The following is a 144179-nucleotide window of genomic DNA, read 5'->3' as shown; positions in this document are numbered from 1 at the left end:
GATAGCTGATGAACAGTCCCTCCTGTGGGTCTGTGGGAAGGTGCAGCCGAGGGGCCTGTTAAATATAATGGCACGTTGTTGGTGGCTGCACTTTTTCAGAGCTCTCTACACAGCCAGCAATTACCTGTGATGATTGCTGCTAGAGGTACCTACCCACTAAGAGCTGCTACAATTTGCATTAGCCCTAATTGCCGGTGTGAATATAGCCTATGTATGTGCTGTCTGGGGGAGGTGGGGGGAGCAGTTTAAATCTGTGGGGATGCAGCCCACACCAGCACCCCCTAGATCCAGCTATGCAGACTTTACTTATCTGGCGCCCCTGCATTCCTTGCTGCTGGTGCAATTGCAAACATGGCAGCCCCGGCATTCCTCCATGCTTGCATTTGCCTGGCTTGTCAATGTAGGCTGCCAGGGCTGCTACAAATGGGCCAGGGCCGCATGCTGATCTCTCTGGTGCAGAAGGTTGGACACCCCTAGGAAGGACACCCCTGTGCTAAACTAATGCAGCAGCAATGGAGCTGATTTACTAAAGGAGAAGAGCATGTTTGTAAACCCCCCCCCCCCCCCCCCTGTGTGTTTGTACCTGTAGGTATGCCTATAATAAGGTTTACCTATAGGTACTGTGAATATCTCTTAAACCTCCACAGTTTAGGAGATATTTACTGTATACTGTGATGATGATGTCATCGGCGCATGCGCTGTGAAGGAACGATCGCCCGTGCTGTTTCTTCAGACCCCTGTGCCGTGACTGGCAGCTTCCACGCGCATGCGCTGGAGTGACGTCATGCGGCTCAGGCCTGTAGTACAGCCGGATACCGTGGACCCGGAAGTAAGACTGGTGAAGATGGATGCGGCCTCCAGCGGGGACTACAAGGGTTTCGTTTTGATGGCAAGTGTCACATAATGTGCTAGCATGTGATGTATACTAGCACATTATGCTTTTACTTTTCAGGTAACAAAAAAGAAAAATGACTTTACTTCCGCTTTAACACATCAACTTCAATGACAACATGTTTACTCGCTGTCTAATCTAATCTATCCACTCTATGATGCAGTTTTAGCCACTTGCCGACCAGCCACCGTACTTGTACTGCAGCAGGTCGGCTCTGTCCTGCGAAATGTTGTACTTATACGTCGCTTCCTGAGACAGCTAGTGGGGGCACACGGGGAGCCAATCAGCGGGTCCTGCAAGTGCCATGTCTGCCGGGCACCCGCAATCGCTCCCCATGGAGACAGAACTGTTCTGTTCTGTCAGAGATGAACACAAGGATTCTGTGTTCCTCCTATTTAGGAACAAAGATCTCTGTGTTCATCCAGCAAGTCCACCCCCCACACAGTTAGAAAGCATCCCCTAGGGACACATTTAACCCTTTGATCTCCCCTGGTGTCAACCCCTTCCCTGACACTGTCAGTACAGTAACAGTGCATATTTTTAGCACTGATTACAGTAGCAAATGTAAAAAATGTCAGGTGTTCGATCTGTCCGCTGCAATGTCGCAGTCCCGCTAAAAATCGCAGATCTCCGCCATTACTAGTAAAAAAATAAATTAACAAAAATGACAAATCTTTCCCCTAGTTTGTAGACGCAATAACTTTTGCTCAAACCAATCAAAATGCACTTATTGGGATTTTTTTTTTTTACCAAACATATGTGGCAGAATACATATTGGCCTAAAATGATGAAACAATTTGATTTATAATTTTTTTTTTTTATTGGGAATGTTTTATAGCAGAAAAGAGAATATTGTTTTTTTTTTTTCAAAATTGACAGTTTTTATTTTTTTATTTATTATAGCATAAAAACCGCAGAGGTGATCAAATACCACCAAAAGAAAGCTCTATTTGTGGGGAAAAAAGGACATCAATTTTATTTGGGTACAGCGTTGCACGACTGCGCAATTGTCAGTTAAAGTAACACAGTGCCGAATCTGAAAAAATGGCCTGGTCGTAAGGGGGAAAATCCTTCCGATCCAGAAGTGGTTAATGAGATATGTTGCTCACTTTACCTGTCAGTGGTCATAATGTTATGGCTGATTAGTGTAGGTTCACTAACATTATTTACCTCTAATGAAGTGTATCCCACTGCTTGCTTCTTTGTGTAGAAATGTTACCTGTCCACTTCACATTACTGAACTTAGGACAGGAGTAACTTCTCTGCTAACATTTTAGTACTTTGAAAAACTCCTGACAACCGCCCGCCCTTTTCTGGTCTCTTCTCCATTGAAAGTCCTTGTATTACTTTCACAGAATGCAACATGTTCTGTGGGGGAGAACACGAATGACCGGAGATGATGTGAGATTACAGTGACTGGGTAGATGTATTTTAAATAATACAAAAATAAATGCAAGACATGTAAAAGTTTTAGGTTTTCAAACACCTTCTGTTAGTCAGTATTGTTTTAAAACAAAATAGTTGAGGCCTTTCCTGCCATAGGGTGACAACTCTCTGCCTTTGTCTCCCAGTTGTACTCGGGCATTGTCACTCTGTGACACAGGCTTCCATCGAAGGCAACAATTTCAACATATATTACGTAAACCATGATCTATTGTTACCAATAGGAAACATGCCCTGAGTAATGCCCTACAGCAGTCGCTGGCATGCATGCTAAGAAATGTAACAAAGGATAAAAAAATGGAGAACAAATCTTTTTATAAATTAAAAATTGGCAATTGTTTATGATACACAGTGCCTTTGCAAAATAAATGTCGTTTTAGTAGATGTTTAAAGTTGAAGTCAACCCTAAAACTAAAGTCCCTGCATCTACAGACATCCACAGCTAATGCCCCATACACACGTGCAGATTATCTGCAGACTTTTGTCTGCAGACTTACCTTTTCTATGCAGTGCAAGGGCCTGCCGGATTGCATACAAATTGAAAGTGTTTAGGTTTGACCTCATATTATATGGTTTTGGTAAGTCTGCAGACAAAAGTCTGCAGATAATCTGCACGTGTGTATGGGGCATTACACTAACCTATCTAGAAATCAGTATACTTACCTTTTTTGAAGGTGATCCGACCCGATACTGAGCTGTCAGCCGCGGCTTCGCTGTGGAGGCGGGTGCAGAGGACTCATCCGACAACGGAAGCCCCATAGTAAGTCTATGGGTGACGTCACATCTCATTAATTTCATAGCCGTTGTCGGCCATGCCCTCTGCAGAGCTTCCCCTGCTGGAAACCGGATTAGATTCAAAAAAGGGGAGTATACTGATTTCTTCTTTACAGGGCTAGATAGGTTAATGTTCGATCGTTGAGGTCTATAGATGCAGGGATTTTAGTTTTAGGGTGGACTTACATTTTAAATTTGCATACAGGGTTTCCAAATTTTACTACTGTCTGAGTCAAGATAAATTCTCCCCAGAACATCTTGGCAACACACTTAGTAAAATATCCTGGGGAATGTTGTGGAAACACATAGTTTTGTGGCCAGCATGGTCCCAAATGACACTCCCATGATCCTGTAGGTCACAGCTATAAGTCCCGGTTCACACAAATGCGATGGGGGAACCCTGCGAATCCATTGCGGGTTACCGCATCGCATTCAACTCGCAGGCAGTTCACACTGCCATGTGCGAGTCGCTGGGGGTGTCAGTAAAAAGTTAATGACACCCCCAGATCAGTTTGCATATCGCAGTGCGAACTGTCTGTTCGGACATGAATCGGATCGCATAGGTGTAAACACCTATGCGATCCGATTCTGGTGCGGACCCCAAAAAATGGTTCTGTGCCAGTTGTGTCCGAATCTGATGCGAGTATGAGCTGTGTGGCTGAATTCGCATCGCATGTGATTTGCAGAGCAGTGCGCTCCGAGTCACATGCGATATCTGTCATCGCATATATGTGAACCAGCGCTAAAGCCACTCCAATCAGTCAATGATCAGATATGTCGGTAGCTTTTTTTTTTTTATTATTATTTATTAGCTAGATTTAGCACACAAAGGGGTCAGTTTTAAAATGTTTTCACCGAACTTTCACATTTGTTTCTAATTGGATTCAATTGGAAAATAAATCTTGGGTAAAAGTTGTGTGCATCTTATGTGGGCTCTATTAATATTAATCTGGTCTCACTGTACATTCTGGGTATATTCAGACTGCCAAGCAGGAGTACACAACTACACATGTGAAAGTGTCAAATTCTTGATGCAATTAACATGCATATCTTTAATTTTGTGTCATTTCAGTTTTTGCTCGGTCGATGTTTACAGCAAAAAGATATGACCCTTCAAAACCAAACTGGTTTAATGTCAGCCTAGCGTTTGGAACTTCATTCGCTCTTTGGGGTCTGGTAAGTATTTAACGTTGGTAAAATGAATCCATTTTCTGTATTTTGTAGGGGGAAAAAAAAGTACCTGGTGTTGTGGTAGGCAAGAATTCTTAGATATACCACCATACATGCCTTGTTCTGTGAAAATACGATAACTCAGACTTTCACGAAAGGGGGGGTTCCAATAAAATGAACCAGCACATCTTTTTTGCTATTACGGCAGGTTTGTGGAACTACACTTTATGCATGTTTTCTCAATCATGCGGCACCCCCTCCTTATCCTAAAGCTGCTACTTTCCCTAGAGATGTGTCCCTGAGTGAAAGAGGGTTACCTGTCATGACATTTAGTGAACTAGTATTTTACAGACTAAAAATAGACATGATAAATTAAAACAACAAAAAATAGCCTCAACAGCTACAAATCCATTTTGTGTGCACCAAATACTGTTAAAAACCCATATATTGCCTTGTAAGGCTACATGGACACCAGTGATTAGGGCCGCTGTGAATTGAAGCAGCAAGAATCAGTTTCCTGCTGCGGCTCCCAGTGGCTTGGTGTGGCTGCCAACTCTGTTCACTATAATGGCAGGTCAGCGGTTGGTGCACAGCTAGCGATTACCTGCGTCCAGCAGCGATCCCCAAAGGGAATCGCTGGCTAAGTGGACAACCTGAGAAAAGCTGTCATTAGTGAACAGGGCCGGAGGCTGCACCTTGCCGCTGAGAGCCGCAGCAGGAAATGATTCCTGCCACTATAATTTGCACCAACTACAGGAGGGGGTGGAGTCTAGACCAGTCACCTTGCCCTAGACAAAGAACAGCAATGACTGGTCTTGATAAAGGAAACTCCTGCACAGAGGTAAAGTATAGGAGTTGTTTCATACTGAATTGCTGCAGAGCTAAATAATGATTTAAAGGGTTTAAGAAATCCAATAGGCACTGTTCAGGGCAGAAGAGGTAAAATGACTGCATATGTAAAATCACCTCAAAACAGAATCCTCTGGGTACCTACTATATAGACAGGTTATCACTTTACTGTCAGCACAGGTTTACTTGAAGGCTCAATGCACACTAGACACTAAAAAAAACGCTGGATAAATAATGTTAATATTTAACGTGTTTTTTTTTTTGTAGTTTTTAGGAGCATTTGCAAAAGAGTTTAGGAGCTGTAGCTTTTTTAGTTAAGGAGCAGGCCGTTGCCACGTCCTTGACAATGGATGACTCATCAGCTGTCAGTGGAGCTCCCTGCTGACAGCTGAATGTAAATGAAAGAGATGCTGGCCATAAAAATTGTAGAAAGGGATTGGTTGGTGAAATAGGGAGTTAATGGTTAAGACCGCATCCCGAAACAAAAAAGGCTAGAGGAGAACCCCCAATGGGACTTTTAAGGTCTTAGACAATCATTTGCTACTAAAGTAGCAGTAAAAAAATAGTAGTAATAGTTTTATATAAAAAAATAGAAATTTTTTATTACAAAGATAATAAAAGGACAAAGAACACATATATAGAACATGTAAAGACAAAACCATAGGGTGGCTAACCCAAAAATGACCACATCATGTAAATAGGGTACATAATAGCAAAACAGACAAAAATAAAGCAAAAATAGAAGAAACAAAAAACCAGACCCTTCAGGTCTGGTATAGATTTTAAGGGGCACCCCACACCAAAAAAAAAAAACAAACAAAAAAAACAGTGTGGGGTCTGCCCCCAAATCCATACCAGACCTTTAAGCCTAGTGCACACAGGTCGAATGTTAGTCGGCATCAGCCGGTTCAGTAAAACCCATCTGACTTTCGGCCCGTGTATGGCAGCTGGTCCGATAGAAGCTGGCTGACCTGGAAAACCAGCATCCGACTGTCTCCCGGTCAGCGCTCTCAGCCAATGGCCGTCACCCTGTCAGTACACAATAGAACAGCTGGGGAGATTGCTGTACTAACATTGGATTGTTAGTACAGCGGCTCCGACCGGCTGTAAGTTTTTTGAAAAAAAAAAGTGTTGTGCACTAGGCTTTAGGTTTGGTATGAATTTTGAGGTGAAACCGCTAGGGAAAAAAAAAAACACTTGAAACCAGTGCTTAGCTGTGTTTAGGAGCTGTCAGCGATTTTTTTTTTTCTGCTGGCAAATCGCTCCCAAAAATGTGAAAAACATTTTTTCCTGCTTCTAGAAGCTGAAGCTTGAAAAACGCTTCTAGCCTACATTAGTAGCTGCTAGGAGCTTAAAAATAAGCTAAGGTACATGGAGCCTAACAGAAAATAATCCTCAACTGGGCATGAACAATATTGTTATAAACCTAATGGAATTATTAATACCGCTCTTTGTTACATTTTTACAGCTATTCAAGCAGCACAGTGAAGATGTTGCAGAATATAAAAGAAGAAATGGGTTGGAATGAACCAATGATACCATGATGTATTATAGGGTAAGTATAAATGAATGTAATGCATTAACTTATGTATTACCTGCTGTTTCCATTGTATGTTTTTTCCCTTCTATATAAACTCATACTTTTGGTTAGAATATGCAAATTTTGACTTTTTAATAAAAAAAAATAATAAACACTGTATATTGAATTGTGAACTATAAATTAATGGAAGCCAGTCCAGGGTAAAGCTGATCTCCAGCTTTCAGTAAAAGGTAGGGAAGGGTTAGAACCTCTGCTGGGTTTTTATTGATGTGTGTAACCCCTGCTGGGGAGATTGGCTTCCTGTTTGTCCTGGTAAACACTGTTGGAGGGACAGAAAGTGATGGAAAATCCCAAATAAAAGGTTTTCTTTGAACTGAACATGAGGTACAATCTTATTAAGAACTTGCTTGTTGTGGTGACAGTTGCCCCAGAGGGGAATTGGCCAGACTTTCCAGTTGTTCTCACTGCCTCTTGAGTCTCTGGGGCACAAACTAAAGGGAAAAGGCCAGCAATGGTACAAAAAAACCCATGGCAGGGGTTTTTATTATCCACAAATGTATTCCTCTACCCTATCCAAAGCAAGAAAAAGTTTTAGTTTTTTGGTCAGGCTCACATCTGAGCGGGTGCAGAAATGCATGTAATCGCACGCCTTCCTGCACCAACCGAGAAAAATGTGCTGCTGTTTGCCCGTGCAAATGCAGACGCTGGAAACTACATAGATGGTAAATCTACTTTTAAAGTGATTGTAAAGTCAAACTTTGTGTCCCCGATCCTCCTCTTCTTGGGTCCCCTGCTGGCGCTCCGATGACTCCTCTTTTCGATGTGCCACCATTATAGGAAGCTGTTTCCTATGGTGGCACACCGGCAGGCTTAATTCAGAGCCATGCTGTCTGTGTCTATGGAAGCCCCGCCCCCTGCTCCCTCATTACAGGATTTGATTGACAGCCATAGGCTCCCGCTGCAGGACTCTGCGGCCTAATCACAGGATCCCTGATGGAGCTCGTCATTCGTGACGATTGAAGTCACGAATGAAGCAGCTCCACACCTTTGCACATGCTCGATGTACCCACTGAAACAACGGACGCCATCTCTAATACAGGCACAGCTATGCTGAATCTCAGCCATACAGACGAATGCAATTGAAGAGCGCTCTAACTCCTGTGAGAGACATGAATCAATAAATACCGATACTGGGAGTAAGCCTGGCTTATTGTGAGATGTACTTCTATGAGCGCAGAGTTTTCCTCCTATGTCCCAGCAAATGGATTCACTCAGATGATGGTCGCATATCGGTTGGATGAGCAGATTCCTCGGTCTGGTTCTACTATTGCTTTGTTTACAGTGCTGTTGCACCTCTTGTTGCCTGTATTAGCATCTGGAAAATCTGATCTTTATCAGTACATTATATGCTTGTATATTTATGGACGTCCCAGGGTACTGAAGATATGAGACTTCCATTTACACAGTAAAGCGCTTAACCATATCCATTCAGTCCCACTGTTTATGCCATTTACCCAGATGAAGAGTAATCATACTCTTATTGTGTGACTATATATCGTCAGATTAGTCTGATATGTATAACTACTTGTTTGCTGATCTGTTCCTACTATTGAGTACCTTGAATTACATGGGAAACATGCTGGTCTGTGGAATTAAGAAGGGAAAAAAAGCAGCGCTTACATCAAAAAATATCACATAAATTAATAAAATAATTAAAAAACCAAAACATTTGAAATCAAAAAAGCTGCAACCAATTGTGTAGGACAGACACAATATACACTGACAACAAAGAAGAGGTTGCGCTTATTAAATAATATTAAATACGAATAGTGATCTATAAAATTCCATTCCAACAATAATAAAACAGGTTACAGGGTTCAGGCTTCATCAATACCCAAGGTCCATAAATTTTATAAATAGTCCATAAATTTGTGTAAAAATATTGTTGAAAGAAATAAAAAAAAAAGAAATAAAAACGAATGTGCATTCATGTGGTTCTTCAGTGAAAAAGAGCAACACCACCACTCGTGAATCTGTCACCTGAAATAGATGGCTCCTTACCAGATACTTTGACCATAAAGGTTTTCAGTGCTTTATGATAGACACCACCACTCCCTTCTCTTCTTAACCACATCCCGCCCGCCCTATAGCAAATTAACGGCGGGATTGTGGTTGTATTATCCTGACCGGACGTCACATGACGAGCAGAGCGGCGATCGGTGATGCGAGGTGTCAGTCTGACTCCCTGCATCTCCGATCTCGGTAAAGAGCCTACTGACGTAGGCTCTTTACCATGTGACCAGCCGTGTCCAATCACGGCTGGTCACATAGTAAACAGGAAGAGCCGTTGATCGGCTTTCCTTAGTTCGTGCCTGACCGGGGGGGGGGGGGGGGGGGGGTCGGCACTGGTAATCAGATCATTGATTACCAGTGCAGACCCTCGGAGGGGTGCCACTAGAACCACCAGGGATGCCCACCTATGACCCCAGGGATGCCCACTATGGCCACCAGGGATGTCAATCAGGGCTCAGGGAGCGCCCCATTGCCCTCCCCATCAGTGCTGCCCGCCAGTGCCCTCCCTATCAGTGCTGCCCACAAGTGCCCATCATTGCCATCTATCAGTGTCGCCCACCAGTGCCCATTATTGCCCACCAATGCTGCATATCAGTGCTACCTATCAGTGCCTCCTCATCAGTGACTGTCAGTGCAGTCTCATCAGTGCTCATCAGTGCAGGAAAAAACGTATTTATTTACAAAATTGTATAACATAAATAAAACTTTTTTTTTTTTCAAATTTTTTTTTATTTGTTTAGCAAAAAGGAAAAAACCCAGAGGTGATCAAATACCACCAAAAGAAAGCTCTATTTGTGGGGGGAAAATGACATAAATTTGGTGTAGGTACATTGTTGCATGACCGCGCAATTGTCATTCAAAATGCAACAGCGCTAAATGGGGAAAATTGGCCTGGGCAGGAAGGGGGTGAAAGTGCCCGGTATTGCAGTGGTTAAGGAGAGAAGGGAGTGATTACTGACTGCTGCTGGATCTCCAGACTGGGATCTCAAGCTTGTCTCCTAGTCCAGAGATTTTGGTGGTGTCGATCATAAAGCGCTGAAGACCTTTATGGTCGAAATTTCTGGTGACGGATTCACGAGTGGTGGTGTTGCTCTTTTTCACTGAAGAACCACACGAGTGCACATTAGTATGTATTTCATTTATATTTCTTTCACCAATATTTTTACACAAATGTATGGACTATTTATGAAATTTATGGACATTTTATGTATCACTATTATTATTTAATATTTTTTTAATTAGCTCAACCTCTTCTCTGTGGTCTGTGGAATTCCCCTAAATGTATTGTAGGATGACTATGTCCTATGTGTTGGAATTCTGGCATGACTCATACTTTTACATATACAAATAGAACTCTAAATACAGTGACTTCAATGGCTGCACATGTTGCCTTATCAGACAAGATTCAAAACTATGTTTCTGTAATTTATTGGGATATAAGGCCATGTTTGGGGTGCTTTTTAAGTTCTTCATAACAGTTACATACATTCTAAAATCTTTCTATATCTTATTTTCTTACAGATGAATAGAGCTCCTTGCTTTGATGGATTTGTATGCTGTTCAGCCCATTTTGTTGTTGTGCTCTTCAATAAATATTAAAATATCCATTATGAATTATGATTACTTTCTTTAAGGATAAGTTTGACCTGAAAATCCAGACTCTATTTTTCTAAGGAAAAAAAACAGTTTATACTCTTTAAAGGGCGAGTAGAGTTTTGAAAAATAATCACATTTTGCTTTGCCCATCTTATCAAAGTAACCCAAAGCAAATCAAGCTTCAGATGAAGACATCCCACATTGACCAATGTAGAAGCCTCCCTAGTGCTGGACTTGTTTACATCCTATGGCACTCTGGATGCGATATTCTGATGTGTACTGACTGGGCCCAGCCATAAAGAATAATAGCCATCTCTTCTCTGTGCTGAGAGAAATATGGACAATGTGTTTTATGACCTCTCTCTAAACCTACTGCTTGTTTGGCTGTCATGGTGATCCATTAGCCTCAATGTTTTAGTACAAGCACAGCTAGCAGATCCTGTATGACAGTCAAATAAGTAACACATCCAGTTACTAAGTAATGCACAAGCCTCATAAAGTAAACAAAAAACTTCCTTTATCCTGAATTGTAACTTGTATGCTCCACCTCCCAGACACTGCAGCAGTGCTGCCATTACCTGTGGGTGATTGGCCCTTAATGCACACAGTCTCCCACACCATGACATTTTAGTCCCTTCAGCAACCCTCCAAGCATCTCCCTTTACAGTACAATTTTCTTCCTATTATTATATTGTTATACACTGTATATTCTGTGTTTGAAATCATTGTAGCGTCAGCTTTTCTGCAAATGAGGATTTATCTACGTCCAGTGACCCAACCCATCTCTCATAGTTTCTCTCCCAAAGAATGCCTGGCAGGGCAGGCTGCAACTTGTATTTCCCTATTGTCTTTTAGGACCGTGCGTTAGACACAGACTCATCCCACCAGGACAGGACTCGCCAAATACAAATTTTAAAAGTAGGTCTGCTAGATTTATGTTTCTCTGTGTGGAGGACACATATTGCTGGAACCATGTAAGGAAATATGATGGTCTTCTATGTAGGGATAGAAAGATATGGTTTTTCCAGGGCCAATACCGATATTTTGGTCCCAACATATCGGTATCGGCCGATATGGGCCGATATTTTGCACATTTAAAGTTTTGAAAAATAAAGACAATTCTTGACACAAATCTGGTACTGAACATAGTAATTTTTGTTTAATGCTTAGTGGCTGGCTGGCTCCCTGTGGTGGGTGGGTGGGTGGCTGGCTGGCTGGCTCCCTGTGGTGGCTGGCTGGCTCCCTGTGGTGGCTGGCTGGCTTGCTGGCACCCTGAGGTGGGTGGCTGGCTTGCTTGCACCCTGTGGTGGGTGGGTGGCTGGCTGGCACCCTGTGGTGGGTGGCTGACTGGCACCCTGTGGTGGGTGGGTGGCTGGCTGGCACAGGCGCTGTGGGTGGCTGTCTGGCACCCTGTGGTGGGTGGCTGGCTGTCTGGCACCCTGTGGTGCGTGGCTGGCTGTCTGGCACCCTGTGGTGCGTGGCTGGCTGTCTGGCACCCTGTGGTGCGTGGCTGGCTGGCTGGCACCCTGTGGTGCGTGGCTGGCTGGCTGGCACCCTGTGGTGCGTGGCTGGCTGGCTGGCACCCTGTGGTGCGTGGCTGGCTGTCTGGCACCCTGTGGTGGGTGGCTGGCTGTCTGGCACCCTGTGGTGGGTGGCTGGTACAGGGCCTGTGGGTGGCTGGCTGGTACAGGTCCTGTGGGTGGCTAGCTGGTACAGAGCCTGAGGGTGGCTGGCTGGCTCGCTGGTACAGTGCCGCTGGCTGGTACAGGGCCTGTGGATGTGGGTGGCTGGCTGGCACCGGGCTGCTGTGGGTGGGTGTATGGCTGTGATACTATCCTGCGAGACTAGTCCCGACTCCAGACGAGGCTGTCCAAGGCGAGGGAGGCAGCCTAAGAAGGCAGAATGAAGTCACAAAAATATCGGCCAGTTCCGGGGATGATACCGATATATCGGGTAAAGTGCATATCTGCCTTGCCGATAATCAGTCTATTCCTACTTCTTTGTGCTGACTTGCTCTCCCACATGATATCAGCAAAGACAACTAAACCCGGCCACACATGGAGAAAATTTAGCCTGGTTTAGTGGCCCTATCAGCATCATCCTGCCTGACATCCTTTGGTCTGAAAATTTAGGCAGCCAGGTGGAAAATTGTCAACTAAACAGCTGCTGCATCCAATTAGAAGCCGGCAGGGGAGAGTCCTCCATTAATACTGTCTAGCATAGATGGGGGGGGGGGGGGGGGGGGATCAATAGATTTCTCATGTTAAGCCCAGTATATGTCCACTTTATTCCCTAACTCTGTGTTGGTGAGACCTCTTCATCTTTGTGATTACGTTGATGGGCTTGATTATGGAGCCGGTGCAACTGTAAAACAGTGACTTGTGCTAAATCTATAGCAAGTTTTTTATTTATTTGGATCTAGGTATAGCTAGGTTTTATTTTATTAGGGTTATTTTATAGCTAGTGGTAGTTTGGTCCCATTCAGGTGCTCCGTTGAAGATGTTAAAGTGATTGTAAAAGCTCGTTTTTTTTTTTTTTTCTATTAAAATAACAAACATGTTATACTTGCCTCCTCTGTGCAGTGGTTTTGCCCAAATTCTCCTCTTCTCGGGTCCCTGGCTGGAGCTCCTGGCCCCTCTCTCCTGTTGAGTACACCCACAGCAAGCAGCTAGCAGGGGGGACACCCCAGCTGAGCTGCAGCTCTGTGTGTCCTTTCAGACATGGAGCTGCTGTTCGGTCCGCCCCCTCTCTTTCCTGATTGGTTAACTGTATTTGAAAGAAGCAGTAGCCAATGGCACCGCTGCTGTGTCTCAGCCAATCAGGGGAGAGAGTCCCAGATGGCTGAGGCACTCGTGGACATTGCTGGATAAAGAGGGGGCTCTGGTAAGTATGGGGGCTGAGGGGGCTGCTGCACACAGAGGGATTTTTATCTTAATGCATAGAATGCATTAGGATAAAAGACATTCTGACTTTACAACCCCTTTAAACCATTCATCAAAGTGGTTCTCCATTTCAAATAAGTGTTTGGGACTTAGCCCCGTATTTGTGCCAATTTGACTATAAATACCTGCGGGTTAACTACACTGAGCCATAGACTTCTGTTAACAAGCTTTTAATATCAATTTAAAATGATCATTTGGAACATAATGGAGTCGGTGGGAGAGGAATCATGTGGCTGCAGTAGAGAGCAGAGTCAATGCTTAAGGTATAGCGCCAGCTCCTGTCACAGGGGGAGTGATACTAAATTCACTCTGTGTGAGACCGCAGCAGCCAGCAATACCGGGGATAGCAGACCTTCAGCTCATTTGCATTGTTGGGCCAGGTGTCTCTTCTTCCTCTAGACAATACCCCAGAGATTCTCTATGGGGTTTAGGCCAGGCGAGTTTGCTGGCCAATCAAGTACAGTGATGCCATGATCATTAAACCAGGTATTGGCAGTATGGGCAGGTGCCAAGTCCTGCTGGAAAATAAAATCAGCATCTCTATAAAGCTGGTCAGCAGAGGGAAGCATGAAGTCTTCTTGAATTTCCTGGTAGAGGGTTGCGCTGAATTTGAACTTAATAAAACACAGTGGACAAACACCAGCAGATGACATTGCTCCCCAAATCATCACGGACTGTGGAAAATTCACACTGGACCTCATGCAACTTTGATTCTGTGCCTCTCCACTCTTCCTCCAGGCTCTGGGACCTTGATTTCCAAATAAAATGCAAAATTTTCCACAGTCCGTGAGGATTTGGCGAGCCATGTCATCTGCTTGTGTTGGTCCGTTACGTTTTATCAAGTCCAAAATCAGCCAGAAATTGACTGGAGTTATGGCACTGCAGGAACAGTTAAAGGGCAAAAATATATAAACCTGTTATATATTTAGATCAAGTAAAATATGTATTGAACAAGTCACTTTCTAGGTAAATATATTTCTAAAGGCGGTATTGAGATTACATTTTCACCACGTGTTTGTAACAACCCATGCAATCTATACTTACAAAGAAAACCAAAACAAGTTCGAAAATTAAGTTTTGTGTAATAAAATGGAATGACACAGGGAAGAAGTATACACTTGGTCTGGCCTTTGGGCCGGGGTAGAAAAAGCCCGTAGTGTATGTGCCCCTGGGGTGGCAGCCCAGGGGTGCCTCAATTCTCACTAGTGAGGGGCAGCTCGCCTTGAGTTTTTCTGCACCATGGTCACTGCACCTATACACTTTTTTTAAGCACCTGCCTCTTGGGCAAGGCCTTTTGGCTTCGACCAGAGGAATTCCTATTCCGGCCGGAAGGCCTGCCTTTGTTTTTCACTTAGGCACTAATTCACCTCTCCACTTCCCCTTCCCCCACCTTTTTGTTTGTGTGTGCTTTTTCTTTGTAGTGTTTTGTCACTTCACTATCCCCTTTTTCTTCCTCTGCACGACGAGTACGGTGTGGGTCTCTGGGCCTACCTTGAAAGTCTTGGGAGGGGGTGGACATGGCCTTTTGGCTTAGTTCGTTCTCTCTCATGGGGTCTCCCTTCGGGGGAGCCCCACCCAGTACTTGGGGTGGGCTGTTTCGGCAGTCCCACTGGAGAACGGGGTTTGCCAGGTCTCGGCCAGGCAAACCATAGGAAGTACCTCAGTCCCTGTCAGGAGTCTTGCGCCCCGGGGGATCAAGGTATAGGTCCAACCTCTTCGGAGGCCAGACCATTTCGCACACCCTGTGCAGTTTTTGTGTGTTCACGTTTGCGTGTGTGCACTTTTTATGCACCGGGTGAAGTCTTTTGAGTGTGTTTCACACGCTACGGGCTTTAAAAAAAAAAAAAAAAAAAGGGAAGAAGTATTGAACACAATAAGAAAGGGAGGTGCAAAAAAGCATTGAAAGCCAAGACACAAGCTAAAATCTATCAGTAATTAGAAAGCAATCCTGCCCCTTGTCAGTGCAAATTAATAGCAGCTGGTTCAGTCTCAACTGATGGCCTATAAAAAGGTGTTTCATTATCAAGGTGTCACACAAACATTTCATGATGGGAGCTCTTTCAAGACCTTTGAATCCTTATTGTTGCAAAACATACTGATGGCATTGATTTACAGAGAGATTGATGAGCACTGTTGGGGCCATAATCCGGAAAGAACGTGGAAAGAACATAATTTCACCATGCATGAAAATAATTATCAAAAGCGTCTTCCAAGGACCACTTGTGAGCTTCAGAAAGACCTGGAATTAGCAGGTACAGTTGTTTCAATCAAAGAAAATAATAAGTAATGGCACTCAACTGCCAAGGCTTATATGCATGCTCACCATGCAAGACTCCATTGCTGAAGAAAAAGCATGTTGAAGTGTGTTTAAAGTTTGCTGCACAACATTTGGACAAGCATGTGAAATATTGGGAGAATATGGTCTGGTCAGATGAGACCAAAATTGAACTCTTTAGATGCCATAGTACACATTATATTTGGAGGTCAAATAGCACTGCACATCAACCCAAAAACACCATACCAACAGTGAAGTTTGGAGGTGGGAACATCATGGTGTGGGGCTGATTTTCAGCATATGGCACTGGAAAACTTCATATCATTAAAGGAAGGTATAATGGAAAAATATACCAAGACATTCTTGATAAAAATCCCAAGCACAAAGCCAAGGGAACTCTCAATTGATTTTAAAGAAAGAGAAAATAAAGCTGATAGAATGGCCCAGCCAATCCCCTTACTTGAATCCAATAGAAAATGTATGGAAAGAACTAAAGATCATAGCTCATAGAAGAGGCCCATGGATACTTCAAGATTTGAAGATTGTTGGTGTGGAAGAATGGGCCAAAATCATACCTGAGCATAGCAAATTTCAGTTAGCGTGTTAAATACTTTTTCCCTGTGTCATTCCATTTTATTACATATAAATTCATTTCTGAACTTCTTTGTTTTTGGTTTCTTTGTATGTGTAGATTGCATGGGTTGTTACCATCATGTGGTGAAATTTTCATGTCTACAGCACCTTTAGAAATCTATTTACCTAGAAAAATGGTGAGTTGTTCAATACTTATTTTTCCCACTTTATCAATATGGAGATACTGTACATATTAATTTCCCAGTGGATCCCCTTTTCCTGGTTGGACTTAGTTCTTGTTTCTTCTTCTCCCCTCTTTCTCCTTCTTTGTGTGTTTTTATTTGACTTTTGGACCCCAACAGTTAAAGTGGTTGTAAACTTCAAAAGATCCGTGCCTACTGGAACCGGGCCAAGTGAGCCAGCACTGCCACCCTCTGACCATCAGAGGGTGCCCTCTCCCCTTCTCCTAGTACCATGAAAGTGATCACCAAGAATAAGGGGAGGGAGGAGAGAATCTAAGAAGTTGTCAAACAAACCTGATTCTTTTTTATGAGGAGGTAAGTAAAACCTTGGACAGAGGAGTGGCTGTGGACGTAGTATGCTTGGATTTTGCAAAAGCGTTTGACATCGTTCCCCAATCTACAGTCTTGGAAAGATCAGTTTGTAAATGGATAGAAAATGGGCTAAAAGATAGAATTCAGAGAGTAGTGGTTAATGATTCTTACTCTGAATGGTCTAAGGTTATCAGTGGTGTACCCCAAGGTTCAGTGTTGGGACCCTTACTTTTTAATATCTTTATAAATGATATAAGGTCTTGGATTAAAAGTACCATTTCAGTCTTTGCAGATGACACAAAGCTATGCAGTGAAATAACTTCCTTACAGGATGTCTCCAACTTACAAGCTGACCTCAATGCACTGTTTTATTAAGCAACTAAGTGGAAAATTAGGTTTAATGTTGATAAATGTAAAGTTATGCACTTGGGGGCTAAGAATATGCATGCATCATACATATTAGGGGGAGTACAACTGGGGGAATTCATAGTGGAGAAGGATCTGGGGGTTTGGTAGATCATAGGCTTAATAATAGCATGCAATGCCAAGCTGCAGTTTCCAAAGCAAGCAAAGTCCTTTCTTGTATTAACAGAGGCATGGACTCCAGAGAGAGAGATATCATTTTGCCCCTGTACAAATCATTAGTAAAACCTCATCTGGAATATGCAGTTCAGTTTTGGGCACCAGTTCTCAAAAAGGATATCGGGGAACTGGAGAAAGTGCAGAGAATGGCAACCAAACTGATAAGAGGCATGGAGGACCTCAGCTATAAGAAAATATTAGAGAAACTGAATTTATTCTCTCTTGAGAAGAGGAGATTAAGGGGGGTAAGATACATAAGGGATCCATATAGTGAACTTGGTTTTGTTATTCACTTTAAGGTCAACATAGAGGACAAGGGGGCACTCCTTTCATCTAGAGGAATACAGATTTCGCCTCCAAATACGGAAAGGTTTTTCACTGGAAGAGCTGTGAAAATGTGGAATAGACTCCCTCCAGAGGTGGTTCTGGCCAGCTGACTAGATTGCTTTAAAAAAAAAAAAAAAAGCCTTGATTCTTTCCTGGGTGTACATAATATAAATGGGTACTAATATTTATAGGTAAAGTAGATCCATGGAAAATCCGATTGCCTCTCGGGGGATCAGGAAGGAATTTTTTCCCCTGCTGTAGCAAATTGGATCATGCTTTGCTGGGATTTTTCGCCTTCCTCTGGATCAACTGCAGGTATAGGATTGTGTATATGGGATTGTATGGTTGTGTTTTCTTTACTGGTTTTTGTTTTTTATTGGTTGAGCCAGATGGACTTGTCTTTTTTTCAACCTAACTATGTAATGGAGCACTGGTGAGACCCAGGCTGCACCCCCGCATGAGGTGACAAGCTGCAACCCCAAAGAGCAGGAACCCCAGTCCGTGGAGGGGTTGAGTTCTGCGTGTCTGGTCCCTGGTGCTGGAGAGCTTGAGGGCCGCTGCTCTATAGTGTGTACTTATCTTAAGAGCACTGTCCTTTCTCTCTGCTGCTTTGCTCCTCTGCTATCAGCAGGAGTCACTTCTGACAGGTTTTCTTGACACCAAGAGAAAAAAGGTAACAGGGGAGAGATCTCCAGCTGATTGACAGCCTCGACTCTGTTCCTGTGTGCTTTTTCTGACAGGTCAGAAAAGCTTTACAAATTCTGGACTTTGAATTCATGTAGAAAAGAGAAGACTGCAGATAAACAGGTACAACTTATGTAAGAGGATTTGTTTCATCTCTGTGTATCACCTGAGGCCAGTCACCTCACTGCCGGTATATGTAAGGGTTTACAACCACTTTAAGATCCTCAGCATAGTATAGTTAAAATCCATTAGAATATAAACAATGTCCCTATATAGATTAGTGTTTGATCATCTGACCAATAGAGTACATATATATCTTCCTTGTCCCAAATTTCTTTCATATTTTTGTTTGCGGTTTATATGTCCCTTTTCTGTATACTGTTTATGCCTTATCTCTTCTTTTATAGAGGCTTTCCCTTTGGGTGGTATGAGCCTAGATGTTCTATAAATCTATAGAGTTAGGGTTTTGTTCTTCTAGGTTTTTGTCATTTTTTTTTTTTTCATTTTAGCTTTATATACATAAGGGTGTTTTATTTTTTATAGCTAGTAATAAAGTATGGTATAACCGTGTATAAATACACTTACAGCTCCCTGTTTGCCCCAGTCTTGTGTTTCTCAGGATGGAGTAGGTTGCTCTGAGTTTTTCTGAGCATTTACAATATATTCTTTATCCTTCTGTGCAGCCAGGCAAACAACATTGTAAGGAGATGGGAGTGTAGGTGGTATAGGGGCTCTTCCTTGGCTTCCAGAAGCTCCCTGGTGTCTCTCTACCCAGAAAGAAGCAGGAGGTGGGGGAGTGGTCTATGAGAGGGTGACAGCGCCACCAACTTTGCATAGGGATGTGGTAAATATAATTATAAGTAGCAAAAGTAGCGGTCCCTGTTCAGCACTGGTCTTTGTCCTGTAGGTATGCATAGCACAAAAGTTAATTGAATCTAGTAGATTGTTAAGGGGTTAACTGTGTGCCTAACAATGTTTACTGTTTTGATTGAGCAATGTGTCAGTTTTTACTCCTTGTTTAGCAGGAAGAAAAAAAAAAAAGATCTGTTTTGTTTACCAGCATGGTGCTCTTTTCTGTCATTCGCTCAGCCGATTAGCGGGTTCCAGCCATAAATCATTGGCTGGGACCCGCTGATTGGCTTGTGCTGTAGCGAATGATGACAGCACAGCTGGGGTGGGGGGTGCGCTACCTGGATATGCTGGATCATGTACATGTACATACATGATCCAGCGCAGTGGGGCCACTCTGCTGCAGTAAATCTGCACTAAGCAGCAAGCGGATATTTGAGACTCTATTGAATTTGATTTGTTTTCTTATTTTGTGACTGTGTTTCACAAAGTTTGATGAATGCGAAACATACCTGATTGAGAATAGTTCATATTCCCATCGCACACCTTCCTGGATATAGGCACATCAGTTGTGGGTGCTGCAGCGATCACCAGCTTGACACAGATGCATACATATTCGCCAGCACACCAAGGATCTTGCACAGCAGTCCGAATAATTTTTATATTGGAAAGGATCACATCAGGATAGGTGCAACGTTTCAGAGTCACGCTACTGAGTTTCTTTTGTGTAATACTGCAGTGTGCTAGAGTGACTCAGTAGGTTACAACTAAGCGTTGGCATCAAGCGAAACGCGTTATTCTTCTTTCCTTGCTGTTCCCCACTATGTTTATTTTTTGTCAATGTGCAATAAACCTAAGGAGAGTGCAGCTTCTCCGTCTGAAGTTTGTGTTGCTTTGATAAACAGTTAAATTGAAGGGTTTAGTTCAGCTTTAAAAAATGTATATATTTTTTTTTTAATTGACCTTATATTTTTTTTTTTCTTAACTTTATTGCTACCATAGGGGGGCTGATAAGCTCCGTAATGTGATAGCATAGTGCAGTTCACTGGTCAAATGTCACCCCTGCACTCCATTGAAATGAATATAACACAGATCGTGCTCCATTATTTCCTGCCCAGACACAGTAGCCAGAAATGACAGCGCTGTAACTGGAAGTGACAAGAAGCTTGTTGGCTTATTCTAGCTGGGGTAGGTTAGCATTCACCTCTGACACAGCCAACTAATAACATGTAAACAGACTTATGCCTCGTACACACGCAACGATTATTGGCCGACCGATCGGCCGTCTTTTGTCCAGAGTTGTGTTTTGTTGGTTGGAATGTGCTCTAGACTGCACACGAATTTTCTCAGGCAACAAAAATCAACTTCAGAAGTGATGTCATGTGCTGGTTTACTTTCCGTGTGTTTTTTCTTCTCTGAGCATGCCCAGTCTTGCTCATCAGATTTTTGTCTGCCGAAATCTGTACTGACTGACGGAAAATCGGCCGTTGTGTTGACGGCCAACAAAAATTTTATAGCCTGCACACCAGATTTTATTCGGCTGAAAAGTCGCAGTCGGTTGTCGAAAGCATCATACTAACAAGCCGAAAATCGGCCGATCGGACGTTGGCCGAAAATTCACGGCCAACTATTGATGCGTGTGTACGAGGCATTAGGCTGCTATAGTGGTCAGGAATTCCTGCACATGCCAGTGTTGTGGTATGACATGTGGCAGTGAAAGGGTTAAAGTGACACTAAACCCCAATTAAAAGAATTATATTCCAGTTTGTATTCTTAACTCAAAAAGTACCTTCTATTGCTCTATGCCTCCTCCAAATCTTTCATTTTTTCTTTTCCTGCTATGATCTGACTTCCTATTAGAGGATGGCTACATTTGTTCTCCATGGTCCCACTGCGTGTAGTGGAAAGCCACCCTCTGTTTCTCGCTCCTGAGATAGACTAACGTGCACTGCTCATTCCAAACAAACAGAAATTAGGAGGAAAAGAACAGGTTCAGCTGCTCATGGAGGACATTACAAGGGGCAGAAAACGATTTAATGAAAGATAGATGACAGAACAGTTAAAATATAACTATAGGCAAAACTTTTTTTCTCTTTTTCATTTTGAATAGAGTAATGGAGGGTTATAACCCCTGTAAGGTTTATTTTTGCCATCAGTGTCTCATTGGGCAGATTTCCCTTCACTTCCAGTGCCATAGCTAAAACAGGAAGTGAAAGAAAATCCCTCTAAAGTGAAGGAATCCTTGGCTGTCATCAGAACTAGTGTCCCTAATATTTCTGTTCTGGGGAACTGCGTTACTTTAATTGACAATTGCACGGTTGTGCGACGCTGTACCCAAATAAAATGTATGTCCTTTTTTTTTCCCCACAAATAGAGCTTTCTTTTGGTGAGATATATATGTATATACAGTGGGTACGGAAAGTATTCAGACCCCCTTAAATTTTTCACTCTTTGTTATATTGCAGCCATTTGCTAGAATCATTTAAGTTCATTCTTCTTCCTCATGAATGTACACATAGCACCCCATACTGACAGAAAAACACAGAATTGTTGACATTGTTGCAGATTTATTAAAAAAGAAAAACTGAAATATCACATGGTCTTAAGTATTCAGACCCTTTGCTCAGTATTTACTGCAGAAGTGGCAGCGAGACCTGTGGCTCCCCAACCATGGCGACTGGCCACAAATTGTGCCCACAAAGTGGCATGGAGGGGGCTGCCCCATTAATGCGTGGGTCGAACCACGTCACGTATCAGGAGCATACATGTTGACAATCCTCACTTCCCATGGGAGAAGTCGGGTATACATTCTCCGTACCCACAAAAACAGGATGTGGAGAACGGGGTAACTAATTTCAGCAAATACAACAACACTCGAGTGTCCAACGAGGTTCATATTTAGTTCACATTGTGTCTGTGTCCGTGCCAGGTGAGTCAAAAGGCTCCCCCAGCAAGGAAACCCATATTACCAAGAAGGAAAGAAAAATATAATAAAGAAAAATATAACAACAACAAGGGGGGCTAGGGTCTATGGTTCGTCTGGAAGGGGTCAGCGAGCACAAGCAGTGCGATATGTAGACTGGAAGTAACTGAGTGTGTCCCTGCTACGAACTGTTTCCATGGTGCCCCTATAAGTTTGAAGCGGCCACTTCTGCCTTTACAGGTGGCTATCCATTCCTCAGTTTCCATGATTTTGGTCACTCTCTAGACCCATTCCCCATAGCTGGGCACCTGCGCTTTCTTCCAGTACATCGGTATAAGGCGTTTAGCCGCATTGAGCAAATGACGAAGGGCGCTGCAGTTATATTTTGACATGGGTATCGTGGGGATATGTAGCAAGAAGTGAGCTGGCAACACTGGAAGGTCAATCCCCAGAATATCCCATATGGTATCCCCAACCTCTTTCCAAAAGGGTCTAATCAAGGGGCATTCCCACCATATATGTAGCATAGAGCCTTGTTGGCCACATGTTCGCCAGCAGAGATCAGAGGCAGAGGGGTACATCCCAGCGAGATTCGCCGGTACTCTGTACCATCTGGTCAGTGCCTTTTAGTTTTTTCTTGTGTTTTTGTCTATAAAGAGATGTTGTGGGTAAGTTGGTATAGGTGGGACACCTGCTCCTCTGTACAATCGCACTGTAGGTCTTCGGCCCACTCCCTGATGTATTTTGGCTTGCGTTGTGGTGTGGTAGAGAGAAGCAACTGATACGCGGCTGAGATCATATGTGGTGCGGGTTCTTTAGCTGCCCAAAAGCGTTCAAATGCCGATAAAGTAGACCTGGTCTGGAGGGATTATTTTTGTGCGATAAAGAAGTTGTGGAGCTGGCGATATCTCCAAAAATCTAAGGGGAAAGAACCATAGCATTCCCTCAAGGTGTCCAAGGGTATTGGGTCACCATCAACCATAAATTTGGCAAAGCTGACAATCCCGTCCGTCACTCAAGTGCCCAGCTCAGTCAGCTTGTCTCTTGGAAGAAACCAGGGGAATCCCCCGATTGGTGCCAGGAGCGACAGTGGTGGCGCTAGAGAGAGGGAATCATTTAATTTGTCCCACACCTTGAGTGTATGCACAGTTAGGGGTGAGACCCAGTCTGAGAGGCCCCTGTCTTTTGCATTGACCCAAGTGGCGTAAGATAGATTACGCCCAGCTAGTGTCTTCTCCAAGGGGACCCACAATTTTAGAAGTAGTATGGAATTGCCAGTTCAGAATCCTCTGAAGAGATACCGCTCTGTAGTAATTTTTGATGTCCAGGACACGAGACCTCCCAACCTTTTTAGGTCTAGTAAATATCGTCATGGTAAGCCGTGGTCTCTTGCTCCCCCGACATATTGTATCTTTTGGTGATATTTGATCGCCTCTGCGTTTTTTTTTTTTTTTTTTGCGCTATAAACAAAAAAATCGACTTTTTTAAAAAAAGAAATAAATAAATTAGCTTTCTGCTATAAACACATCCAATAAAAAAAATTAAAAAAAAAATCAAATTTCTTGATTTATTTAGGCCAATATATATTCTGCTACATGTTTTTGGTAAAAATAAATTCCCATTAAGCATATATTGATTGGTTTGAGCAAAACTAAGGGATATATACTGGGACTTTTATTTACTAGTAATGGTGGCGATCAGCAACTCAAAGCAGGACTACGATATTGCGGTGGACATTGAGACACTAAGGGCTCTTTCACACGGGCAATCCGATCAGATCCGCCTGTCAGTTTTTCATGCGGATCTGATCGGATCCTCCATGCAGCTCTATGGGGCAGCGGATGTCAGCGGAGACACCTCCGCTGACCCCCGCTGCCATCCGTATCTGATCCTATCCGTGAAATCTGGACGGATGGAAACCCTATTTTTCCATCCGTTCAGGGATCGGATCGGATGAGAGCGGACAGGCGGTCCGCTCTCATTCGATCCCCCATAGAGAGCAGCGGGGGCTGTGACACCTCCCTCTCCGAACTGCAAGCGGAGACGGAGCTGTCATCCGCCTGCTCAGCGGGGATCGGCGGATCGATCCCCGCTGAGCAGCACGGATCCGCCTACGGAGGCAGACCGTGTGAAAGAGCCCTAAGGGGTTTATTTACTAAAGCTAGAGAGGGCAAATTAGTCACAATTCTGCAGATAAACCAATCAGCTTCAAAGTTTTATTGATAAATTAAACAAAAAAAAAAAAGCAAGGTTAGTAGCCGATTGGTTTCTCTGCAGAATTGTGACTAATTTTGCCCTTTTTAGCTTTAGTAAGTAAACCCCTAACTGATACTTTTTGGGAACCTGTCACTTTACTAATGACCCTGGCTGTGAAGGGGTTAACATCTAGGGTAATCAAAGGGTGCCTTACCGGTGTTTTGGTGTACTATATTAGGTGCTTTTACTAAGGGAAGTGATGGATTTTATTTCCTGCTTGCAAAAATATTTTAATAAAATAACCAACATGTGATACCTGCTCTGTGCACTGTCCCTCTTCTCTGGGTCCCTGCTGGCGCTCAGAGCCCCTCCCCCTTACTAAGTGCCCCAAAGCAAGCCACTTGCTATGGGGCACTCATGCACGCTTGCTCCTGAGCCGCAGTCTGTTTGTCTATTCAAACACAGAGCATGGCTTGGCCCTTTTCCCCTTCAAGTGATATTAAAGCCTTGTTTGTTTAAAAAAAAAAAAAAAAACAGGTTATACTTACCTGCTCTGTGCAATGGTTTTGAACAGAGCAGCCCTTATCCTCCTCTTCTCTGGTCCCACGCTGGCCCTCCTGGCTCCTCCCTTCTGCAAGGTGCCCCCACAGCAAGCAGCTTGCTATGGGAGCAGACAAGCAGGCGTGCTACCGACCCGTGGCTCTGTTTGTCTATTCACACACGCACAGAGGAGCTGTCACTTGGCTCCGCCCCCTCCATCTACTGATTGGCTCCCGCTGCTGAAGAGCTAAGGCTCTCGTGGATAGCGCTGGATGGAGAGGGGGCTCAGGTAAGGATTAGGGGGGCTGAGAGGGCTACTGCACACAGAAGGTATTTTACCTTCATGCACAGAATGGTAGAATGCATGAAGATAAAAAATATTGTGCCTTTACAACCACCTTAAGGCTCACTGGCTGTGATTGACAGCAGCGGGAAACATTGGCTGTATCTAAGCCAATGAGGGAAGAGAGAGACCTGGGAGAGGTGCACATTGTACACATTGCTGGATCGAGATGGCCTCCTGTTACCTGTTTTTTTTTTGTTCTGAATGGAAATTTTACATTGTGGGACTTAGGGCACGTTTACACCAATACGTGGATGAAAACTGATGGGAGAACTGTGCAGATTTCACTTGCAGAGACATCGGCTTACATCCGGTTCACATCCATTTTCATGCACATCAGTTAACCACTTCTTGACTGAAAGGTTTTACCCCCCTTAATGACCAGGCCATTTTTTGTGATACGCCACTGCGTTACTTTAGCTGACAATAGCACGGTCTTGCGACCCTGTACCCAAATAAAATGTATGTATTTTGACACCCCTGTGCTTTTTATTCTTTGAGCTACAAACAAATAAAAAAATCCAAAGTTTTCATCAGTTTAGGCCAATATGTATTCTGCTATATATTTTTGGTAAAAAAAAATCCCAATAGGCATATATTGATTGGTTTGTGCAAACGTTATTGCGTCTACAAACGATGAATTATTTTATGGAATTTCTATTTATTTTTACTAGTAATGGCGGCGATCAGTGATTTTTAGCAGGACTGTGACAGTGCAGCGGACAATACAGGTATGTAACCGACAATGTTCGAGGACCAGTGACACCAATACAGTGATTAGTGCTAAAATAAATGCACTGTCACTGCAATAATGACACTGGCAATAAAGGGGTTAACAGGGATAATCAAAGGGTTAAGTGTGTCCCCAGGCGGTGCTTACTAAGTGTGGGGGGGGGGAGGTTTACACTGATTGGGGACAGAGATCCATATTCCTGCTTAGCAGGAACACAAGGTTTCCATTTTGTCCCCTTGCAGAATAGTGATCTGCCTTGTTTACATAGGCAGATCGCTGTTCTGCCTCTCCTGGAGATGATCGCGGGTGGCCTGGCGGACATCGGGCCTGCTGAACCCGTTGATTGACATTCCCGCTAGTCAATCAAGGCGCGATCGCGCCATCTAGTGGCTATTGAACAAAATGACATACAGGTATGGCGTTTCGCGCAATAGCGCCACTTTGCCGCAGTATATATGCGACGGCTGGCTGTCAAGTGGTTATGTGCCCTATTCACACCAATGTTGAAGTCACGTCATTTTGTTTCTGATTCATGTGCAGAAAAGGTCCACACAGTGTGGTGTGAACAGGGCACATAGAGAACAATTTTGTTTTTTTTTGTGCCCTTGTTGAACGTGTGCAGAAAAACAGATGTCTCTGCCCCATGGTGTGAACGAGGCCTGAGAGTCAAGCATTTTGCTTGCACTTGAGCACCAGTGATCTCAAAAGGCAAGTTTGAGCGGCAGGACTGTCTGTCTTAAAGCGGAGTTCCAAACTCGAAAACAACTTTGCACCGTCCGCTTTCTTTTTTTTTCCTGAAAAAGAATTGGATAGTTTACATTTTTTTTTTATTTACTTACCTTGAAGAAAATATACTTACCTTCCTCCCTCTGTGGCCGCGGCCCACGCCGTTACTTCCTTCTTGCATTGACTCCTGCGAGCTGAGCATCATCGCTCCCGGGAATCAATGTGCCTGCACCGGCCCTGCTCGTCACTTCCAGTGCAGGTGCGTCATTCCCTGCTAAACAGCTTCTGGGCATGCCCAGAAGCTGTGGAGGGATGACGCGCCCGCACCAGAAGTGATGAGCAGGGCCGGTGCAGGGCATTCTGGGACTCTGACGTCACTGAAGAGGGCGCTCCGGCTTCAGCTGCCCACACCCGAGATGGCAGCGCTGGAGAAGACATTTTCCAGGTAAGTATTTTTCTTACAGGTAAGTGAAACAGGGGACAGTTCAGAGGCTATCGTTGCTGAAATGCACTAGCCCTGACTGTCCCGGGGGTCTTTTTAGATAAAAAAATGTTTTTCAGGGTGGAACTTCGCTTTAACTCTACCGCTTGGTTTAAAACTGCCCTGGCTCATGCCGCATGTGTACAGCCCTCTCATGCCGTGGCGTAGCGTGGAGGGTGCTGGGGGGCACTGGCACCGGGCGCAACATTTAGGGGGGGCTCATCCCACGTCCGCCATCCGCGGGAGCAAAGTGTCCAGCGGCCAGCCCGCCCGCACTCCTCCTCTTGGCTCCGTGACTGACTTTGTGCAGGACGAGCGGCGGACCACTGAAGGGGTCATGTGCGGCCAGGGGTAGATCTGTGTAGGTGTCAGTATAGTAATAAGGTAGGTCAGTGTAGGTGCCAGTATAGTAATCAGGTAGGTCAGTGTAGTGGTCAGGTAGGTCAGTGTAGGTGTCAGTATAGTAATCAGGTAGGTCAGTGTAGGTGTCAGTATAGTAATCAGGTAGGTCAGTATAGTAATCAGGTAGGTCAGTGTAGTGGTCAGGTAGATTTGTGTAGGTGTCAGTATAGTAATCAGGTAGGTCAGTGTAGGTGTCAGTATAGTAATCAGGTAGGTCAGTGTAGGTGTCAGTATAGTAATCAGGTAGGTCAGTGTAGGTGTCAGTATAGTAATCAGGTAGGTCAGTGTAGGTGTCAGTATAGTAATCAGGTAGGTCATTGTAGGTGTCAGTATAGTAATCAGGTAGGTCAATGTAGTGGTCAGGTAGATTTGTGTAGGTGTCAGTACAGTAATCAGGTAGGTCAGTGTAGGTGTCAGTATAGTAATCAGGTAGGTCATTGTAGGTGTCAGTATAGTAATCAGGTAGGTCAATGTAGTGGTCAGGTAGATTTGTGTAGGTGTCAGTACAGTAATCAGGTAGGTCAGTGTAGGTGTCAGTATAGTAATCAGGTAGATTTGTGTAGGTGTCAGTATAGTAATCAGGTAGGTCAGTGTAGTGGTTAGGTAGATTTGTGTAGGTGTCAGTATAGTAATCAGGTAGGTCAGTGTAGGAATAAGGTAGGTCCGAGTGTAGTGGTCTAGTAGATTTTTCTAGGGGGCGCAACCCACGCTACGCCACTGCTCTCATGATGCAGTGGTAACATTCTGGAGGGCTCAGCCTCCTGTTTTTACTGTCCCCCTGTGTGAAAGAGCCCTGAAGCAAGCTTGTCAGCCATTGTAAACTTTTACAATAACACGTTCTCCCTCCTACAACATGTTGGCTCTTCTCCATGTCTTTTTATGGAGACAAGCCTCTCCTATCCACCCTCTGACCCTGATTAGTGTCAGGGAAGGCAAGTGGCTCCTCCCCCTGGGAGTGGCCAGTGTACGTGCTGACCTGAATTCCTAGGTCGGTGCACATTGTGCGTGCGGCGCGCATAGGGCGGTATGTCAGCCTCCAGCTTCCTCCACCATGACCTTGGCTGAGTCCTGACATAACCATTAGTCTGCCTTCCCTGTCCTACCTGTAACAATGCCGCAGCGCATTCCTATGAAGGAAAGGGAAACAGAACAATCATTGCTATGTATGGAAAGGTGACACATGTAGTGCACTGTATAGGCAGGATGGCGGGTATCATTTCTCACGCTAGTGGTATGACTAGGAACTACCCTTACTTTACCTCACACACGATAAAACAGGTGTAAAAGACGCATGCGCACTGCGCACACCTCTCTAGTCGCCAATAGAATAGAACAGAGCACGTTTACTGGTAGGTGTAGTGTATTGGTCACGCCTCCGTGACGTCGCGTGCCCTTGTGTGATATCCCCGCCCCTCTCCTTCTGCCAAGCTGCTGTCGCTGACAAGGTTGTGTCCCCTCAGTGATCCTCGGAGCTCTCCGCTAATACAACCAACCATGCTTGTGTGCCGAAGCGCATTGCAGAGACTGGTCCCCCTCACCCAGCGGGTCACCGCCGCCACCCTACTCCGCAATGGTGAGATACCTGACTGCCATTGGCACTTCTCTTATCTCTACTAAGGACTGATAGCCGACGGGGCGCACTATAGCCGCAGGATCTCCATTACAGTGTGCCTCTGTGTGCGCTACCATAGAGATAGCACAGGCTGTTTATTTATTACTGCCAGGGTGTGAATGGGAATACATGGGGTATATCCGATGATATGGGAATACTGGTGTATTATTACCTGGGTGACCTGTATAATGGGGGATGACTCCTGATGGGGCTAAGACACCTATAGATCTGTGAATGAGAATATTCCTACAAACATACTCTTTACATTCAATGGCTGGATGCCGAATGGATGTCAATCAATCCTGTCCCTTAATTTTCATTTGATTTTAGAATGAATGTAACTGTAATAAAAAAAAAAACACCATTTGAAATTCGTTCAAAAAAATTTCCCTTTCTGCGCCTTAATTTTACTATTCCCATGGTTGAAAATGAATGTTGATTTGACCCTACTAATGAATAGAAAATCAAATGGATGTTTTTCAAATGAATTTTTTTCAAACAACAAATCTATACATGTATTGAAGAGAGCTGGCCATACCCATATTGACTTCTGAATCTTCATTTTGAGAACGTTCCATTGATTTTCTAATCTGGGGGGCCTCCAACCTTTAACAAAGGGCCAGTTTACTGTCCTTCAGACTTTAAGGGGCTGGACTGTGGCCATTGTAAGTAAAACATTGCCGGCATCAGTGGGAGTCAACAGTGCCCCGTCTTTGGTGTCAGTGAGAGGCAGGGCCATCTTTAGTATTGATTTGACCCTGGGCAAACATGTTCTTGGACCCTCCCAAATCCATTTATCAACTATTTGCGGGCAGTGTGGGCTCAAGGGGCAGCTACTTTGGGCCCCACAACAATGACTGGGCCCGGGGCAGCTGTCCCCTTTGCCCTGCCTTAAAGACAGCCCTGGTGAGAGGAATTGTGCCTTGTTGGTGTCATTGGGTGGGGAAAAAATCATGTCCTGTCCTTGGGAGGACCGTGCCGCATTCTTGGTGTCATTGGGAAGGACCGTGCCCCATTGCTGGTGTCATTGGGAAGGACTGTGCCCCATTGCTGGTGTCATTGGGAAGGACCGTGCCCCATTGCTGGTGTCATTGGGAAGGACCGTGCCCCAATGCTGGTGTCATTGGGAGGGACCGTGCCCCAATGCTGGTGTCATTGGGAGGGACCGTGCCCCAATGCTGGTGTCGTTGAGAGGGACCGTGCCCCAATGCTGGTGTCGTTGGGAGGGACAGTGACCCATTGTTGGTGTCGTTGGGAGGGACAGTGACCCATTGTTGGTGTCGTTGGGAGGGACAGTGACCCATTGTTGGTGTCGTTGGGAGGGACCGTGCCCCTGCCATTGGTGTCCCCGGGGGGGGGGGGGGGAACTTTGCCCCAAGGGCTGGATAAAAGCAAGCAAATGGCCACAGTTTGGAGACCACTGTTCTAATCCTTAGTGGGGTCAGATCTACGTACATTTTGGACTGCGTTGACGAGAAAATTTGTAGGGGTGGAATTTTTATTCTCAAACAAATTTCGAACAGCGTATGTTTTCGTTCCTTCTAAAATGATTAAAACAAGTGACGTTTTCAAACGACATCCACCCAGCCATCGACTGTACAAAGAATGTTCTTACAAATATTCTTATTTTAATATCGATGTGTGTAGTCAGCTGTTCTGTGGGATGGAATGGACATATGGTCACCCATGGGCTGATCTTTCCCAAGTGATAGACAAATTCCCTTTAAATCTGGTCAGAGGATCAGGGTGACAGTGGATGGCCTTGTGCTAGTAATGACTGTCATGTCCTCCAGCAGCAGGCAGGCCTTGTCCTCTGGAATGAAATGGAGTGCCTAATCCTGTGTGATTTTATAAACCTTGGAGATCAGCTATCTGCCCATTAATGATCATTTTTCTTAGAAAACCCCACACGGATCTATTAATAATAAATCTGAGAGGAGGAGGGGTGGCGGTGAATGGCCCTGCACTGGTTATGACTTTCCTAGCCCCAAGGCTCATAGTGCAGCATGTTTATGATTTGAACAGCTCTGTAATGATGCCTTTAGAGATCTAAGCTTAGATAATGCAGTGTATCCAGGAGACAGCCATGTGGAAGTCACCGATTTGTTGTAGCTAATGGTGGACGTGGAGGTAGAGGCAGGCATATGGTGACCTAGCAGACGAGTGAAGGTCACACATAGGAGGAAATGGAGATCGGAAGCTTTGTGGTGATTCATGGCGTCATGCAGTGATGAGCAGAGAATATACTAGATGTGTTTGCAGAGGGATTTTTCTAGCGTTGCAATGTTGGAGGTGGGGTTTCCTGATGTATTACTCAAGCTGAAGGAAGTTCTATTCATTGAAGCATTGCTTTTACATATCTGCCATATATAGCAATGCCTGTTTACGCAGGAGCATGTGTTTTCTGTGCAGACCTCACATCTGTGAAAGGGAGATCTGCTTTATCTCTCCAGGCTGATGATTGGTTAATGGGATTTGCAGAGCTACAACAGGATCATTTAATTTACCTTTTTATTAAACAGCTTGGCCGAATGTTAACCACTTGCCGACCGCCGCAAGTACATATACTGCGGCGGTCAGCCCCGGCCAGGCAAAGTGACGTATATATACATCACTAGCCTGTCACTGGCTTGTGAGCCAATAGCGGGCGAGCGCGCGCCCACTGAGGCGCGCGCCTGCCCCGGCTCGTGCCCTAAGAAGTCAGTGCGTGTGACCGGCGGACCCGATGTCCGCCGGTCACTCGTGATCGTTCGCCGGAAAGGGAGAAAAGCAGGCGGCTAATGTAAACAAGCCGCCTGTCATTCTCCCCTGTGTAAAAATGGAGATCAGACGGTTCTACTATGTAGGACCGTTGATCTCTGTTTTTACACTAGTAGCCATGTCCCATCACAGCTAGAAGCACGCCCCTAGGACACACTTAACCCCTCCCTCTCCAATACAGTTAACCCCTTCCCTGCCAGTGTCATTTTTACAGTAACAGTGCATATGTATAGCACTGATTACTGCAGTAATGTCACTGGTAACCCCAAAAGTGTCAAAAATGTCAGTCAAGGGTCTGATCTGTCCGCCGCAATATCACAGTCCCGCAAAAAAAATCGCAGATCGCCGCCATTACTCGTTAAAAAAAAAAAAAAAACACCAAAAATGACAAAAATCTTTCCCTTTGTTAGTAAACGCGATAACTTTTGCGCAAACCAATCAAAATATGCTTTCTCTTACGTCCTCCGACAGTCGCCCCCATCTTCATATTCGTCACAATGGGGTATTAGACTTTGCTCCGTAGGAGTAGCTAGGCAACAGAATATGTCAATATTAAAGCTTTTAACATATCCCCACCCCAGGGGGTGGTCCCCTCAGTCTATACCCTCCTGCTTCCTGTTTCCTGCTTCAGTTTCAATGTCTAGCTTGTCAGGAGTAGCTGGATGTCTCTATGCTGGGGCATTTTGTCTCAGCCTTCTCTCTTTTTTGATTTTATTTGAGTTTTTTCTCTTTCTTTATTTAGCTGTTATTTTTACCAGCAATAGTTAGATCTTCGGATGAAGAGGATAATGCGGGCTGCATCTCGGGCTGACTCCCCTGGTCGCAGGTTGTGGGTCAGTGACTTCTCAGCCCGCCATCGAGCGTTCAGTCAGGTACCGCACCTGAGTTTTCTGAACGACCCATCCCTGTTCCGTGCAGGGATGCTAGGGTGAGGTGGCTACCTCACTGGACGCTGTGCGGTTTCTCAACCCACCTTCTACTGCGTCCTGGATGCGACTCTCTTTGTCTCATGTACAGCGGCTTGTTCGCCTGTGCGGGTCCCCCACGCCATGTAAGAGGTAAGTGTATTCATGTGGGGACTTGTCTGTCTGGGGGGTGTCAGTCTGGGACTGTGTTACCTTGCCCTGTGTTCACACTATTGATGTTTCCCTATCTCTCACACTGCATGCTGTGGGCTGCAAGGAGGGGGGGCTGTGCTGCACTTCTGTGTCAGTCTGAGTGTGTGAACGGCTGTGTGCTGTGGAACTTGATGCTATCATGTTTGGGGCACATTACAGCGCCGCTGCGGCGGTCCACCATGTTCTTTATAACTATGTGGTGTATTTTTATTCCACCTTCATGAGGTGGGGGAGCGGCGGTTTCGGCGCCAAACGGCGCCGTTTTGGCTGTACTCGCTCCGGCCGCATGGTACACATGCATGGCGGCCATTTTTTTGTAGCCTCCCATAGGCTTTAATGGAGCGCCCTGAATATCAGCAATTCCTTTTCTACAGGAGCACCTATCTGGCCAGCAGCAGCAGCGGTCTCTCCAGGTTTTTTCCCTCTATTCTCTGTATCCTTGCCTGAGTATAACTTCTCCCTGTGGGGGTCCCTGGTGTGGGTGTGCTTGTGTGGCGGTGGGCTACGTTCGCAGCGCCTTATTTAAAGGGGCGGTCACCCATTTTATTTTACTCATTTTGGGGCATGGATTCTCAGGAAAGCAAATTTCCTGTCACATTGGTGGGAAGCCAGGGGACTGCGGTTTTCCCCCTCGGGGGGGGGGGGGGGGATTTGGCTGCGATTGTGGCTAGCCTTGCGACTCAGGTGCAATTGCTGATGGCTGCTCAATCCTCAAAAAGGCCCAGAGTTTTCAATTTCCTCTGATTCAGAGGGTGTTGGTGATGGGGCTGCTGTTGCTGGGGTCTCCTTGTCGGGGTCCCGTTCCTCCCTGGACCTTGTAGGGTCAGAAATGGAGGCTGAGGTTGAGGGGGTTGATATTTCTCCCCCTGGCTCGTCTGAAGAGCTTGCACTCATGGATGAATTGGTTGCTTCTATCAAGCAAACACTGCGTTTACAGGATGAACCTTGTCCTCCTGCTGCCTTGGCGGCTTATGGGACGCAGAAAAGACGCAAAACAACGCAGGTATTTCCCTGCACTGATGATTTTCAATGCGCTGTAAAGGAACATTGGCGTAATATACGCAAGCCTTTTTGCTATACCAAGTAGGTTTAAGCTGCGCTATCCTTTTACGCCCGCTACTGATGGGCGTTGGTGTGTCCCACCTCCGGTGGATCACGCGATAGCGGTTCTGAATAAGCCCACTGCGATTCCTGCTGAGGATATCCCGGTGTTCCGGGATGCCACGGACAAACGGACGGAGTCCCTTGCCCGTCATGCCTATTCTATTATGGGTTCTATGCTGAAAGCTTTATTTGCTTCACTTATGGCGGCCCAGGCTGTCGCGAGCTGGACGCAGGTGCTTAATCGCGTCCTGGTGGCTGATTCTGCCCTCCAGGCGACTTTGGATATGGTGGATCAAATCCACCAGGGTGTCATGTATTTGTGTGATGCGGACCTGGATATGGTTCCGTTGGCTGCACGTGTGCATGGTGTGGCGGTATTGTCTCGCCGTTTTGGTTTGGTTGAAGTGTTGGTCGGTGGACCAATCTTCGCGTAAGACCTTGGCTAATCTGCCCTATGATGGTTCTCGCCTTTTTTGGTGAGTCCCTAGATACGTTAATTAGGGGTATCACGGGTGGTAAGAGCACGCTCTTACCCTAATCCCACAAGGCTAAGACGGCTCCTGGTAAGAAGCCGTGGACTGGTAAGCAAAAGTCCGGCCAGTCCGGTTCAGCGGCCCACACCAGTGCGGCCTGAAGGGGCGCCCTCACCCGACTCTGGGGTGGGGGGACGCTTGCTCGGTTTCCTTCAGCCATGGCTGTCCCGGGTTCGGGACAGGTGGGTTCAGGAAATCGTTCGTTCTGGCTACGAGATCGAGTTTCTCTATAGGCCGGAGCGCAGATTTTTTCCCTCAAATCTTCTACTGTCCCCGGAGCGTTTGCGGGATCTGCATCTAGCGGTGCAGGACCTGAGGGCTCAGGGAGTGGTGGTCCCGGTGCCTCATCGGGACAGGTTTCGGGGGTTCTATTCCAATCTGTTCACCGTGCCCGGGAAGGAGGGCAAGGTACGTCCGATTCTGGACTTAAAGGCGCTGAACCGCTTTGTGCGGGTGCGCAAGTTCCGCATGGAATCTCTGCGGTCGGTGGTGGCTGCCCTGGTTCCGGTGGAGTTCATGGCTTCCATCGACTTGAAGGCTGCGTATCTTCACATCCCTAATTTCGAGGGTCACCTGAGGTTCCTTCGATTCGCCATAGCGGAGGATCACTACCAATTTGTGGCATTGCCCTTTGGTCTCGCCTCGGCTCCACGGGTGTTCACCAAGGTGCGGGCACCGGTTTTGGCTTTGTTGAGAGCCCAGGGCGTCTCTGTCCTAGGGTATCTGGACGATATTCTGGTTCGGTCTGCGACCAGCCAGGGTCTGGAGAAGGCTCTGTCCGTTACGATGCAGTCTCTGCAGGAGTTTGGTTGGACGATAACTTTTCCAAAGTCAGCACTGTGCCCATCGGTTCGTCTCCCTTACCTGGGAATGGTTCTGGACTCTGTCCAGGCGAAGGTCTTCCTACCGGACGACAAACTCAGGACTCTTCAGGAAGGAAGTCAGGTCCCTCAGGGACACTCCGTCCTCGTCCACTCGGACGTGCATGAGATGTCTGGGATTGATGGTCTCGGCTTTCGAGGCGATTCCCTTCGCCCAGTTTCACACGCGGGGTCCCCAAGCGGAGATCCTGTCCAGGTGGGACGGGCGACCGCGATCTCTGGATCCGGATTTCTTTGGGCAATCGCACCAGAAGGGTTCTTCTGTGGTGGCTCCTGTCCCCGCCGGTGTCAGGGGGCGAGTCTTTTCGTCCTCTCTCATGGACGGTGGTCACCACGGATGCCAGCCTGTCGGGCTGGGGTGGTGTTCTGGGCGTTCTGTCCGCCCAGGGAACTTGGTCGGAGGGGGAATCCTCCCTTCTGGTCAGCATTCTGGAATTGCGTGCGATGATTCTCTGCCTTCAACGTTGGCCGGACAGGCTGCAGGGCTGTCCGGTTCGGGTGCAGACGGACATTGCCACGGCGGTGGCTTACGTCATTCGCCAAGGGGACACCAAGAGGGCCCGGTTGGCTCGGGAAGTGGCCGACATTCTGTCTTGGGCCGAGACGCATGTCCCGGCGATATCGGCGGTTCACATTCCAGGGGTTGGAGAACTGGCGGGCGGATTATCTGATGCCGCCAGTCCCTGGACCAGGGGGAATGGCCCCTCCGTCCGGGTGTTCTCCAGATGTTGTGCGCGACGTGGGGTCTTCCGGAGCTGGACCTGTTCGCGTCTCGTCTGTACAGCAAGGTGTACAGGTTCGTGGCAAGGCCACGCGATCCTCGGGCAGACGCGTCAGACGCGTTGGTAGCTCCGTGGCATCAGTACCGACTGATGTATGCGTTTTCACCGTTTCAATTGCTGCCCAGGTTCCTTCGCAGGTTGGTCTCGGAACCAAAACACGGTGATTCTTGTGACACCGGACTGGCCTCGCCGGTCCTGGTACGCAGACCTCGTGCATTTGGCGGTCGACGACCCGTGGCGTCTGCCTCTTTGGGAAGATCTCCGGTCTCAAGGGCTGATATTTCGTCCTGCCTTGCAGACGCTGGCTTTGCCGGCCTGGCTGTTGAAACCGAGGCCCTGAGGGATAGGGGTCTCTCCCCTGAGGTCATTCACACTCTGATCGACGCGAGGAATTTTTTCCTCGGGGTAGGTCTTTTACCGTATTTCGGAGGCCTATTTTGCCTGGTGGGAGTTCAGGGGGTCTTCACCTCGCCCGTGGTCGGTGTCTGGGGTGTTGTCCTTCCTTCGAAAGGGTGTTGACAGCGTTTGGTGCTGGCTATGATCAAGGGTCAGGTGTCTGCGATGGCCGTTCTTTTTTCAACGTCCTATGGCATCTATCTCCTTGATTGGCACTTTTGTTCGGGGGCATCTGGTCCCTCCTAGGAGGGTGCCTCTGCCTCCTTGGGACTGGAATCTTGTTCTGTCCGTGTTACAACATGGTTCTTTTTTGAACGGATCGGGTAGATCTCGTTGTCTATGTTGTCCTAGAAGGTCACCTTTTTTGGTGGCGATCAATTCGGCTCGCAGAGTGTCGGAGCTGGCAGCCTGTCCTGCCATTGTCCGTATCTGGTCAATCACTTGGTTAAGGTGGTCTTGCGACCTAACCCTTCTTTTTTTCCGAAGAGGGTTTCGGAATTTCACCTCAATGAGGACATTGTCTTGCCTTCGCCTTGCGCGAAGTCTAAACATTCGGAGGAGGTGGTGTTGCACTACTTGGATGCTGTTCATGGCGATTAGGGTTTACCTAAAATCGTCTGAATCTTTTCACAAGTCGGATTCATTGTTCGTCCTTCCGGGGGTCCTCGGAAGGGCGTGGCGGCGTCGGCTTCTGCCGTCGCCAATTGGTTCAGACAGCCCGTTGAACAGGCCTATGCTTTGCGGGGAAAAGTTTCCCTTATGCCTGTGAGGGCGCACTCTACCAGATCTCTGAGTACGTCTTGGGCCTGTCGTCATGGGGCTTCTGTGGCCCAGGTGTGTAGGGCGGCGACTTGGTCGACCGTGCACACCTTCACTCTGTTCCACAGAGTGGATGTTCAAGCATCGGCAGATGCTTCCTTTGGCCGCAAGGTTCTTAGTGCGGCGGTCCCTTGGGGTCCCTGGTTTTGGTCCTTTGGGCTGTTTGGGATTTCTTTGTATCCCTGGGTTATTTGTTTTTTTCCTGGGTTATTGCTCCCGTTGAGCAAATTTTTTCTCGTGTTGCCCAGCTGGTTTCCTTCCTTTGGTAAGGTTACTTTCTTGATGTGGAGACTGCGTTGCCTTTAGGCGCGGCTGCGTTTCCCACCCCTCATGTTTGCACTGCTTTGGGACGTCCCCATTGTGAGGAATATGAAGATGGCGGCGACTGTCGGAGGACGTAAGAGAAAACTGAATTTTTGTAAAATCTTACCTGTAAAATTCCTTTCTCTGAGTCCTCCGACAGTCGCCGCCCCCGCCCCTCTTTTGGGGTTTAGGTACTCTACTGCTATTCCACTGAAACTGAAGCAGGAAACAGGAAGCAGGAGGGTATAGACTGAGGGGACCACCCCCTGGGGTGGGGATATGTTAAAAGCTTTAATATTGACATATTCTGTTGCCTAGCTACTCCTACGGAGCAAAGTCTAATACCCCATTGTGACGAATATGAAGATGGCGGCGACTGTCGGAGGACTCAGAGAAAGGAATTTTACAGGTAAGATTTTACAAAAATTCAGTTTTTTGCGATTTTTGCTTTTTTTTTTTTTTTACCAAACATATGTAGCATAAAACAAATTGGCCGAAAAATGTTAAAAAATTACTTTTTTTTTTTTTTGGGAATTTCAAATACCACCAAAAGAAAGCTCTGTTTGTGGGGAAAAAATTACGTCAAATTAGTTTAGGTACAGCGTCGCATGACCGCGCAATTGTCCGTTAAAGTCACACAGTAAAAAATCGCAAAAAAAACCCTGGTCAGGAAGAGGGTAAAATCTTCTGGGGCTTAAGTGGTTAACAGATCTAAGAAGAAAAAAATGGCGCTCAACCCCCCTTGCCTATTAAACAAAAATGTAATATATGGCTACTTGTTGTTGGATGTAGTGGCTGCGTTTACTTTTCAGGCAAAGAACATTTTCAGCAAGTACAGAAAATACATCTTGATCTTGCTAGAAATGCTGTGCCCTTGTCACTACTTGTGTGCCTATCAAAATGCACAAAGAACTTTGGGATTTACTAAAACTGGAGAGTGCAAAAACAAGTACGGCTGTGCATAGTAGCCAATCAGCTTCTAACTTCAGCTTGTTCAGTTGAGCTTTGACAAAATCTGGAAGCTGATCGGCGCAGCTCTGCATAGAAACCAGACTTTGCACACTCCAGTTTTTGTAACTCAACCCCCTTATGTTTACCGTGCAAACTACTAGTCTTTTCAATCCGCTATATAATGGAGACGAAGGCAATGGGGTTGATTTAGGCTCCATTCACATTTATGTGACTGATGTTGTGTGATTTCCATTGCGACTTTGATGCAACTTTGAATATCTGAGACTTTGGCTTTGACTGTCGCTCAATTGTCGTATTGATAACAATAAGATGCGACTTTTGAGTTTACATTGCAGTCCATGGCACTCAAGTCACATAAGTCACATCAGTCTCATCAAAGTAGTGCAGGACCCTTTTTTTAAACTTTGCAACTTTAAGTCGCATAGAGTTGAATGGCTTCCATTTAAATGCATGGTCTGCGACTTTGGACACAGTCTAACAAGTCCCACAAGGAGACTTACTTAAACTGAAGAGTGCAAAATCTGGTGCGGCTGTGTTGTGCATAGTAGCCAATCAGCTTCTAACTTCAGCTTGTTCAATTAAGCTTTGACAAAACCTGGAAGCTGATTGGTTTTCAGGCAGAACTACACCAGATTTTGCGCACTCCAGCTTTAGTAAATCTACTCCAATGTAGGCAAGCCATAAGCCACTAAATTTTTCTTTTTTTATTCCGTAAAATGAGCTGGGAAAAATAAATTTAATTTCCCTGAACCTCAAAAGCAGGAACGAGCGTTCTCCCTTGTTCACGGACCGAAACACAGTGTTAAGCTCAGCCACTATTGCAGCACTACTGGCAGGTGCTTACAATGATCAGCTTTTTTTTTGTGTAAAACCTTAATTACTAAAGAGAAAAACGGTTTGCTGTAACTGCCTAAAAAGTGTTAGTTGGAGTTCAGTTTATAAATATAGCTAAATCTGCTAGTACATCTAACATTCCCCTCCCCCAAGACAATGCTGCTATCCAAAGGTGACGCTTTTTCCTTCTTTATTCAGAGTGTAGACCCTATAATACAGGAGGTGTTACTAGCCAGGTCACCAGGTAGCAGCAGAGGGAAAAAGTCTAAAAAAACGAATGCAGCCACCACTTCTAAGGATTGATAAAGTGCAATATATTGCATTTTTGGTTTTGGGTTTAATACCGCTCTAAATGAGTTGTAAAGTCAGAAGGTTTTTTTTATCTTAATACATTCTATGTACTAGGATAAAAATCATTCTGTTTGCAGCAGCCTCCCTCAGCCCCCCCTAATACTTACCTGAGCCCCAGCGATGTCCATGAGTCCCTCGGCCGTCCGGGACTCTCCTTCCTGATTGACTGAGACACAGCAGTGCTGCCATTGGCTCCCGTGGCTATCAAAGATAGTTAGCCAAACAGTAGCTCTGTGTCTGAATGGACACACAGCTGCAGCTTGGCTCGGGTGCCCCCTTAGAAAGCTGCTTGCTGTGGGGGCACTTGACAGGAGGGAGGAGCCAGGAGAGCCGAAGAGGGACCCGAGGAGAACCAACTGCACAGAGGAGGTGGTAAGTAGAACATGTTTGTTATTTAAAAAAAGACATTTTACAATCCAGCAGGAATAGTAAAGACCATAAAGTGTGTCAGGGGAGACTAGAGACTTGTATTATGGTATGAGCAAATATGCTTGTATATTGTTGGGCTTTCAAACCATCCCATAAACATTGCGTGCATAGATGAATAGTAACACGGGAACAATGCTGTTGATTATATATGCATTTAAAAAGGCAGGTAGTGCAGTGTGACTGCTGGCTGTACGTGTGTGTGTGTGTGTGTGTGTGTATGCAGGGCCGCCATCAGGGGGGTACAGCCCATACAGATGTAGGGGGCCCGGGCGTCCCGAGGGGCCCAGTCTTGAGGGATGCCCGGACTCCAAGGTGACACCTCCCCTTTTTTCCTTTCCTCCCCTACACTGGCAATGCTGCAGTGGCTCCTGACTCCCAGCCTCCCGCTGGCTTCCACTGTCGAAATTATTGGTTGCTAGGACCGCCTGGCATCCTAGCATTCAATTATATGCGTTCACAGGCCCGGGCAGAGGAGGAGGATGTAACTTGGTGGTCAGGCCTGGGGGCCCAGGCCTACAGCTGTGTAAGGGGCCCCAACATTTCTGATGGCTGCCCTGTGTGTATGTGTGTATATATAATATATATATATGTATATGCCATATACATGCCATGTGCCACCCTCTTATCTTCTGGTGTCATCAGGAAGCTGGCTGTGTTTTCCAGGTTCCTTAAACTGTCCACCTGATGTTTGGTGGCACATGTGCAGTGCGGCAGAGATGGACCACAGGCCCCCCCCCCCATGAGTGTCTCAGGTGGCTTGGGATACAGTGTCATTCTCACCTGTGTAATAAACCTCAAAGTGTAGGGCAAGGGCCCGCGAATAATATACCTAACCAAAAAAAAGAAAAGTAATATCCAATTGTAGAACAGGATTAGGGTAGGGAGGGAGAAGCGTAAAGTCATAGATAGGAGTGAAGGTCTGCTTTTAGTACAGTTGATGTCTGGCTTTGAGGGCAAGCAATGCAGATATGCTGATGCAAATGTGCATAAATACAGTTTGTATGATCATCTGGATTTATAACAAAAGATCGCTAACAGGACAGCTGGCTCTCAGAAAATGAAATCCTCCCATCCCTCTGGAAGGAGAATGATGTTGGTGACTATCTAAACATGGATACACAATAAATGGTCCCAGATGGCTGCTGTACTGATGGGGTGCCACAAGGACAGGAAGGGATGGGATAGCTGTATGATAGGAGAAAACCAAAAACAACTTAAGTATATTTAGTAGTTTATGTAAGGAATTATACAATGTTCTTGTACAATTGTCCTTTATATTTACCAAAACCATTTAAATATAAGATCAAACCTAAACCATGCTTTCAATTTGTATCCAATAGGCAGCCCCTTGCACTACATAGTTGAAGGTAAATCTAAAGGTAAATTGTATAATGTATGGGCAGCCTAACGTCTCAGATTTTTATTGTTCTGTGACACCTGCTTAGACATCAGGCAGGGAAGGACCTAATCAGTGAGGCTAAAAACAGCATAAACTTGGCAGGTTCTGACTCGCTCTGATGGAAATGAACAAATTTGTTTTGAGTTGAGCTTTCATTTTAACAAGTATGCGGAATGGGAGCTCAGACTTTTCACACTTCACTGGCTGCGTATTTGTTTTAGGTCTGATGCCTAGTATACACGATAAGAAAATCAGACATAAAATACCGATTTCCAAGCGATCGGATGATAATCTGATCGTTGGTACACAGCTTTCTAGAGCTGATCATGACCGTTCATGCAAAAAATATCGGAAGGGACAAACCTGAAAATGTTTCTCGTATAATACCAGAACTAACCGTTTTTGTTTCTATTCAGTACAGTACAGTTTTCGTCCAATCAGTGGAAATAAAAGAATAAATTGCCATATAATGTGTTACAGAGCTTCCAAAGTTGTATTCCGTTGTATGAGAATTTTCATAATCTTTGTATACCCCATTGGGTATTATTGAGACTAGCATGCAAAAAAACCCACAAACGGGTGTTCATTCATCCGATATTCTCATTGTGTGTACGAGGCTTAAAGTGATCGTAAACAATCACCTTGTAAAACAACCCATTCAGTTTAAAATTGAAATGAAAGGCACAATATTTGTGTATAGATATAAAAAGAAATATATATATATATTTTTATAAATCACATTCCCTCTGTTCCTTTCTTCTGTTCTCAGCTGCATAAAAGCTTGGGGGGGGGGGGGGAAGCAGCAGCACACTGAGCTTTTCAGTCAATGGCTGTGCAGAGGGGGTGTTTCAGGGCAAGTCTAATCATTGGAGAGCAGGCTAGAGAACTGACCACAGTGTATTCTCCTGCTTAGTTAGTGTGGTCAGTTTCTAATAGGTAAGCAGAGGTACTGGTAGGAGCACCAGGGATTTTGCATAAAGGAAGCAATCTCATACAAGTACATGGTACAGCAGGTACATATCAGGAATATGAAATGATGGAGGTAACAAACACTTTAAAGCTGGGATCCTCAAACTACGGCCCTCCAGCTGTTGCGGAACTACCCATTCCATGAGGCATTGTAAAACTCTGACATTCGCAGACATGACTAGGCTTGATGGGAATTGTAGTTCTGGAACAACTGGAGGGCCATAGTTTGAGGACCTCTGCAAGTTACTTAACCCAGGAACCTGCATTCACTATATCTGGTTTCCCACAGAACAGGTACATGCAATTATTTTAGTAATCCATCTAAATATCTTTTCTAATCAGCAGTATTGTGTCTTCTATTAGTGTAAGTTGAGCACTAGTTAAAGCTTGTAGGAGGAGATTTCATACTGCAATGAGCTGTCCTGTTATAATGCAGGACCCCTGACCCTCTGTCTGGACAGTGCTGATTGGCCCTGTCACTCTCCCAAGAAAGATAACACCCTCTAGCAATACACACCAAACTGAGCATGTGCAGAGTGACTCCAAAGGCTCTGTCTTATCCAGACTTGTTCTGGAGTCAGTGTAAAAAGGGAAGGATCAGAGAAGACAGGCTCAAACAGCCTTTTTACATAATACAGAGGAGTACGCCTTAGGTTCCACAGTGAGTATAACAAGCATGCTTTACAATGCATATACCGACTGTTGTGGGTTTAGTAACACTTTAAGTCCATAAATATCTTTGAACCTTCCTGGAGCCTGTACCTTCAAATCTCATCCAGCAGTGGTAGTTCACATATGTCCATGCTCACAGGTCCTCTTTCAGCAGTGCAGTAACCAATAGCAACCACTGATAATCCATCTGTCTGAGATTTGGTTATCGTACGCAGTCAGCTGCTTCCAATGGATACACAGGAAAGCCATTCAGGAAGTTATGTGTTTGCAGAGTGTGGCTTGTTTATTTCTTGATTAAACATTTCCTGACCCCCGACCCTTAAAGTGGCATGTCAGAGCCAGGGGCCGATTTTTGTGACAGTCTGTTTAGAGTTGATTGAAAGGCAGAAGCTGGCAGCAAAAGGATATTTTCATTCAAATGTTTATATAATCTTATGGAATTACAAAATGTAGGATGAGTAAAATCTGTTTAATACTAGCATGACTTTCAGCATGGTGGGCAAGATGGGCTTCATAATGTTCTAATCAGCTTGATCTCTAGATCCCCAAGTACAGGCTGCTGTGCTTTCTCAGAGATCTAAATATAGCTGTGACAACATGTATAGGATGAGCCTGGCAGTGTTGCAATAATGGGAGTGGTGATTATGGAATGTGACACCTCCTTTAATAAAAGGTATGTGTGTGTTTCTGCAGTATTTCAAGATCTTTTGTCCTGAAAAGTCCATGTGTTCCTTTAGAAATGTGAGCTGTATTGTGTGCTGCCGACGAATTGTCATTGAAACTGTCAGGCCTATCATACACGTGGCCTCCACAATGATACACAGTGGGGTTGGGCACTGGCAAACAACAGGTTCTGCTGATCCAGAATGATCTGAGGATTGATTGGTGAGGCCGAGGTGTGGGGGGGGGGGGGGGGTTTGAGTAGCTGGGAAGTGTGTGTCCTGGCTGGAGTCTAGCTATAAATATTTAGTACTATTATCAAGGTACTTGCCTTCTTCGTGTTATACAAATGTCAGCCATTTCCTCCTAGTCCCGGTTCACACTGGGGCAACTTGTCAGGTGACTTAGCCGCCTGACAAGTCGTGCTCCATTTAGTGCAACGGAACCGTTCTAATTTGAGCAACGCAAGTCGCTTCGACTTAGAAAAAGGTTCCTGCACTACTTTGGGGGCGACTTGCATTGACTTCTATTAGAGAAGTTGTTTGCAAGCCCCGCTGAAGTCGCGCTGCACAGGGCGGCTTCAGAGTCGGGTGACTTTGAAGCTGCCCCAGTGTAAACCCAGCATCAATCTCTCCTTTTTGATATATAATTTAACCCCCCCCCCCCCCCCCCCAAAAACAGGTCCCTCATTACTACACTGTTTGTTCTCCACCTGTTAGTGCAACTGGGTGCATTTTCTCTCTATGGAGAAATGGATCCCAGTCATTCTTTTGATCTGCTCAGCACCTGGTCGCAACCCACCCACATCCAGAGATTGGCAGTGGCTGGCTATGTGGGCATTTACTTGTAAAGATGGAACATCTGTAAGCAATGGCCATGTGAACACTTAGCTCATGATTGGATTCCAATGGAATCATGGGAAATGTAATGCTTAGTTTCTGCTGGTAAACCTGCTGGATGGCACATGTGCTGCCTGGTTTGATCCTCCCACTGGCACCTGGGCACTGTAATGTATTGATGATGTCACATGAAATAAGATGATAAATAGGGCTGAAACAACTGATCGATTAATCGACAACTAGTTGATTATGAAAATAGTTGTCAACTCTTTTCATAATTGATTAGTTGGTCAGCCAACTAGTAGTCCTGCATACAGAATGTACTATTTGTTTACATATCAGAAAATACAGTGCAATGCACTTGCAGCTCAGTACACCATCCATCCATACATCCATACATGTATGTAGATGGCAGAGAACTTGTGAATGTGTGAGGAGCAATGCCTCATGGGAAATGTAGTCCTGGGCAAGAGAAAGAACCAAGTGATTCTTAGTGCCGGTTCACACTAGGGCGACCTGGTCGCCTCCCATAGGGAAGCTGCGGACCCGTTCTAATAGGAGCGACACAAGTCACTCCGACCTTGAAAAAGGGTCCGGAGCTTCTTTGGGGCGACCCGGAGGCGACCGCCATAGACTTCAATGTTATGAAGGTCGCGGTGCGAAGTAGCGTCGCTGCAATGTGAACCGGCGCTAAAGGCAGAGGGTTTTTTGTTTTGTTTTTTTTACCTTGCTATAGGGACAGCACCGGAGGAGGAGGATCAGGGCTGCTCTGTGCAAAACCATTACATAGAGTTACATTACATAGAGTGGGTTAAGTATGACGAGTTTGTTTATTATTATTTTTTTTTTTTTAAACAACAACATTTACAATTCCTTTAACCACTTAAGATTTTACCCCCTTCCTGACCAGGGGGTTTTTTGCTATTTTTTTTTTACTGCGTGACTTTAACGGACAATTGCGCGGTCGTGCGACGCTGTACCTAAACAAATTTGACGTCCTTTTTTTCCCACAAATAGAGCTTTCTTTTGGTGGTATTTGATCACCTGTGCGATTTTTACTTTTTGCGCTATAAACAAAAAAAGAGCGTAAATTTTGCAAAAATATCAATATTTTTTACTTTTTATGAAATTCCCCCAAAAAATAATGTAAAAATCAAAATTTTCTAACATTTTTGGCCAATTTGTTTTCTGCTACATAGGTTTGGTAAAAAAAAATCGCAAAAAGCGTATTTTGATTGGTTTGCGCAAAAGTTATTGCGTTTACTAACTAAGGGAAAGATTTCTGTCATTTTTGGTGTGTTTTTTTTTTTTTTTTTTTTCGGTACTGCAACATTGCGGCGGACAGATCGGACCCTTGACTGACATTTTTGACACTTTTGGGGTTACCAGTGACATTTCTACAGTAATCAGTGCTATACATATGCACTGTTAATGCAAAATGACACTGGCAGGGAAGGGGTTAACTTTATTGGGGAGGGAGTGGTTGTGTGTCCGTAGGGGCGTGCTTTCTACTGTGATTGGCTGTGGCTACTAGTGTAGGAACATTGATCAACGGTCCTACATAGTAGAACCGTCTGATCACTGTTTCTACACAGGGGAGAATGACAGGCGGCTTGTTTACATCAGCCGCCTGCCTTTCTCCCTCTGTACCGACGATCTGCGAGTGACCGGCGGACATCGGGTCCGCCGGTCACACGCACTAACTTCCCTGTGAACGAGCCGCGGCGGGCGGGCGCGCTCTCGTCCACTATTGGCTCACAAGGAAGTGACATACGGGTACGTCACTTTGCCTGGCCGGGGCTGACCGCCGAAGTATATAGTCGTGCGGCGGTTGGCAACCGGTTAAGAGTCGGTTCACACTAAGGTGACACGACTCCTTATTACTTTGGGGGCGACTTGTGCATTACCATGCACCACGACTTCGGAGAGACTTCACATAATGGAAGTCTATGCAAGATGCTCCGAGGTCGCCCCGAAGTAGTACAGGACCCCTTTTCTACGTTGGAGTGACTTGTGTCACTCCTATTAGAACGGGTCCTGTAGTGGTCAATGGACCGCGAGGGACCGCGACTTGTCAGGCTGACAAGTCGTGCTAGTGTGGACCGGGTCTAAGGGCTCTGTGCAGGGAAGATCAGCATCTGAACCCAGAGAGGCTGATAGACTAGAGCGGCGGTCACTAAATGGCGGCCCACGGTCCATTGGCGGCCCGCGCGATGCTTCCGCCCGGACCGCGAGCCCGCTACCTAGGTAGAGACCTTCCCCTCCTCGCTGCGGCTCCCTCGCTCCCTCGCAGCCGGTGTCCTGTCGGGCTGCGAGTAGGGGGCATGACGTCACGCGCGCGTCCCGCCCCCTGCTCCTGACTGCGGCTCCCTCACACTCGGGCAGCGAGCTAGGGCGTGACACTATGTGCACGCCCCGCCCCCCTGTTCGCGGCTTTTGGCTCAGCTCCTGGCTGCAGTTCAGGACTTCAGGTATGTGGAGCACATTTTAGGGGAGAATAGCTGCACAAGCATTAGTGTGCGGACTGGCATATTTTGCCATATTTTGCCATATTTTGTTCTGCTCATTAAAGTGCCCCATAAAAAAAAAAAAATGTGCCCAACAGAGTGCTCCCTTGACATAAAATGTGCCCATCAGCGTGCCCCTTATTTTATGCTAAGGGACATGCTGATGGGCATATTTTATGTTAAGGGGCACTTTGATGGGCATATTTTATGTTAAGGGGCACTCTGATGGGCATATTTTATGTTAAGGGGCACGCTAATGGGCATATTTTATGTTAAGAGCAACGCTGATTTAAATGTTTTGTTTTGCCCATCAGAGTGCCCCCTAACATAAAATGTGCCCATCAGCGTGCCCCCTAACATAAAATGTGCCCATCAGCGTGCCCCCTAACATAAAATATGCCCATCAGCGTGCCCCTTATTTTATGTTAAGGGTCACGCTGATGGGTATATTTTATGCTAAGGGGCACGCTGATGGGCATATTTTATGTTAAGGGACACTCTAATGGGCATATTTTATGTTAAGAGCAATGCTGATTTACACGTTTTGTTTTGCCCATCAGAGTGCCCCTTAACATAAAATGTGCCCCTCAGAGTGCCCCCTAACATAAAATATGTCCATCAGAGTGCCCCCCTAACATAAAATATGCCCATCAGCTTGCCCCTTATTTTATGTTAATGGTCACGCTGATGGGAATATTTTATGTTAAGGGGCACTCTGATGGGCATATTTTATGTTAAGGGGCATGCTGATGTGCATATTTATGCTGTGGTACACACTGATGGGCATATTTTATGTTAAGGGGCACTCTGATCGACATATTTATGCTATGGGGCACACTGATTTGATAAGACATACGGTGACTACAATCTTTCTGAGTCAGCACCGACTTGAGATTCGGACCTCGGCCCAATGAAAATTTTAGCGACCGGACCTCCTTGAATTTTAATTCATTACCCCTGGACTAGAGGTAATATAAGGCATTACTAATACATTTTAAAGTAAACGTTTACCAGTATTGTGCATTATATTTAAAATTTCCCTAAACCTCTTTCAGGACAGCACCTTGAGATTTTATTCATGGAAAAAAAAAAAAGTCTTAGCTTTTAGTACTACTTTTAATATATTTTCCACCCTTCATATAGCTTTTTGTTTGACTCGCAGTTAAAATACCCTGCATATCTGGCTTCTGGGCATATTTATTATATACATACATGATACAAGATGTAATCCTTCATTTTCACAGTAAAAATTGTAATTATAATAGTGAATTATCTGCTGTTTTTGTACTATAAAGGACTGTTTATTTTATTTTTCTTTTACCCCCATCATGACAGGTGATAAAAGCATGCTGCTGCTGCTACTACTAAATCTTATGCTGCCCGTACATGTATTGATTTTTGGACAAAAATATTTGTACAAACATTATTTGTATATTCGTTGAATGGACGAGAGTTTGAAAATTCCATTTGCTTTTAACATTCAATTTTAAAATGAATATAACTTCTGAGCAAAAACCACATACACTATTTGAAGATTCCTTTGACCGAGAAGTTTTCTGTTCTGCTCCTTCAAATTTTCCTGTCACTGTGGTTGACAACGAACACCAAATGGACCCCACTAATGGTTAGAAAATCAGATGAATGTAGTTTGTGTATGGTCAGCATAAGTGACAGCAGGCGCAGGGAGCATGTATCAAGCCACCTGCCTATTACAAGGGAGTCTGTCATGAATGTTGTATAACAATACAGTCTGAAAATTCGGAAAGGTTTTTTTTATTTATTTTTTTAAAAATAACAAACATGTTCTACTTAAGCGGTTGTTCGGTCATCTATTCAAAAATGAAGGCCGCAACTGCAAAAACTGTAGCTACTGACTTTTAATAATAGGACACTCACCTGTTCCAGGATCCAGCACTATCCTCACCAGGCCGGTGTTCCGTGAGAAATGCATACCCACGTCACTTCCTGTCAGGAACAGCTGAGCAGCGTAGCAGTGCGCATACTCACAGCCCCGGATACGTAATGGAACAGCTGAGCAGCGTAGCAGTGCGCATACTCACAGCCCCGGATACGTAATGGAACAGCTGAGCAGCGTAGCAGTGCGCATACTCACAGCCCCGGATACGTAATGGAACAGCTGAGCAGCGTAGCAGTGCGCATACTCACAGCCCCGGATACGTAATGGAACAGCTGAGGAGCGGACTAGTGCGCATGCACGGAGGGTATGAAATGATCACGGCAGTGTGTGTAACGCGGCGGTTACATTAAAACAGCTGTGCTGCAATATGAGTCATCTCCGCTCGTGTCCCTGTCACTTCCCTGATCTAGGCTAGTAAATATAAAAGCGGCGGCGGGTGTATGAAATCCAAATGAACAGAGATCTCGGCTCCGTGATTTATCTTTTCATACACCCGCCGCCGCTTTTATATTTACTAGCCCAGATCAGGGAAGTGACAGGGACACGAGCGGAGATGACTCATATTTCAGCCGAGCTGTTTTAATGTAACCACCGCGTTACACACACTGCCGTGATCATTTCATACCCTCCGTGCATGCGCACTAGTCAGCTCCTCAGCTGTTCAATGACGTAGTGGTGACATGGGTGCACCGGAAGTGACGAGGGTAGGCATTTCTCACGGGTAGGTTTTTTTCACAGAACACCGGTTTCTTCACCAGGCCTCTGTCCCCGAGCCGGCTGGGCAGCTGGCTGAGACCCAGAAGGCTGTGGGGGAAGCAGGAGGGAAAGTGGATGAACCGGTACCTGTCAAAACCAGGTACAAAAAAATGATGAGCCAAATGTGAATGAGGAGGAAAAGCAGAACTTCTCTATTTGGTGTAATTTCCGCTTTACCTGCTTCATGGAAGGCAGCCCAGATCCTTCCCTCTGGGGTCCCCTGCATGCGCACCTGGCTCCTCCCCTCCCTATTGAGTTCCCCAATAGCAAGCCACTTGATATGGGGGCATACGTAAAGGGCTCACTTCGGAGTCGGCTCTTTCTCCATTGACACACAGAGTGGGACTCAGCCCCACCCCCTGCTCCCTCCTCACAGGCTGTGATTGGTCATGTTCAGGCAAGTATTTGGGGGGGGGGGGGGGAGTTGCACACAGAATGTTTGTTACCTTAGGCTTCATGTACACGGGACGTTTTTAAAAAGTCCTTTGAATGCTGGAATTTAAAGGACGTTTAAAACGTCCGTTGTGTCGCGTTTGCACCCGCGTTTAGAACCGTTTCTAGAGGTCAAAAAATCATTCCCCTTTTAAAATGGAAAAACTCGAGCGTTTTTGCATTTGAAACGCCGGGAAACACCCGTTCGAACGCAAATAATTGCTTTCCAAAAAACGTCACTGAACTCAACTGCCTGCAAATGACTGTGAACGATTGTGCAGTGCCCCCCCCCCCCATACTTACCAGCAAACAGATTTATTACTTTAATGCAGAGTGCATTATTAAAGTGGTTCTAAAGGCTGATGGTTTTTTAGCTTTATGCATGTTGGTGAAAAAAAAAAAAAAAAAACACAATTGTGCAGCTCCCCCACCAATAATTAGCCTGATCTTAATCCAGCAAACAGATTTATTACCTTAATGCAGAGTGCATTATTAAAGTGGTTCTAAAGGCTGAATTTTTTTTTAGCTTTATGCATGTTGGTCAAAAAAACAAAAACCTTTTTTATTGTGCTGCTACCGCCCTCAGCTCCCCCTAATACTTACCTAAGCCTAATTTCGATCCAGTAACGTGCATGAGAGCAGCAGCTCTCCCGGGTCTCTGCCTCCTCCTTAGGATCACTTGACTCCCACAGCTGTCAATTACAGCCAGTGATGAGGAAGCTCAGGGCTGAGCTGCTCTGTGTCTTGTGTACACAGAGTGGGGCTCAGGAGGAAGCGCACACTAGTACCCCCATAGTAAGTGGCTTGCTATGGCAGCACTCGGCAGAAGGGAGGGGCCGCGAGCGCCAACGGGGGACCGGAGAAGAGGAGGATCTGGGTTGCTCTTTGCAAAACCACTGCACAAAGCAGTTAAGAATGATGTGTTTTTTTCTTTTTTTTTCTTTGTACCTTTTTACAAACACATTAAGGTAAAAACCTACCTTCACAATCACTTAAAGTAAACATTGAAGTGATTCCTATCACTTGTTAAAGCCTAAGTGCAGCCAGATGCAGAAATGGCACAAGGGACATAACTTCTAGTTGGTAGGATGTTTCTCTTGTGTTGATTCCTCTTTTGTTTGTGAAATTTTTTTTGCTAGCTACTCCACTCATAGAAGCCATACAGCATCTATAAATGAAGCAGGATCTGTGAATGGGTGGGGAATCATTTGCCTGTCATTTATTCATAGAGGCTGTAGTACAACTTCTATGAATGGGGCAGCTGGGTGGCAAGGGTGGATCTTGATGCGATAAAGTGGCAACTTGTTAGTTGTATTAACCCCTGCCGCACCGGAAGTGGAGGGGCAGGACAAAGGAAGATTTTCACTAACAGAAGTTGATTCAGTACAAGGAACACATTCTACTGCTGTAAATTATGCTGTCCCTTGTGCTGATATATATTTGTGATGTTGGCTGCATTTAGGCTTTAATTACAGTATTCTAGTATTATGCCTGTGCACGCTCTGTGATTTGATGTTTCTGTGTTTGTCTTCTTTACAGCACCCGTTCGTCATATGTCAGCCAGCAGTGTGCCAGGCTCTTCTGGTGAAGCTCTGCCTTATTACCTGCTTGTTGCTGTATCTGTAGCTGGTGGAGTAGCATATGTAAGTATTTTTTTTTTCTCTGCATTGTTTGCTTATTTTATATCTCAGAGAAATCATAGCTAATTTAAAAAGTCAGTGCCGATTCACACTTGTGCGATGCGGGAACGCTGCGAATATGCAGCCTGTTCCCACATCGCATCCACACATCTGGCAGTTCACACTGCCATATGCGATACGCAGGGCGTATCAATTAAAAGTTAATGACACCCCCAGTTGCGATCGCATATCGCAGTGCGATCTGCATGTACGCACAGAATCTGATCGCACAAGTGTGAACCACTGTGCGATCCGATTCTACTGCGGCTCAAAAAAAGCCTCGTGCGTGTTTGGTGCGGATACAGTACGAATTCAGCCATAGAAAGTGTATGGCTGAACTCGCATCCGCACATCAGATCGCATGTAATTTGGAGCAGTGCGCTCCGAATTACATGCGATCTCCGCAAACGTGGAAGTGTGAACCGGCACTTAAAGCCCATACTACTCTAGCTGTATCCTTGCTGATCTTGTTTCTGTTGTAGGCATACCGAACTGTGAACAGAGACAGAGCCCGCTCCCATGACCGCCATGAGTACATTGAAACGCAAGTGAAACCCCGGTTAGGCTCACTTAGAGGTAAGATCAAACTTGAATACAGATAAGCTGTGCTGTGGTATTTTTGAAATATAGCAAAGAGAAAGTAAAACTATTTGTTTTAGGTAGTGTTAGAGCCCATTCACACTAGCACGACTTGTGAGGCGACTTGTGTAGCCCCAGGTCGCTTGACATAACAAAAGCAATGTTAATCAATCAGTGCCGTCTTAATTGGCACTACTGAAGTCGCTCCGACTTCAGAAAAGGGTCCTGTACTACTTTGAGGCGACCTGTGATCCGACTGTCCCATATACTTCAATGGGAGTCGCCTCCTTATCTTAATTGAAGCGACTTGTTATCAGACTTTCCAGGAAGAAGAAAGAGATTAGCCAGGCATTCCCCACAGACAAAGTCGCCAGTCTCTTCCAGTCACGGGGCGACTTTCTGGTCGTGGTAGTGTGAACCGGCTCTTAGGATAGGATAGTTTTTTTTTGTTTTTTTTGTTTTTTTTTCTTAAAAATATTCGTTATACTTACCTGCTCTGTGCAATGGTTGCACAGAGTAGCCAAATCCTCCTCTTCTAGAGCCCTCCGCTGGCGCTCCAGGCTCGTGCCCCTATGACAAGCCGCTTTCTATGACAAGCCGCTTTCTATGGGGTCACCCGAGAAGAATTGCTTTCAAGCTCCGTGTGTCCATTCACATACAGAGCGTGGCTTGCCCTTGCTCTGTCGTCATTGGCTCACTGACTGTGACAGTAGAGGGCACCAATGGCTACTGCTGCCCTGTCAGCACATGAGGGAGAGACCCCCCAGAGACCCAAGGCTCTTGTGCACATTTAAAACAGAAGGTTTTTTATATTCATGCATTCTAACTTCTTTTAAAGGAATATCACTACTTTTCTCTTTTCCTCTTTTAGTTCTCAAACTTAATTTTTATCATGGTCTAAAACTGTTGGATAGATGTGCAATTTTTTTTTCTTTTGGAAGCCTAAACTATGGTGAGAGGCCTATAAATTAAAACATGAAGCAGGTTTTAATAACCAGGGTACACACTGCCTTGTGTATCCAGGTGCTTTGAACCATAGCTGCCAATCTAGCTAAGTGCGGTTATCTCAATCCTGTTGAAGACACTTCGTTACCATTATTCATTTGATATGACAGGTGTGTGTGCTGCCTCCTGTCTTGGTAAAGTTGTAGTGGGAAATGTAATACTGTTGAAAAAGTAAAGGTGCCCCATACAAAGTGATCTGATCACCATTCGAGACGGGATTCTTTTTCTTTGTAGCAGTTGGCTGATCTGCAGGAATAATTTAGTGGCTTGTTACACTTTGGCAGAACAATCTCGCAGGCCAGGAGGGTATGTTAGAAGATCAAGATTTTTTCCACATCTGATTATAAGTTTCCAAAAATATTTTCAAATAGGTCTTAAAACACACAGCTCTTTCTAGAAAAAATAAGTGGCTTAGGACTGCAAATTCGCATAAGTCATACCCGTATGATTTCCAATGAGTACCATTCATAACTGTGGGACTTCAAAATAGTCCCTGGAATACTTTGGTCTGACTTTGAGGTCTACAGACCTCAAGATTACACAGGCATTGCTCCCAAGTCCTGTCAAAGTTGCGTGACTTTCAGGTCGTATAAGTGTAAAAGGGGCCTTAGAGTCTTCAGCTGTGCTGAAATTTTTTTTTTTTTTTTTTTTTTTTTAGTGTAGTCACTTCTGTGTTATGAGACACAAGCTAGTGGCCATCTCACATTGCTCTGAATAGCATATCATGGTTGTAAAGCTAAAAGGATCACAGTCCGTAATCACACACAGAGCAGCAGTGTTAGTTTTTGTAGAAGAAAACATTGTTGCCATTTTCATCAGCTGCATATTTCCAGTGATGAAAAACGAAAATTACCCCACATTTTTTGTCAGTTGACAAACTATGATGAAAATCCATTCAGTTTTCGTCCACGAACGAAAATGTGAGGGAAAGACGTTTACATGGACTTCTGGTTTCCGTGAGTGCATTCCCTCTCGGCAAGCAATATACAGGCGGTTCCTGGGTTACGAACACAATAGGGACTGTAGGTTTGGTCTTAGGTTGAATTTGTTTGCAAGTCGAAACAGTGCATTTTTAAGTGTAACTGCAGCTTGTGCAGTGATGGGGGATGTTCCAGTCGCTTCGGGGCATGCAGTCATATTATCTGGGGCTCTTGTGCCCATGCAGTACTGCAGTGTGGGATGTGTCCGGTGCTGCAAGATGGCTGCTCGGCGGTATCTGGGACCAGCGTGGAGCACAAGCGGCTGGCATTGAAGTCCGTTCTTAAGTAGGTGTAGTTCGTAACTCGGGGACTGCCTGTAGTGACCATCACGTGCTTAGTGCTGTAATGCGCTTAGCACTGTGCAGCATTACAAGCCTCCTCAGATGACCCTCTCGAGCTCTGTGTGCATTACAGGCTTTCTGAGAGTCCTGACTCGTGACCATCCAGAGCACTGTGCATTTCAGGCCTCCTCAGACCACCCAGAGCAATGTGTAGCATTACAGGCCTTCTCAGATCACCATCGAGAGCAGTACACGTTCTAGGCCTCCCGAGTCCCGACTGTCCAGAGGACCAGAGCACTGTGCAATATAGGCCTTCTTAATCTGCCCAGAGCACTGTGTAGCATTACAGGCCTCCTCAGACCACCTTCAGAGTGTCTGTGCAGTTTGTTCAAACATTAATACCACAAATATTTTTTATTTTTTTTTACTTCAGGAGTATATAATGAATTTGGAAATTTTATATAGGAATGCTTAAATGATTCATTACAATTTAACTAAACCCATTCGATTTCAGTTGACTAAAATGTACTGCAGATTTTTGTCGACTAAATACGACTAAAACAATTGCAGATTACTAAAATTGAACTAAAATGGCATTTTAATCAAGACTATGACTAAAACTAAACCTAAATGTAATGCCAAAATGAACACTGCAGAGCAGTGTAATAGTTTAGGGTTTTAAAAAAAAAAAAAAAAAAAGTAACATAGCAATGATACTGAACAGTTAGTACATTCTAGCGAAATCATAGATAATTGTGAAGCAAAGAGATATGCAATGTGTTTAAAGAATGCATTTGTAGAGAGAGCAGATTGTAGATCTACTTCGTTTAGATTAAAGTGGTTGCAAAGTTGTGTTGTTTTTTTATAATTAATTATAACCAACATGTTATAGTTGCCCACTCTTGCAGTAGATTTTCACAGAGCAGCTCAGGTCCCTTTTCTGCTCTCCTGGCCTCTCCCCCCTGTTGGGTGCCCCAAGCAGCTTGCTATGGAGGCACCTGAGCCGAGTCACAGCGCTGTGTCCATTCAGGCCCCACTCCCTTTCTTTTCTCATTGGCTGGCTGACTGACTTTGACAGCATCAGAAGCCAATGGTGCCGCGCTGCTGTCTCAGCCATTGAGGGGAGTCCCGGATGGCCAAGACATTCCTACAACATGGCTCAGGTAAATATTAGGGGGGCTGAGGGGAGCTGCTGCACACAGAAGGCTTTTTATCTTTATGCAAAGAATGCATTAGGATATAAACCTCCCTTTACAACCCCTTTAAAGGGGCAAACAGGATAAGTGCAAGTGCACTTATCCTTTCCATTTTAGATGGAGTAAGGGAGGTTTATAACCCCTGTCTGTTTTTTTTTTTTTTTGCCATCTGTTTCCCAATGGGGAGATTATCCTTCACTTCTTGTCCCATAGCTCAATAGGAATGGAGAGGGAATCCTTGTGTATCACCAGAACTGGTGTCCCCCATAGGAAGATTTTACCTCTTAGTGTTCTGGTGTCAACCCAAAATATTTTTACTTCATATATATCTAGCTATGCCATTGATGGATGTTGTATAAAGGATGCTTCTGCCCTGTCTTATGGGGACCACCCTAAACTCAAATATTGGCACATTCCAGGCTGCCTATTGGAATGTTTTGTTTTTTTTCCAACAGATCATGCTTTCATCACTTAAATTTACATGATAGGCAATGTCCTAATGTGATTTTAATTGGTCCTAATGTGATTGTGTTTTTTTTTTTTTTCTTTCCAATCCCCTATTTTCATTTTGTGCTTTCCAGATGACAGTAAGTACATTTTTTATTTTAACTTTCTTTGTAATCTTTCCCATTTTATAAAACTTGCAAAATATATTTCTCTGCCCTGGTTTATTCCCACCTATATTAATCTATAAGAGCAATTTACTGACAGCAGTGACTTTAAATACTTTAGTTTTGGACGTTCATACAAACTGTTGCGTTGCACCATAGGTGTTTTGTATTGGTGAGTACCATATGGCTAGAATGGGGAACCTGGGCCGAGCAGTATATTATGCCCCTCTACCTATCCCTGTTTTGAACAAGGTTGTCTTACCGTAGTAGTTACAGCATGTATTTAAAGTTCACTATGATGTTCCAGCTATTTGATTTTTGTAGCTGAACATTTACCATGCAAATATAGTATTAAACTTTACCAAAAGTACTGGAACTTTTATGTACTTTTTTTGTTTTTTACTTAATTATCAGACAAAAGTACTTAGCCTTGTTCACAACAGATGGTCTCGTGTGTTTTTCTGTGACTGTGTGTGAAAGTGTTATCCGTGTCAGTTCAGTTCATTCTGGTTAGCTCTTAAAATTTTTGTTTTCCAAACTTTTTTTTTTTTTGCATGAGCATTACTTATTTGAACTTTTTGCTCATGTTTCTTTTATTTTTCTCTAATTGTTACTTTTGCTTCTTACAATTTCCAGAATAAAGCCCAAGGGGATATCTACCTAAACTTGAAGTTATAACAACCAAAAAGGGACAGTCCATCATGCCGTGCAGCCTAACTAGTGATGATTTATAGTCGCACGCCAGTCCTTAAAGTCTCACCACCTATAAATTAAGCTTATTTTTTTATTTTTATTATTCTTAATGGTTATTCTGTTAGATACTGTTTCCGCTAGTCCCCTCTTTTGCCATAAGCGGGGTCAGACCTGGTTCTGATTTATGATTTAAAAAAAAAAAAAAAACTTTTGTGAAATCTCAAGTTTAAATGGATCCATTAAGGCTGATTGCTCTTATTACCTGTGTGTGTACATGACTGTCCAATAAAGAGACCACTATGAATGTTGTTTTGACTGTCCTTTTTTATTTTTATTCCTACTTTTGATTGGGATTTCTGGGTAGTGCTACTCTTAACCTTAGAGGGGTCCCCTTTTCTTGAGGTGATTAAGTTGTCCTAACACTGAAGTGTGGGCTTTTGTGTGTTGATGTAACTAACATACTTTCCTTGCTTGCTTTCCTTGTTGCACAAGGCTGCTTCCATTGTAGACTTGCTTAGTGTGAAGGATATTGTAGTTAAAAGCTGACTGCTTCTGATAGCGTTTATTAGCATCACTTTATTCTTAGATCTGTTGTGATCTAGGGATAGAACTTTCCAGAAATATATGGTGTTCTTTCAAGGTATGAGGACAATGCCATGTATTTTTGTTAAAGCTTTCGTGTTTTGTTGCTAAGCTTTACAACCAGTGAATTTATTGTTCGCTACATTCTGGTTTTTAGCATTTAATCATATGTGTACGCAACAGTACATGTTATGCAGCTCTAATGCACAGCCATTTGTATGTTGAAAAATTACATCTCACTCATCATTGGTGGAAACCATAAAGTGATTACCCCTTGAGCAAGTGGAGATTTTGTGAGATGTCCGCTTAGAACTACAGCTGGAGAATACTCTGTAGGCATATTATTTACCTTTAAACCTTTCTTCCTGTCCCAAGAAAGAAACAGCAAGTGAGAGAAAATGTCTATTGGGAGAGGGGAATGCTGTTGTCTCAGATCTCTCTTCGGTGAGGAAAGCGTTGTCGCCTCTTGTTTTGGCGATGGCTCTAAAATGTGTATTTTCCATCACTTTTTGTCTCGATAGCAATGCTCATTAGAACGGAGAGGTATACTTTGCCTACTAGAGCTTGCTGACCCGCCATCCTAGAGCATCAGAGTGCAATGCAGAGAGACTACTTGTAAAGCTGAAGCTGTACTAGGGAGTAAGACGCATAAGCTGATGCCTCTTTTGTAGCGCTTGCTCGTGTCCCATGCAGAGAGATAACCAACTGCACTCCACCTCTTATTGCCAGCTGTCTCCAGCAGCAGGAAAGAAGGGCTGCTTTAACAGTGATATGCTGCGGTTTACACACACTGCGGGTGCAATGCAGTAGATTAGGCGCATTTTCTGAAAGCATACTACACCTGCAGGATTTTATATAAGCCTATGGCAAAGCGCACCTAGCCCAAAGTCGCAGAGGCACCTTGCTGCCACTGTGATACAGGTAAACCGCAGCACATCAATGTGAAAGCAGCCTTATTGGGACAGTAAGGGTTCATTTACATTTGCATTTTAGGGGTGGAGGGTGAAAACCCATAGTTGTGTTTTTTACCACCCCTTCCCCTACTGCACCCCCTTTAGTTTTAGTGGCCAGGGGTGTACACATGTCGCAGCAGGTGTTATGCGCCCTGTTATGGTTGGTGGGTGTAGCACCTGCCAAGCACAACCCATTCAACTGAATGAGGCCCCTCTGCAAGTGCCCTGCTATCTTGTGCAGTACAGCTAACAAGGTGTTAAAACAGGCACCATTGTGCTGTTTTCTCGCCACCTGCTTTAACCCCTTGGAAGCATGCAGTTACATGGCACTTGCAGAGTGGTCGATTTACTTGAATAGTTGGTGATTGGTAGGCAGTAATACCCACCAAAAGCAAAAGGGGGTTTATTTTCATCCTGCAGCATGTCTACACCTTTGACTGCTGCCTCAGAAAGAAAGTAGGAACTGGGAAGAAAGTAGGAAAGTAGGAACTGGGGGTGGTAAACTCAACCACAGGGTTTTACCATCCCACAACTTTACGTGTGAGTGAGCCCTAAGGGTGCTGCTGCTAAATTCAACTAAGGGCTCATTGACAATTGCAGCAGGCACTGCTGCTTTTTTGAAAAATGATCAGAGTGTGTTTAACAGGTGGTGAGAGGCGATATGTTGCCTCCTGATTTAAACCCACTATTGCTGTGCATGCAATAGCAAAATGGTAGTACGGCACATAGAGGTTTAAATCTGGTGTGACGAGGCGACACTGAGCCCGGTGATCTTTGACTTCTCCCGCGTTGTTCAGGTAGATCACCTCTTTAAAGTTGCCTACCCCTGCTATAAAGCAAACCTCCTCTTCTCTCATGGAAGCTAATTTACTGTGTGCTTCCAGGTATTAGAAAGCATGTGACTCTCTGCCCTTCATCCATTATGTGAACACTGGTAGTGTAAGAAAAACAGATGCCACTCCAATTTAATCCATTCTTGCCCACCAGAAAGTCCATTACTATTCAAGCTCTTCTTTGTAGAGTACCAAAAGGTTGACCGTTAACTGCACACCAGCAATAATAGCAGTATATTTTATTCTAATCTGTAATACCAACAGCATGATATAGCAAATGTATTGTGCTGTTGTCTTTACTGATTTCAATTAAAAAGATCGCTATTACTGCTGGTGCTTGTGTGCAGTCATCCATGATACTGTATAGGATGGCTCTGGTACTTGGTGACTGGCCACTCAGGCACCCAGTGCTGTCACAAGGGAGAAGCAAAGGTGTCCCTGTAAGCTACAAATAGAGTGACACGGAGCTCAGTTTTTCAGGTGGACCCTCCATTCTCCTCTATGGAGCGGCAGATATAAACAGACACTTTTCCGTAAAATATAAGCCGCGAAAAACAGAAAGATAGTAATCCATCAACTTCCCTTCCAGTGATCAGATCAGACCACCCATAGAGGAGAGCAGGCTGTTTCTGTCCACTCTGCATTAATGGACAAGCCACCCGCCTGCTCAGCAGGGCTCAGCGGGTAGAATCCCTGCAGAACATGTACACAGGCTGACTTAAAGGCTAACTCCACCCTTGATTACTTTACACCCATATTATTTAGGATGCATCGATGAATGAACGAACTACAAGTTCCATTTTCCACCATAGCATAGGAACTTGTAGTCCTTAACCTTTTTGCTGACCAGCCGCCGTACTTGTACAGCGACAGGTCGACTCTGTCCCACGAAACGACGTACCTGTACGTCGCTTCACAGGACAGCTAGTGGGGGCGGGTGTGCCTATTGGCCACAAGGGGAGCCAATCAGCAGGTCCGACGGTCGTGATGTCCTCCGGGCACCCGCGATCGCTCCCCGTGGAGACAGAATGGCAGTCTGCCATTGTAAACACTGCAGACTGCTGTTCTGTCAGTTATGAACACAGGGATCCTATGTTCATTCAGCAAGCCCATGCCCCCCCCCCACGCAGTTGGAAAGCACCCTCTAGGGACACATTTAACCCTTTGATCGCCCCTAGTGTTAACCCATTCCCTGCCAGTGTCCGTACGGTAACAGTGCTTATTTTTAGCACTGATTACTATAGTAATGTCACTGGTTCCCCCCCAAAAGTGTCAAATGTCAGGTGTCCGATCTGTCCGCCGCAATGTCGCAGCCCTGCTAACAAATCGCTGATCGCCGCCATTACTAGTAAAAAAATAAAAATGGCATAAATCTTTCCCCTAGTTTGTAGATGCAATAACTTTTTTGCGCAAACCAATCAATATACACTTATTGGAGGTTTTTTTATTTATTTTTATTTTTTTTACCAAAAATATGTAGCAGAATACAAATTTGCCTAAAATGATAAAAAAAAAAATTTTTTTTGGGAATGAAAAGGGGAAAGAAGGACATACATTTTATTTGGGTACAGCATCGCACGACCGCGCAGTTATCAGTTAAAGTAACGCAGTGCTGTATCGCAAAAAATGTCCTGGTCATTGAGGGGGTAAAACCTTCCGGTCCTGAGCACAAGTTTGGTTATTACTGCATTATTCCTTCAGCTCTCTAACTCAGTCTTTACCTCGATATGGACATGGAGCTGGAGGAAGAGCCTGGAATTGTACCTGCGATCCCTAGATCGTAGTTGCAATGCTTTGCAGGCACATTTGAAAAAAGAAAAAACATGTACATTTTGGTTTTCTTATATGTGCTTTCATTATATTTTTTTTTTTTTTTTGCAAAAGGTGGACTTTTAAGCTAACAGATAAATCAACAGATTTCCCCATCCACACTAAGTGATGGGGAACCTCCACTTCTGGCGCGATTTGGGCAGCTGCAGAACCAGCCGGCTTTATGCTCTCTGCTAGTTTTTCCAACTTTTTCTTGTTTGTATTATAGATCTGCCTCAACTCAGAACATATTACAGAAAATTTAACAGAAGGAGGGCAGAGCCAGGAACTTTGATCAGGGTGTATCTTGACATGGGAGTACTGTAAAGATAGAACATTTCAAGATCAGTCAACCAGCTGGTGCCCATAAAAATCAAAGTAGTTCTAAGTATATTTACTTTAGATTAAAAAGTATTCTAGTTTGGTGACTCATCTGTAGTAGTAGTAGATGGAAGTAAAGCTCTTTAAACCTGTGTTTCTGTTGATGCTAATCATGCATAAAGGCATGCAAGCGTTTTGCCTGACCATAACACTGTTACTGAAGAATTCTAAACACCTGTGTGAAATCACAGTATTGCATGCTGGTGATTCCCCAACCTATTCATTCACTTTGGCTGCACAATCTTTGCTACTTCTAAAGATGGAAAGATCTTTGCTTTTATTTTACTGTACATGGCACACTTTTTTTTTTTTTTTTTTTTATAAAGGGTTACAACCAGAATGCTGTATTATTGCCTGTTACTCTTGTCAGCCTTTTGTCTCTCAACCTTTTGTCTCTCTGCTGTCACCCTTGCTGTTTTGTTGCAAGTCTAAAATGCACTCATGCAAAATGAAAGAATGAGCATACTGGGCTTGAGAAACTAAACCTACTACACACTGTTTTAAAGGCCGTCTATGTTGGCTCGCAGCACTTTCAGCACAACTGCTTGTAGAGGGGACATTTTAGGAGAAGTTTTTTTGACCAGTTCCATATGGTTTGTATTGGAATTTATATTCCAGCCTCAGAACTGGTTTAATTTTTCCCACGTGCTTCCTCTGGGGTGGGGTTCTAAAGATTCAAACAAAACATGTTTGATTACCCTAACATCAAGCTGTATCTTGCTGTTTTCTAATATTTAGATTGAGTAGGGAAGAATTAATTTTGATCTGATAGAAAAAAAATCTATTAAATAATGTTTATATATTCATATAGAGATACATTTACAGTATGGGCCCCCAGCTGCTTATATTTACACATACATTTTATTTCTACTAGTACATTATTTTTCATACCCCTGTCTGTCTTACCATTGCTACCATTTTACAATCATGGAATGGATGGGTATCCCGAGTAACCATTTTCTCTTCGCTAAATATTCTTTGTCATTGGAGTGAGCTACTAAAATGAAAGTTAATATTAAAGAGTCAAAACTCATTTAAGATCGCTCTGCTCATGATCAGAAGAATTCTCTAATACCTTGCACATATATGAGCTTCAGCTTATGTAAAAACACTGAGGTTAATTTGCTAAAACTAGAGTGCAAAATCTGGTGCAGCTCTGCATAGAAACCAATATCGCTTCCAGGTTTTTTTTTTTTTTGGGGGGGTCAAAGCTTAAGTTAACATTCTGACGTTAAACGCTGATTGGCTACCATGTACAGTTACACCAGATTTTGCACTCTCCAGATTTAATAAATCTACACCACTGTGTACAGTATGCTTTTAGACTAACATTCAAAGTGAAGACTTTAAAGGGTAACTCCAAAGGGTAAGAAGAGAATAGCAAGTAAGGAAAAACTAATATAGCATATACAATTGCTACACATGTCATTTTGTGATTGAATTTTATTAAATAACTTTGCTTTTTCAATCTGCAGCCGCTTTAATTTTCAAAAAATGCACTGCAATATGGCTACCTGGAGGTGTTCTGTACACACCCCAGAAACATAATTTCCTGCTTGTGTGATTGGCTCACTGATTTTGTCAGAGGTCTGCTCTAGGATGCAAGTCAGATTTCTGGCATTCCCTGCAACAAAAATGTCATTTTTGGTGAGATTCTCCCATTAGGAAACATGTCTAAAGGCATGCAGGCCCAGCAGATTTCCTTATTCGTATCCTTTAGCTGATTGACAACCTCTCCCATTAGACTCACAGGGCCACAGAGGAACAAACAGTGATGAGTAACAAAAAAGGAATCTGCAACAAAGATTGTAAAAACCATTCCAATATACACTGATCACCCAGAGAGAATTGTTTTTTTTCTCCTCAACAGTGGAGTTACGCTTTAAAGGTATAATTTCACCAGATTACTGTTCTAAATTTGAACCTTTTATTCAATTCTTCAAAAATAGTACGTATACCCAATTATTTCTGTATTTGCTTGTTCTTTTTTTGGTTGGGTACACGGAATAGTTATTAGAAATCCAACACTTCTGGTAGTGTTGGATCCTATTATCTGCCACCACCCTAAATCTTTGTTCACACTTGCAGCAGCCCTTGCTGCCCTTTGAAAACTGATCTGTGGTGGATGACTTTTCAGAGGAGTTCAACAGGTGCCCAGTTGGCGCTATGCCCCCACCTCCCTTCCTCCTCCCTTCCTGTTTTAAAGAGGTTGTAAACCGAAAAATTATTTTTTTTTTCACCCTGAAAGAGAAAGACATAATGCGCTAGTATGCTTCGCATACTAGCTCATGATCAAATACTTACCTTAGAATGAGTCCCCGCCGTGCTGCCCGCTTACCTCTATGACGGGCGACATGTCCAGTCGCCCGTCTTCCGCGATTGCGGCATCCGGCCATCTGATTGGCCGGAGCCGCGGTGATGTCACTCCCGTGCACGTGCGCCGACGGTCACGGCACGGGGCTCTGAAGGAACGGCATGAGCGGCCGTTCCTTCAGAGCGCATGCACCAGTGACGTCACTTGCTGCATGTAAGGTAAATATCTCCTAAACGGTATATGTTTAGGAGATATTTACAGTACCTATAGGTAAGCCTTATCATAGGATCACCTATAGGTACAACTTGCAGAGGAGGGTTTACTTCCTCTTTAACTCTAAAATCCCACACCTGCTTGCAGTACACTTGAATGGGTTGAGTTTGGTAGCCGTACTGTCTGTTGGATGTGACATGCGGTATAATTTTTGCTGTGGCATGTTTACCACACTGTCAGCCATTTTAGATTGGGGTGCTGTAAGCTGCGGCTCAAATGCCTATTCTTTCTGCTGTCTCAAGCTGCAAGTGTGAACAAGGCATAAAAGACCTTTCTATAACTGTCAGGGATATATGATAAAACCTTTGTCACAGTTAGTGATCTGCAGGTAGTTCCCACTGTCTGTAGTTACTGGCACAGCATGATGTAATTCCTGGGTTTCGCTGGAGCTGTGTGCAAGTAGGGTCCCACACCACTCTAACTTTGGTAAATTGTCCCTTATAAACCCCTTTAGCTTCCAGATTTGGGTCTTAAAAAGGACTTAAAAGATGACATTTGGTGTCAAATAGGTTTCCTATGTTCTGCTAGAAAACTGTAAGAATGTGAGCAGTTATTGGAATGTGTAAGCTCACTAGATACAGTATGTCCAACACTCTTCCCATGTTTGCCAAAAAATAGGGCCAATGTTTGACTAATTCAGACGAGGGCTAATCTCAATTTTAAGAATCTGAGCGCCGAGCAGTTACCTATTCAGTGAACAAGGGTTTGTTGTATGGGCGCTTCCGTGAAATACAGCAGGCTTTAAGTGAGACACTGCACTTCGGCAGCACTGGAGAGGAGAAGCTGCTCTGAAAGTGATAAAGATAAAAAGACAAGGCGCCTCTAAGTGCAGTAGGCTCTGAGTATTTATTAGGTTAAAAGTATAAAAGCACTCACATTTGGTAAATGTGACATGGGCATAGCAAAGATCTGTCTAGAGTCTTCCTATCCGCTGTGCTAAGGGGGTGCAATGAGGACATCCGGTGATCCGCTTCCTGTAGATGCGTCCTTTTGTCTGTGTATCAGCTGAGTCGGCATGAGATTTCCTCAAGACAGGTAACATTTGGGGCTGGGGCATGGGATACAAATCAATCTCCAGTGTGGGATTATAAGAGAATGAGCATGCAGTGAGTTGCAAAGGTGGGAATTGGAGAGCTCGCCAGATCCATTCTCGTAGTACACAAGAAGTGGAATGGTTGCCTCTCTCAGTGCTACCCAAGCTGTGTGTCTGGTAATGAGTGCCTGGTGTACAACATTGCTTCTCACTGTATCTCTGTCATCTGCGAGGTTTTAGCACCAATCTGGGGCACTACATCAAACTTCATATCCCTGGTAGCTGCCTCCTTATAGGATAGAGCAAATACCCCCTATGTACCCTGTTCACCCCCTCCAGATCTGTGTGTATTTTTACCTGATGTCCTCCTCATGACCTGACCCTACCTCTCTGTGTTGCCCACGTCTGACCCCTGGCACGCTGTGTTGCACACTCCTGGTTTCAATTAACAATGCCCTGTTATCTTACCAAATTGCTCACACCTACCATATGATAAGATGTTCAGAATGCTCCACACCACAACTCTCCTCCAGGGGCAGAGAGGAAAGGTTGTGGGGGGGGGGGGGGGTCTTGCACCTATTCTGGTAGGGTCTGAAAGCCCTACATTTACCCAAAGTGTTTCTACTAATAGTAAGAAGCTATAGATATGCGCAAGCTCTTCATTTTGCATAGGAATGTGTGTACACTCCTTGGATATATACTGTATTTATTCTGTAGTGGAGCTGCATCACCTTTAATCATCCTTTAAAAGGTGTGATGGTGGAAACTGGGGAAGTCTCTGAAACAACAGTGGAGGCTGTTGAAGCAGCCATAGAGGAACCCGTCACTGAAAAGGAAGCTACCCCCACTACATCCCTGGAGCAAGAGCAACCTGCTACTGAAGAGGAGGCCTCCTTGTCACCTTCAGTGGAGGAGCCAGCAGTGAACGCAGAGGCCTCTACAGAGCAAGGTTATGATCAGATATAACTAAATGCTTTCAATTATATATTTCACAGATCTAAAGGAAACAACTTGGAGACTTTCACTTTTAGGGTTTACGTACATATTTTTTTTGTTGGAAGAATCAATTTTTCTTTACCTCTTGTACCAGCTCAAAAAATGTTCTTCCATTTCTACAACATTGGTCACCTCCCACCCGCCTGTTAACCACTTTCTGAAAAGTGTTCTGTCGTGAATCACTTTTCAAAAGGATAGCAAGGACTGCCACCAGTGTAAATGAGCTATAAGAAATTTGAACTAGCAAAATGTACTCCTAAACCCTGCAACCCGTGCGTAACACACTCCTGAACTCTACCACTCTGTATTAGGCATGATTGTGTTAAGCACTGCTGAACCCTGGCACTCTTTGTTTTATTTAAAAGTGCCCCTTTGAAGTGATGTGCTACATCACTTCTCCCCCACACAGGTGCCAGGGGAAGGTTGGAGGAGGGAAATTCCTGCACCTCTATTCCCTGACAAAGAAAAAAAAAACTGAATTTAACTTAAGTGTTTCTACTAAAAACAGGAGGCAAATAGTCAAAAGCTATAAATATGCTCAACCTCTTAATTTTGCAAAGGTACACGTGTGAGCTCCTAGGATAAACTGTGTATGTACTCTGTAGTTGAGATGCATCATCTTTACTCAAATCCTTTAAAAGGTGTGACAGTGGAAACCGAAGAAGTCTGGGAATCAGCTGTGGAGGCTGTTGAAGCAGTCATAGAGGAAGCCCTAGCAGAAGAGGTCACTGAACAGGAAGCTGTCCCCACTATGTCTTTGGAGCAAAAGCAACCTGTTGCTGAAGAGGAGGCCACCTTGTCACCTTCAGTGGAGGAACCAAGAGCGAGCGCAGATGCTTCTACAGAGCAAGGTTATGATCAGATATAACAAAATGCTTTTAATGGTATATTTAACAGGGAGGAAAGTAGAGAAGCTCGCTTTTAAATACAGTAAGTATAGAAAGGAATCACCCCCCTTTAAAAAAAAAATCACATTTCTCTATCGTTCATTGACGGACGAAATCCTCTGATCCATATCAGTAGGGTTATACTGCCCCCTATAGGAGTAGGACACTAGGCAGATAAAAAAGTTCTGGCTACGCCTATGGGCAGTCCCGGAGGGTACACCCAATCACTTCCTGCATAGGATGTCAGTTTTAATCTGTGTAGTCAGGAGTAAGGACCTAGTTCCTTGCCGGGATCTTTGGTACTGGCATAAAAGTATTTTTTTATGTAGATTTTTTTTTTTTGCTAGCCTTTTTCTCCGGAATTTTTCCCTGTGAGATCTTCAAGCAACTATGCCTGGCTGGGCGATGGGCTAGATCTCTATATCCAGTCGTCACCCCAGTCTGGCCAGCGATCGCATACAAGCCTTACCTCTGCACTGGGTCGGCCAAGACATAGTCCCACTGGACGGGGACTGGCCCCGCAAATTAAGCATCTCACCAGGACGCACACAACAGGGTCTAGGCTAATGTCGCAGCGTTCCTATTTGGCTGACAGCCCCCCACTTCGGTGGCGTGGGGTCTTGTCAGGAGTTGGCTCCCTCCTGTGTTCCTGGTATGGTAAGTAAATGTCCCCCCCCCCCCTCCCTGGTGGATTTTGTGGTGGACGCAGGCCCCCCTCCCTGAGATGGTCAGACCCTCACACTCCTGGGTTTCCCTCTATCCTGTTGTGACCTCCACGTGGGGGACTGTTTGGGCCTACCTGGGGCTGGGACCTCTTTTGCAGGCCGCATGGGGGGCCGGGGAGTGCGCCATCCATGGCACTCGACCGATCATACGGGGGGGGGGCCTTGGTGAGGTTCCTACAGCTGGATGGTGTAGATGGGCTGGCGGGGGGTCCCTCTGTGGGTCCCGATTACTGTGTTCCCGCACGGGGCCGACATTTTCCTGTAGCCTCTGTCTGCTTCTATGGTGGCGGCCATCTTGGTACACCTGTTTTCGGCCATTTTGCGGTGAATTTCTTGCTGTGAAGGCCGGTGGGAGTGCCTGGAGGGGATCTTTTGGTGGGAGGAGCCCTTCCCTGCTCCCCGGGCAGCTTCCTGGCTCACATACTTTCATTGAGAGCACCGCTGGGAACCTCCTAATCCGATTGCTTGTATGGGGACAGTGAGTCATGAGGGTAGTCTCTCTCTCTCTCTCTCTCTCTCTCTCTCTCTGTGTGGGGGTGCATTAGCGCGTGCCTGACCTCCGGGGGGCGCTTTGGGGCCGCTTCCTTTCAAAAAAAAAATTTTTTTTTTAAATTTTTGTCATTTTTTGCAAATTTTGCTGGCGTGTTCCTCAGGTTCAGTATGGACCCTGCAGGCCATGTGTCCCCACCTGACCCTCTCATGGAGGCCACAGGGCTTTCAGGATTTTCACTGTCCATCAATGCTTTTTTTGGCGGTTTTGGAAGCATGTGGGCCCGGGTGGAGGTGGGAGGTGCGCTGAAACGTTTCTCCACCTACCCCTGCCTCATCTGATGTCTCGGATTCTGAGTCTGACTCAGCCACTGCAGACGTGGGGCCTCCCTGCCGGGTCTGTTACCTCGCGCCCTGTCTCCTCGGATAAAGAGGATGAAGTTTCTACCACCCCTGCCGCACATGATACAAGCGCTGGTGGATGCACTGGTTGTTTCGGTGCGTGACACCCTGTAATTTGGAGGACGCAGCGGCGGCTGCACCTGGGGGCAGGTAGCATTTGGCACTCACCGGCCATCTGGAGCAGCTTATTTTGCTAGCAAGTTCATGTAGGATGGGGCCGTCTGAGAAGTTCCCCTGGGGTGTCTAAGCGGCTGCTAGATGTTACCCTTTGAGGAGTCTCTGGTACAGTGGACTGTTCCTCCTTTGGTGGACATACGGTCTCTAAGTTGCATAGGACTACCGTTGTTCTGGTGGAGGAATCCCTGTCCTTTAAGGACTTGAGGGATAGGATCTGTACTCCCTGGCGGGGTCTGTACTGGGAACTGGGTTCTTGATTGCCCTTGCCACGCAGACTCTGCCTGAAGGGCGGAGTTCCAACGCCGTGACTTGGTGAGGGGCACCAAGCCCTGGGGGAGCTGTTGGTCCAGCTGGCGCAAGGGCTGCGATTTGTTTGCGATGCCGCGCTGGACGCGGCTCCATTTGTATGGGTCACCTGATGGTTTCGGCGGTGGTGGTCCGGCGTATACTTGACCAGAGTGTTGGTCTGCGGATCAAATTTCTAAGAAGGCTTTAATGGATCTCCTTTTTCTGGGGGATCGCCTGTTTGGCTCTCCCCTGGATGACATTATATAAGGGTCTCACTGGGGGAAGAGTGCCTTTTCTTCCACAGACTAACAGGGTAAGGGCCTTCATCGCAGACGGGGTCCCTCCTTTTCGACTCTCAAATAGTTTCTCGTCCCTCGGGGACAGTCGATGTGGCGAAGTCTTTCAAGACTTCCTCGGGTGGTTCCAAACGATCCTGGTCTGGCAAACAAGAGATTGTTTTTTTCCAGACCTGCGGACAAGGCCTACTCGGCCTGAAGGTGTGTCCTCACCCATTTATGGGGTGGGGGGACATTTTTGTCGGTTCTTGGACCTGCGGCTGGCCCGGTTCCCAGACAGCTTGGTTCAGGAGGTCTTGCAGTCCGGTTGCAAGATCGAGTTCCGAGCCGTTTTTTTTTTTTTTTTTCTTATTTTTTCCGGCAAAGTTTTCCCTTCCAATGTATGGCTGTCCCCGGATTGCTTGCAGGTGCTCTGTGGGGCAGTCCAGGCTCTGGTTAAACAGGCTGGACCTACTGGCCCTTTGATGGTTCTGTACAGATCAAAAATTCAAGATGGTATCGGTTCGCACGATGGTGGCTTCCGTACATCAGGGGGATTCCTGGCCTCCATAGACATCAAGATGCCTACCTTTACATCACGTTATGTTCAGGACACCAACGGTTTCTCCATTTTTGCTGTGGGCAAGGATCTCTATCACTTTGTGACTTTACCCTTTGGTCTCGCTTCTGCTCCTCAGGTCTTCACAAGTGTGTTTACTTTGGTCCTGGCGCTGCTGCGGCAGCGGGGTGTATTGGCCCTGGTCTCCTGGCCGATCTGCTTCTCCGTGTGGTGTCCCCTACGATCCTCACAACGCAGTTGGAAGTCACCATGAGAACTCTGGAGGAGTTCAGGTGGGTTCTGAACCTTCAGAAGTCATCCCTGGTCCCTTCCATGAGACTGGACTATCTGGGACTGACTTTGAACTCGTCCTCAGTCAGGGTGTTTTCTCCCTCAGGGGAAAAAACTCTTGGAACTTCAGACTGCGGTTCAGCTGTTGCTGTCCTGCACATGGTCGTCCCTTCGGACCTGCATACGAGTTCTGGGACTCATGGTGTTGTCTTTCGAGATGGTCCCTTTTGTTCAATCCCTCTCAGGGATCCCCCAGATGGCTATCCTTCTCGAATGGGACTAGAATCCAAACTCTCTGGATTCGGAACCCGGCTGACCAGGGAGCCTTGATCCGGAATCCTTCCTCCCCTTTTTACTGGACAATTGTCACCGCGGATGCAAGCCTGTCTGGGTGGGGAGGAGTCCTCGGCAGGTTCTCTGCTTTGGGAGTATGGTCCCTGGAGCATCCAGGTTACCGATCAATGTCCTGAAGCTGAGAGCGATCCGGCTTTGCCTAGTTCACTGGATCGGGCACCTGCAGCTGTCCGGTGCACATTCATTTGACTATGCCATGACCGTGGCTTATGTCATTACAAAGGGGGCACCATGGGTGTCCTTGTGGCCTTGGAAGTGACAATTCTTCGTTGGGCAGAGTGCCTTGTTCCAGCTCTCTCCGCTGTTCCTTTTCCAGGTGTGACAACTTTGGCAGGCAGGCGGATTGCCTCAGTCGACAGGTCTTGGATGCAGCGGAATGGTCCCTTTATCCGGAGGTGTTTTAGCAGTTGTGCCTTCGTTGGGGACACTCCAGACCTGTTGGCGTCACATCTACTGGATAGTGCTGAGGTTTGTGGCCTGCTCCCGGGATCCTCTGGCAGGTGCTTTGGTGACACCATGGGTTCTGTCATAGGCAAGAACATTCGCTAAGTTCAACTTGAACGATGCCGAGAAGTTTAGCGTGGTCACCTGCGCAAAGCTTGGTACGCCGACCTGGTCAGGCTAGCTGCAGACGCCCCTTGGAGAATTACTCTCAGGGAGGAGTTTTTGTCTCCAGGGCCAATCACCCATCCAACTTTGCGGTCGCTGGCTTTCCCGGCTTGGCTGTTAAAAGCCAGGTGCTGAAGGACAGGGGATTGTCTGCTTCAGTGATTCCAAACCCTGCTTAAAGCGTGGGAAGCGACTTCTAGGATGATTTTTCCTCATACGAGCAAGTCGTGTATTGTGTGGTGTGAGTCTCCTTGGGTGTCTCCCCCTCGCTCTTACTCGGTGGCCCGAATCTTGGCTTCCTTTAACAGGGAGTTGATCAAAAGTTGGCCTTGAGTACTGTCAAGGGTCAAGTTTCGGCTTTGGCAATTTTCTCCCAAAGGCCGTTGGCCACCCGTTTCCTGGTGCATAACTTCCTCTAGGGGGTGCGACACTTGGTACTTCCGGTGTGACCTCCGTCACCAACTGGGGATCTTGATTGGTGCAGTCGGTTCTTCAAGAACCTCCTTTTTGCGAGTATTCATGGGTATCCCCTGCCTAACTTATTATAGAAGGTGGCCTTCTTGGTTGCTGCCACTCTGTGCACAGGGTGTTGACACTGGCGACTTGTCTTGTCATTCTACCTATGTGTTAATTCATGGGACCAAGTGGTACTTGGTCCGCATCCGTCCTTCCCTCCGAAGGTGGTTTCTGGTGTTCACTTGCACGAGGACATTGTATTACCATCTTGTGTCCTAAGTCCTCACATCCTAAGGAATGTGCGTTGTATACTCTGGATAGAGTTCGGGCACTCAAGGTGTACTTTGCGACTACTGAGTCAGGTTCGCTATCTGTACTCATGGATGGCCCAAGAACAGGGCTGCCTGCGCCTGCTGCGACTATTTCCAAATGGATCGGACAGTCGGTGGTGCAGGCTTATTCAATTAAGGGTCAGGTCCTACCTTTCCCTGTTTCGGCACATTCTACTCGGGCGCCTGATGCTTCCTGGGCTTTTTGCCATACAGGCATCTGTGCTTCAGGTTGCAGGACGGTTACCTGGTCCTACGGCCACACCACCCTGAATGTGCCCACTGTTGTCTGATCTCGGCAGCTGAGCAGGGTCGGGACTGGTTAGTACTTCATCTGTTCACACCTTTACCAAATTTTAGGAGGTGGATGTGCTGGCATCTGCAGATGCCTCTTTTGGCCGCAAGTTTTTGCTGGCTGTTGTCTGGACGGCTTTTGCCCTTCCTTGAGGGTGTTTACTGTTTGTTTCAGGTGGGCCTCATATTTTGTTCTGATGAGTCTTATGTTGCCTGGTCGGCTATGATTAGCCTTGGGGACTTGTTCTTTTCTGCTGTTCCCACCCCTCATTTTATGGCACTGCTATGGGACGTCCCTACTGATATGGATCAGAGGACTGTGTCCATCAATGAACGATAGAGAAAACTGGATTTTTGACTTACCATAAAATCCTTTTCTCTTAAGTTAATTGACAGACGCAGTACCCGCCCCTCTATTTGAGTTGGGTTGGTGTTACTTTCTGACACTGCTTTGTTACAAAACTGACATCCTATGCAGGAAGTGAGAGGGTGCACCCTCCGGAACTGCCCATAGGCATAGCCAGAACTTTTTTTCTGCCTAGTGTCCTACTGCTGTAGGGGGCAGTATAACCCTATTGATATGAATCAGAGGACTGCGTCCGTCAGTGAACTTAAGAGAAAAGGATTTTACTGTAAGTCAAAAATCCAGTTTTTGTTGCTTTGCAGCCTGAAATGAACATGGGCACAATTTTTGTTTTATCCAGCTATAACATCCAAGTGAAAGATATAACACTAGCAAACTCAATGGGGTGTATCTAATCACCTTCTCAATGGCACACAAAGCCACTTGACTTTCAGCTCTGGTCATTTTTATTAGCTCAGCATAAGGCCCGGCTCACACTGGTGTGAGAATCACTCCAACTTTGAGAGCACAGGTCGCATTTCATGTAAAAATCAATGATTCCCTATGAGAGCCGTCTTAACTGGTCTGACTTGTGTTGGTCCAACTTTGGAAAGGGATCCTGCACTAGTATTGGTCAGACCTCTGTCCGATTCAGCCCATAGAATTGAATGGAAATCACATCCAAGTTGGATCCACATCTTAACTGATCTGACTTGTGACATGCGACTTGAGTTTAGAGGCAATGTTAGCAATGCAAAATGCAATGAAGAAAAAAAATAAAAATAAAACGGCATGGAACCCCCCCCCCCCCCAAATCCTATGGATTTTAAGAGTAAACCCTACGCCAAAATCTAAAAAAGAACGGCGTGGGGTCTCCCCTAAAGTCCATACCAGACCCTTTTCATACGGGCCAGGAAAGGACGAGCGAGCGCCCCCCCTCCTGAACCATAACAGGCCACATGTTGATGGGGACAAGGGTCTCTTCCCGACAGCGGTGGTTGTGGGGGTCTGGGGGCTGGGGTTTATCATAATCTGGAAGCCCCCTTTAAGAAAGGAAGCCCCCAGATCCTGGCCCCTGCCTGCCCTGTGTGAATGAGTATGGGGTGCCCAGTCACCCAAAAAAAAACAAAAAACAGTGAAGTATAACAAAAAATGAGGCTGTTTTTGACAAGTCCTTTATTAAAAATGATTATTGTCCCCTGATGTGGATCCAACATCAATCACGATGACCGTCGCCACTGACCCGATAAAAATAAATGCTTCTCCCCCAACTAATGTTCCTGCCATTCTAGCAGCTCCTGTGCCTGGGTTCTTATGTAGCTATGGGGAGTGGTGATGTCACTTTGAGACTCCGCCCTCTTGTGACATGGACCCATCATGCCCAGGGCAGTGACATCACAAGGGGGCAGGGTCTCTGAGTGACATCGCCGCACGGCCACGCCCCATAGCTATATAAGAACTGACAGACACATGAGCTGCCAGAACAGCAGGGACATTAGTCAGGGGAGGAGCGTCATTTTATTTTTTTAATTGGGTTGGAGGTGACTGGCTTTGGATCTACATTGGGGGACATAATTCATTAAATAATAAAGGACTTGTCAAAAACTGCTTCATGTTTTTTGTTAAACGACATAGTTAGTTTTTTTTTTTGGGTGAATGGGTAGGGGTTCTACACCCCATACTCATTTACATGGGGGAGGGGAGGGCAGCATCTGGGTGCAGTGTTGGGACAAGGTCATCGAGTTCCCAGGGCAAAGATGGCAAACTGCGCCTCCCCCCCCAGGTGTAAAGAAAGAGTCAGTGTCATTTCAAAACAAGTAAATACTTACCGTATATACTCGAGTATAAGCCGACTTTTTCAGCATGTTTTTTATGCTGAAAAAGCCCCCCTCGGCTTATACTCGAGTGCGCCGTCTGTCCGGGAATAGCCAAACGTGAACGGGCTTTCCCGAGCAACGGTGGCGCCATTTTTAAATGTATGGCGCCTCACCGACAGGTAAGTGAGACTCCTCCGCAGCCCCTGCATTTCCTCATGCAGTGCTGTGGGCATGGTACAGGACATTCTCCTGTACCATGCCCGCAGCACTGCATCTCCTGTGCCATGCCTGTACCATCACCTGTGGCATGCCTGTACCATCTCCTCTACCATGCCTGTACAATCTCCTGTACCATGCCCACAGCCCTGCATCTCCTGTACCATATCCGCAGCCCCTGTTTTGTGTCTCATGGTGGTCCAGTTGGGTCCAGTAGCTGCTACATTTCCGACCCTAGGCTTATACTCAAGTCAATAAGTTTTCCCACTCCAAAATTAGGTGCCTCGGCCTGTACCATCTGTGCCATGCCTGTACCATCTCCTGTGCCATGCCTGTACAATCTCCTGTACCATCACCTGTGCCGTGCCCGTACTATCACCTGTGTCGTGCCCGTACTATCACCTGTGCCGTGCCCGTACTATCTCCTGTGCCATGCCCGTACTATCTCCTGTGCCATGCCCGTACCATCTCCTGTGCCATGCCTGAACCATCTCCTGTACCATGCCCACAGCCCTGCATCTCCTGTGCCATGCCTGAACCATCTCCTGTGCCATGCCTGAACCATCTCCTGTGCCATGCCCGTACTATCACTTGTGCCATGCCCGTACTATCACCTGTGCCATGCCTGATCCATCTCCTGTGTCATGCCTGATCCATCTCCTGTGCCATGCCTGATCCATCTCCTGTACCATGCCTGATCCATCTCCTGTGCCATGCCTAAACCATCTCCTGTACAATGCCTGAACCATCTCCTGTACCATGCCTGTACAATCTCCTGTACCATGCCCACAGCCCTGCATCTCCTGTGCCATGCCTGAACCATCTCCTGTGCCATGCCTGAACCATCTCCTGTGTCATGCCTGTACCATCACCTATGTCATGCCCGTACCATCACCTGTGCCATGCCCGTACCATCACCTGTGCCATGCCCGTACCATCACCTGTGCCATGCCCGTACCATCACCTGTGCCATGCCTGTACCATCTCCTGTACCATGCCTGTACAATCTCTTGTACCATGCCCACAGCCCTGCATCTCCTGTGCCATGCCTGAACCAGCTCCTGTGCCATGCCTGAACCATCTCCTGTACCATGCCCACAGCCCTGCATCTTCTGTACCATGCCTGCAGCCCATGTTTTGTGTCTCGTGGTGGTCCAGTTGCTGCTGCATTTCCCACCCTAGGCTTATACTCAAGTCAATACGTTTTCCCACTTTTTTTGTGGTAAAATTAGGTGCCTCGGCTTATATTCGGGTTGGCTTATACTCGAGTATATACGGTAAATCAAACTAAATTAGGTTTAATTCAATGGAAACAGAGTTTTAATTATATCTATCTTTATTCGAGGCACCTAAAGTGCTTTGAAAAAATAATGCATCAAATGTGGGGTGGGGGGACCTTATTGACCACTTGAGCTCTGGAAGATTTTACCCCCTTCCTGGCCAGTCCATTCTTTGCTAATTAGAACTGCGTTACTTTAACTGGTATTTGCACAGTCATGCCACGCTGTACCCAAACAAAATTTATATAATTTTTTCTCTTACGTCCTCTGACAGTCACCGCCCACTCATTGATTCTGCATGTCTGGGTATTGGCCTTCTCCGCAGGAGTAAGCTAGGCAGAAGATTTTGTTAGAATAATCACAAAACCTTGTATAGACACACCTACAGGGGGCTGTCCTTCTGGTCAATACCCCCAGCTAGCCTCATTCCCAATTCAGTTTTCTGCTGCCTAGCTCAGGAGTAGGCTGGGTTTCCCTGGCTGGGACTTAGTGTCTCAGCTTTTTTCTTCTTTTTCTGTTTTCTCTCTGAAAAGTGTTTTTTTCTTTTTTAAAGATAGCTTTTTATTTTCACCTGCGCTAGTTAGTCAGGCTTTTGAAGACTACAGCGTTTGCAGAGCTGGGCCTCGCACTGGTTGTTCTAGAACCTTACGAACTCCCAGCCTGCCATCGAGCGTTAGCAGGTTATTGGTACTCCCAGGCCTCGCAAACGACAATGTCCCTGGCGACAGGGATGAGCCTGCAAAGTTGCTGTCTTCGCTGGGATGTCTCAACTGCGGTACGCCCATGTGTTGCTAGCGTCCCCTTCGGCTGACGGCACCCCCACTCAGGGTGGGAGGTTTCCTGTCTCAGAATGGTTCCCACGTTCGCTGGACTGGTGAGTACTATTACTACCCCTCTGTCTCTGGACCATAGTTTGACCACTATGTGGGGGGTGCGGGGGTCTCCTACTTCCCATGGGGTGCTCTGTGGGAGCCAGTACTGGTGTTTTTGGGCCGCGTTTGGCGCTGTTTCGCGCAGCCGCCATTTTGGGTGAGGGCAGGCTGTTCGGCCTCATAGTGTGGGCAGCAGCCATTTTCTGTCATCCTTTTGGCGCCGATCGGGCGCCATCTTTAGTGTGGGCATGATGTCCTTTGTGGGCAGCGGCCATTTTCCCGGGGCTTTTTCTCCATTGACTTCTATTTTATTGTGGCTCAGAGCTGGCTTTGCCTCTAGGGGCGTGAGGTCACTTCCTTCTTCCCGTCAGCTCCTCAGCAGCGTGGGCAAATATAGCACACTGTGGGGGGATTTTTACTTTTTTCTCTGGCCTGGATTCCTGCTAGCACTCCTTTTTCCGGATTTCTGTAGCAGGGTCTCCATTTGCGGTGCAGGTTTGCGGTGGGGTCCGCGGGAATCGCCAATTTAAAGGGCCAGCGTCATTTAATTTGTTTATTGCTATAATGGAGTCCCAGGATAGAAAATTCACCACAGACCTGGTGGGTTGTTCAGGTACTCCTGAATCCGCTTCCATAGCCTCTCTATCTGCTGCATTTGCGACTTTAGTGTCAAAAGGGGATTTGCTGATGTCTGACCAGGTTTCTAAAAAACGGCCTATGCCCTCTTAGTCTTCTGATTCAGAGCCAGATTTGGTTGCCACGGACAACGTCCCCCCTGAGGGGTCCCTGTCCTCTCAGTGGGAGGTGGAGGAGGAGGATTCGTCCTCTGGGACAGCGCGGGATCACGCTGCGGTGGACACACTTATCAGCTCCGTTAAGGAAACGTTAAATTTGGATAATGAGCCCTCCCTGTCGGGTAAGTGAGTTTTCTTCGGAACCCGCAAGGCCCAAAAATTGGGTCAGGTTTTTCCTTGTCCCGAGGAGTTTCACAAAACCATGAATGACCAATGGCGCTGTATCAAGCATATGCTTGTGGTGCCCAAGAGATTTAAGTACCGTTATCCCTTTGCGGATTCGGTGGATTCTCGCTGGACTGTGGCTCCTAAGGTGGACCACACTGTTTCCAAGTTAAATAAGGGCATAATAAGCCCGTGGACGATTCCCCGGTGTTTAAGGACCTGGAGGATAGGCGGGTGGAAACACTTTCACGCCACATCAATCTGGTAGTGGGTTCCTTGCTGAAGCCCGAGTTCGCTTCGGTTATGGTCTCTCAGGCTGTTGCAGAGTGGGCCAAGGCGCTTAGGCGCCTTCTAATTACTGAATCCGCCTCTTCTGCTGCGCTGGAGATGGTGGATCAAATGGCCCAGGCCGTGCTGTACATGTGTGACGCGGCCTTGGATGAGGCCCCCTTAGTCGCACGGCTGTCAGCGGTCGCTGTTGCAATCCGCCGCATTACTTGGTTGAAAAGCTGGTCGGCTTTCGAAAAAGACAGTGTCTGACATCCCTTATGCGGGAAAAGAGCACTCTTTTGCCCCAGGTGTCTAGGGGAAAATCATCTCGCGCCAAGCGGGGTCCCTCTTTTAAACCTAACCAGGGGTCCTTTCGTGCCTTCAGGGCACAGGACAAGGGGAAGTCCTTCAAGGCTTCTAGTGGCCAGAAGAAGCCTTGGGCGGGTAAGTCCAAAGGCGGCCATGCTGGCACAGTGACTCATTCCACCTCGTCCTGAAGGGACGCCCTCACCCATTTCAGGGGTGGGGGGACGTCTGCGTTGTTTTCCCGAGCCCTGGCTGTCCAAGGTTCAGGACAGGTGGGTTCAAGAACTCATCCGTTCAGGGTACAAGATCGAATTTCGGTCTCGCCCCGCAGACAGGTTCTTTCCCTCAAATCTTCATTTAACTCCCGATCGTTTCCAGGATCTCCAACGGGCGGTTCAGGATCTCCTCCCCCAAGGAGTGGTCGTTCCGGTTCCACAGCGGGACAGATTTCTGGGTTTTTACTCCAATCTGTTCACAGTGCCCAGAAAGGAGGGCAAGGTGCGTCCGATTCTGGACTTGAAGTTCCGGAACTGCTTTGTGCGGGTTCAGAAGTTCTGGATGGAGTCCCTCCGGTCGATGGTGGCATCCCTGAGTCCAGGGGATTTCTTGGCTTCCATCGATCTCAAGCATGCGTATCTACACATCCCTATCTACGAGGGTCATCAGAGGTACCTCCGCTTCGCAATCGCGGAGGAGCATTATCAGTTCGTGGCGTTGCCTTTCGGCCTCGCTTCGGCTCCAAGGGTGTTCACCAAGGTGTTGGCTCCTGTTCTAGCCTTGTTAAGGGTACAGGGGAATTGCAATCCTCGGTTATCTGTAAGATCTCCTACTAAGGTCGAGTTCCAGTGCCACCCTGATGCGCGATCTGTCGGTCACGGTCCAGACACTCCAGGATTTCGGGTGGACCATCAATTTTCAGAAGTCGACTTTTTCCCCTTCGGTTCGTCTCCCCTACCTGGGGATGATTCTGGACTCCGCCCAGATGAAGGGCTTTCTTCCAGAGGACAAGCTCCGGATCCTGCAGGGCGAGGTCAGGTCCCTCAGGGACAACAAAGTCTCCTCGCTTCGGGCCTGCATGCGGTCCCTGGGCCTGATGGTGTCGGCTTTCGTGGCGATCCCATTTTCACAGTTTCACACGAGATCTCTTCAAGCAGAGATTCTGGTCAGGTGGGACAGACATCCTCAGTCTTTGGAAAGGAGGATTTCTTTGAGCCCCCAAGTGAGATCGGATCTCTTGTGGTGGCTCCAGTATTCGGCTCTGACGAGAGGCAAGTCCTTCTGGCCGTTGCTGTGGACTGTGGTCACCACGGACGCCAGCCTGTCGGGCTGGGGTGGAGTGCTGGGCAAGTTGTGTGCCCAGGGCACTTGGTCGGAGGGGGAGTCCTCCCTGCCGATAAACGTCTTGGAGCTGCGGGCAATCAGGATCTGTTTGCTCCGTTGGTCGGCTCGGCTTCAGGGCTGCCCTGTGCGTGTACAGACGGACAACGCAACGGCGGTGGCTTACATCAATCACCAAGGGGGCACCAGGAGTGCCCAGGCGGCCAAGGAAGTGGCCGAGATTCTGTCCTGGGCCGAGACGCAGGTTCCAGCGATTTTGGCGGTCCACATTCCGGGTGTGGAGAACTGGCAGGCGGACTATCTCAGTCGCCAGACCCTGGACCAGGGGGAATGGTCCCTACACCCGGAGGTGTTTCAGATGCTGTGTGCGCGGTGGGGATTCCCAGATGTGGATCTGTTCGCATCTCGTCTCAACAAAAAGGTGGAAAGGTTCGTGGCTCGAACGCGCTACCCTCTGGCGGACGCCTCGGACGCGTTGGTGGTGCCTGGGCATTGGTATCGACTGATTTATGTATTTCTCCTGATTCAATTGTTGTACAGGTTCCTCCGCAGGTTGGTCTCGGAACGGAGGTTGGTGATTCTGGTGGCCCCAGACTGGCCGCGTCGGTCTTGGTACGCGGACATCATGAAAATGGTCGTCAAGCCTCCCTGGCGGCTTCCGCTACGAGACGATCTTCTGTCTTAAGGGCCGATCTTCCATCCTGCTTTACAGTCGCTGGCTTTGAAGGCGTGGCTGTTGAAAGCCAAGTCTTGAGAGACAGAGGTCTCTCGTCGGCAGTCATTCCTACCTTGCTCAAGGCTAGGAGGGCCTCCTCTGCTAAGATTTATTATCGTACTTGGAAGGCGTATTTCGCCTGGTGTCAGTTGCAGGGGTTCCATCCCCGCTCCTTTTCCGTGGCGAGGGTGTTGGCTTTCCAGCAAACCGGTGTGGATCAGCGTCTTGTGCTGACCATGATTAAGGGCCAGTTGTCTGCGCTGGCCATTCTGTTTCAGCGCCCCTTGGCGTCAAATTCCTTGATCCGCACCTTTATTCAAGGGGTGCATCATCTGGCTCCTCCAAGGAGGGCACCCTTGCCCCCTTGGGACCTGAATTTAGTTTTGTCCATTTTACAACGACCTCCTTTTGAGAACATCCGAGAGATTCCTCTGCCTGTGCTATCACGGAAGGTTGCCTTTCTGGTGGCGATCACGTCTGCTCGCATGTCGGAGTTGGCGGCCCTGTCTTGCCGCTCCCCCTATCTGGTTGTTCATAGGGATAAAGTGGTCTTGCGACCTCATCAGTCCTTCCTTCCAAAGGTGGTTTCAGACTTCCACCTCAATGAGGACATTGTGTTGCTTTCGCTATGTGCGAAGCCTAAGCATCCTAGGGAGTTTGCCTTGCATTCCTTGGATGTGGTCCGGGCGATCAGGGTCTACCTGTCATCTACAGAATCCTTCAGGAAGTCAGATTGTCTTTTTGTCCTTCCCGAGGGACCCCGGAAGGGTACGGCTGCGTCTGCGGCAACCATTTCAAAATGGATCAGACAGACGATTGTGCAGGCACGTCGCTGCGACTCCACCCGTGGCCCAGAACGCCGTTGTGTGAATGAGCCTGAGTGGCAAATCACTGTCAAAAGATCTCCGGGATAAAGTTGAGGACAGGCACAAGTCAGGAGATGGATACAAACAATTAATTTATTAATGCCTAGGAGCACAGTAAAGTATAATATTAAGAAGTGGAAGGTATTTAGTACAACACAGACCCTCTCTGGGTCAGGACATCGCTCCAAAGTGGATGAAAGAGCCAGGAGGAAATTGGTCAGAGAGGCTACAAAGAGGCCTACAGCAAATTCTCCACAAATGTGTCTTGTATGAGAGGGTGCAAGAAAAAAGCCACTCCTCAAGAAAAGCCACATGCAGTCACGACTGAGCTTTGCCAAAACGCACCTTGAAGATTCTCGGGCCACTTGAAAAAAGGTGTTATATTCAGATGACCCAAAAAATTCAAGTTTGGTCTCAACACCAAACGATATGTCTGGCAGAAATCCAATACAGCTCACCATCTAAATAACACCATTCCTACTGTAAAGCATGGAGGTGGTAATATCCTGTTATGGGGTGTTTCTCTGCAGCAGGGACTGGAGCACTTGTCAGGATAGAAGGAAAATGGATGGAGCAAAATGGCATCAAATTCTTGAGGAAAATCTGCGCCCTCTGCCAGAAAGTTGTCAATGGGAAGAAGGTTTAACTTCTAACATGACAATGACCCAAAGCACAGAACAAAAATGATCACACAGTGGTTGAAGGAGAAAAAGGTGAATGTCATTGCGTGGCCTAGTCAGAGCCCAGACTTAAACCTCTAGTCTAGCTGTGCAAAGTTAGTAGAGATATATCCCAAAAGACTAAAGGCTGTAATTAACCACTTGCCAACCGCGCTAAAGCCGAATGACGGCCACAGTGCTGCCGGTCAGTTCTGGGAGGGTGTCATATGATGTCCTCCCTTGATCACGTGGGCGGCGTGCTTTGTGATCACTGTGTCCTCCAGATACAGCTGATCATAGATTTAGGTAAAGAGCCAATCACACAAGTAAACACAAGCCTGTTATCGGTATTCCTTTCCTCACGCTGACAACGTGGAAGTGTCCTGATGATCAGTGCAGTCCCACCAATGCTGCCATTTAGCGCTCATCAGTGATTCCTCATCAGTTTCACCTATCAGTGCCCATCAGTGCAGCCTCATTAGCACACATCAGTGAAGGAGAAAAATTACCTGTTTGCTAAATTTTATAACAAACTATGAAAAACATTTATTTTCAAAATTTTCAGGATTTTTTTGTTTTTTTTTTTAGCAAAAAATAACCCTAGAGGTAATTAAATACCACCAAAACAAAGCTCTATTTGTGTGAAAAAAAAAAAAAGAAAAACATTTCATATGGGTTTAGTGTTGCATGACCGCGCAATTGTCATTCAAAATGTGACAGCGCTAATAGTTGAAACTTTGCCTGGGCAAGAAGGGGGTAAAAGTAGGCAAGTGGTTAAAGCAAAAAGTGGTTCAACAAAACACTGACACAAGGGGGTGATCCTTTTTGCAACTCAGTGATTCTGTTTTTGAATTTCTTTTATTTTTTTCTGACATATTGGTGTTATACCTTTCACTTGGATGTTATAAGTCGAGTAAATAGCTGGATAAAACAAAAAAAATCTGTCTTCATTTCAGGTTGCAAAACAACAAAATTTAAATATTTGAAAGAGGGGTGGTTCTCTTCTATACACACTGTCCATTTTTTGACCCCACGCTTTTTACTGTTTTGTTTTTTGCTTTTTCTGTACTGTCAGGGAGATTTCTCTTCACTTCCAAGGATACAGCAGGAAATAAGATAAGTTAAAGTGAGGGGTATCCATCCACTCCTAAACATTTTTCAGTAGAATAGGTTTCTCCTCACCTCTGGTTCTAGTAACAACTCAAAAAAAGTTTTTTTTGTCATTGGTCACCTCCAAACTGCCTGTCAACCACCCCCTGAAAGTGTTCCAATGTGGATTCTATTCAGATTAGGGGCAAGTACTGCCACCAGTGTAAATGAGCCCTAAAAGTTGGAACTAGCGTAACAATCTCCTGAACCCTGCACCTCGTGCGTAACGCACTTCTAAGCCCTGGTACTCTCTGGTTTAAACACTCCCGAACCCCACCACCCTGTGTGTTACACACTACTGAAGCCTGCCACTCTATGTGTTACCCACTCCTGAACCCTGCCACTCTGCGTGTTACGCACTCCTGAACCCTGCCACTCTGCGTGTTATGCACTCCTGAACCCTGCCACTCTGTGTGTTACGCACTCCTGAACCCTGCCACTCTGCGTGTTACGCACTGCTGAACCCTGCCACTCTGCGGGTTACGCACTGCTGAACCCTGCCACTCTGCGTGTTACGCACTGCTGAACCCTGCCACTCTGCATGTTACGCACTGCTGAACCCTGCCACTCTGCGTGTTACGCACTGCTGAACCCTGCCACTCTGCGTTTTACCCACTCCTGAACCCTGCCACTATGTGTGTTACACACTCCTAATTCCTGCCACTCTGCGTGTTATGCACTCCTGAACCCAGCCACTCTGCATGTTATGCACTCCTGAACCCAGCCACTCTGCATGTTATGCACTCCTGAACCTTGCCACTCTGTGTGTTACCCACTCCTTAACCCTGCCTCTCTGTGTGTTAGGCACTCCTGTGTCCAGCCACCTTATTTGTTATGCATTCCTGAACCCTGCCTCCCTGCGTGTTACACACTACTGAACCCTGCCACCTTTTGTGGTATGCACTCCTGAACCCTGCACTCTGAACCATGCTGGGGGATCTATGATCGCTGTTGGAGTCTTTTTTTTGGGGTCTAGTGCTTGGGTGGGGGGTAGTTGTTTGTGGCAGCTCTTTTGTTGCTGGGGGTCTATTATTGCTGTGTGGACCTTTTGTTGCTGGGGGGGTCTATTGTTGGCTGCAGGGAATATATTTTATTGACTTTCTTGTTATCATTTTCAAATTCTCTACAAATTACCTGGTTCTGTATTCCTTAAAAGGGGTATTACTGGGAAGTGGGTAGAGGGTGGAACCAAGGAATGGTGCTCGAAGGTGGGTAGAAGGCAGAGATAAGAAGGGGGTGGGGGCGGGTGATTAAGAAGGGGGAGTACTTGCACCTATTCTCTGAGAAAAAAAAACCCTGCCAATGCCCATTTAAGACCCTCACACTGTTGCAATTTTGCCACACCCACTATTTGACACAGCATGCAGAATGTGCCACATCACTACTCTCCTCTGTGGGGTTGCAGTGGATGTTTTGGGGGTAATTCCTGCACCTGCAAAAAAAAAAAAAGGCGTGCATTTAGCCACAGTGTTTCTACTGAAAACAGGAAGGATTCAAACAGTCAGAATCTATAGATATGCTCAAGCTCTTCATTTTGCATAGAAGTGTGCGTGTATGTACGTGTGTGCGCTTATTTGGATAGATATGCATTCTTCAGTGGAGCTATATCATCTTTACTCAAATTCTTTAAAAGGTGTGACAGTGGAAACCGTGGTAGTATCTGAAACAACTGTGGAGGCTGTTGAAGCAGCAATAGAAGAAGCCCTAGCAGAAGAGGTCACTGAAGAGGAAGCTGTCCCCACTACATCTATGGAACAAGAGCAACCTGCTGCTGAAGAAGAGGCCACCTTGTCACCTTCAGAAGAGGAACCAGCAGTGAGTGCAGAGGCCTCTACAGAACAAGGTTATGATCAGATATAACAAAATGCTTTCAATGGTATATGGTATATTTATCCCAACCAAGGTATCCCAACCTTTTGTCAGTCAAAGCACCCTTTAAAATGATGCACAATTTCGAGGCACCCCATCCCAAAATGTAAAAAACAAAACCTAATAGTTTTACATAACCCAGCAAATACACACACATTAGACACTCAACATTAGAGGCAATTTGTTTTTCAAAAGCAAATACACCTTTGTACAGTGATACTGACTAGTATTCCAATGTTTCTCTTCTTCCTCAGATTCTATCACTTAGCTAATGTGACCCCAAGGCTAACAGAGAGGGGAAAACAAGGATGCTAAGCAGGCACCCAACGTCCTTTTTATCAACTGATGATGTCATTGTAATGGTGCACAATGAAAACTTCTGGCTTTTTGTAACTAAAACGCAGGCTTGATTCACCTTCTAGCTTATACAAATACAAATTTTGAACAAGTTTTAGGTATTCTACCAAGGCACCCCTGAAGAAACCTAAAGGCACCTCAGTATGCGTGGGCATTCTGGTTAAAAATGGCTGATTTAACAGACCAAAAGGGAGCAAATTAGAGTTCACTTTTAGGGTTAACATATCATACATTTTATGACCCCTCTCAGGTTTTCTTTTGCTGTCGGGGAGACTTCCAGAGATATAGGAAATAAGAGAAGGTCTCTCCAAAATGAGGGGATAACCACTCTTAAACATCTATCAGCAGAATAGGTCATGTTTCAACTCTTCCCAGCTGTGGCATAAACAACAATAAAAACCTGAAAGGGGTTCTACCTCTTCCACATTCTATTAAGCACTTGCCGACCGCCGCACGACTATCTACGTCGGCGGTCAGCCCCTCACAGGCAAAGTGACGTAGGGCTACGTCACTAGCTTGTGAGGGTCTAGGGAGTGAGCGCGCGCCGCCGGAGGCGCGCTCCCGCGTGGTCACGGACCCCCCCCCGCGCGTGTGACCGGCGGACCCGATATCCGCCGGTCACTCTGCGATCGTCGGGGGAGAGGGAGAAAGTAAGGCGGCTTGTGTAAACAAGCTGCCTGTCATTCTCCCCTGTGTATGAAGGATGATATGTAGAACCGTTGATCACTCTTCATACATCTGAAGCCACAGCCAATCACAGTAGAAAGCACGCCCCTAGGGACACACATAGCCCCTCCCTTTCAAAAAAAAGTTAACCCCTTCACTGCCAGTGTATTTTTACAGTAACAGTGCATATGTATAGCACTGATTACTGTAGAAATGTCTCTGATAACCCCAAAAGTGGCAAAAATGTCAGTCAAGGGTCGGATCTGTCCGCCGCAATGTCGCAGTACCGCAAAAAAAATCGCAGATCGCCGCCATTACGCGTTAAAAAAAAAAAAACAACAAAAATGACAAAAATCTTTCCCTTTGTTAGTAAACGCGATAACTTTTGCGCAAACCAATCAAAATACGCTTTTTGCGATTTTTTTTACCAAACATAGGTAGCATAAAACAAATTGGCCGAAAATTTTAAAAATTTTGATTTTTACATTTTTTTGGGGGGAATTTCATATAAAAAAATGTGAAAAATATTGCTATTTTTGCAAAATTTACGCTCTTTTTTTGTTTATAGCGCGTGATCAAAAAATCGCACAGGTGATCAAATACCACCAAAAGAAAGCTCTGTTTGTGGGAAAAAAAGGACGCCAAATTTGTTTAGATACAGCGTCGCACGACCGCGCAATTGTCCGTTAAAGTCACGCAGTGCCGAATCGCAAAATACCCCCTGGTCAGGAAGGGGGTAAAATCTTCCGGGGCTTAAGTGGTTAAAAGCTGAAAAAAAGTTTTGACGTTGCATATCATTTATTTAGAGAGTGATGTGATGGCGAACCTTGGCACCCCTGATGTTTTAGAACTACATTTCCCATAAAGCTAAACTACACAGCAGAGTGCACGAGCATCATGGGAAATGTAGTTCCAAAAGATCTGGGGTGCCAAGGTTCGCCATCACTGCGCTTAGTTAAAACTTAACCTGATGTAGTGCTTTTTGCTTTTAGGATGAACTCCTGAGTAAGGCTCTGTTCACACTGGGGTGGCTTTAAAGTCCCCTGATTCTGAAGCCACCTGGTACAGCGCAACTTCAGCGCAGCTTGCAAACTACTTCTTTAATAGAAGTCAATACAAGCCGCTCCAAAGTCGCCCCCAACTAGTGTAGGAACCTTTTTCTAAGTTGGACCGACTTGAGTCGCTCTGATTAGAACGGTTCCGTTGCACTGAATGGAGTGTGATTTGTCAGGGGACTAAGTCGCCTGACAAGTCGCCCCAATGTGAACCGAGCCTTTTACTCTACTTTTGTTAAGCAAAAAACAAAACAATCTCTTCTGGGTGATTAACCACTTAACTACTTAAGGACCGAGCCCATTTTTGACACATTTTGTTCACAAGTTAAATCAGTATTTTATGCTAGAAAACTACTTAGAACCCCCAAACACTATATATATTTTTTTAGCAAAGACTCTGGAGAATAAAACGGCAGTCATTGCAATATTTTTTGTAATGCGGTATTTGCGCAGCGGTCTTTTAAACGCCATTTTTTTTGGAAAAATTACATTTCACTGCATTAAAAAAAAAAAAAAAAAAAAAAACAGTAAAGTTAGCCCATTTTTTCTATATTGTGAAAGATGATGTCACGCCGAGTAATGAGATACCCAATATGTTATGGTTTAAAATTGCACACACCCGTGGAATGGCGAGAAACTACGGTCAATAAAAATCTCCATAGGCGACGCTTTATACATTTTTAACAGTTACCAGTTTAGAGGTAGAGTGCAGCTCTTTTTTTTTTTAATTATTGCTCTCGCTCTGGCGATCGGGGCGATACCTCACATGTGTGGTTTGAACAGCGATTTAAATTGCGGCGCGACTTCCCGTATACGTTTTATTTTGCTCACGGCGACGGGGGCGGCTACATTTTTTTTTTAATTTTATTTTTTTTTCCTATTTATTTATTTATTTATTTTTTTAATTTTAGCACAGGTTTTTTTTTTAAAAAAAAAAATCTGATCACTTTTATTGCTGTCACAAGCAATGTAAACATCCCTTGTGACAGCAATAGGCAGTGACAGGTACTCTTTATGGAGGGATAGGGGTTCTAAAAGACCCTAGACCCCTCCACTCCACTTCCATGTATTCAATACGCTGAAAACTGCATTTTTGAATACATTCACTTTTTAAATCCGGCGCCTTTAGCAGCTGAGTAACCCGGATGTGACGTCATGGACGCCGCCTCCGGGTTACGTCATTGGAGACCCGATCGAAGCCGCATCCGGCTTTGATCGGGACTCCAACAAGCCGGCGGAAGGCGGGACAGGAGACCTGGGCAGAGCCGCGGGAGGGGCGTCCTCTCCCGCTCGCTGGGGTAACGATCGAGCGGCTCCCGAGCCGCATCGGTCATTACCGCCGGAAAGCCGACCGATGGCTCTAAAAAAGGTAACTGGCTAGAGGCATCATCCCGATACAACCACTTAAAGTCAGTCGACGTAGGTCTACGTGGCTGGTCAGTAAGTGGTTAAAGACCAGGCCTATTTCTGACACTTGGTATTTACAAGTTAAAAATCAGTATTTTTAGCTAGAAAATTACTTAGAACCCCAAACATTATATATTTTTTTGTTAGCAGAGACCCTAGAGAATAAAATGGAGATCGTTGCAATACTTTATGTCACACCATATTTGCGCAGCGGTCTTACAATTGCAATTTTTGTAGCAAAAAAATACACTTTTTTTGAATAAATAAATAAGAAAACAGTAAGGTTAGCCCAATTTTTTTCTATAATGTGAAAGATAATGTTATGCCAAGTAAAAAGATACCCAACATGTCATGCTTCAAAATTGCATACGCTCGTGGAATGGCAACAAACATCTCCATAGGCGACATTTTAAAAATGTCTACAGGTTACCAGTTTAGAGTTACAGAGGAGGTCTAGGGCTAGAATTATAGCTCTCGCTCTAACGATTGCGGTGATAACTCACGTGTGGCTTGAACACAGTTTACATATGTGGGTTCGACTTGCGTATGCGTTCGCTTCTGCGCGTGAGCTCGGAGGGACAGGGCGCTTTACATTTTTTAGTTTTTTTTCTTATTTATTTAACTTTTATTTTTACACTCTCCCTTTTAAAAAATGTTTTTTTGATCACTTTTATTGCTATTGCAAGGAATGTAAACATCCCTTGTAATAGAAATAAGCAGGACAGGTCCTCTCTAATGTGAGATCTGGAGTTAAAAAGACCTCAGATCTCACATCTACAAAAGACCGCAGATCTCACATCTACACCTAAAAAGAAAAAAAAAAAAAAGCAATGTATGACGTCGCTCCGGTCCTCCAAGGCCATAGAGTTGAATGGGAGCCATCTTGCCTCCACTCGACTTCCTGCCTGGGTCACAGAAGGACCGGATCGTTTACCCCGATACCGATGGCTCTAGTAAGCGGAGAAGCGGTGGGAGGGGGGGTACCTCTCCTGCCGCTTATAAAAGTGATCCCTGTTGCGAATTCGCCACTGGGACCACTTTTATGTGAAAGAGGACTGCCGGCCCTGAAGGAATATATGGGGGTTATGGCTGCGGGCATGGTATAGTAGATGCAGAGGCTGCGGGCATGGTACAGGAGATGCAGAGGCTGTGGGCTTGGTACAGGAGATGCAGGGGCTGCGGACATGGTACAGGAGATGCAGAGGCTGCGGGCATGGTACAGGAGATGCAGAGGCTGCGGGCATGGTACAGGAGATGCAGAGGCTGCGGGCATGGTACAGGAGATGCAGGGGCTGTGGGCATGGTACAGGAGATGCAGGGGCTGCGGGCATGGTACAGGAGATGCAGAGGCTGCGGGCATGGTACAGGAGATGCAGAGGCTGCGGGCATGGTACAGGAGATGCAGAGGCTGCGGGCATGGTACAGGAAATGCAGGGGCTGTGGGCATGGTACAGGAAATGCAGGGGCTGTGGGCATGGTACAGGAGATGCAGGGGCTGCGGGCATGGTACAGGAGATGCAGAGGCTGCGGGCATGGTACAGGAGATGCAGAGGCTGCGGGCATGGCACAAGAGATGCAGGGGCTACGAGCATGGTACAGTAGATGCAAAGGCTGTGGGCATGGTAAATGGCCGAGCATGTACAGGCTTTCCCAAGCGGCGGTGGTGGCGCATGTGCAGTTGACATGTCCGCCTGAGCCTAGCTGCAGCAATATTTTTTACGTGCGATGCTGCGCTCAAAGCAGCCCCAGGGCAGGTGGCTTCGCCGGCCTACCGTGAAGTTTCCCGGTATCCCTGTAGGCCAGTCTGGCCCTACAACATGCTGAAGAAAGGAGTGCGCTTCTCAAATGGGAGGGATGCTTCTTTGCCTTTGCAGACACAAGGTTAATAATCATCTCGGATATGTGGGTACAAGACGTGGTGTCCAGGGATTACAGGATAGACTTCTGCTCTCTGCTTCAACCCTGCTTCATGTTGTCCAACTTACTCATGTCCCTGCATTGGTTAGTAGACTTCCATTCTGCCACTTGTAGACCCTTTGAACCAAGGAGTAATTGCAATTTTACCATTTGAGGAAAGGTTTCAGGGGTTATGCTCCAGCTTTTTCATTATTCTAAAACCTAAAAGGGACAGGAATGTCTGACCCGGGAGCTGTGGGCAAACAGGATAGGATGTGAGTCTATTACCAAAAGTATTGGGATGCCTTCCTTTACACGCACATGAATTTTAATGGCATCCCAGTCTTAGTCCATAGGGTTCAATATTGAGTTGGCCCACCCTTTGCAGCTGTAACCGCTTCAGCTCTTCTGGGAAGGCAGTCCACAAGGTTTAGGAGAGTGTCTATGGAAATTTTTGACCATTCTTCCAGAAGCGCATTTGTGAGGTCAGGCACTGATGTTGGATGAGAAGGCCTGGCTCGCAGTCTGCTCTCTAATTCATCACAAAGGTGTTCTTTCAGGTTGAGGTCAGGACTCTGTGCAGGCCAGTCAAGTTCCTCCACCCCATACTCGCTCATCCATGTCTTTATGGACCTTGCTTTGTGTGTCGCATGACAAGTCACACTAGTGGAAACTGAGCCTTAGTCTACATTTCCACTATTGCGATTTAGAGTGAAACTTTAATCCAACGTTACACTCTCTGGATCAAAGTCGCATCAAAAGTTGCATCAAAGTAGTGCAGGTACCTTTTCAAAGTCGCTGATTTTCAAAGTCGCATAGAGTTAGTGTGGTTGCCTGTACTATGATCATTGTAGATGGTGAGCTGAAACCCCAAAGCACTTCCAGATACACTGACAGCCCCCCAGGGCCGTTTGAAGGAATTTGGGGGCCCCAAGCAAAATGGACATGGAGGCCCCCCCCGCACACACGCAAAGCCTCCAGCTTTATTTTTCACAGAGGAGAGAAAGAAACATGTGTTCCTTCTTCTTCTTTGTGCAATGCCAACCCAACCTGTTGGAATGGGAGAGCCCAGGAAAACAGGTGCAAGTGGCGGCTGAACACAACCATGGGGATCATTTTTGCTACACAAAAAGCATCATGGCCACATCATATAGTATCCATCCTCTGCTGTTTTGTAGTATAAGGGTGAATGTTTGGGGATGGTAAAAAAAAAAAAAAAAAGTTTTTTTCTACACACTAAACACAAGTGTAAGGGGCCCATTCACATGAAGAAAGTGTAGGTTGTGTCTCCTGTTCAGAGCTGTATTTTACCAGCATGACGATGCACAAAGTATTGTGGGCGTCCACGTGCCAGCTTCCCATTCATTTCTATTTGGACCTGCACCCACACCTACCTGCATGTTAGAATAGGACCCAGTGGTTGTACCCATGCAACTGTGTTTCCCAGTAGAAATGAATAGAACACTGGCAGGCGAGGCGGATGCGCACACAACACTTTGTGCATCCCATGCTAGTAAAAGATGGCCCTGCACAGGAGACACATATCTGCAACGCCAAGTGTCCGGTGTCCCTAAAAGGGCCCTAAATGAGGCCTAAGAATGCTTTTCACTGTCCGTCCTGTGATCATCATCATTATCATCATGATAATAATCACACAATACAGATGCTGTGGTTCAATGCAACTGCACTGTGTGATTAACATGATGATAATGATCACATTTAGCTGCTGTATCATCAATCGTGTGCAACAGAGGCATGGCTTAGGTGAAGAAAGAAGCTGTTTTTTTTAGTGACAATGACAATACCTTATTTAAGCAACATTCACTGCAGACTTGCTGGTCCCCACTTTCCTCATACTGTCTGTCCCTCTGTGCTTTGGTGGCTTTTGGCTGCTGCTGATTTCCCCTGAGCCTGCCCTCTCCTCAGCTCAGCTCTTACTTGCTGAAGGAGACACGAGACAGTCAGTGAAGAAGCTGCTGTCTACTGACAGCCTCTGCTCCCTGTGACACAGATATCACTCCGCCAGGACCGGAACTTGGGGCCCAGGATATATGGTCATTGGTCAGTCAGACCAAATGGGAGCAGCAGGGAACTCGGCAAACAGGCAGAACTTCAGAAGCAAAAAAAAAAAAAAGTGCCTGTGTTGTAAAATTTTGTCGGATGCTCTGTGAAACACAGCTGCCGGCCGGGCCCCCTACAGGAGGTAATGGGAACTGCATTCCTGCTATGGAAAGAGTTCAGGAACCGACGTCATTGTTCCCCTGCGTTCCTGCAGCCGGACTCGAGCCCTGGATGATAATGTCAGTCTGTGTCGGGTCTTGGGGCCCCAGGCCAGCTCGGGGCCCCAAGCAATTGCTTGGTTTGCCTGCCTTGACGCGACGGCCCTGCAGCCCCCCACCTGTCCAGCTCTCTTCTCCTACAGTAGTCTTCATTCAAAGCCCAGCACAGCTATACTGTATATGTACACCTCCCCCATCTCCCCGTGGCCTGTGTGAATTATTTCTTCATTTTCTCATGAATTAGGATGTACAATGCATCCTTACTGATGAGAGAACACTGGGTGGGAACCTATGATCAGCTCTTCTTATTCTGTATACACCCACTGGCTACACAGGAACAGTGCCCCTCCCTGGAAGTGATGTCACTAGCTTTCAGTAACCACACCCACTTGCGGCTCTTGGACTCAGCAGGAAGAGGAATTTAAGTCATGTGACAGCAATAAATACTGCAAAATAAAGGGAGAAAAACTGAGATTGGGACACATAAGGCTGAACTCTGCTTACAGAGAATTTAAGGTATTAGGCTGGACTTCCGCTTTAATGTAAATCAATCTTGACAATACCAAAAACAGACAAATCACAGAGTAAGTTGATGCGTTTCACAAACTAAATTCACCTAATCAAAAGGTAAAATGCACCTCTGTGTGTATCACTTAACCACTTTACCACCGGAGGATTTTGCTGTCTTACATCTGGGCCACTTTTTGCGATTCCGCACTGTGTGATTTTAACTGACAATTGCGCGGTCATGCAACGCTGTACCCAAACTAAATTTACGTCCTTTTTTCCCCCCAAATAGAGCTTTCTTTTGGTGGTATTTCATCACCTGTGCGATTTTTACTTTTTGCGCTATAAACAAAAAAAGAGCGACAACTTTGAAAAAATAACACTATTTTTCACATTTTTATATATGAAATTCCCCCAAAAAAATGTAAAAATCAAAATTTTTTTATCATTTTAGGCCAATTTGTTTTCTGCTACATATTTTTGGTAAAAAAAATCGCAATAAGCGTATTTTGATTGGTTTGCGCAAAAGTTATTGCGTTTACTAACTAAGGGAAAGATTTCTGTCATTTTTGGTGTTTTTTTTTTTAATGAGTAATGGCGGCGATCTGCGATTTTTTTTGCGGGACTGCGACATTGCGGCGGACAGATCGGACCCTTGACTGACATTTTTGACACTTTTGGGGGTACCAGTGACATTACTACAGTAATCAGTGCTATAAATATGCACTGTTAATCTGTTAAAACATATAATCTTTCTTTTACGGGCCAAATGGATGCTAATACAGTCAATTTTTTTGGATGTTAAACTGAAGCACTGTCAGGGCAAGGTTGTAACTCCGTGATTTAGGAAACCTCTTGCTGGTACTCGTTTCAGCCATTTATCCTATACTTCGTAGGATATGCAGTGAAGATTCTACTTTTGAGAGAGAATCAACCCTTTTATACAGTCGATTTTTAGCAAGGGGCTATCCTAAGTGGTATTTGAATAGAGCTTATTATTCTATAGCTCTGAGGAAGGATAGGAAGGATTTACTTTCCACCAAAGGGAGATATAGGACAGCAAATAACAAATACATGTCCCCCACTGGTACTTGTCTAGAGTTTAAACAAATTGTCTTTAAATATTTACCAATTCTTTATAATGCTGAAACTTGTGCACAAATTCTGGATACGGGTGTAAATGTTGTGGCTAGAAGGGCAAGATCTCTGGGTAATTATTTATCTCCCAGCTTTTTTAGATCTAATGAACTATCTCCCCGTTCTTTAACTTGGCTCCACTTCTAGGGCACTTTTAGATGTGGCTCTGGAGATTGCCAATGTTGTTCCCACATTCTGTCTGGAAATAAATTTCGCTCTACTGCTTGTGACACCACATATGACATTAATACATTTTTTAATTGTAACATTAGTTACAGACTATTTGTCGTTACACGTGGAGCGTGTTCCATTCAATATGGTGGAAGAACTATTCGCAGGCTGAAAGATAGGTTTAGTAAACATCTGGGAGATATTAGGGGATGCAAATCATCCAATATTGCTCACCATTTCAATACTATACATGCAAGTGCAGTTATTGAAAGGGTAAGAGTTCCCCAAAGAGGAGGGGATGTTATTTGCCTCCTATGTAAGAGGGAAGTATTCTGGATCTTCAAGCTCCAGACTAGAATACCTAAGGGATTAAACTACAAGTGGGATGTCACATACTATTATGAATAGCGATATGATCACTATTTATTTCATTTAAGTTTGCCCCCCCCCACTTTTTTCTATTCGTTTTCTATTTGTTTTTTGCTATATTTCCCTCTGGTAGTTCATTCCACAGACAGGTAATGTCCATTACAGATGCCTCTGTGCTGTCGAGAGATATTAGATATCTGAAATTTGATGTTTGTTCTCTCTTTGTATGGACAGCTAATCTTTTCTCTTGCAAGTACATATCAGAAGGGTCTCTAATGTTTTATTTGTTTTTCCTGCCTAATGCCTATGGTTACTGTTGTTTCTCCCCTTTGGGCGATTCTCGATCAATCCCCGTGGAGATCTTTTGTTAGATTTATATCTAAATGTCTTTTTTATCCACCAATGGTATCGGTTGAGAATATGCCTTTGATTTCTCGTGTTTGTGCGACTATGATGATCTTTACATCGATGAGTATATGGGTCTTTTTTTTTACAAAGGAGGAGACATGGATACATTTTTGTAAGTCTTTACATTTTATTTGTATACTTATATGCCCATACCCTATTGATGAATTCACAAAGGTTCTATATTTTGTACATTAATAAATGTTTGTTACTAAGTTACAAGTTTTTTTTCCATCTTTGCATATAGAAACCTGTTGGATATGCTAAACGGCATTATCTTGCACCTATTGCGTTCAGCTCTTTTCTTTACTATTTAGGTGATACACACAGAGGTGCATTTTAAGTTATGATTAAGCGAATTTAGTTTGTGAAACATATCAACTTACTCTGTGTTTTTTTTCTGCTTTTGGTATTGTCAAGATTGATTTACATTAGGGAATAAAGAGAAAAGATTTATCCTTTATATGCTGGAGTGCAGTCAAAATTTATTTTGTGCTTGGATATCTACCCAGGCCGCGGATCAGTTCTGCACCTGGTCATTACCCTTTCGCTGCCTATAGCACTGCTTGCAGCTGGCAAGGTCCGTACGCTATACAGACCTCATTTCTCCCCCTGCTATAAGTTCATGGTCACTTCAGTGACCATGAACTTATAACAGAATTGTTCAGCAGGCTCTGCTGAACAATTCTATAACTCTGCCGCTGCTTCCCTGTCCCTAGCCCCTCCACCTCCCGCCGCTCCCTGTCACCTAAAACTACTCCCCCCCCCACCCTACTTTTCTATCCCCTTCACCTCCTTACTTCACACCCAGCATTGATTCACCCCCCCCCACCCACACCCAATCCGCCCCCCTGCAAACCCGATCTGCTGCAGCTACCATTAGAAGCCGGCATCCCCCCTCTACTGCTCCCGTCGGCTTCCGGTGCTGCTGGGGCTTAGGGGGGATCACCAAATTTCCCCCCCAGGCAGGCTGATCCCCCCCCCATACCGATCCCTGCACCCCCCATCCATCCATCCCCCCGGTGGCATCCCTACTGCCGCCTGCAGCTGCTGACCAAGGCAGCCATCCCTACGGGGTGTCTGTTTAGACCTCTAATATCTCACCAAAGACCCCCCCCCCCCCAAAAAAGAAAAAAATATATAATAAAAAAAAAAAACATGGAGTGGACTCTGTCAAGCAGATCCGCCTGCTCAGCGAGTGCTCTCTCTGCTGATCCCTACTGAGCAGCCGGATGACAGGTCCACGTCCGCTCTGCTGATGCAGAATGGACACGGACAAAGCCGCTGTTCTCTATGGGGCAGCCGGATGGAAATGGGCCACCGGTGTTCACACACATGCAATGCGATTCCTGTCTGAAATCACAGTTCGCACTGTGATCTGCAAACCAATCTGAGGGTGTCATTAACTTTGTATTGACACCTGTAGCAGCTCGCAGAGGGCAGTGTGAACTGCCAGCGATTCAGGTGCGCACTGGATTCGCAGGGTTTCCCGCATCGCACCAGTGTGAACCGAGCCTGAGGGGACTTTTCAAATTCTGAAAGCTGTAAGTGAAAAACAGTAACCCCTGAATTTTTAGAGTAAATTGTTTTTATTTATAGTTTTGCGTACATTCAGTTTTCACCATTTCACAAAAAGGTACAATTTAAAATGTACAAATATTTATTATTTATTAACTCAATACAGTTTTAACTTTTATATTTAGTTAGAATTTTGTACATTTTGCCATGTATGAATCCACTATTAATAATTTTAGTGTATTTTCAGCTAAAATATAGGTTTGATAAACATTTGCGCAAATATCGTGGTGCTTTAAAAATCAGTAGCACCTTCTTTTTATTCTACTGACCATGTGCTTTCAGAAAATATATGGTTTGGGGGGGGGGGGGTCTTTTATAAACTATGAAAGCTGTAAGTGAAAAAGGAAAACCTCCAGATTTGTTTTTGAGACATTTTTGCGTTCGTCTGATTTTCACTGTTTCTCAAAAAGGCGCAACTTAAAATGTACAAATATTTGTTATTTATTAACTCAACACAGGTTTAGCTTTTATATTTAGAAGGCACATAGCAGGGATTTTGTAAAATTTGCTGTGTTTGTATCTGCTAATAATGATTTTAGTGCATTTTTAGCGAAAATCTTGTTTTGGCAAACATTTGCTCAAATATTGCAGGGCCTTAAAAATCCGTAGCACCTTCCATTTATTTTACTGGCCCTTTTCTTTCAGAAAATGTATAGTTTGGGGGGTCTTTTAAAAACTCTGAAAGCTGAAAATGAAAAAATTAAAACCTCCAGATTTTTAGAGAAATTTGGTTATTTACAGTTTTGTATATGTTCAGTATTCACCATTTCACAAAAAGGTGCAATAAAAAAATTAATAAATATTTGTTATATATTAACTCAATACAGGTTAAGCTTTTATATTTAGTAGGAATTTAGCAGGAATTTTGTAAAATTTGTATCTGCTATATATGATTTTAGTCTATTTTTAGCGAACAAATATTGATTTGGTAAATATTTGCGCAAATATCGTAGGGGCCTTAAAAATCAGTAGCAATTTTCTTTTATTCTACTGGTCCTATACTTTCAGAAAATATATGGTTTGGGTTTGGCTTTAACAAACTCTGAAAGCTGTAAGTGAACATTGCAAACCTTCAGATTTTTAGAGAAATGTGGTTCTTTACATTTTTGCATACATTAAATTTTTCCCCCATTTGTAAAAAGGCGTAATTTAAAAATTACAAATATTTGTTATTTATTAACTCAATACAGGTTAGGTTTTAAATTTAGTAGGAATTTAAAAGGAGTTTTGTGAAATTTGCTGTGTTTATATCGAATTTGGAGAATTTTTAGTGAATATATAGTTTTCATAAACATTTGCACAAATATCGCTAGGCGTTAAAATCAGTCATTCTACAGGTCATGTGCTTTCAGAAAAGATATGATTTGGGGGGTCTTAAACAAGCTCTGAAAATTGTAAGAAAACCTCTAGATTTTTTGAGAAATTTGGATATTTCCTTTTTTACGTATGTTCCATTTTCACCATTTCGCAAAAATATTCCCCCTCATATTCCCCTGTTTACGCTGTTTTAGACTGTTTTAGACGGTAACTTTTTTGGTGGCCATTACCTCTGCTCGCAGAGTTTTGAAACTGGAGATGTTATCTTGTCATACCCCCTATCTGGTGGCCCACAAAGATAAGGTGGTTCTTCGTCCACACCCGTCATTTCTACCTAAGGTGCTCTCTGACTTTTGTTTGAAGGAAGACATTGTGTTGCCTTCCCTGTGTCACAGGCCGACTCATTCCAGGGAATTAGCAATACATGCATTAGATGTGGTTCACCCGATTCGGGTGTATCTCCTTTCCCAGTAACGGCACACTCTACCCGGGCGCTTAGTGCTTCTTGGGCCTTCCGTCATCAGGCGTCAGTGGCGCAGGTTTGCAAGGCGGCCACTTGGTCACCGGTGCACACTTTTACAAAATTCCACAAAGGGGATGTGCTGGCATCTGCAGATGCTTCCTTTGGCTGCAAGGTTTTGCAGGCTGCTATTTAGAGGGTCTGTTCTCACTTTGGGGGTGCATTGTTCAGGTTGGATTCTAGTTGTTTTTTGTTGAGCTTCTGTTACTTGGTTGGCTTCTTGTGTTAAGCCTTCAGATTTTTTTGTTGTCCCACCCCTCATTTTTGGCACTGCTTGGGGATGTCCCTATTTTTCTGAATATGGAGCGCTGTGCCCGTCAATGAACGAAAGAGAAAATAGGATTTTTGTACTTACCGTAAAATCTATTTATCCAAGTTCATTGACGGGCACAGCACCCACCCCTCTATGGAGTTTTGATACTTCTGACACTGCTTGTTAGGAAACTGAAGGCCTATAGCAGAGAGGGGGAAGTATACCAGCTAGGACTGCCCATAGGCGTAGTCAAGTCTTTTTTCTGCTTAATGTCTTACTTCTGTAGGCAGTGATATAACCCTATGGTTCTGAATATGGAGCGCTGCGTCTGCCAATGAACTCAGAGAAATGGATTTTAGGGTAAGCATAAAAATCCTATTTTTCCCTAAAACGTCTTTCAGGACAGCACCTTAGAGAGATGGCTCCTCCCTCTCCTCATCAGGAAACACCCCATCCACCAGATTTTAAAAGGAGGCTTCTCCCACCATTCATCAGTTTTTGTGTTTCCTCCGGCCGAGGAACACCTCTGTGGGGAGCTGGGCTCTTAAGGTGCTATCCTGAGAGACCGGGCTTCCTACGTCCACCTACCCTTTTTTGGAGACGATTGCTTCTCCCATTCACGCGACCGACTGCAGTGCATGGGCTCCTTCTTCCTCTTCAGTGCTCTAGGCTGAGTCAAGACCTCGCAGAGCACAGCCCTGGGAAGGCATCTTGGAGGAGCGGAACGATTTTTCTTAGGTTTCCGCCGCCTTTTTTTCAAATTTGCCGCCATTTCTCCGGATCGAGTGACGCTCGTCCGGACCGGAAGTGAGGTTCCGGAAAGGGCAGCGTTCTGCAGGGGGCGTATGGCGTCATTTCCGCCGGACGCAGAGGAAGAAGGGAGGAGCAAGCTGGTGCCTTATTCCGGATCCGGTCCAGTGCAGGTGCGCTTTGGTCTCCGGAACCGGTACCGAAGCCACGGGTGATACCGCTGCCAAGCGATGGAAGCTTCTTCAGCGAGTGGGACAGGCACAGGCACCAGTAAGGCCCAGGTAAGGGGTATCTTTATATGGCCTATCTTACTGTGGGGTCTCTCTCCATCCCTTTTACTATCCCCCCGGTGGCTGGGGGCCTGTCAGGGCACATGGGACTTCCCTTTAAATGTCTTTCTGTGCACCTTTGGTGGCCCTGAGAATCAGGCTGACTTTTAAGAAGCATGTGTATGTTTTCCCATTCATGTCTTCCAGGCTAAAAGCTCTGAAACTGTTTTCAAGAGAAAGTGTCCTTCATGCAAAGCAAAGTTGTCGGAAAGTTGGAAAAAGACACTTTGCCAGGGATGTATTGATGCACTAGTAAAGGAAGAAGCATCTGCAGTTTGTGGCGATTTAGTCGCATCTGTGAGGAAGGAATTGGATGCTACCATCCAATCTTTTCGGTCATCCCTACAGGACCCTGCCCTGAGTCAGCCATCAGCCTCACTGTCCTCTCAGGGTTCACAATTGCTTCCTTCGGTGGGGACAGAAGGGGTTCCTTCCACCCAAGGAGATAATTCCCCCTCACATTCCAAGGAGGATTCAGAGGAAGAAGAGGAGGGAGGGGCACAAAGCAGGCCCACTAAATACAAACTATCCTTAGAGCAAGTGGATGGTCTCCTGAGGGCAGTTTACATCACCCTGGGTCTAGAGGAGGAAAAGAAGGAACTGTCCCTACATGACAAAATGTATGCAGGCTTGGAAGAGCCTAAGGGCCGTATCTTCCCAGTGCATCAGACCATCTCAGATGCAATAAAACATGAGTGGGCTGATCCGGAAAAGAAAACCTTCTTCCCTAAAGCCTTTAAAAGGCGATTTCCTTTTGATGAGGACCCAGGAGCTCCCTGGAATAAGATGCCAAAGATTGATGCAGCCTTCTCCCAGGTTTCTAGGTCAACAGACCTAGCATTTGAAGACATGGGAATACTGAGGGATCCCATGGATAAGAAGATGGACCAGCAACTTAAGAGATCCTGGCAATCCATCATGGGGAGTCTGAAACCTGCCATGGCAGTAACCTGTGTGTCCAGGAATCTGGAATACTGGCTTAGCCAGCTAAAAGCACACATCACAGCAGACTCACCTAAACAGGAAATTTTGGATTCCTTTTCCACGCTCTCCACGGCCATAGCCTTCATTGCTGACGCTTCAGCAGAGTCAGTGAAGATGACAGCAAGATCTGCAGCTTTATCCAACTCAGCCAGAAGGGCTCTTTGGTTAAAGACATGGCCTGGAGATACAGCTTCTAAAAATAAGCTGTGTGGACTTCCTTTTCAAGGGGATCTACTATTCGGGCCTGGGCTAGACTCTGTTCTAGATAGAACAGCAGACAAAAAGAGGTCTTTTCCTGTGAAGAAGAAACAGGCAGCAAAGAAGCTTTTTCGACCTCAAAAAGCTCAGCAAAATAGCAGACCTCAGGAGAAGAGAAGAAACTGGTCGACACAAAAACCCAAAGGGAAAGGAGGTGTTCTCTTCCATCCTCCTGTGTCAACCAACAAAACACAATGACAAGACATTGCCGGTGGGAGGAAGATTGAGGGAATTCCTCCCCTATTGGGCAGCCATAACAGAAAATCAATACATTCTGGGTATGCTGTCCCAAGGCTACAACATAGAGTTTTCAGAGACGCCACCCGAAAGGTTCTTTGTCACAAACCTCCCAAGAGATGCAGAAAAAGCCCTGGCTATGATGGACCTGTTAAAGGACCTGAGGCGACAGGGAGTTGTCTGTCCAGTTCCAGTGGAGGAACAACATCAGGGATTTTATTCCCACATATTTTTGATAAAGAAACCATCGGGGGATTTTCGTCTTATACTGAATCTGAAACCATTAAACAGGTCAGTTCTGTACAAAAAGTTTCGAATGGACTCAATTCTTACAGTCAGAACCCTGTTAACAAAAGGATGCTTCATGGCATCAATCGACTTAAGGGATGCTTACCTACATATCCCTATTGCCCCTCACTCACAGAGATTCCTAAGGTTGGCAGTAAATCTGGGAAAGGAAATGCTCCATATCCAATTCAAAGCACTCCCTTTCGGGCTATCATCCTCCCCTCGTATTTTTACGAAGGTAATGGCAGAGTGTCTAGCTCCCCTCCGCCTTCAGGGAATCTCTGTGGTGCCTTACCTGGACGACCTGCTTTTCTTTGCCCCGTCAAAGGAAAAACTTCAAGAGGACCTGCACAAGGCAAGAGGTCATCTAGAAGCTCTGGGATGGATAGTGAACATCAAGAAATCGAATCTCACACCGGTTCAGCGGGTTCAGTTCCTAGGGTTTCAGTTATGCTCTGTGGAACAAAGAATCTTCCTACCAGAAGACAAACAGGTCAAAATACAGAATTTGGTAGCAAGGCTACAAACAAATCAGTGGTGGTCGATCAGAGAGATCATGTCAGTCCTTGGAAACCTGACTGCATCAATTCCAGCTGTCCAATGGGCAAGGCTGCATTTTCGACCACTCCAATATTTCCTCCTCAGAATCTGGGATCACAATCCAGAGACTTTGGACTTAAAGGTAAAAATCCCCACCAAGGTCAAGAGGTCCCTTTGGTGGTGGAGAAATCGGATAACCTTGTCTCAGGGTTTGGCCTGGTCCTTCCCGGCAGACCAGAGGTTAACAACGGATGCCAGCAGGTGGGGGTGGGGAGCCCACTGGAACCAAAACCTGGCACAGGGGGTTTGGTCTCAGACCGAGACAAGAAAATCCTCAAATTGGAAGGAATTAAAGGCAGTCGGCCTAGCCCTAACTGCCTTCTCTCAAAATCTTCAGGGGACTCATGTTCAAGTCCTTTCAGACAACGCCACTACAGTGGCATATCTAAACAAGCAAGGGGGCACAAGAAGCAAAACCCTACAGCTTTTGGCAACGGAAATTCTGCAATGGGCGGAAAGGCAGTTACTTTCCTTGTCAGCAATCCACCTAAAAGGTACACTAAACAGTGTGGCGGATTATTTAAGCAGGCAGAAGATCCGAGAAGCAGAATGGAGCTTGAACCCAGAAGTCTTCATGTTGATAACCAAGACTTGGGGAAAGCCAGAGGTGGATCTGTTTGCAACGAAAGAAAACCCAAAACTTCCACTTTACTTCTCACTCCACAGAAACGACAACTCTCTGGGAGTAGATTCCCTGGCACATCCCTGGAGGTTCAGGTTGGGGTATGCCTTCCCCCCCTTCCAGCTCATTCCGTTGGTATTGAGAAAAATCCAAATGGAAAGAGCCTCAGTGATCCTGATCACACCTTATTGGCCCAAAAGGGTTTGGTTTTCGACTGTCCTTCAACTATCAGTCAAACCTGCTTTTCAGCTCCCTCTTCGTCAAGACCTACTGCTTCAAGGTCCAGTCTATCATCCAGAAGTGGAAAAGCTAAAGCTCACCGCCTGGTATCTGAGGAGCAACTGCTGAAAAGGAAAGGATTTTCAGACGCATTAATTGCTACTCTACTTTCCAGTAGGAAAAAAGTCACAAGGAATATATATGCAAAAGTTTGGAAGACATATAATACCTGGTGTGAATTGAAAGATCAAAAATTGAACTGTATTACTTCAATTTTGGAGTTCCTACAGGAGGGCGCAGGAAAAGGTTTGGCAGTAAGTACCCTCAAGGTACAAGTTACAGCCCTGGGGGTATTCTTGGAAAGGCCCATTTCTTCAGAATCTTTAATCATCAGATTCTTCAGGGCCCTTACCCGCTCCAGACCAGTGCCTGTCAGAAGCTTCCCCAAATGGGACTTGTCGGTGGTCCTTCAGGCCTTCACAAAGGAACCTTTTGAACCACTAGAAACGGTTACACTAAAAAACCTTACCCTCAAGACGGTCTTCTTGGTGGCAATAACATCAGCAAGAAGAATCAGTGAATTACATGCTTTATCAGCTATCAAACCTTTTTTGTCCATATATCCAGACAGGATAATTCTCAAGACGGATCCAGGGTTTCTCCCAAAAGTAGCTTCAACGAGAAACCGCTCACAAGAAATTGTGTTACCTACCTTCTGCCCTAATCCATCAGGAGATAAGGAAGAAAGCTTTCACTACCTAGATGTAAGAAGGGTTCTTATACACTACTTGGAGGTTACTAAAGAGTTTAGATCATCAAACTCTCTTTTTGTTCTTTTCTCTGGCAACAAAAAAGGTCGCCAGGCATCAAAAGGATCAATAGCCAGATGGCTCAGATCCGCTATTTCAGAGGCTTACTCCCAAATGAAATTGTCTCCCCCACAGGGGATCAGAGCTCACTCTACTAGAGCGTTAGCCACTACATGGGCAGAGAAAGCTGGTGCCACTCCAGATCAGATCTGCAAAGCGGCTACGTGGTCAAGCTACTTTACATTTGCAAGACACTATAGGTTGGACCTTTTGGCAGCTGAAGATCAGGCTTTTGGCAGAAAGGTCCTGCAAGCTGTGGTCCCTCCCTAAATTGAGTAAGTCTCGATAATCCTCTCTAAGGTGCTGTCCTGAAAGACGTTTTAGGGAAAATTCAAGTTAGACTTACCGGTAACTTGTTTTCCAATAGTCTTTCAGGACAGCAGGAGGATCCCGCCCTATTGTATAAAATGTATTGCTGTGATTAACCATATCTGTTTATGTGTTCCAGCATGGGCCGGAGGTACTCTTCTACAAACTGATGAATGGTGGGAGAAGCCTCCTTTTAAAATCTGGTGGATGGGGTGTTTCCTGATGAGGAGAGGGAGGAGCCATCTCTCTAAGGTGCTGTCCTGAAAGACTATTGGAAAACAAGTTACCGGTAAGTCTAACTTGAATTTTCCTCCCTCCAGGAGCTGAATGCCTGCTTCTCCTCCTCTCCCTCTCACCGGCATTCAGCTGCTCACAATAGACTACATACAGTATATCGGTTCCACTAAATGCCACCCCTCCGCCCCTCCTCTCCAGTTTCCTGTTGCTTCTTTTGCTCGGGCCTCCTGTGGGCTTCCCTGTCCCCCTTGCAGCGCTGGCGGCTTTCCCCCTCTCCTCTCCCACTGGCTAATGCGGGGGATCGCTTCAGGACGAAAATATGTAATTTACCGGCCACTTCCTTTTCTGAATGAACGCAGTCTGTGATCAGTACTGATTGCTCCTGTGTTCATTCGTAACTGAAGCTTAAGAAACTGTGTTTCCTATGCTTCAGTTTGTGAATGAACAGGAAGCCGCTCAACATAGAGCACTTCCCATTCATTCCCTGTCCTGTGCAGCTGAGGCTGCAGAGAAAAGAATTGATAAATGTATATCCTCATTTTCTTTCTCTGTCTCAAGTGAGACATCAGGGGTCTGTTTAGGCCTATGATATTTCACCAAAGCTCCCCAACTGGGCTTCCAAAAAATTTAAAAAATAAAAATTACTGACACCGTGCATTGCCCTACTGACACCAACCTCTGCCCCACTGACACCATCCACACACCACCCACTGCCCTACTAACAGTATCCACTGCTCTACTGACTGACACTGTCCACTTTTAGGTAGGCTAAGTTTATATATTTGTCTTATTATATTTTCTAAGTATTCTTTACTCTTTAGGCCTTGGTAGTTAATTTCTAGAAAAAAAAAAAAGGGCGCCAAACCCCTGTGATATTCTATCCCTTTCATGTTGTTCGGGTAGATTTCCACCTCCCAAAGGTTGCCAACCCCTAGTCTAGTCAAATGCAAGAGGAGCACTACTCTAATAATTTTCCCAGCATAGATCTTGTGCACTAGGCTGCCCTGCTGACAAACCCCTCTGGCTGCTGTTGATGGGCCGGTGAATATGTTTTCAAGGAAGTGCTAAGTGATGTCAACCTGAAAAAATAGGGACAGCGTTTGTGTTAAAATATGCAGGGTTATTAGAAAAAAATGATTCACAACTCTACTCCGCTATACTCAAGTTCCCAGGAACCATCTTTTGGAGGGAGATTTTGTAGTTCTGAGCAGGAAGGATGCCTTGAAACAAGTTGCAGGATCAGTAAGCATATGCTTTTACTTGTTGCATAATGTAAATTTTTATGTAATGCACTAACATTCAGCCAACTGTTAGTATGTGAGAACGACCTCATGTCTGAATTGAAGCTATAGTCTGAAAATACATTTGACTTGTATGGCTTACACAAGGCTGCTAGTGAACATTTTTCAGGGATTACTGTACTATGTGTTCAATTACATTAGCTTCATTTGGCTTCACTGTGTCAGCTTGAATATGTCATCATACATTAAGAAAGGCTCTGTCATTGGCGCCTTGACAGGTTCTGACCTATTATTTGTGGTCATTGGTGTGTGCTCAGCGCTAATCAGTGTGATTGCACAATTTTCTTTGCACTGGTACACATTTTGAACTAGTTTACTTTGACAGATATACTAGGTCTTTTTCTTTACAGGTTTTTTTTTTGTCTCGTTTGCTTTAAGGATTTACCAAATAATTTTGGCATGTTGAATTAAATTAAAAGGTCAAGCTACCTAAAAGTGGTATTTCGGTTAAAGCTGTTGCCTCAAAGACTAATGCTGGCCATACACTAGCCGAAATATCGGGCAAACTCGTTTTCGAAAAATCGTCCGTGAGAGCAGACGATCGTGCCATCATGTAATGACCGAATTTGTAACGCTAAATCGTTCAATGTCACATATGCCTAGTGCCTAGGCAGGCATGACTCCAAAGACGCCCAAAAAATGCCCGATAAATGCCAGCAAAAAAAAATGCAAGGTGTAGAGAAGCCGCCACACTGCTGTATTAATAATTATAAGAAAAATTATATATTTTTTGGGTTCTGGACATTCTACAGAGCTGAAACTTCACAAATACACTTTTTAGACCCCCCAGACACTAAATCCAAAAAAAGTCATGCCTGCCTCCAAAAATGCCCGATAAATGCCTGCAAGAAAAAATGCAAGGTGTAGAGAAGCCGCCACACTGCTGTATTAATAATTATAAGAAAAATGATATTTTTTTGGGGGGTTCTGGACATGCTACAGAGCTGAAACTTCACAGGTACACTTTTTAGACCCCCCCCCCCCCCCAGACACTGAATCCAAAAAAAGTCACGCCTGCCTCCAAAAATGCCCGATAAATGCCTGCAAGAAAAAATGCAAGGTGTAGAGAAGCCGCCACACTGCTGTATTAATAATTATAAGAAAAATGATATTTTTTTGGGGGTTCTGGACATGCTACAGAGCTGAAACTTCACAGGTACACTTTTTAGACCCCCCAGACACTAAATCCAAAAAAAGTCATGCCTGCCTCCAAAAATGCCTGATAAATGCCTGCAAGAAAAAATTCAAGGTGTAGAGAAGCCGCCACACTGCTGTATAAATAATTATAAGAAAAATTATATTTTTTTGGGGTTCTGGACATGCTACAGAGCTGAAACTTCACAGGTACACTTTTTAGACCCCCCAGACACTAAATCCAAAAAAAGTCACGCCTGCCTCCAAAAATGCCTGCAAGAAAAACGGCCAGGTGGAGAGAAGCCATATTCATGTGCTCATAAAAATTATAAGAAAAATGCTCTTTTTTTTCTGGTTCTGGACATGCTACAGAGATGAAACTTCACAGGTACACTTTTTAGACCCCCCAGACACTAAAGACATGCCTGCCTCCAAAGACGCCCAAAAAATGCCCGATAAATGCCAGCAAAAAAAAAACAGGAAAGGGAAATTAGGTCACAACACATCATATTCTGATTGGCCAAATACAAAGTCGTACAAAGTCGTCTATCATATAAGTCGTCTATATAATAATTCACAAGTCGCACTAAAAGTCGCGCTAAAAGTTGCGCTAGAAGTCGCCCCTTATGAGGCGACTTTAGTGGTCGCGGCAGTGTGAACCGGCACTAAAAGTCCCATAACATTTCCTCTGCTAATTTTTGACTAATATCAAGGGATGTGGTGCTTCTTAAATATTTCTCCGGCAATATCTAAATTAAAACTCACTGTTATAAGCAATCACAATGTGTAAATAAATAAATAAAATCCTGATTGCCTCCTCATAATAGTGTGTGTTCACTTTTTAAAAAAAGTTCCATGATGACACTGTACTGCACTGGTGTTAGTATGTAAAAAAAATAAATAAACATCTTCATTTTCCAAAAAACTGAAGAAAAAAAATTACATTTAAAAAAACTTGGCATGCCTCTTATTAAATACCTTGAACTGTCATTGGGGGGATTTTTGTACTGTCCTGGCATTTTCGGTCCTGAAGAATTGAGTACATCAGGATTGATCGATTTTCAGATATATACCATAGTTTGTGGACTCTATAAATTTCCTACAGACTAAATATTATACAGTGATTTGGGTTATTTTCACCAAGGAAATGTAGCAGTATACATTTTGGCCTAAATTTATGAAGAAACGAAGAAAAACACAGGTTGCTTTTTTTTAACATTTTCTGTCTTTTTTTGTTATTTAGCAATAGATGAAAACCCAGTGGTAATTAAATACCGCCAAAAGAAAGCTGTTTGTGTGAAAAAAATTGATAAATTCAATGCAATGATATTAATATGGGTATAGTGTTGCATGACTGCGCAATTTTCAATCAAAATCAAAATGCTGAAAATTGAAAGTGTCCAGTATCGAAGTGGTTACAGAAGACCTTCGTTTGGTTTAGATGGAAGGTAACTTGATAATTGGATGGAACAGATGAATACTTAGTCACAAATATACATATAATATACATATAAAACAATACTGATATTTTCCGAACTGGCTCCTGTTGCTCTTGAAATTTAAATACTTTTATTAAACTAGAGGGGTCAAATGTGTTGAGACTTTTATAGTTTTATGATTGTATATTATACAGGTTTGCAGACTGATAAGCTTCTAGTAAGCGATCACAATCACTGTGCTACATGACTATGTAGGAAGCACATAATGTATATATAATAAACAGATATGGTTCCCCCTTGAATGCGTAATTACAAACTATTGATGATCATACCGTTGTTTCATCATTTAACACAAAATGCCTGAAATAACTAAGCTAATTATAGTACCATACATACTTTTTTTTTTTTTTGCAAATTGTAATATAATTGGAGATCTGTGTCTGACATTTATGAGATTTTAAAAATCAGTGGCATGATAGGAATGTCTACTTATTTATCCAGCAGAACAAGAAAATGCTGAACCTGTAGCAGAGGCCATAGCTGCAGAGACCTCTCCTGTGCTTGAAGCAAGTTCAGACAACATCCCGGAGGAGCTGAGCTCAGCAGCAGAAGACTGGACAGAGCTCTCAGCTAGAAAACCAGAAGAGTCAGTTGAGGCGAATTCAGACGTAGCACAAGGTGGGTCCAGTAAAGAAGCCAGTAGTAAAAACACCTTCAATTTTTATGGTAAAGTGGTTCCAATCTATAGCATACAAAAGGAAAAGCTATTTCCAGGAACATAGACCTTGTCAGTATTTGATTTATACGTCAATAAATTATAAATAACTTAGCCTTAACAGTAGACCATGTTGAGGCACCTAAAATAACTCAGTGCTCAAAAGTAAACTTACTGCCAACACAATATATTGAAGTATAAAACTGTACATTGAAGGAAAGATGGTGTTAGGCACCACCAAAACCGCGCAGATGGAAACAATTAAAAAATAGATATATAAATATATAAATAATTTATAATAATTTAAATTTGAAAGTGTAGGAAAGTGACTCCTCTTTGGGGTCGCAACAAACCGTGTAAAAACGTGAAGTAATAAAATATATATTTCTCTTACGTCCTCCGACAGTCGCCGCCTCTTCATATTCGTCACAATGGGGTAATTGACCTTTGCTCCGTAGGAGTAGCTAGGCAACAGAATATGTCAATATTAAAGCTTTAACATATCCCACCCCCAGGGGGTGGTCCCCTCAGTCAATACCCTCCTACTTCCTGCATCCATACCTCAGTTTCATTGTCTAGCTTGTCAGGAGTAGCTGGATGTCTCTATGCTGGGGCATTTTGTCTCAGCCTTTATCTTCTTTTTTGATTTTATTTGAGTTTTTTTCTCTCTCTTTGCTTAGCTGTTACTTTTGTCAGCATTAGTTAGGTCTTCTGATGAAGAGGATCGCGCGGGCTGGGTCTCGGGCTGGCCCCCCTGGTCGCAGGTTGTGGGCCAGTGGCTTCTCAGCCTGCCATCGAGCGTTCAGTCAGGTATTTTTCCTGGCATATGTGAACGACCCATCCCTGTTCGCTGCAGGGATGCTATGGTGAGGTGGCTACCTCACTGGACGCCATGCGGTTTCGTACCGCAGTTCTGCTGCGTCCTGGCTGCGACTCTCCCTGTCCCATGTGCAGTGGCTTGATCGCTTGTGCGGGTTCCCCACGCCATTTAGGAGGTAAGTGTATCTGTGTGGGGACCTGTCTGTTTGGGGGGTGTCAGTCTGGGACTGTGTAACCCTGCCTCTGTTCACACTATTGGACTCCCTATCTGTCTTGGCTGCATTCTGTGGGCTGCAAGGAGGGGGGCTATGCTGCACTGTTTCTGTGTCAGACTGTGTGCTGCTTTTTTACTGTGTGACAGGCTGTATGCTGCGGGGCATGATTGGATCGTGTTTATGCATACATGAGGCGGCCGCTGCTGCGGTCCGCCATTGTTTTAATATACTGCACGTGTACTGGTGTTTTCACTGTATGTGGGGAGCTGCGTTTTCGGCGCCAAGCGCCGCCATTTTGGCGGCGATCGCTCCGGCCTCATGCTAACACTGCAGGCGGCCATTTTTTTTGTAGCCTTCCATAGGCTTTAATAGAGCGGCCTGTATTGCATCACTTCCTTTTCCCTGGGCGCACCGATCGAGGCAGCAGCAGCAGTGGTCTCTCCAGGTTTTTATCCTCTCTATTCCTGTAATCCTTGCCTGAGTTTGTGCTTTTCCCTGTGGGGGTCGGCTTTGTGCTGGTGTGTGTGTGCGGTGGGCTGCACTCGCCGCGCTTTTAAAGGGGCAGTTACCCTTTGTTCTTCTGCAAACTTTTGGGGGCATGGATTCTCAGGAAAGCAAATTTCCTCTCACTTTGGTGGGAGGCCAAGGGGCTGCTGTTTCCCCCCCAGGGGGTGATTTGGCTGCTGTTGTGGCTAACCTTGCTGCTCAGGTGCAAATGCTTGTGGCTGCTCAATTCACAAAACGTCCCAGAGTTTCAATTTCCTCTGATTCAGAGGGTGATGGTGATGGGGCTGCTATGGCTGGGGTCTCCTTATCGGGGTCCCGTTCCTCCCTGGATCTTGTGGGGTCTGAAGTGGAGGCTGAGGTTGAAGGGGTTGATAATTCCCCCAGTGGCTCGTCTGAAGAGCTTGCACTCATGGATGAATTGGTTGCTTCTATCAAACAAACACTGCGTTTGCAGGATGAGCCATGTCCTCCTGCTGTCCCCTGGCCTCTTATGGGAAGCAGCGGAGGCGCAAATCATCGCAGGTTTTTTCCTTGCACTGAAGATTTTCAGCGCGCTGTTAGTGAACAATGGCGCAATATACGGAAGCCTTTTGCTGTGCCTAGTAGGTTCAAGCTGCGTTATCCTTTCACGCCCGCTACTGATGAAGGTTGGTGTGTGCCACCTCCGGTGGATCACGCGGTGGCGGTTTTGAATAAGTCCACTGCGATTCCTGCTGAGGATACCCCGGTGTTTCGGGATGCCATGGACAGGAGGCTGGAGTCACTTGCTCGTCAAATCCATCAGGGAGTCATGTATTTGTGTGATGCGGACTTGGATATAGTCCCGTTGGCTGCACGTGTGCACAGCGTGGCGGTGTTGTCACGCAGCCTGGTTTGGCTGAAGTGTTGGTCTGTGGATCAATCTTCGCGAAAAACCTTGGCTAATCTACCCTATACCGGGTCTCGCCTTTTTGGCGAATCCTTGGATACACTGATAAAAGGGATCACGGGTGGTAAGAGCACACTCTTGCCCCAATCCCACAAGGCTAAGGTTGCTCCTGGTAAGAAGCATGCTTCTTTTCGACCCTCTCAGGGGTCCTTTCGTGCCTTTCGGTCGCATTATAAGGGCAAGCCCTTCAAAGGTCAAGGCTCTCAAAAGAAGCCGTGGACAGGTAAGCAGAAGTTCGGCCAGTCCGGATCCGCTGCCCATAACAATGCGGCCTGAAGGGGCGCCCTCACCCAGTTCTGGGGTGGGGGGACGCTTGCTCGGTTTTCTTCAACCCTGGCTGGCCCGTGTTCGGGACAGGTGGGTTCAGGAAATCGTTCGATCTGGCTACAAGATCGAGTTTCTCTCTCGGCCGGAGAGCAGATTTTTTCCCTCAAATCTTCAACTGTCTCCGGAGCGTTTGCGGGATCTGCACCTGGCGGTGCGGGACCTGCGGGCTCAGGGAGTGGTGGTTCCGGTGCCTCATCGGGACAGATTTTGGGGGTTCTATTCCAATCTGTTCACCGTGCCCAGGAAGGAGGGCAAGGTGCGTCCAATTCTGGACCTAAAGGCTCTGAACCGCTTTATGTGGGTTCGCAAGTTCCGCATGGAATCCCTGCGGTCGGTGGTGGCTGCCCTGGTTCCGGGGGAATTCATGGCCTCCATCGACTTGAAGGATGCGTACCTTCATATCCCCATTTTCGAGGGTCACCAGAGGTACCTTCGATTCGCAATTGCGGAGGATCATTACCAATTCGTGGCGCTACCTTTTGGTCTCGCTTCGGCTCCACGGGTGTTCACCAAGGTGCTTGCACTGGTTCTGGCTTTGTTGAGAGCCCAGGGCATCTCTGTCCTGGGGTATCTGGACGACATTCTGGTTCGGTCTGCGACCAGCCAGGGTCTGGTGAAGGACCTGTCCGTCACGATGCAGACTCTGCAGGAGTTTGGTTGGACGATAAACTTTCCAAAATCGACGCTGTGCCCGTCGGTTCATCTACCCTACCTGGGTATGATTCTGGACTCGGTCCAGGCGAAGGTCTTCCTACCGGACGACAAACTCAGGACTCTTCAGGAAGAAGTCAGGTCCCTCAGGGACGTTCCGTGCTCGTCCATCCGGACGTGCATGCGCTGTTTGGGATTGATGGTCTCAGCTTTCGAGGCGATTCCCTTCGCCCAGTTTCACACGCGGGGTCTCCAAGCGGAGATCCTATCCAGGTGGGACGGGCGACCGCAATCTCTGGATCTCCGGATTTCGTTGAGTCATCGCACCAGAAGGGATCTTCTGTGGTGGCTCCAGTCCCCGACGGTGTCGGGGGGCAAGTCTTTTCGTCCTCTCTCATGGACGGTGGTCACCACGGATGCCAGTCTATCGGGCTGGGGTGGTGTTCTGGGCGTTCTGTCCGCCCAGGGAACTTGGTCGGAGGAGGAATCTTCCCTTCCGATCAACATTCTGGAATTGCAAGCGATAAATCTCTGCCTTCGACGTTGGACGGCCAGGCTGCAGGGCCGTCCGGTTCGGGTGCAGACGGACAATGCCACGGCGGTGGCCTACATCAACCACCAAGGGGGCACCAGGAGTGCCCAAGCGGCTCGGGAGGTGGCCGTCATTCTGTCTTGGGCCGAGACACATGTCCCGGCGATAACGGCGGTTCACATTCCGGGGGTGGAGAACTGGCAGGCGGATTATCTGAGTCGCCAGACCCTGGACCAGGGGGAATGGTCCCTCCACCCGGATGTCTTCCAGATGTTGTGCGCGAAGTGGGGTCTTCCGGAGGTGGACCTGTTCGCGTCTCGTCTGAACAACAAGGTGAAAAGGTTCGTGGCAAGAACGCGCGATCCTCGGGCAGACGCGTCAGACGCGTTGGTAGCTCCGTGGCATCAGTACCGACTGATGTACGCGTTTCCGCCAATTCAACTGCTGTCCAGGTTCCTTCGCAGGTTGAACTCGGAACCGCACGCGGTGATTCTTGTGGCACCGGACTGGCCTCGCCGGTCCTGGTACGCAGACCTCGTGAATCTGGCGGTCGACGCCCCGTGGCGTCTGCCTCTTCGGGAGGATCTCCTGTCTCAAGGACCGATATTCCATCCTGCTTTACATTCGCTGGCTTTGACGGCCTGGCTGTTGAAACCGAGGTCCTGAAGGATAGGGGTCTCTCCCCTGAGGTCATTCACACTTTGATCAACGCGAGGAAGTCTTCCTCGGGGAAGGTCTATTACCGTACTTGGAAGGCCTATTTTGCCTGGTGTGAGTCCAGGGGGTATTCCCCTCGCACGTACTCGGTGTCTAGGGTGTTGTCCTTCCTTCAGACGGGTGTTGACCAGCGCTTGGCGCTGGCTACGATCAAGGGTCAGGTGTCTGCGTTGGCCGTTCTTTTTCAACGTCCTGTGGCATCTAACTCCTTGGTTAGCACTTTTGTTCAAGGGGTGCGACATCTAGTCCCTCCGAGGAGGGAACCTCTGCCTCCTTGGGACTTGAATCTTGTTCTGTCCGTGTTACAACGTGATCCTTTTGAACAGATCAGGAAGATCTCGTTGTCTATGTTGTCCAAGAAGGTCGCCTTTTTGGTGGCGATCACTTCGGCTCGCAGAGTATCGGAGCTGGCAGCTTTGTCCTGCAGGTCTCCGTATCTGGTGCTCCACTTGGATAAGGTGGTCTTGCGACCTAACCCTTCTTTTCTTCCGAAGAGGATTTCGGAATTTCACCTCAATGAGGACATTGTCTTGCCTTCGCTCTGCGCGAAACCTAAACATCCGAAGGAGGTGGATTTGCACTCCCTGGATGTTGTTCGGGCGATCAGGGTTTACCTGAAATCGACTGAATCTTTTCGCAAGTCGGATTCCTTATTTGTCCTTCCAGAGGGTCCTCGGAAGGGCATGGCGGCGTCGGCTTCTACCATCGCCAAATGGATCAGACAGACCATTGAACAGGCATATGCTTTGAAGGGGAAAGTTCCTCCTATGCCTGTGAAGGCGCACTCTACCAGATCTCTGAGTACGTCTTGGGCCTGTCATCATCGGGCTTCTGTGGCCCAGGTGTGTAAGGCGGCGACTTGGTCGTCCGTTCACACCTTCTCAAAATTCTACAAGGTGGATGTTCAGGCATCGGCAGATGCTTCCTTTGGCCGCAAGGTTCTTAGTGCGGCAGTTCTTTAAGGTCCCTTTTTGGACCCTTGGCTGTTTGGGATGTGTTTTTATCCCTAGGTTATTTGTTTTTTCCTGGGTTGTTGCTTCTGTTGAGCAAGTTTTTTCATGCTGCCCAGCTGGTTCCTTCCTTTGGTAAGGTTCCTTTCTCTGATGTGGAGACGGCGTTGCCTTAGGCGCGGCTGCGTTTCCCACCCCTCATGTTTGCACTGCTTTGGGACGTCCCCATTGTGACGAATATGAAGAGGCGGCCACTGTCGGAGGACGTAAGAGAAAACAGAATTTTTGTAAAATCTTACCTGTAAAATTCCTTTCTCTGAGTCCTCCGACAGTCGCCGCCCCCGCCCCTCTTTTGGGGTTTGGTTGTATACTCTACTGCTATTCTACTGAAACTGAGGTATGGATGCAGGAAGTAGGAGGGTATTGACTGAGGGGACCACCCCCTGGGGGTGGGATATGTTAAAAGCTTTAATATTGACATATTCTGTTGCCTAGCTACTCCTACGGAGCAAAGGTCAATTACCCCATTGTGACGAATATGAAGAGACGGCGACTGTCGGAGGACTCAGAGAAAGGAATTTTACAGGTAAGATTTTACAAAAATTCCGTTATATTGCTAAATATAAAGTTGCACTCAACCAAATTCCACTAAATAGATAATATATTAAATATAGGATTTAGGCCCCTTTCACACTTATGCAACGTGATTTTGCCGCGATTTTGAGCAATGGCTCAGGGCAATATACCTCAAAACGCATAAAAATCGTGCCAAAGTAGTGCAGGAACTACTTTGAAGTTGGTGCCACTTCAAAAAGCACTGATATGAATGGGGATCATTGAAAATAATGGAAAACGACTTGTCATGCAATTTTGCGGTCCAAAATCGCGGGGCAAGTCGCACTAGTGTGAAAGGGGCCTTCAAGTGCACAAGTGAATAAATAAAATTGCAAATGAGGTGCAAAGAAATATATAGATATATATATACAGTATATGTATAAATATGTGACTTATGCTAAATATGTGATACACAATAAAAGTACTTTTATTGTGGATCACATATTTAGCATAAGTCACATATTTATACATATATATATATTTCTTTGCACCGTATTTGCAATTTTATTTATTCACTTATGCACTTTAAATCCTATATTTAAAATATTATCTATTTAGTGGAATTTGGTTGAGTGCAACTTTATATTTAGCAATATGTATATATTTTAAAACTGTACATTGTTTAAGAACAAATATGCACAAATAGTGAAAACAAATAAATAAAATGTCAGCAGCTGTACACAATCCAGACACTACATACATAAACATAAAATTAAAAAGTGCACCGTAATAGTAATTCATAAATAAACTTAATAAGGCCCCTTTCTCATGGGGTGGATCCGCTTGGCGGACTCCGCTAGCCCAGCGGGGATCGCTCCGTTGATCCCGCTGACTAGGCGGATGACAGGTCCGCCTCCGCTCACTGTGCAGAAAGGGACCTGTCAGAGTCCCGCTCTTCTCTGTGGGGAGATCAGATGAAAATGGACAGCATGTCCGTTTTCATCCTATTCCATCCGATCCGACCCGCTGGACAGGTGGCAAACGTATCGCCATCCGTCTGTTTTAAGTCTTGTCAGATCGGATGACAGACGGGTGTCAGTGGACACATCCCCGCTGACATCCGCCTCTCCATAGAGTAGAATGGTTGGCCCGATCAGGTCCGTCTGAAAAAAGGTCAGGCAGACCTGATCAGTCTGATCGTGTGTAAGGGGCCTAAAAGTGCATGTAAACAGTCCCATCAGACACTGTGAAAGACAGGAAATCCCTCAATCCGTGGACAGTGATGAAAGATTAGCTAAGGTGTCACCAGCCTGTGATTTCACACCACGCTTACCCTATATGGAGTGACCCCCTAGTAAGGCAGGTCTTGTTCGCTTTGTTTACAATAATTGGGAGCAGAATCTAAATCCCTGGGAAGTCCTCTTGAGCCAGGTGAACGGCACCAGATGCAATACACCAGCAGACAGCGCCCCCCGTTTGTAATAGATACACCAAAAAGCGCTCAGATGACCAGGGTTTCAAGTAAATAAAATGACCCACATAGCGTAATCTCATTTAACACTGACATGTTAAAAACTTGGGACAAGCATGTAATGATAACAACTGTCTATCCAGTAGTTAAGATGGCCGGCATGCGTAGTATGTGTAGTAACGTGTGTGCGTAGCTCAACCCGACGCGTTTCATCATATGTGACGTCATCAGGGTACATTGTTTGTCAATGTAAAATTAATTTAACTTTGTTACCTACAGTCCAGTGCAAACATTTTAGACACTAAAAATGCTGTAAAGTGAGGATGCTTTAAAAAAAATAAATAAATAACTGTTAGTTTATTAATTACCAAACTACAAAGTGCATAAACAGAAGAAAACTAAATCAAATTAATATTTGATGCATTCATCTTTTACGTTTATAACAGCATACATTTTCCAAGGTACACTAACACAGAGTTTAAGTGATATTACTCCTATTTTTTCCCATAAAATAAAAAAAGATGTTATCCCTATCTGCTCTATGCTCTATCTGCTCTATGCTACGATATAGCACAGAGCAGTCCCTTACCTCCACTTTTGGAGTTTCCTGGCAGGCACTGTACAGTTCACCTCTCCTGTGCGTGCTGCTATAGCAAGCCGTGGGTTATGAGGGCACACATGAGGGCAAGCTTCCACAGATTTGCCACTACCTCCTCTCCCTCCGCACAGGATTTGACTGACAGCAGGAGGAGCCACTGGCTCTCGCTACTCTCAGTCTGTCTTGTGAGAGCAGGATGAGGTACCAGCACTGCTGCTGACGGGCACAGTGCTGGATTAAGTGAGGACTCAGATAAGTATTTGGGAGGGGAGGAGGAACGAACAATTAGTGAAAGTTTTTTTACCTGAATGCAGGGAATGCATGCAGGTAGAAAAAAGTTGCCTTTCGAACCACTTTAAGGCATTGCGATAGGCAAAACATTTTGTTTAGATCTAGATAGAGTGGTGCGGGTTTAGAACCCTAATACTGTACAAGACAATACAAACGAAATCATCCAGTGTGGACACTTTTTCCTCACACTTCCTGTTAAGTCAACAGGACAGGACAGGAAGTGAAGAGAAATCTCCCTAATGAGAAAAAGATGGCCACAAAAAAATTCAACAGATTTAAAAAAAATATTGGCTGTAAATATACTTTACGGATTTTGCAGGTATATGGTCCAGTGCTTAATTGAACAGTTATACCAAACAGGTTCTAATGATAAACAAGATAACATCTAGGTTAAAATACAGTATTATGCAGGACATACATGGGTTGAATTCCGTACTAAATTTCTTTCAAAAATCATAAATTTCACGCACTTTGTGATGTGATGATGCCTCCATTGACTTTTGAAATTCGACCAACCAAGCCTTAAATTTCTTCTTGCTACAGAAAAGAATTTTCATGGTCTGGAATTTTCTTTTCTTTCTGGGAATTTTCTTTTCTTGTGCTCATGCTCATTTCTTTTTCCATTATATTTCTCACGCAATTCTCCCATCATTGATTGTAAAATCGTTAGTTTTTGTAAACATTTCCAACAACCTGTTATAACTAAAGGGTTGTTGGGCAAGGTATGTCTTTTTGCTGATGACACAAAGGTGTGTAATAGGGTTGATATCCCTGGAGGTGTCTGTAACATGGAACATGATTTAGCATTGCTGGAAGATTGGTGAAAGCAGTGTAGACTGCAGTTCAATGTTTCTAAATTAAAACAATACACCTAGGGAAAAAGAATCCCCTGAGAGAGTACAACAATGGGGTACAGTGTTGGCCAGCACTACAGAGAAAAAAGATTTGGGGGGTACTTATTTCATATTATTGCAAAATAGACAAACAGTGTGGTCAAGCATTGGAAAAAGCAAATACAATTCTAGGATTCATCGCTAGAGGGGTCACCAGCAGGAGGAAGTAGGTTCTGATTCCTATATAGATCTTTAGCGAGACCTCATTTAGAATACTGTGTCTAGTTCTGGAAACCTCACTTACAAAAAGATATTGATAAGATAGAACAAGTTCAGAGATGGGTAACAAAAATGGTAAAAGGTTTGGGGGATAAAACATATCGAGAGTGATTTCAGGAACCTAATATGTACAGTCTGGAGGAAAGAAGGGAAAGGGGAAACATGATTGAAACCTTTAAATACATCAAGGGGGTGAATAAGGTTCAATAGGGCATTTTTTTCAATATATAATAGTTCTTAATCAGCACAATACCATATCTAAAATTAAACAAAAAATAACCTATACCCCAATATTAGTACACTAGTGCAAAAATTATTATATATTGCTGCCCGTATTGATGTGTTTTTACTTCACTCCAATAAATATAACTATAATAAAAATACAGCGCAATCTCATCTCATCTGTGTATAACCAATATGATTTCTACATATGAAAAAAATATTTTAGTATCGTGAATCAGGATTCATACAAGGTGACTAAAATGACATACAAAAAACTCCAAGTGAAATAAACATACAATGTACGGTATCTATTTCAACATATTCAAAGATAAGAACCTTCAGTGATATTTAATCAGTCCAAAGAATAAATATATACGAATAATCCTGCCAGCTCTGTGTGGAATAATACATTTGGTCAGTCCAAAGAATCAACAGATAATCCTGCCACCTCTATGTGAGATAATTGACTCAAAACAAGGTGCTCAAAAAAAACACTCCACCCCCAGTGATTCATAGCAGCTCACCTCCAGTTTTGACTCCTGTTTTGCCAGAGAGTCAAAGAAAGCTGTTCCCCAATAGGGAGGGTTGAATCGAAGTGGGGGTGAACCCCACTGAAGAAGTCTGTTCGAGGACGCAACGCGTTTGGAGGCAGAGGCTGACATTTGGCTATACCCACAACCATCACCGATATTTACAGCTGAGAGCCAGTGGATGTACATTACAAGCATATTACAACTGGCTCCATTTTGTGAGTGAGCTCTTGACATTTGTGTGATGATAAAGGTTTTTACAGAGAGCACTAGATATATTGTTTTTGTTCCCTATGGTGGATCACTGCATATGAGGAATAACTGGGATCCTGATACATCTGGAGACATCCATTCAGAGTTCTACCATCCCTAATGGGGAACAGCATTTCAAGAGTCAAAACTGGAGGTGAGCTGCTATGAATTACTGGTGGTGGAGTGTTTTTGAGCACCTGGTTTTGAGTTGATTATCTCACATAGAGGTGGCAGGATAATCTGTTGATCCTTTGGACTGACCATGTTTATTATTCCACACAGAGGTGGCAGGATTATTCGAATTATTTATTCTTTGGACTGATTTAATCTCACTGAAGGTTCTTATCTTTGAATATGTTGTAATGGATACATTGTATGTTTATTTCACTTGGAGTTTTTTTTTTGTATGTAATTTTAGTCACCTTGTATCAATTCTGATTGGTGATACTAAAAGATTTTTTCATATGTAGAAATCATATTGGTTATACACAGATGAGATGAGATTGCGCTGTATTTTTATTATGGTTACGTTTTTTCAAAATGAAACCAAAATCAAGAACACAGGACGTGACTTTAAACTAACAGGAGGAAAGTTCAAAATAATCTTAGTATTTTTTTTACTGAAAGGGTAGTTGATGCTTGGAATAAACTACCAGCAGACGTAGTGAGACAGTCAACAGTAAATGGCCTCAAATATGTTTGGGACAAACTTACAGTAGATCTATACTCAGAAAATAAAGTTAATGAAAGAAAAAAAAAACTGCTGCATTTTTACATGTGTAGGGGTGCCGTCCAGAATGAATGGCAGCCCCGCACGTTTTCCTACAGCAGCACATTTTCACTCCAGGTGGTTGTGGGTGCAGGTATCGCTGCAACTCTGGACTGATGAGTCAAACTTTGAAATATTGGCCTGTAATATAAGGCCTCTTTCACACGGAACAGACCGTATTGCGATCTGCTCCGGCACTTTTTTTTTTACAAACACGGATGACATTTGTGTCATCCATTCCGTATGTCCACATATCATCCCATCTGTTTGCGGATGACATACGGACATAATGTATGTCTATGGGATTGCGGATGTCAGCGGATGAGACCGCTGACATCCGATTTTGCGTCCTTTCTGTTTTTTTAAACGGAAGAAAAAATAGGGTTCTGTTACGTTCCAAAAAAACGGAACAGAACTGAAAGGACAAAAATGGGATGTCAGTGGATGGTCATCCGCTGACATCCGCAATCCCATTGGCATGCATTATGTCCGTATATCACCCGCAAACGGATGGGGTGATATACGGCATACGGAATGCCGTGTGAAAGAGGCCTAAGGCAGTTTATTCGGAGAAGGTCTGGAGAGCGGTCCAAGGATGAGTGATTGCAATGACACGAAGTATAACGCATAAAGGTTCAATTATTCTTGGTGCTGTTTTAAAGGTAAAGTTTGAATACACAAAATAGAGATTTGGTTTATTTTTGTTTTATCTGTTTATTCACTTTGTAGGTTGTTAATTGATATTTAAAAATTATTCATTGCTTTATTTTTAAAGCATACTCACGTTACAGCATTTTTCCACAAGTGCCTGAAGCTTTTGCACAATATTGTACATTGGGAAGTTTTTGTGGGGAATGCAATGGTCTCATGTCATAAAAACCTAAGAATGTTTCTTTTATTTTAGAGAGTGAAGAGGCTGTAGAATCTGAAGTTGCTGCAAGTTCCTAAAGGTAAAATTCATTTTCTGGGACATGCTAAGTTTCAATACAAAATACAATACATGGGTCTACCATTATGTCTTGAAAGCTTGTGCACCAGTAGAAATGCGTGAGCTCATCACATACTACCAGAGTTGAAATTTTCTGTTACCTGACACAAGTGGCTACTATTGCTGGCCATACACTATATTAAAAATCGTTCTAACTAATTTTCGAAAAACAAACACTCGGCCGTGAAAGCAAACCATCGTGCCATCATGTAATGACCGATAAATCGTTCAATAGACATAAATGAATCAGTTTTTTGTTTGTTTTTTCACATATACCTAGTGCAAACCGTTTGGACGAAAAACACATTAACCTTTCAATTTCTAGTTCATTCGACAGAAAATTTCCAAACTTGTCCTTTGTTTTTTTTCGGCTCAAAAACATCACAACTGGTTACCGATTCGTGCCCATTAACTGGCCGAAAAACGAAATAACTGTCCATATGACGAGTTTCGGCTGATTTTTCGTATAGTGTAAAACAAGCATTTGTGTTTCAGAATAGATGGTAATGTAATCAGTCTCCTGCAGGAACCTTTCATCTGCATTTTTTGTTATCCTTGCAGAGTTGGTTTCAACCTGTTACAAGCCTGGGCTATTTAACCACTTGCCTACTGGGCACATTCACCCTCTTCCTGCCCAGGCCAATTTTCAGCATTCAGCACTGTCACACTTTGAATGACTATTGCGCATTCATGCAACGCTGTACCCATACAACATTTTTACAATTTTTTTGATACAGAATAAGGTTTCTTTTGGTGGTATTTAATCACCACAGTTTTTTTTTTTTTCCCTAAGCAAACGAAAAAAGGCCGAAAATTAAAAAAAAAAAAAAAAGAAGTTTTTCTTAGTTTCTGTTATAAAATTTTGAAAAAAAGTAATTTTTCTCCTTCACTGATGTGCGCTGATGAGGCTGCACTAACAGGCACTAATAGTCTGCACTGATGAGGCCGCACTGATGAGGTGACACTGATGAGGTGACACTGATGAGGTGACACTGATGAGGTGGCACTGATTAGGAGGCACTAATGTGAAGCACTAATGGGCCTTGATAGACAGCACTTATGGACACGGATAGGCTTCACTGATAGGCGGCACTGATAGGTGCCACTGATGGGCACTGAAAGGCATCACTAATGAGCACTGAAAGGCATCACTGATGGGCACTGACAGGCAACACTCGTGGGCACTGACAGGTAACACTGGTGGGCACTGACTGGCAGCACTGGTGGGCACTGTTGGGGCTTCACAATGCAGATGTCCCTGCTGAGGAATGCCGCTTACTGGCTCTCCTCTCCTCACGCGCTGTCAGTTGAGGAGAGGGAATGCCAATAACTGGCATTTCCTCTTTACACTGTGATCAGCTGTAATTGGACACAGCTAATCACATGGTAAAGAGCTTACGTCATAGGCTCTTTACCGTGATCGGTGATGCCCTGTGTGTCCGCGGGAGCGAATGCGTGGCGAGAATAGGAGGACATCCTATGACATCTTCCTAGAACAAGAGTGCTCCCAACCATCCGTCATTTTACTATATGGCGAGCGGGAAGTAGTTAAACTAATGTTGGGGATACACTAGCTGAAAAATAGTTAAAAAATCTGTAATTCGGACCGTTAGGAACAGGTTTGAAAATTCTGCTGAACGAATGATAAATTGCAAGGTTAATGTGTTTCTGCACCAGGGGCGTAACTCCAGGGTTGCAGGGGTTGCAATTGCAACCGGGCCCCATTCTCCAGGGGGCCTGTGTGGCTCCCCTGTACAACTGGATAGGAGGGGTGGCGGGGGCAGCATGTAGAGAAATCACTGTCCTCCTTTTTCCTCATACTCAGCGACATTGTAAAAAAATAAAATTATAAAAAAAATACAATTAAAATACCAAAAAATAAAAACTACTGACACCAGTGGGTGAACTTCCAGGATCGCAAAAGTCACACTTGTAACTGGGCCCTGGCATTACACCACCGTGGGGAGGCCCCAAGATGGCAGGAAGCGGCCCACTGCAGAACTTGTGAAAGGGTCCCGTGCAGGACCGTAATAAAGGGCCACGCAACGAGAGTAAAGGGCTCCAGGATCAGTGGGAAGTGCCCTAGGCTTGAAGGGAAGGGCCCCCGGCCAGGGGGCCCTTAATGGTTTCTTGTACCGGGGCCCTGAAGGTTCTATTTACCCCTCTGGTTTGCACTGCGCATATGGGACAAAACGGACAAAAATTGGATTCATTTATGTCCATTGAACAATTTATTGATCGAAATTCAGTCATTGCATGATGGCACTATCGTTTGCTCTCACAGCAGAGTGTTCGTTTTTCAAAAATGAGTTAAAATTATTTTTCGTATAGTGTTTGGCCAGCATAAGGCTAACTTTCACACTACTCTTTTGCAAAAATGCAGTAAAAACTCATGCGTTTTTGTCACACGAAAATCTCAACTGTCATGTGTAACTCAAAAACTGCACCAAAAACGCAACCGTGTTTTTTCCTTATTTTTAATGCAGCAAGCAGGATTTTACAAATTGCAGGGAACCTGCAACTGATTAATGTAAAGAGTTCCATTGGCTTTCATGGTCATGCGCTTTCTTCTGCTTTTTGTAAGGGAAGAAACGCAAAAGCGAGAGAAAACATGGATGTGTGAAAGCAGCCTAAGTATGTAAGTTTGTGTTAAAGTAGTAGTAAACTCTTTTTTTTAAATATTTTTACCTACAGGTAGGTTTATAATAAGGCTTACCTGTAGGTAAAATGAATATCTACAAAACATGCACCGTTTAGGTGATATTCTAGCGAGCAGCAGCTGGTAACATCACCATAACATCACCATATCATCATACTCGTGCCGTTCCTTCAAACCTGTGTGCTGCGGCCGAGGCTTCCCCACGCATGTGCTGGATTGACGTCATCGAAGCTCATCCAGTCAGATGGCCGAACCCGGGGAAGCCTCTGTAGCGGTGACAGCGCGCTGCTGAAGGGCTTTGTTCTAAGGTAAATCTTTCATAATGTGATAGTATGCGGTGCATACAGGTCAAATTACATGACAAGATGCACCTTATTGTCGGCAATGGAACTTTTCAAATCAGTGCTGCACCAATTTGAAAAAGTAGTTTCTGCACTACTTTTGGCGATCTTAGTAGTAACTTGCAAAGACATCTGTGCAATGAAGTCGCACTGACATGCGCCTTTCAAGTGAAGTTGCGCAATTTCAAAGCCTCATTCAGTGTGAACCTAAGGTAAAGGCTGTTAGGGTCTAAATCCTGAAAAAGTCCCAGTTCCTGGAACAGGCAGGTCACTGTACAGGATACTACTAATGTTTAATCCATCCTGTCACCATCTCCAGAACCTGGGCAATCAGGAAGCCTCCTGTTCTGAATAGGAAGTTTTTCTGTAGCAGATAGCAATCATGACAGGCTCCCTTTAAAGGAAAGTACACACTATGAGAAAATCGGAAGAGAAATTCCGTATGAGGCACGATCGTTCTCTTTTTCATATAGTGTGTACACAACTTTCGACATCCGATTCAGACTTTACAAACAAAAATTTCCAAAGGGACAGACTCCAAAAATTTTGTGTGCATGTGAACAGAAACAGAATAAACGATTTTAGTTTAATGTGTACTGTTTTCGCACGAGAAAAATTAGATATGAATGATCAGAAGCAATAAAAACAATAAAAAAGCCTTTGTCGTACGAGAATTTTTGTACATTATTTCCTTCCCCGGTTCCAACTTGCTGTGAAACAACTAGGAAAACCGGACGATCATTCGCCCGATTTTCTCATAGTGTAAATACAAATTCCAGCTGTTGAATTAACTTTTTCTCTTTTGTTCATTGACGGACACAGCTTCATATCTTCATTGACTCTTGGGTTATGCTGCTCTTCATAGGAGTAGGACACTAGACGGAAAAGAGTTAAAAAAGCTTGACTATGCCCCTAGGATTGTCCCAGGGGTATACTCCCACTTCCTGCTATAGGATCTCAGTTTTTTTCTGCCTAGTCAAGATAAGGACCTAGCTCCTTGCTGGGCTCTTTGGTCCTAGCATTTTTTCATTTTTAAACTGAACTTTTTTTTTTTCCTATTGTGGTATTTTTCCTTCTACAACTGGGTGACGCACTGGATATCCTAGATCCCTAAGGTCCCCCAAGTCTTGCCAGGGAGCACGTGCAGACCGTAGCTCTGTGCTCGGTCAGCTGCGACATAGCTCCACAGGACTGGGGCTGGCCGGCGAGTGAGGACACACACGACCTGGTCGTGGCCCGAGTTGCAGCATACCTCTGGCCCGCAGCAACCCCCATTCCAAGATGGGGGGGAAATCTACCCGGAGCGATGCCCGGCCGATTCCGAAGGTGCAGTGAGTAGAGTCCCCCCCCCCCTTTGGGAAGATTCGGGGTGGACGCGGGCTCATCCCTGGGTTGGTCAGTCCCTCTTGTGCCCTTCGTACCCTGATGGCACCCCCCTCCTCATTTGGGGTCATCTGTGCTGGCTACCCCCCCACCGGTCCCCCTGGCTGAGGTGTGATGGGTGTGGGGTGTCCCGCCTAGTGGTGCCGCCATTTTCCCATAGCTGATAACATATGAGCTCAGCGGCCATGTTTGTGTAGCCCGGCAGCCATGTTTCCTATTAAAGTCTATGAGCGGCCATTTTCTTGTAGCCACAGGAGCAGTGCTCAGTGGTGGGTCTCTAGTGGCGGTACAACCTTTTCCTCTTCCTGCGTCCACGCACTTCTAGTGTTTAGACAGCAAGGATGAGTCCTCTTACACTACATCTGTGAAAGAAAAGGCACTTGTAGAGGCACCGATTGTGTCAGTGCAGGAAACTTTAAAAATGGAGGACACGGCTAATTCTTTGTCGGCTGCGCCGATGCAATTTGATACCCGCAGACCTTCCAAGGCGACTAAGGTGTTCCCCTTTTCCCGCCTATTTTGACGAGATTGTCACTAGTCAGTGGGGTTCCCCAAAACTCATGGTTGGGATACCTGAGCGTTTCCCTGGGAGGTATCCCTTTGAGGAGTACCTCTTAAAGAAATCGACAGTCCCACCGGTGGTGGATTCTCAGGTTTCCAGGCTAAATAAGGCCACTCTGTTACCAGTAGAGGATGCTCCAGCCAGACCCTGTAGACAGAAAGGCTGAGTCTCTGGTCCGCCATCTTTTCACTGTGGAACATTCTATATTGAGGCCGACGTTTGCCACTACCTTGGCCTCTCTGTGCCAAGATTAGGAAGGAGGTTAACATCCCCCTGAGCTGGCGGAATTGGTGGACCAGTTAAAAAAGGGGTTGCAGTACATCTGTGATGCTTCCCTGGACATGGCCCCGTTAGCCTGCAGGGGGTCTGTGACTGCGTGATTTGGCTGAAATGCTGGTCTGCGGACGGGTGACGCTGACGGGTCTTCCCTTCGTGGGGAATTGTCTGTTCAGAGTTTCGATGGAAGAGATCATAAAAGGTCTCACGGGAGGTAAGAGCACCCTACTTCCGCAGGTCACTAAAAGCAGAGAGCCTTGCCACAAACATGGTCCTGTCTTCTCAGCCCACAAGCGGCCTTTTTACCCCACGGGGGTGCAGGTTAAGGCTTCAAAAGCCTCCAGTGCCTTCTCAGGAGATTCCAAGAGACCCTGTGTTGGTAAGTGAAAAGCAGTTCTGCTGGCCCTGCAGACAAGTCCTCCTCGGCCTGAAGGGACGCCCTCACCCGTACATGGGGTGGGGGGACGTCTCTGTTTCTTTCTGGACCCATGGACCCCTTTCATTCAAGACAAATGGGTCCACGAATTGATCCGGTCCAGTTACAAGTTCGAGTTTTGGTCCTTGCCCCCAGCAAGGTTCTTTCCTTCCAACCTGCACCTATCCCCGGATCGGCTGCAGGGCCTTTTCAGGGCGGTACAGGATTTGCTCTCACAAGGGGTCATTGTACCAGTTCCAGAGTTGTAACATTTTCAGGGGTTTTACTCAAACCTATTCACTGTCCCCAGGAAGGAGGGCAAGGTTCATCCAATCTTGGACTTCAAGGCCCTGACATGCTTTGTGCAGGTTCAGAAATTCAGAATGGATTCCCTTCTTCAAGGGGATTTTCTGGCCTCTATCAATATCAAGGACGTTTACCTTCATATACTAATCTATGTCAGGCATTAGCGTTTTCTTTGCTTTGTCGTGGGCGAGGAGCACTATCAATTCGTAGCGTTACCCTTTGGTCTCGCTTCAGCTCCTCAGGTGTTCACAAAGGTGTTGGCACCGGTGCTTGCCTTGCTCAGACAGAGGGGGATTGCGGTATTAGGGTACCTGGACGATGTCCTTCTGCGAGCAGAGACTCGATCCGTCTTACAGGAAGATTTGGATATCACTGTGCAAACTTTACAAGAGTTCGGCTGGACGCTGAATTTTCAGAAATCAGCTCTGACTCCATCCAACAGATTGGATTACCTGGGTCTGACTTTGGATTCAGCCTCGGCTCGAGTGTTTCTTCCATAGGCGAAACGGCCGGTCATCTCTCAGGACTTGCATGCAAGTACTGGGCTTGATGGTCTCCACCTTCGAGGCAGTTTAATTTGCTCAGTTTCACACCAGACCTCTGCAAAGGGAGATTCTGGCCAAATGGGACAAGAATCCTCCGTCCCTGGACAATCTGATCCGATTGAACCGGAGTACGAGGAGATCCTTGCTGTGGTGACTCCACTTCCCGACGCTTCGACAGGGGCAATCATCTCTTCCCCTGTACTGGACGGTGATCTCCACGAACGCCAGCTTGTCTATATGGGGAGGTACCTTGGGCACAAAATCGGCCCCGGGTGTTTGGACTCAGGAGGAGTCCAGTCTGCCAATCAACATCCTGGAAATTTGGGCAATCAGGCTTTGCCTGTCCCAGTGGATGGATCATCTTCAGGGGTGTCTGCTAAGGATTCAATCAGACAAACCCACAGCTGTGGCATATGTCAATCATCAAGGGGGCACAAAGAATGCTCTAGCAGCCAAAGAAGTGGCCGGCATTGTAAGGTGGGCAGAACGATATGTTCCAGCCCTCTCTGCTGTGCACATTCCAGGGGTGGAAAATTGGCAGGCAGACTACCTCAGCATAAAGGCCCTGAGTCCGGGCGAATGGTCTCTTTACCTGGGGGTTTGTGGCAAGGTCTCTGGGTCCTTTGGCAGACGCCGCAGACGCTCTGGTGGCCCCTTGGGGCCAGTATCGTCCACTTTATGCCTTTCCTCCATTACAACTTCTGCTGAGACTTCTGCACAGAATCGAGGCAGAAGGGATTCCAGTCATTCTGGTGGCCTCGTCAATCCTCGTACGCGGGGTTGATAAGATTGGTCTCCAATACTCCTTGACGGCTCCCTCTCAGAGAAGATCTTTTGTCTCAAGGACCGATCTTCCATCCTGCTTTACAGTCGCTGGCTTTAACGACCTGGCTTTCAATAGTTGTCCTGTCGGTCGCCTTACCTGGTGGTTCACAGGGACAAAGTGGTTCTCCATCCCTGTCAGTTGTTCCTTCCTAAGGTTGTCTCCGGCTTCCACTTGAATAAGGACATTGTGTTGCCTTCACTGTGTCCTAGACCCAAACATCCAAAAGAGATTGCCTTACACTCCCTGGAGTTGGTTCGAGCCATCAGGGTGTACTTTGCGGCGACTGAGTCGAGTCGCAAATCAGATTCCTTATTTGTCTTTACAGATGGTTCCTGTAAGGGGCAGGCTGCATCTGCTGTGACCATTTCCAGATGGATTAGGCGTATTGTACGAGGGCGCTTAGTGCCTCCTGGGCCTTCCGTCATCAGACATCAGTGGTCCAGGTTTGCAAAGCGGCCACCTTGTCGTCTGTGCACACATTCACCAAGTTCTACAATGTGGAAGTCCGGGCATCTGCGGATGCTGCTTTTGGCCGCAAAGTTTTGCAGATCGCTGTTGCAGAGGCTACGGCCTCTTGAGGGTGTGTTTTTTTCTGGTAGGTGAGCTCCAGTTGTTCCTGGTTGGGCTCTTTGGTTACCTGGTTGGCTATGTTTAGCCCTTTTTGGAGCTCTGTTTTTTGCTGTGTTTCCCACCCCTCATGATGACACTGCTTTGGGACGTCCCAACAGTCAATGAAGATATGAAGCTGTGGCCATCAATGAACGAAAGAGAAAACTGGAATGTTGTCTTACCATAAAATCCTTTTCTCTGATGTTCATTGATGGACACAGCACCCACCCCCCTGTGGAGTTGGTTATGTATTCTTCTGACACTGCTTTTTACTAAACTGAGATCCTATAGCAGGAAGTGGGAGTATACCCCTTGTGACCACCCTCGGGACGTAGTCGAGCTTTGTTAACTCTTTTCCACCTAGTGTTTTACTCCTATGAAGAGCAGCACAACCCAACAGTCAATGAAGATATGAAGCTGTGTCCATCAATGAACATCAGAGAAAAGGATTTTACGGTAAGACAAAAATGCATTTTTTTTAAGTCAGGAGTTTAAGGGGGGATATTTGTATGTCTATAAGCATAGGCGTGCACACAGGGTGGGCTGGGTGTGCCTGGGCACACCCTAATCTCCCTCTGCAGTGCTGCCAGCTTCCCTCCTCTCCTCTCAGAAGAGCAGAAGGGGCTAGTAAATATTTAATTACCCGGCCTTTCTTTTCTGAATGAACAGATTGAGTGATCTGTACCAATTGATCCTGTTTTTATTCTTAACTGAAGCATAGTAAACTATGTTTACTGCAGGCTGCAGAGAAAGGGACTGGGGAATCTATGTCCTCAGTTTCTTTTCCTGTCTCAAAAGTGGGACAGCAGAGATCTGTTTACACCCTTGATATTTCACCAAATCCCACATATTGGGGCTTCTAAAAAAAAACGGTAAAAATTTTAAAAATAATAAAAATACTAACATGTCCACTGCCCTACTGACACCAATCTTTGCTCTACTGACACTGTCCACTGCTCTGCTGATATACATGCTTGTGTTTTTTCTGTGCTCTAGGATGCACACCCTAATGCAATAAGCTGCGCACACCAATGTCTAAAAGCAATAATTAGGTTAGAAAACTGTCAATACGTAGGGGAGCAGTATAGTAATAGAGGTTTTGGAAAGCTCTACTGGACTTATCACATAGAATAGGGAATCAGAAATATTTCAGGAACATTTTTTATTTGATTTTTTGCATCCCTAGGCTATCTGCCTCCGTTGGTACCTATAAAGGTTTAGTTGCCATTATCATCCTGTTATAAAACCACAAAATTCTACCCTGATCTTTGGGTCTCTCACTTTGTCAAGGATCACTCCCTAAATGAGGGGTTCTGTTTTGTACCACTAACTAATTTACTTTCCAGTTCGTGCTGTCTGAACCTTATACTTGTTTTTTCTCAATATTGTTTCTTCTTTTACACAGATTGGAGAAATCTTTCCACACAAACAGTATAGCTCCTGAAATTCAGCGTTTCCAAATCCCAGATACATCAAGGTCACAATACTGTACCCATCCTACAGTGCTGGCTTCTCGTTTGTCTATGATGTCACTGTTCACTTCCATTAGAATCACTGGTGTCATTCTGTAGTAGTTCTGTCTTTCTTATATATTGTTACTTTTATTGCTGGAAGAGAGGTTAAGGGTGTTGCGGTACTAGTTTATAAAATTAATGACATGTTTTTACTGGTAAAGTAGTGAATTATTTTTGATACCTAAAAAGCAATAAGTCAGTTTTCTATTGTTCGGGCATTTATTAAATTTAAAGAGATACAATCTATTTAATCTTGATTGTAGCCAAATCAAACAGTAGTCAACATTCCGAAAAACTGGCTGTGTAGTACTCTATGCAAGTGTGCTTGGTAATCCTAGGGCTGAATGATATGGGATTAATGTGACAGGTCAATGTCGATATGCAAAGAATAGTAACTCTAGTAACTCTTAGGACTCATGCACACTGAAAGTTGTCAAAACACATGGAGAAAGCTGTAGCTGTAGAAGGAGTTTTCAGCTTTTTTGCAGTAGTGTTTTTCATCGTTTTTTAGGCAAACTATACTCCCACAAAAGCTTATGGCTCAAAAACGCTGATAAACACAGAATTGGCGTTTTTAAGCTTTTATTAGAGTTAGAGCGTTTTTACAGCTTAAAAACCCCTCTCAAACCCACTAGTTCTGGGGTTTTTTTCCAGCCAGAAAATGCCCCTGCCAAAAACTGCTGATAAAAGCCTGTGTGTACATGGACACATAGGATAACATGCTGGAGAGTTTACTGGCTGCAGAAAAAACATCTAACGCCAAAAAAAAGCAGCTATGAAAAAGTCCAATGTGCATGAGGACTTAGCAACCAATTGGTTTTACTCTCATCAGTATGGAGCAATCCAAAAAAAAAAAGGATAGTTGGTTTTTATGGGTTATTCCAGTCTGCACAATGTATCATTAAGTAAAATAATATTTAAAGCCATACCTGCAAATGCACTACAAGGCTTCCCGTGGAGAAGAATCTAAATAACTTAATGAAACAAACCAGATCAGAAATGTGCTGCTTCTTCTATTGCATGACAATCATAAAACAGACCACAAACCTTTTACTATGGAAGGTGGGGAAGTCTGGTGTTCTTGAAACTCTACAAAGCCTCAATTTTTAATGTGTTCTATAACTGGATTGCAAAAAATTGTACAACTCCTACAGTAAGCGGAAACATTTATAGAATAAGTAAAGCTTTATGTAAATATATAGTAATATAACAAGGATGTATACATATAACAAAAAGTGCAGCGCTATCAAATATGGATTATGAAGATAATATCGAGGAGAGCAGTCCACAGGTGAAAATTATGGTGAAGCATGCACAAGATATAAACATACAGTGCTCTTCAATGTGCTGGTAATCCTCCAACCAGTCTCATTAGCCTCTCACCTCACACTTAGCCCCTGTGTCACCAGACGGGCTAGTAAGACAAACTTTCTCCAAGGATATCACCAATATAGATCAGATCAGTATTCCTCTTCATCAGAAGATAAGGCTCACAGGTAACAGATCATAGGTCCATAGGATGTATACATGTTTACAAGCAATAAGGCACATAAAGTACATTCATAAATTTATCAGCTCAAACATCAGTGTAAAATTTGCATTAGCTTTTATATTGATAGCTGCAATTTCTATCAACATATAAAATAATAACCCTTTGAAAGGTTTAGAATCTATATTTTGTACAGAGAGTGTGCTTGGAATAAATCATGGCTCGTTTGTCTGGCTGTATGAGCACAGGCCATTCTGTCTGCCCATGAAGAATTATATATAAACAGAAGGTTCATTGGTCTAATGTATGGCATTAAGCCTGTGTCCTGACTTCAATAGCATGGCTAGACCTTTTACATATTGTGTCTTCTGCAGCCAAAAATGTATTATTTTGGATACATCTTCCCCAAACTGATTGGCTCTGGATTAAAGCATCTAGTTTTCTATGCCTTACAGATTCTGTGGTGTTATTCAAATGCTATGTCGCCAGGATGCATCTGCTTGTTTCAGTTTGTATTTTTTTTCCATTTAGATGTTGTGAATGCTGAGTCACTTTAAGTGGCTTTCTTATACTGCTTTTGGTGCTTTTGCTGTTTGAGGTGCGAACCTCTTAACCTCCAGAGGGTTCTGGACATAATATGTGATAAGCTGACCTTGTTTCACTGTGAATGGCTTTGTAGTCATTTTCCTACCTCACCCAATTGTGCTGTCATTCCATGTAGTTGTCTGCCTTGAACACTACATTAGTAGCTACCCCAAATGGGTCAGCACTATAGAAGCTATGGGCAAGTTGACTGTAATTCCTATATGTTACACCTTGTATACGAAACAGTATTTTCTCAGCAAAGATATTTCCTCTATGTGAATAAGGAAAATAAAAGCCTCTTTACACCTGTGTGTTTGTGTGCGGTTGCTTTTTGCTTGTTTAGCTATGTAGCACAAAATGGAATGGGCATGCATTATTGCCAGGACAATGGTGTTCTCTAACGTTAATTTGTACCACAGCAATTGTCAGTTTTGAGTAGCTGCAGCAGAAAGGAATGGAATTTGGGGAATCCAGGTTATTCCTTCCCCAAGGCTAAAGCCCCGTATATACAATCAGAAAACCGTGCAAAAAAATACCGCTTTCGAAGCAATCCTACAAAAACCTGATCGTCAGTACACAGTTTTTGTCAGAAATCATCTGAAGGGACAAACACGAAAACTTTTCTCGTACGATAATAGATCGTACGATTTTTGTTTAATCAGTACTGTTGTCATCCGAAAATACAATACAGCAGTGGCGGCTGGTGCCCCATGGGCCGGGGGGGGGGGGGGCGGCAGATGGACGGCACCATACTACCCCCCCCTGGACAACACCAGGCCGCACACCATACCTATCCCCTCACTACCCCCCCCCCCCCCCCGTCGCCCCAGTGCTCTGCACCCCGAGGCCACCCTTTTTCTTAGCCTATTAGAGCCTTTGGCTCTAATTACATGCTAAAAAAAAAAAAGCCCCATTGAACTCCATGAGTCCGGCGCCCCACATGTAGATTAGGGGGCCGGACGCATGAATGGGGGGGGGGGGGCGGCGCCCCCAATGCACCAGCCGCCACTGCAATACAGTACACCACTTCCGAATTTATGCTCTGTCATACGAGTATTTTCGTACTTAAGTAACCTCTTTGTTTTCAATATGGAGACTGACATGCAAATTAAGAAAAACGGACGATCATTTGTCTGATAATCTCATCGTGTGTACTAGGCTTAAGTGAGGACTTTGTCTCAGACAGATACTTCTGCAGAAACATTTACAGATACTTCTGCGCCTTACATTTAAAAATGGCACCTCCCAGCGCCAACACGTCACCGCCCATGGGCTGCCTCCCCGGGAATAGCCGAACGTGTACGGGCTTTCCCCAGCGGCTGCGGCGCATGTGCACTGCACCGGAGAAAGGTAAGTGGGGACCCTGACTCGAGTATAAGCCAAGGGGGGCTTTTTCAGCATAAAAAACGTGCTGAAAAGTCGGCTTATATTCGAGTATATACGGTATACCATATTCATTCCACCGGCCTCCATACACTCAAGATCATTTACGTTTTGTATTTTAGGCCCCCAGTCCCTGACTTTGCATCGGATTAGCTGTATTCTCTGCTTATAATGATGCAATATCTCTTTCATCCACTCGGGTAATAATGCTGTTGTAGTTAAGTTGGCTACAAGACAATGGATATCGTATACTGTTTTCATACCCACCTTGTAGACTATAACAAAATGGAGACTGAAATCACTCTAGTATTTAGGTACGACCTTTTAGCCTAGCTATCCCCTATAGAAGTCACGTGACTGTGACAATACGCGTTGGCACGTTAAACGATAGGCAAACCCGGAAATGCGGAGGACAGTTTTTTGCTGAGACGCTGATTGTAGTTTACAGAAATGTGGTTTCATTTATTTTTATTCAATAAACAAATTACTACATACTACACTACTTTTGTCCCTATGTACTGCTCGATCTGAGTTAGAGACGACAGGATCTCCCCCTACTTCATCCAAAGATTACTCTAACTCCACCAGAGGATTTTACTTAATGCTGTTACCTTACAGTAGTAAGGTAAGGGTGCAGAGCACCCAGAAGTGTTACCCTGGTATAGGGGCTAAAACTGCCCTTTGCTCTCACGTGTGTGCAATGAATATACCCAATGGCACCATTTGGCTTGATATGTTCGTCTCTGTCTCTTTCTATTTTTCTCTCTTACTCCTTCTTCCAAGCTACAAACGGAAAAATTATGTAATGTCAGAGGAAATAACCTGCAAAATACATAGCAATTTAACATGCACAAAAGGTTTGTTAACACACACCAATGAAAGCCAATGCACATCCATTTCTCTTTTGTTCACTGGGCGATGCACTGGATATTCTAGATCCCTACGGTCTTCCCAGTTTGGCCAGTGAGCGCGACCCAACCATTAGCTTCGCGCTAGGTTGGCCACGACATAGCCCCACTGGACAGGGGCTGAGTGGGGACTGAAACATCTCGCGAGGTCGCGTAGCCCTCGTCATAACAGCAGTCACGACCAGAGTCGCAGCATACCTCAGGCCGCAGCACCCCTATTCCAAGATGGTGCAGTGGACTGCTGGGAGTGACGCCTGCTTAGTGACCGTGGTATGGTGAGTAGTGACTCCCCTCCTTTCCTGCAGGATTGCTGGGGTGGTCGTGGGCCCTTCCTGTGTCCTTCCTCCTCCTGTTTCTCCCCTTCTCCTTTGCAGGGTTCCTCCCTAAGTTGGTGCCCTCATCTGTCCCGTGTCCCCCCCCGACCCCTTTTGGGGGCATGGGTGAATTTAGGTAGGGGGGCTGCATGGTGCTGGGCTGGAGGAGCGGTTGGTGATGCCGCTGTCGGCCCCCTGTAGGGGAGTGTGTGTACCTGGATGCTGCGAGGGGAGGGTCCCTGGGGGGGGTCCCCTCCTGGGGTCTGTGAATTTTTCCCTGGGCTCCAGTTGGGTCCAGGGTCCCGTGCAGCACTGCGAGGTGCCGCCATTTGCCGTGGTCTCTGCATTCACAAAGGTTTTGGCCCCAGTGTTGGCCTTATTACGGCAGAAGGGGATTGCAGTACTAGGTTACCTGGACGATCTGCTTCTGCGTGCAGAGTCTTACTCAGCTCTAGAAGCCGACTTGGTCCTTACGGAGCGAACTCTGCAAGAGTTCGGTTGGACACTGAATTTTCAGAAATCTACACTGTCTCTATCAAAAGCTGAACTACTTTGGTCTGACGCTAGATTCAGCGTCAGCTCGGGTTTTCCCTTCTCAGACAAAACTTCTGAAGCTACAGGATGCTGTTCGGTTTCTGTTGTCCAACCATCAATCATCACTCTGGATTTGCATGCAAGTGCTGGATCTGATGGTCTCCACCTTTGAGTCGGTTCCGTTTGCGCAGTTCCAGCCCAGACCTTTGCAAAGGGAGATTCTGATCACATGGAACAAGGACCCGCTATCATTGGAAATCTGATCCTTTTGAGTCGGGTTCGAGGGATTCTCTTCTATGATGGCTCCGCTCCCTGGCTCTATGCCTGGAAAACTCTTTTCTTCCCCTGTATTGGACTGTAATCCTGGAAATTTGGGCGATCGGACTTTGTCTCAATGGACGAATTGTCTGCAGGGACGTCCTGTGCGGATACAATCAGACAATGCTACGGCTGCGGCATATGTAAATCATCAAGGGGGCACAAATAGTGCCCTGGCGGCCCGGGAAGTGGCCGGCATCTTGAGGTGGGCAGAACAATATGTTCCGGCCCTATCTGCTGTGCACATTCCGGGGGTAGAGAATTGGCAAGCGACTATCTCAGTCGGCAGAAGTTGGATCCAGGAGAATGGTCTCTTCACCCGGAGGTATTTCATCAACTGTGTCTTCGGTGGGGGACCCCTGATGTGGACCTGCTGGCTTCCTGTCTCAACAGAAAGGTGCAGAGGTTCGTGTCAAGGTGCAGATGCCCTGGTGGCCCCTTGGGGTCAGTATCATCTGATTTACGCCTTTCCTCCAATACAACTGATGTTTTAGCTGCTAAAACTGCAAATGCACACTTGTGGAAAGAAACAATATAATAAGAAAATAACATAGGTAGATCCACATGCCTAGATAATGAGTGACTACAGTGCTGTTAGACACTATTGCAGTGATGGCAAACCTTGGCACCCCAGATGTTTTGGAACATTTCCCATAAAGCTCATGCACTCTGCATCTGAGGTGCCAAGGTTCGCCATCACTGCACTAGTGCGTGGTCAAATATTGTAGACACCTTTCAACCTCAAGCATCTGTGGAACATTGCCTAATATTCAGCTCAACTGAGTATTCTTAGCAGTGTGCTTGTGTAAGTTTGCAGATGCCACCTTGTTGTCTATGGGTACCTAAACAAGCATTTAGTTGGAAACAAAATCCATTTTAAAGGAGGCGGACCTTCAATTCATCCTCCTGTCCTCCATTTAGAGAGTGATTTTCATTGTGGAAACCAATAGTATGGCATCTATGAATGGAGCAGGGAGAAGGAAAGGGCAACAAGTGCCTGTGACAGATGAAGCTGCTCAGATTAACCCCCTACAGCACCAAAAAATCCCAGCTGTGGAGTATCAGGGAAGCAGATCACTGAAGATTTCAAGTAATACAGCAGTCACCAGCACACAGGACACTCTTCATTCATGTAAGTACTGGCCCTGGTGCTGATTTAAAAAAAATCACTACATTTGAGCTTTAAGTAGGCCTATATGGTGGAGCTGATTGCTGATCTATTTTAGAAACCCCAGTCAGATTCTATTTCTAAAAAAAAACTTCTGGGTCTAAGGTCATATTTGCCACTTTATATAAATGGTCTTACATGTAACCAGTTAGTAAGGATGCCTTAAGATTTCTTCAGCAATAAGAAAATGTACTTTGCACAAAATGCTCTATTTCTAATGCATACCAAGAAAGATAGTCATAAAATATACCACATCCCCTTCAACTATAATTATTATACAGGTTTTATAAAATGCCGGCAGTTTGCACAGCACTTTACAAAATAAAGGGAGACAATACAGTTCCAATATAATTTGAGACAAAAGGGTTATGAAGGACTCTATTTATGAGAGCTTACAATCTAAAAGGGGACGGCAAGTGTTACAAAAGGTAGTAACTGTATGGAGATGAGTTGTAGCGACACGATCGATAAAATGCAGAATGTGCATAAATGCTAGACACGTTTAGGAGCGTTGGTGCTTTTGCATTTTTATTATATTCTAATGAGCAGAATAAATTATTGTGGTCAATAGAATGCATTAAACTGTGAATGAACTGTAGCACCCTCCTAGTGAGAGAGCATAGTTTTGAGCTCTGTCTGCTTACCAGAGGGGCTGCAGGTAAATCTATATTGTTCTCTGCCTACCAGAGAGCAGGATCTGTTAGTTAGGTCTGCTCATTGTGCTCAGTATGCTATTCATTCAGTCTAGAGAGTGTTTCATGCTGGTCCAATAGGGAGGCATGTTGGACAGTGGGAGGAAACCTGACAAATGGGTGTATTGGCTTTGATTCAGTCCTATGATTGGCAGAGGGCAGTTTGCCTCGGTGCATGCTGGGATACTGTATAAAAGCCAGGAGCACATGTGCTCGGGGTCTTTCGTTGGAGAGCAGAGTCCCGGAGGGAGGGGGCGGCTGCCTTCTTTTCTGTAGAGGTGCCATGCGGTCTTAGGAGGTCGTCCGAGGGCCAGAGGAGTGGTTGAGAAGAGCTGAATCCAGAGGTCCAAGGAGGCTGACTGAGAGGGTAGACACTGGAGGTCCTGTTTCTGCAGTATTGTGAGTACAGGAACTCATGTCAAGGGGCCTGACCTGAGGGGGGGTGGCACCCCTGCTCCTAGGATTGTCAGTGTACGGGTGTCAGCTGAAAGGGGATGCTAGTGAGAGTCTCCTGAAGATAAGATAAGGTCCACTAAGTGGGCTTGTTAGAGAGTAACCCCATTCACACTTGTGGCAGTGTGGATTAACAGCCTGGCTGTTTCTGATCATTAACCACTTAAGCCCCGGAAGATCTTACCCCCATTCCGACCAGGGGGTATTTTGCGATTCGGCACTGCGTGACTTTAACGGAAAATTGCGCGGTCGTGCGACGCTGTACCTAAACTAATTTGGCGTCCTTTTTTTCCCACAAACAGAGCTTTCTTTTGGTGGTATTTGATCACCTGTGCGATTTTTTGATCACGTGCTATAAACAAAAAAAGAGCGTCAATTTTGCAAAAATAGCAATATTTTTCACATTTTTTTATATGAAATTCCCCCCAAAAAAAATTTAAAAATCAAAATTTTTTTACTTTTTCGGCCAATTTGTTTTATGCTACCTATGTTTGGTAAAAAAAATCGCAAAAAGCGTATTTTGATTGGTTTGCGCAAAAGTTATCGCGTTTACTAACAAAGGGAAAGATTTCTGTCATTTTTGTTGTTTTTTTTTTTAACGTGTAATGGCGGCGATCTGCGATTTTTTTTGCGGTACTGCGACATTGGGGCGGACAGATCGGACCCTTGACTGACATTTTTTACACTTTTGGGGTTACCAGTGACATTTCTACAGTAATCAGTGCTATATATATGCACTGTTACTGTAAAAATACACTGGTAGTGAAGGGGTTAACTTTATTTGGGAGGGAGGGGCTGTGTGTATCCCTAGGGGCGTGCTTTCTGCTGTGATTGGCTGGGGCTTGAGCTGTATGGACACTGATCAACGGATCTACATACTAGATCCGAGTGATCAGTATCCTAACAGCAAGGAGAATGACAGGTGGCTTGTTTACACAAGCTGCCTGACATTCTCCCTCTCCCCCGCCGATCGCCGAGTGACCGGCGGACATCGGGTCCGCCGGTCACACGCGCGGGGGGGGTCCGTGACCACGCGGGAGCGGGAGCGCGCCTCCGGGGGCGCGCGCTCGCTCCCTAGACCCTCACAAGCTAGTGACGTAGCCCTACGTCACTTTGCCTGTGAGGGGCTGACTGCCGACGTAGATCGGCGTTAGGCAGTCGGCAAGTGGTTAAAGAAGTTCTGAAGATAGAAGTCCTCATCTATGTGAATAGTTCAATTGGAGTATCCCACTATTCCCTTCTCCTATCCCAATTATCAATAAACAACAAAAAAACAACAACTCCCCTAGACTGTTTATTTCTGGGAAGAACCAACAGGAGCAAGGAGGGATCCAGGATCTGTATCTGCTTTTAACCATGTGTTGGTAACAAGGGGAGCCAGCAGAGTTAATATCCAGCAGTCCCTGCCGGGGCAGTGCTACAGAGCATAAACGTGCCCAAACACAGCTTTTACAGCATTTTTTAACCACTTAAGCCCGGAAGATTTTACCCCCTTCCTGACCAGGCCCTATTTTGTGATTCGGCACTGCGTGACTTTAACGGACAATTGCGCAGTCGTGCGACGCTGTACCTAAACGTCTTTTTTTTCCCCACAAACAGAGCTCTCTTTTGGTGGTATTTGATCACCTATGCGATTTTTTGATCATGCGCTATAAACAAAAAAAGTGCGACAATTGCAAAAATAATATTTCTTTTACGTCCTCCGACAGTCGCCGCCTCCTCTAAGTCATCACAATGGGGTATTGTCCACCTGTCCGTAGGACCAGCTAGGCATATAGACTTAGTCAAAAGACAAAAAGCATTAGCATATACACACCCATGGGGGCTGTCCCATCTGGCCAATACCCCCCCTGCATCACCACTCCCAACTCAGTTTTAATCTGCCTAGCATCAGGACTAGTTAGGCTCTCCTTGTGCTGGGGCTTTAGTCTCAGCCTTCCTGATCTTTTATTTGATTTTCTTTGAAAATGTCAGTTTTTTTCTCTCACTTTACTAGCTGTTTATTTTGTCAGCTTTAGTGTTTGTTTAGTCTTCGGATGAAGATGGATCATGCGGTGCTGGGATTCGGACTGGCCGCCCTGGTTCTCCAGGGCACTGAGGGACAGATGGACCCCCAGCCCGCCATCGAGCGTTCAGCTATGTTTCGCCCTGGCACTAAGAACGACCCATCCCTGTTCGATGCAGGGATGCAGCCGTGAGGTGGCTACCTCACAGGACTCGTCTGCGGTACTGCAGCGTCATGTCCCTGGCTCACGGCACTCCCTATCAGATGAGGACAGAGGTTTATCCGTGCATAGAGGCTTCCCCACGCCATCGGGTACAGGTAAGTACTTTTCTGTGTGGGGCCTCTGTCTGGGGTGGCAGTCTGTGTTGCTGTGTGTCCCCATGTCTGTGCCTGTGTGACTCCCTGTGCGATCCCTGCGGGGTTCGTTTTTGTACAGATATGTCTGATTGCTGGGGGTCCCTTTCCCTGTGTCACCTTAGGTGCATGTTTGGGGGTACAGCCGCGTGTCTGGTGCGGCGACCGCTGCGGGCGAAAATTCGCGCAGCCCACCATGTTTTTTGCTATGCACACTGTGTGGCCCCTCTGGGGCGAGTATACCGCTCGTTTTTGGCGCCATCCGCCGCCATTTTAGGGGCGGGAGAACGATCGGTTCGGCCGCATGTCGGCGGCCATTTTAGTGAAGCCTCCTATGCTTCCCTATGGGGCAGCCATTTTCCCTGAGGTCTGGCTTATAGCCAGCCCCTCCCAACAGCATTTCCTTTTTTCTCTGCGACAGCACAGGCACAGGTAGCAACGATCTGCGGGCTCTGCAGTGTATCCCTCTCAGTCTTCTTCTGCATACTGCTTCTGGCTCAGTTTTTCTTTCTCCTTTGGGGGTCTTCATTGCTGTAACAGTAGCGGTGGGCTGCGCACTCCGCATCGCTATTTAAGGGGACAGTACACTGATTTTTTGCACTGTAATTTTTTACTGTATTGAGCCATGGATTCTCAGGAAAACAAGTTTCCTCCAGCTTTGGTGGGGGGCCCCAGTTCTCCTGTGGCCCCGCTGCGACCTGATCTGGCTGCTGTAGTTGCGACTTTAGTGGCAAATGTGGAAATGCTGATGTCTGAACGGGCTGCGAGAAAACGGCCCAGGCTGTCTCTCTCTTCTGCTTCAGATGGGGATATGGCTGATGCTGATGCTGATGCTGCTGCTGTGAGCGTGCCCTTTTCAGGGTCCCGCTCATCCCTGGACCCCCCGGGGTCTGAGGGGGAGGCTGACATTGAGGGTGTTGACACATCCTCCCCAGGGTCCCCTGATGAACGGGCGACCATGGGTGAGTTAATTGTTTTCTGTAAAGGAAACTTTGCATTTAGAGGGTGAGGCTGATCCTCCGGGCATTGTGTCCTTTTTTGGGACGAGCAGAACCCGCAAGTCTGCGCAGGTTTTTCCCTGCCCAGCTGCTTTTCATTACACTGTTAATGGTATGTGGCGCACGTTAAAACGTCCGTTTCGTGGTGCCTAGTCGGTTCAAATTGCTTTATCCTTTTGCGCCGGCTACGGACTCGCGTTGGTGTGTGCCTCCACAGGTAGATCACACTGTGGCCATGCTGAACAAGGCTACCTTAGTTCCTATGGAGGATACTCCGGTTTTCCGGGATCTCACGGACCGGCGGTTGGAGTCTCTAGCCCGCCATTCCTATACGGTGGTGGGTTCGTTGCTCAAACCCGTTTTCCCGTCCGTTATGGTGGCTCAGGCGGTAGCTGATTGGATCTAGGTGCGTCATAGCTACCTGGTGTCTGATGACGTGCCGCATGCCCGACTGGAAATGGTGGATCAGGTCCACCAAGGAGTCATGTGTCTGTGTGATGCAGCCTTAAATGAGGCCCCCTTGGTGGCTCGCCTCTCGAGTGTCGCGGTGCTTCATCGGCGACTGATGTGGCTGAAGAGCTGGTCGGCCGACCAGTCCTCATGGTGAACTGTTGCTGATTTTCCCTATGTTGGCTCTCGTCTTTTTGGCGAGGCGTTGGATACCCTGGTAAAAGGCTCCACGGGGGGCAAGACCACTATACTGCCCCAGAACCCGAAGAACAAGTCCTTCCGAGGCTAGCGGGGTTCTGCGCCTAGGTCTAATCAGGGGTCCTTTCGTGCCTTTCGGAACCAATCCATGGGCAAGCCTTTCAAGGCCCAGGGCAACCAGAGGAAGCCCTGGGTGGGTAAGCAGTAAGCCGGCAATGCCGGCTCGGCGGGACACTCCGCCTCTGCCTGAATGGGCGCCCTCACCCGTTTCTGGGGTGGGGGGACGTTTGCGCGGTTTCCTCCAAACCTTGGCTGCTCCGGATATCGGACAGGTGGGTCCAGGAAATCGTTCGATCAGGATGCAAGATCGAATTCCTTTCAAGGCCGGCAGACAGATTCTTTCCCTCCAATCTCCATCTGCTTCCGGGGTGTCTGCAGGATTTGCATTGGGCGGTGCAGGACCTGCTGGCTCAGGGAGTGGTTGTCCCGGTGCCTCATCGGGACAGGTTTTGGGGTTTTTATTCAAATCAGTTCACTGTGCCCAGGAAAGTGGGCAAAGTGCGTCCTATTCTGGACCTGAAAGCACTGAACCGCTTTGTGCGAGTTCGAAGGTTTCGAATGGAGTCTCTCCGTTCGGTTGTGGCCTCCTTGAGGCCGGGAGAATTCCTGGCTTCGATAGATCTGAAGGATGCGTACCTGCACGTCCCCATTTTCGAGGGTCATCAGCGGTACCTTTGGTTTGCTATT

At 45.6% G+C, this 144179-nt stretch overlaps 1 protein-coding gene and 1 long non-coding RNA gene across 2 annotated transcripts in view; both read left to right on the top strand.

Moving 5' to 3' along the window:
- LOC309544473 overlaps window positions 1–10348 on the top strand; it is a 17150-nt gene extending 6802 nt beyond the window's left edge. The window contains exons 2-4 of the long non-coding RNA XR_014224855.1: window positions 4182–4285; window positions 6597–6683; window positions 10263–10348. This is a non-coding gene — a long non-coding RNA (uncharacterized lncRNA). The remainder of the gene's footprint in view (window positions 1–4181; window positions 4286–6596; window positions 6684–10262) is intronic.
- An 18488-nt stretch (window positions 10349–28836) lies between these two features.
- On the top strand, window positions 28837–122158 carry MGARP (mitochondria localized glutamic acid rich protein). Its single transcript, XM_082263674.1, has 8 exons — window positions 28837–29040; window positions 52053–52156; window positions 52675–52768; window positions 66467–66664; window positions 67353–67562; window positions 85270–85479; window positions 109500–109676; window positions 122064–122158. The coding sequence occupies exons 1-8, from the start codon at window positions 28962–28964 to the stop codon at window positions 122105–122107; spliced, it is 1116 nt and encodes a 371-aa protein (XP_082119800.1). The 5' UTR covers window positions 28837–28961; the 3' UTR covers window positions 122108–122158.
- Window positions 122159–144179: the final 22021 nt, after the last annotated feature.

The sequence above is a fragment of the Pelophylax lessonae genome, assembly GCF_965119305.1.
Source record: "Pelophylax lessonae genome assembly, chromosome: 1".
Taxonomy (NCBI): Eukaryota; Metazoa; Chordata; class Amphibia; order Anura; family Ranidae; genus Pelophylax; species Pelophylax lessonae.
The sequence above is the reverse complement of the archived record's forward strand: the minus strand, read 5'-3'. Positions and strand labels throughout refer to the sequence as shown.

Bases quoted from the DNA above. Each gene is read 5' to 3' on its own strand.
- MGARP (XM_082263674.1), top strand. From the start codon at position 28,962: ATGCTTGTGTGCCGAAGCGCATTGCAGAGACTGGTCCCCCTCACCCAG. The intron at 29,041-52,052 runs GTGAGATACCTG...TCTTCTTTACAG, and splicing joins CGCCACCCTACTCCGCAATG to CACCCGTTCGTCATATGTCA. The intron at 52,157-52,674 runs GTAAGTATTTTT...TTTCTGTTGTAG, and splicing joins TAGCTGGTGGAGTAGCATAT to GCATACCGAACTGTGAACAG.